The 118,902-nt window shown below is 38.3% G+C and overlaps 3 protein-coding genes and 1 long non-coding RNA gene across 4 annotated transcripts; 3 read left to right on the forward strand and 1 right to left on the reverse strand.

The window, feature by feature from the left end:
* Positions 1-23,039: 23,039 nt before the first annotated feature.
* LOC139708517 (uncharacterized) lies at positions 23,040-27,116 on the forward strand. Its single transcript, XR_011709368.1, has 4 exons — positions 23,040-23,080; positions 24,353-24,415; positions 25,365-25,398; positions 27,072-27,116. It is a non-coding gene; the product is annotated as an uncharacterized lncRNA (long non-coding RNA).
* Positions 27,117-27,540: 424 nt separating this feature from the next.
* Positions 27,541-36,584, forward strand: LOC139708519 (annexin-B12-like). Its single transcript, XM_071620461.1, has 6 exons — positions 27,541-27,564; positions 28,003-28,071; positions 30,570-30,671; positions 32,809-32,887; positions 35,321-35,436; positions 36,412-36,584. The coding sequence occupies exons 1-6, from the start codon at positions 27,541-27,543 to the stop codon at positions 36,532-36,534; spliced, it is 513 nt and encodes a 170-aa protein (XP_071476562.1). The 3' UTR covers positions 36,535-36,584.
* An 18,940-nt stretch (positions 36,585-55,524) lies between these two features.
* LOC139708518 (regulator of MON1-CCZ1 complex-like) lies at positions 55,525-90,029 on the reverse strand. The gene is made up of 18 exons (XM_071620459.1): positions 89,813-90,029; positions 88,094-88,170; positions 86,974-87,058; positions 85,347-85,406; positions 84,567-84,725; positions 83,678-83,746; positions 83,054-83,157; positions 80,943-81,032; positions 80,676-80,745; positions 79,914-79,949; positions 79,305-79,470; positions 77,523-77,635; positions 75,373-75,442; positions 74,480-74,583; positions 71,487-71,606; positions 59,488-59,565; positions 58,445-58,618; positions 55,525-55,941 (listed from the first exon to the last, which is right to left on the reverse strand). Exons 1-18 carry the CDS (start codon positions 89,918-89,920, stop codon positions 55,606-55,608), a joined length of 2,019 nt encoding a protein of 672 aa, XP_071476560.1. The 5' UTR covers positions 89,921-90,029; the 3' UTR covers positions 55,525-55,605.
* Positions 90,030-98,309: 8,280 nt separating this feature from the next.
* Positions 98,310-118,898, forward strand: LOC139708520 (choline transporter-like protein 1; the record flags this gene model as incomplete). The annotated part of the gene is made up of 17 exons (XM_071620462.1): positions 98,310-98,541; positions 100,491-100,598; positions 101,638-101,745; positions 102,606-102,748; positions 103,478-103,705; positions 104,568-104,646; positions 105,344-105,407; positions 106,154-106,312; positions 107,422-107,492; positions 107,987-108,106; positions 108,933-109,058; positions 109,925-110,085; positions 110,769-110,855; positions 111,990-112,105; positions 116,747-116,913; positions 117,698-117,790; positions 118,815-118,898. Coding segments are annotated over exons 2-17 (1,848 nt in total), but the record flags the coding sequence as incomplete, so codon positions are not given.
* Between the last annotated feature and the right edge of the window lie 4 nt (positions 118,899-118,902).

Below are 118,902 nucleotides of genomic sequence, written 5' to 3' on the forward strand. Positions count from 1 at the left end.
TGGAAAAGAAATCAACCTTTTCTCGGACGGTAGAAAACAGGATGATTCATAACGTAGCACCCGCACTATGTCAGAGACAAGACTAAGTAAGCCCTCGTGATAAATGCTGGCTCACTTTCCCCGAGAGTGAACAGCCTTCCAAAGGTAAGGGATGCAGTACTGCTGTAGCATAATGAGGCAGTTCTATCTTCGCTGACGAAGGTCAGGGGGGGGGGGGGGGGGGGGGGGGAGAGACGTAGGCCTACCAGTTACATGTTTTGTTCCGGTGTCGCATCATATTGTGAACAAAATAGTGTCAATCGACGCCTTACTTTGTTCTGCACTGTTCCAAATGTTCATCTTTTTAACTGCAGAATTCGAGTTCTCAGGTCGAAAAACCAGTACAAACCATTAAGAACCAGCAAACATTTCTATCTGGTCTCTGCTGGTTCTAACTGGTCTTAACTGGTTTCAGCCGGTACCAGTTCAAACCAGAAGACCACTCCAATTTTCCCGTAACTGAATACTGGTAACTGAATACTGTGATCACGTTATACTTTCGTTGTTGCGAATCTAAAATTCATGTTTATTGTGTGTCCGACAACAAACATTCCAGATAACAGAACAGTAGGCAACATTGTCTATTATAGGATTTTTGGTATATTTCTGGATTTTTCTCCCCTGAACGTAATAAGAGCTTTTTGCACTCCGCTGTTTATTTTTACATGAATGTTGTGCGGTATTGATTGTTGCCAAAAAAAAGTTAGTATTAGCGGACATTGATTTCTAGATGCTTCTGTTGGTGACCAAGATATAAATGTCCATAGCAAAAGGGGGAAATATCGACTCTGTGTGTGTATGTGCGTGTGCGTTGGTATATGTGTACGTGTAGACAATTGGAAACATTGAATACAACGTTGACGTTGCGTTTACTGATGTCAAACAATATCAACGATGCTCTGAATGCCTTTGTCAAGAGCTGACAGATTCGCAAGTTTTTTTATGATAGGATAAACAATAAAATGCACAATATCACCCTTGTTTTTCGCACCATTGACCTGTTTTCAACGCTTTACGCCCAATTTCCTCAGCTTTCGGAATCTTAGCATCAAGGAGGTAGTAATAACTACCTCATTGGCCTGAAGATGTTCTTAAATCCCCTCCTCGGACTTCCACGACGTCCTTCGATTTGCTTGTCGTTACTTCCGTAGAAAACCAGGTTTTCTTCCATCAAAGCGTATTAACCCCTTCTGCGCTATGAGTCAACTGTGCACATATTTCACACACAAACATATGGATAGGTAGTTGATGTGGTATGCAGAGGGTTATAAAGCCCGCTGCTTTCCGACCACCAGACGCAGACGGACACGGGCAATACCTATTCGACCGGCGCATATCTTCCCTCATTATTATGGGGCAGTTATGAGTTTGCAGCGTGAAGCGCGGTATTCCTGCTTGGGCTTTGTGTCACTATCAATATTGTCCCTCATTGCATCCAATTTGGTGCTCTCCACAATTTCAAGGTTTGCAGAAAGTCGGCTGAAAGAGGTGGTGGCGATCGGCAGTTCGAAGCTCTTCCATACTGCGTTCGGCCGTACATGCATTTCTCCGCATTATAAAAAGAGAGCATATCGCCACATAACAATGCAACTCGATATTGCTTTAATATGCAGTGCCGTTTCTTGAAACATAATAACAAATAATGCAGAAGGCTAATAACTGGCCAACATTTCGAAAGGTAGATGTCTTTTGAAATAATCAGATCAAACACAATGGTATAAAAGCGACCAGAAATCTGCAAACACATCGCGTACCTCATACAAGTATAGATTTCTCACTGTATATTTACATGAATGTGTTAAATTTTGTAGTTTTATACAAATGAATATTCCAATAAACATACACACACGCGCGCACACACACATCGTTATGCCATAGAAAGTATACGTTTTTAAGATTATGTGTGTGTGTGTGTGTGTGCGTGTGTGCGTGTTCATTATTGTTTGCCCGTGAGGATAGATATGGATATGTGCATACAATAGATCAGCAGGGCATAAGAACAGAAGTCGCGAATTATGACATTATCATCAAGAGACATTTCTTGGCGTAGAGAAATCCCTTGAGAAATTGGTGAGACGCAAACTAGAACAAAGAAAATCGGAAAGCTTGCTCTGATTTGAGCCCACATTGTGATTATTATTACCATCCAATAATCATGCCGTCATCGATAACAACCACAGAATATCGGGGGGGGGGGGGGGACAAAATAATGAATAGATTGGCGTAATGAATAGATTGAAATATTATCTTCCTTCATCTGCATTATTAACTCTTTATTCTAGTTTGATACTCCCTTATTTAAACTACGGGATTCTTGCTTGGGGTAATACATATCAGATGTTACTTGATAAACTTCTTTTATTGCAAAAGAAAGCGCTTAGAATTGTTTTTAATTTACATACCCGAGAACATACAGATGCTTTGTTTTCTGACCATAAAATATTAAAAGTAAATGATTTGTATGTGTTTCAACTTGGTCAGTTTATGTTTAATTACAATAGTACCTTTTTACCTAAAATATTCCACGATTTATTTCATCGAAACAGTCATGTTCATAACTATCCCACGCGACGATCCGACGAATTCCATCTTCCGTTAATGAGAACCGCACATGCCCAAAATACATTTCTTTATACCGGACCCAGACTTTGGAATAATTTAGATAATAGTTTAAAAGATTCCCCCAAATTTGTCACATTTAAATATAAACTCAGAAAACATTTACTTTCTACTTATAATCTTAGATAATTTAAATTGCTATAATTTATGTTTGAGCTTTCACCTGTTCTGATGTCGCAGCACTTGGCGTGTTCTGTGTGCAGACCTCTCTTCTTTCTTCTCTCCTTTTCCTTTCCCGTCTATTGTTCTTCGTAGACTTGTATATTGTTACCGTCTTCTCTCCTCTCGGTACTGTCTCGCGTCCAACAGTGTATATGCGTGTGGGTAATTGAATGTGTGTACGAATGTATTGTCCTTGTCATATTTCCCCGGTACACGTGGTTCAATGAACAGTGTCCGGGCACTATAGCATTGGTATTCTATATTTTTTCCCGACCTGTGTATCTCAAAATAACTACATGTATATTGTTATAGAATAGTATATCATTCACTCATTATTTATCTAGCGATCCACGTCCGACAAGCTTTGCTTTTTAGTGGATCACTATTTTCCATGATCGAATTTATTTTCCGCTCGCCCACGTAGTATTTGTACAGTGTTCCTCTTTATTATTGTACATATATGTTGTTCTATAATTTGTCTCGTATATTACATGAATCTTTTGCAAGCGTTTGAACAATATCATTTAATGACATGTATACATTGTACTATGTTTTTGATTTTCGTTGATTGGAAATAAACTATGATTGAATTGAATTGAATTGAATTGAAAAATATCGGGAGAGGGCGTGGGTGTGGAGGGTGGGGGAGGGTAGTCTCATTGCTATCGGGCATGGGATTGGAGAATCATCGTTCGAATGCAACGGGAACCGTATGGTGATAATGTTCTCCAAGGGAGAGAGAGAGAGTATTGTCCACAACTATAGATTTATAACAGCCATCGAAGATGCTACGCGGAATTGTCAACGGGGGCGTGACTAGTTGGAGAAAAATGTAATAAGAGAAGAGATACAATTCAGTTTGATCCTTTGTAGAAAATGCTTATTTATCCCTTTCCCTTTTTTGTCTCCCATTCCATCTCTCTCTCTCTCTCTCTCTCTCTCTCTCTATATATATATATATATATATATATACATATATATTCATGTATATATATATATATGTATATGTATTAGCATATACAGTAATATATATGTAATTATATACATCTATCTATCTCTCTTCGCACACAGTTGCTGTACGTTCTGACACACACAAACACACACAAACACACACATACTTATTAGACAAAATATACGATTTATACACGATGAAATATATGAATGTTATTTCCGCATATGTTTCTGACTGCTATCGGTTGGTACTTTTTACATATAAGATTGCTTCCGAATCCCCACTTTGAGAACAGCCTTTCAGTGGGTACCTTCATTTTTCGCACTTTGCGCACGGTTATACTTTATTTCGACCACTTCTTTTTACAATGTATAATATGCTTCCTCAGTTTAATTGTATCATCTTTTTCATTCTACAATGTTCTGTTTACCTTATTCTCTGTTATCAAAGGGTGTGACATGTATGTGTTTTGTCGAAAATTATATAAATAAACTTTGAAATTGATATTTGAACATGTCACACATTTAATTTCACAACTATAAAATGTTCGTGTAACACATACACACACAAACACAAGCACACACTTATAATCGGCATGTATTGAGAGTTAAGTCAATGCGTGTGAAAGAAAAAAAAAACATGAATCTTTAAATATGTAGGCCCTAGACTGTGCATTCAGTTTACACTGATACATACATGGAGCCAAACTATACAATATGCCTCTCTTGTCCCCCCTCCCCCCCCCCCCTCTCTCTCTCTCTCTCTTTCTCCCTCTTCTTGTATTGTCCGGCTTTTTTGGTTATGTCAGACTCACGCTGGATTCATCCAATATAGGTATAACTTCGTTTGTTGGCTGTACGTTCGAAAATTGCCAGCAAATTAGATTGCAAAAGGACAGGAACATCAACGGAACAAAAAAGAGCACACGCGGATTTCTGCATGATGTGAGTGTGATTTGCATAGGACAATCCACATGATGAGATTTTAGTAGGGAGGAAACCCTCAAACCGTAATAGCCATTATAGTTTCCTTTATTACCGCGAAATATATCTGTTAACGTTCCCTATCTATCCCTCACGTTATACCCACACACACGAACAACACACAAACGCGCGCGCACACACACACACACACACACACACACACAAACAACCGTTATACGTACAACATTTGATATTACATAGGCCTACATATTACATCAAGTGTACAATCCCCCCTCCCCACATTCCAGTATGCACATATTCAATACACACAAATGCAAACACACACCTAGTATTTGATGTTGGGCCTACTACATAATTATAATTATAATAATAATGTATTACAACTACAAAATACACTCCCTGATTTGCTATGCATTTTTCCTTTTCATCGAAGATATCATATGTGACCCTGCACCACAAAACAAACAAAAAGTCGCCAGACATGAATTTTTAGTTAAGGGCAGATTCTGAAAGAACAGACTCTAAGCTTTAAAATGATGTATAACTCAATTCAAGTGGACTACCCTAACCTATCTAAATTCTGGAAATAAGGCACACATTCTGGAAAATGTGAACTGAGAAAGGAGGCTCTGAAGTACACCGTCTATTTAAGCGGATAATCTTTACCAAGCTGTGCTAGCTGTGCGATGAAAGGGACAAAACACAGGATGTAAACCATCGGAGCAACAACAATGAAGAGATTATCAGATTAATCTGAAATTAAGCATGTTCTTAAACACATTCTGTTCATGACCAATGCCAACTTTCAGAGCAGTAGCATCATCCTTTCAAAATTTATTAGACTTGAAAGTGAAGAGTGTGAAAAGGATTTGAAGAAATGAAAACATACCTGATTATTCTACTCTCCTCCAAAAAAGGGTTGTAGAAATTCTGCTGGAAACAAACTTTCACATTCATGTTATGAACCCAAATTACATGATAATGTAGAAGAAGGATAGCTTTTCCGAAAACAATATACCTCAAGATTGACTCGGTTGACCAATTTCACCTTTTTTAAGCCCTCACGTAAAATCAAGGGGTGCGACTTTTTGTTCGTTTTATGATGCACGGTCACATATAGTTATTAACACAAGAGTAATTTTAAGCACTTTGGTTCTCACATGAATTTTTTGCTTTGATTTTGGTTCGTCAATATTATGTCAGTTCTGATAATTGTACTCTTTACATTCACACAATAAAGGGCAGTGTGGATCAAATAAAATTGATCCGATCAGTTCGAAATCCACGATCAATTTCTTTTTTGTGTGTGTGTTCGTCGCTATAGCATCTTAAAGATTGAAAATAGGAAAGTAAAAAAAAAAAACAAAAAAAACTAACTATTCAACTAACTAACTAACTAACAAAGAACAGAGTTTACTCTCACCATGGCCAAACTGCAGTGAATATTATTCTCTTTCAGAGGTACAGCTAGAAAACAGATTTATTGCGCCAGCCCTCAAGTTCCTTGTATGGTGCGAAAACCAACTAAAAACAAATGAATAATAAACAGACAAAAATCCTTGCCCGCTGCTATTCAAATAAATATTGATGGCGAACGGGATGCCCCATTGCTCATTTATAAGTGATCGACTTTTGGCCGACCGAGATAATCGAACTCCAGGGATAGGGGCAGAGGGAGCAATGGACCTGTGTGTGCATCAATATTTCCGGATAAAGAATTACCGGGGTACAAAGTTACAATGTTCAAAACATTGAGTCAAACTTTCATTCTGATTTATGCCCCTCAAAAAAACAAAAACAAAACAAAACAAACAAACGATCGTCACCATCGTTAACAGCAGGGATCATCAAATCATATTTCCTATTTTTTTTGTATGTGTTGTTATTATTGAATACGCACAACTTTATAATGTGGTTTCAAAAAATGTTTCGAAGCAAATTAGTGTCTTCGAAGTAGCCATCATGAAAAATAAAAAAAATTACCATGGGTATACATATTTGGGTTATGCATGCCCATAATTTTTGTTTATTTATTATGGCTTATGTCTAAACACTGAATAATAGACACATTGAAGAAGGGCTATTTGTCAATCACAGCTGTAAACAGGTTGATGCAAAAATTAATTAATTTGAATGTTTCGAAGCTTTTGCAGTACATGATGATATACAAATAATTATTAACACTGAATTAACATCAACAATTGACAAGAGAAATAAACATATACAAGACAATCGCAAGATGAAGTTATATGTCAATTGCACATTCATCAACTTTGTTCCACAAACAGGCCTGTCTTTCTTTATAGAAGTGTCAGCGAGTGCTAAAACGTGAATATGGGTGGAGAAATTGTTCGAAAAAAAAAGAATCATATCCCCCCACCCCAAATTGCTTTCTACCCGAAACCCTATTTTAACAGACCTTACCCCGACAACGTCGGGACAACGTCCGGAAAACAAAATCCTTCGCCTTGGGCAATAAACCGCACGCAGGGGAGAGCGAGGGGTATACCGTTTTAACAAACACACCGCAACTTTTCTCCGGGTAGGTTTCCATAACAACATCCCAGTTCATGCGCAAAGGGGGCTGTGGTTACAATCCATGGACGCGATCGGCGCTGGGTGTGTCATTCTGTCTGGACTATAAGCATTGCGCATACGTGTTGAGTGTATCATCGGGATGTTACCGCGAGAGCCGCGTCTTTACAAAAGAGTTGTCGCGGTAATGTCGCGGTAGTGTCGGGGTATTGTTTGGTAGTAGGCTTTGTCAGAATTTTGCAAAAGTTACCGACCATCATTTTACGAGGACCGTCTTAATAGATATGGAAAGAAAGATTACCCGGAAGTTGTCGCGGTAACTGTGAAACGTTCCGTTAAAACGGGGATTTAGTCTCGCTGGCACGTCAGTGTTGTATCGTTTCTGTTCTGTAAAGTAAACATCGCAAATAAAAAAAAATTGTAACAGTAATCTGGGCATGCTAGCAGAATGTATGCAAACGATCAATTAATTATGGCGAATGTTTCATACGATGTAACATTAGCAGTTTTTCTTCATATCTTTGAAAGGAGCTCCAAGGATTCCTGAAAGACAATGAGACATTGGGAAGCCCTGAGACATTGTTATTGTTTTTGTTTTATTATTGAAAAGTTGTTTTGTATGTACCGTTGGGGGTGAGGGAATGCCAAAATAATTTCACAAAGTATGAAATCTGCTGTAGGACCAATATTTTCCAGCTCATGAGACGGTTTTTTTTTTTCTTGAAGTGCCCATGCATATCAAGGCGTTACCATGGATACGCCGCAGCCAATAGCGAAGACAGTGTGGCTACATGGTGTAAGACACGTTGTCACTAATAATGACCATCTTATGGCGTAGGAGTGTGGATATGGATCGGGGTTTTGAGAGAGGGAAGAAGAGGAGAAACCTGAGGTAATGTGCCCTATTGACAGTGAGCGATATGAATTTCATGATTTGCCGGGGAAAAAAAAATACACAAGGGCATGTACATCATAATGGGCTCAGCCTTTCCCCTGTCAAAACATTACGGCGGTCGCAGATTCTGATAATTGCTGTTGCAGATTTTGCTTTCTTTTTCTTGGAGATACTAAAACTTCACTTTATTGCAACAGCGGGATACCTTAAAAAAAATGCGAATCTCTTACTTGAGCGTTCCATTTCATAATGGACTCTATTATAGGTGTATCACTCTATAGGTAGGCAGACGGCAGTAACACTTGTTGTTTATCATAATATTTCCACTTTGGGCAACAGTGAGAAACAATGAGAAACAAAACGTAGAAAAGAGATGTAAACAATCTCCGACATTTGATAAAGTTCTGGTTATGTTATTCTTTCTTATGACTGCTAAATTACCTAATAAAATTTAACCAATAATAAGTGGGATGAGCGTCTCGAAACATGCTAATTACTATTTTATTTTTCGGATGATCAGAAGATTACAAATTTAATGTACAAATGGTAACGTTGCTTTAGGAGTTCTTTTCGTAGTCCTTCAAAAGACATTAGATCCTTGTAACCCCCCCCCCCCCCCCGCAAAGATATCGATCGCATCAGGAAGTGATTGACAGGGAATACGTGACAAATTCACCGGAAACGAAAGGGCTATCAAAAATAATTTTACTTTCAATTATATCACACGGTGTAACATTACTTGAGATGAGGACTGCGGTACTACTTACTTGCAGTGGCTGTCTAGGTGTATAGGTATGGGAATATAGTTGATGTACACGTATTGCCCAGGGAAGATTGCGCCAATATAGAGATAATTACCTGAAACTGAAGCAATTTTGAGACCTATCGTCAGAAAATCATGTTGGGGGTTATTAGATTGTAATCATAACATCAATGAAAAGTGCCCGGAGGTGGCAGAATTTGCGCTTATCACTATATCGATAAACCTCGTTAAATTTGTCAAGTTCTATGTAATCTAAATACCGTGATATAGTTACCAAGCCCTTATGCTGTTATAAACCTTGGAGTTAAGTACTCATTGCATCTGCCCAGCTCGTAAAACCCCTACCAAGAATGTATTACCCACTGTAACCGTTCGCAGTGAATTTTCAGGTGTACCATGGGTGTACAAACGGGGATCTGTCAACCACGGCGCTCGCACGGCGATGCCAACAGCGCCCGAAATGGAACGAACACATCTAGCTTTAACTATGGGTAAGGTAATCACCCGGGATAAAACGTAGAAAAAAAAACACGTGCTGTTGTCGTTAATAACTTTAGTTCAACTCGATATCAATTCTGAGAGATCATGTGTATTGCTTGCTTGCAGCATCAGTTCCGACAAGGATACAGACCCACATTTGCAGTTGGCTCTTCTTTACGGTCGTGCCATCATTACGCTCATGTTACATTGTCAGCCGCTTTCATTATATCCCATGTGTGACATTCGTGACGAAGGCATATATATATATATATATATACAGTAAACCTCGCATGAGTCGAAGCTCTCGGGACTGACAAAAATGCGTCGACTTAAGTGAAATTCGACTCTCGCGAGAGTCGATTTTTTTTTTCGACTCACAGTTATGTACATGTATTATAGTACATTTGCATGCATGTGTGTGTGTGTGTGCGTGCGTGTGTGTGTTTGCATTCAAATTTGTCTGTTCTTGAAGATAATGTTCTTATTTTGTTCTAAATTGAACATGGAATTTGTATCAATACTAGTAGTTAAACGTAGTTCTGAGAATGTCTGCGCTAATGTGGCAATGTGCATGTGCTATGTCTATGGTGCAACATAGGTAGCCATCTCTGTCAACCTACCCTGAGACAAACACTCTCCCAGGCCCATCCCACCTCCATTGAACAAAAGTATACAGCCAGCCGGGCACGCACAAACAAGCTCCGCCCACTTGGCCTGTCACTAAAATATTAAAGCAGCGATTGGTTGACCAAGGAGTTCTGGCTTGACATGGATAAAGTACAGTGAAGTATGGATGTGCTGTGTGTATGGATAAAGTATATGGATCGATGTGCTGTGTGTATACATGTATACATGTGTATGTATTTGACATGCGTGCAGAGCGGTACGGTGAGTGTGCATGCTTTCCTGCAGCAGGCCAGGGACGGGGTTCTGCGACATGCCCATTTTTTTGTTCTCCTCTAAATGTAATGAGAATGCAAGACAAATCTTCTTCGGCTCAAGTGATGTAAACTACGTGTATTTTGTACAAAAGGGACTGAATGTTTTACTTCGACACAGCCGAAATTCGACTCTCGTACTTCGGCTTATCCAAATATTTCTTAGAGAAAATACATAGGGAAAAATCGGGACTTTTTATTTTGCTTCGAGTTAAGTGATTTTCGACTCACTCGACGTCGACTTATCCGAGGTTTACTGTATATATATATATATATATGTGTGTGTGTGTGTGTGTGTGTGTGTGTATGTATGTATGTATATATATATATATATATATATATATATATATATAATATAAATATATATATTTGATCCATTGTAAATAAATTGATAAATTGTGTAATGCACGTACCAACATATCTCCAATGGCACCATGACACTTAGTGGTTGGTTAGTGAGATAGTGTGCTTGTTTGTGTTTGGGTATATGTTACGGAAGGGTGATAAAGAATCCCTTTACAGCGTGCTTTTCTGCAACAGTCACTTCCAGCATATTTCATATTTTTAATACACACTCTCAAATATGGTAGCATATGTCTCGCTTTTATACACATATGCATTTCATATTCGGTTTTTCCTGTAATTTTCATTATAACAAGTCGACTCATTACCCGCTCTTTTATCTATTTTCACTGCCAGCCCTCTCCCGAATATCCATGTTGCCTCTCCAAACTATATACTGTAGGTTTCCGTAATAGTGTAAAGTGCGTCAACCTTGATATACAGAGCTAATTTCATCCGCTGGATCCAACTACTCTTGCCTCATTTTCTGGTCGGCCCGATTGACCAAATAAGTCAAGAATACGATATGTCTCTTCGACCACTCAAACTTTGCAAGTTACATGCAGACAGATGGTTTACAGATTGATAGAGAGAGAAAAAAAATGAGGGATCCTCATTCCTAAATCTGTGCGGATTTTCCACCGAAATTTCGGATAACGTTGGAAGCGGCATTGTCTGAGGAAGGTGTAGTTGACACTGGCATGCTAACTCTTGAAAGACCTGGGAAATAAAAAAATCTTTTTTTGCGGCGTGTTTGTGAACAGTCATGAACTCTTTACATCCGCGATGAAGCAATCGTATGGTGGTAAAATGAATTCTCCGCACTAATAATGGTAAAAGTTATTCATGCTGACATAATGATATGGCAATGTCGATATTGATTATCATCATCACTTCTATAGTGATGATAATGATGTAATGACAAGATAAGTTGTAGATAATATATATCCCTTGTACAAAACGCAAGATTTCCAATCGCTTTCTTGATGTTATAGAATAATGTAGGTAAATGCGAACTATATCGAGATAAAAAAAGAAGAAAAAAACGGTGACTAAGAACAGCATAAGACAAGAGAATAACCAGTACTTTACAATATTTGATTAAAAGAGATAGTGTATTAGTCAAATTATCCTTAATACACACGTATCCATGTCAGCCAGAATAAGATTTCTCAAATCTTTGGGTGGGATGAACAAGTCCGAAGTCAAAACAAAACAAAACAAACAAACAAACAAACGAACAATGAAAAAGGATGTTGATCCTGCAGTTAGCATGCTAAAGGAATTGAATTTCTCGAGTATGGATGAATTTTCCACTGGTAGCATTGAGAACTGTTGTTGTTGGTGCCCGTGGTGGTGTTGTTGTTGCTGTTGTTGTTGATTTTACAATTTTACCATGAGTTAGCTGTATAAGAATATCAACTTGAGTAGTGTAGTGTATGTATTTATTTATTTATTTATTATTTATTTATTTATTTATTTATTTATTTAGTCATATTTATACAGGGTGGCCCTATCAGTAGTCAATGCACTGTTCTCCCTAGAGGCCCTGTGTCACAAACTCATTCATAAAAGTCAAACTTAACAGACAAATAACACTACAGAAATATACAACAGAGATTACAGAAAATGGATCTAACAAGATCTACATATATCAGATAACAAATAACCCAGGTTATGAGGCAAAATGTTTCAAATAATTACAGCAAAAGGTAGCTTTTGAAGGAGAACTACGTATAATTGCAGGAAGTGCATTCCAAAGCATAGCTCCAGAGAAAGAAAAAGCCCTTTTCCCACTCTCAGAGGTGACTCTGGGCAAAACAAGACCATGGGTGCCCGCCCTTCTTGTCCTGTACCGATGTGTACTACTGCATAGCGTGAAGCGATCAATCAAATAGGAAGGAGAAGAACCATTAATTACATCATATAAGAGCTTAGCCCGATGGAACCGCCAACGTTCCTCCATGGGAATCCAATGCAAAGTTTTGAACATTTGAGAGGAGGGTGTTAAAGAATTTGCTTTCAGTATTATCCTTGCCATTTGTTTATGCTGTTTGATCAGTATCGACCTGTTGCGCTGATTGCAATTCGTCCAAGCATTACAGCAATAGTCAAAGTAAGGTAAGACCAATGCATTACCAAGCAATCTAGCGCTGTCAAGAGTTAGATATTTTCTAACTCGTCTGAGTAATGCTAATCTGGTTGCTATCTTTTTTGAGGTATATTTGATTTGCTCTTGCCAGCTAAGATGCTGGTCCATCCACACCCCTAAATACTTCACACTTTGGACCTGTTTGATAATTACATCATTCACCTTAACGACCATATTCAGATTGGACTGAACAAACTTCTGTTGTGTGCCAACAACAAGTACCTGTGTTTTATCTACATTGAGTGTGAGGTGATTCTCATCTAACCAAGACTTCACTTTCTTGAGTTCACGGTTTAAAACCATTTCTATTCTTTCAGGATTTGGGTCACTGAACATCATAACAGTATCATCTGCATACATCATTATATCACACTCATCAACTACTCTTGGCAGGTCATTCATGAAAATAGTAAACAATAGAGGTCCTAATATGGACCCCTGCGGTACTCCAACCTTTGTTTCATGAATGGCAGATTTCTTTTTTTGAACAACAGTATACTGAGTTCGCTCATTTAAGTAGGAAGTAAACCACTTAAGAGCTGTTCCCTCAATACCGTACATTTGTAACTTCCTAAGTAATATCGCATGATCTACTGTGTCAAATGCCTTCCTTATATCAAGGAAGACAAGACCAGTAAAACTTCCTCTATCCATATTCCTCAATAAGAGGTCAGTAACAAAAGTCAAAACAGTATGAGTGGAATGGCCCTTTCTGAAACCCGACTGATGGGGGGTAAGTAGACCATTGTCAACAAAGTAATCATGGAGTTGGTTGTGTACACTTTTTTCAAGTATCTTGACAATAACAGGTAGTACTGAAATTGGTCGGTAATTGTCAATGTTAGTCTTGTCTCCTCCTTTGTGAATTGGGGTTACTTTTGCCCGTTTCCAACAAGGGGGAATAACACCTGCTCGAATGGAACAATTATACATCTCTGTAACTGATTGTGCTATGACAGGTGCTGCCAACCTGAGCAAATGACTACTAAAACCATCTAGACCAGAGGATTTGGCTGCTTCAATGGATTTTAGTTCCTTTTCAACAAATTCTTTATCAATGTCAGTCAAAGTAAATGTGTTCATAGCATGCCCTCTATCTAACAATAAAACAGGTGACTGATTTTGCAAATGGAACTTTGAAACAAGTTCACTCCCAATTGATACAAAATACTTGTTGAACATAGTTGCAATTTTGAGAGGATCACATTCTACTTCATCACCAAGTGACAGACTCAATGGGGTGAACCTCACACTGGTGGGCGCTATTTCTTTCAAAATTTTCCACAGTTGCCTTGGATTGTTTTTATTTGAAACTATTTGAGTTTTACAGAAATCTCTCTTAAGTCTGAAGCGGAGGTTATTAGCATAATTACGACAATTTCTGTACAACTGCCAGTCAAGTTTGGTCTTTGACTTTTCGGCCTTCTCTCGTAACCGATCCCTTTCACATGACAGAGATATGAACTCAGGTGAAACCCAAGGTGTCTTATTCCCTCTAACTCTCTTTGTGACTTGTGGAGCATGTCTGTCACATGATTGAACAAATATATCTTTCCACATATCCCATATTCCATGAATATCTTGCGACCAAACAATATCTTTCAAACATTCTTCTAGGTCTGTAAGAAACATATTCTCATTTAGTTGTTTGATATTTCGTGCGGTAATCATTCTTGGTGGTACATAAGGTCGAAAGAGTCTACGCACAACATACACAAGGCGATGGTCACTTAAACCAAGTGGAAAAACATTTGATTCACATACATTTTTGGGAGTGTTTGACAGAACAAGATCAATTAATGTAGTACTCCTATCAGTTACTCTAGTCGGGATTTTGATCATTTGATGCAAACTGTTATGGTTACATAATTGGTTAACAAAGCGGGATCCTCTACCACTTAACACATCATAATTGAAATCCCCCAGAATAAAACATTCAAGGCCAGTTTGAGTGGCTAAAGATATTGCATCATCGAGTTTGTTGAAATAATCTACATCAGAGTCAGGGGGTCTGTAAAATGTCCCAACTAGTATAGGCCTTGTACATGGTAGTTTGACTTCAACCCATAAACTTTCCAAACCAGGTTGTTCAAGGTTGACTCTGCGAGTATATGAAAGCTTATCTGTTACATACACCACAACACCGCCTCCGCGGCGGTTGCGATCTGTATGTTCAATCATATAACCATCCAAAAACAATTCAGCATCACCTATTGTTCCATCTAGATGGGATTCTGAAAAAGTTAGCACATCAAAGATCTTATTCGCAAACTTATCCCTAATGTGGTCAATTTTGGGATAAAGGCTACAGATATTTAAATGAGCAAACTTCAAACCTTTAGATTTTACTTCAATACATGAATGTAAATTAAATACATTAGACTGTTCATTCATATCATTTTCCTCATCAGGAGTAGCTCTCTCTAAAAAATTACTTGCATTCTGATTTAGCGTTCTTTTTCTGGCCCGTCTACCGCGATGTGTTCTTTTGCGTCGTCCAATCCGAAGACTGCAGATTCGTCTCCATACATCAGGCTGTAATCTATGACACTGGTTATTCGTGTTCAAAAGATGTAGTGTAGGGGGGTCATACCTAATTCGTTGAGACACACGGTGAGGAATCTCATCATGGTTGACAGGTAGTTCACTGTCCTCCTTCTGAATAGGTCCAGGGTTTGGATCAACATCACCGCATACCAGTATTGATGAGTTAAATACAGCTGTGCAGTTCGGATAATAGGATACTGGGGCCCCATAATGCTTAACACTTGCTGCTGGTTCTTGGATCTCCTTCCATTGAATAGCAGAACAGTAAGGCTGGTATTCAAGTTCACTGGACAAAGCATTCCTCAGCAGGAAGATGAAGAAGATAGTCCAGGCTTTCAAACACCCCATTGTGCTCCAGAGACCTCAGTCCAGTGTAATGGTAAAGAGGCTATAGATGATCAGTAGAGTATGAAGAGGTGTAGAAAGACATTGGGCTGTGTAGTGTAATGGTGGCCAAGATTCAAAATCCAATCTCAGTCCAAGGAAAAGTTCCATCTCTCTCTACCGTCTAAATCCGCAAAAATATAGAGCAGAATTTGTCCCATCTGGTCAGAAGGGCATCCCGAACAAGTTTCTCAAGTAGAATAAACAAAAAGTCACAAATGTACGCCACAATCACCAACTCATTAGGAGCACACACGAAGGGGCTACCTAGCTAGGCGCACACCTTTCAATAGAATGTGTAGGCCCTTGTATCATGATTATATGTATAAGATATATTCGTATATGTGTGTGTGTATTACTGTTTTAGTTATGTATTCATTTATTTGTTTATTGTTTTGAATTTTGGTAGGTTGGCGATGATCATTCAGTCATGTTAGTGAGCCATATATAGTTATGGTTATATTACAGACACAGCGTTTTGCTCCGAGATTCACAATGAATGCCGTGTATAATGCCCATAATCATCTGTTGCCATATAAGAGCAAGCTTGTTCCCATCTCTTTTATATACCCTCTCCCTTTATCCCTATAGCTCCCTTCTTCCTTTCCTTTCTCTGTCGTTCCCTCCAACTTATATTTTTTTCCTTCCTCATTTGAAGCATCAAGGTCGGTTGTGCAACTATCGCTCATTAGCGTAATGCAAAAAAAAAAAAAAAATGACAAGAAAAAAATATATATATCGCTGTACCTCGCATGCATTACAGGACGGCACGCATGGCTAATGGTGCGGCCTACATTAGCAGCGAAGAAAATAACCCTTCTCTTGTTGATGAATTACATATATATTTAAACTTCGAAAATATGCTTGCACGCAGCGGTCGTGAGAAAAGGTTGCCACGATTACGCTTTGCAAGTAACGCCATCAACGCACACCCCAACCACATATCTACGCTAAGAATATATTTCGCTCAATAACATGTATACAGATTATGATTATTAGAGAAAATCGTCAAAAGGGAGCGCTCAGCTCACAAAGTTACATACAAAACCCATTACCTAATCCATTCAGCTTGACTTACCTGTTACTAGAGAATTTCGATTTCAATTTCCGTTCAAATTTCTGATTGAATCTCTTTTTGTTTTGTTTTTCTGTTTTGTGGAGGGCAGTAATTCAACATGATGTCAGAGTGTTAATATTCCTATCTTCATCTCAAAACGCAAAAGTTTTATCTCTTCATTTTCTGAGAGCGAGAGAGATGGAAAAATTATGTTCCGTAATTCATTCCATGCAAAGCAATATGAAGTCGTTTGGGTTTTAAACTGTATTGCTATAATGTAACTACAATAGTGTATTCATTTTCTGCTTAACACAAAGGGTTATTTTCTAGTTGAAAAACGATAAGAGATCACCTCGTTTTGTTCGTGTGCGCGATGGCTTTATTATGACTATGCAATAACGTTGTATTGTACGTTGTATTAAAGGCATAATTTACCATTTGCAAATGAAACAAAAACCCAGCTTTAGTGCTTCAAAACAGTTCTAAAATGTGAGTTAGGGATAGGAACAGCCAATGTAAAAAGCTGAATCAGTATAAGTATTGTTAGATATACAAAATGTGAACTATAGTTATGATAAAGATATTTCTAGACTAAACTGTCTACAGTTATGGTTTCTTGAGAAAAATAGTAATATCTCCTTATGTTTTAGACTTTCTTGCGAAATTTTTACATGGTAGGATGTTTTGTGATATAGCTGACCTACACATCTATGCATCAGATGTGATATCTTGAGATGTTTTTTTTTTTAAATAACTGCTTCCAATGGTAAAAAGTACCTTTAAAGGACTGCCATGATAGTATACAGAGCGATATAGGAGTGTCTATTTCTTGACCCCCATTATACTCTCCAAGTTGTCCACTCCGGCCCTTTCCTATAAATACATCCAAACAGGAAGACGACCATTACAGCGCCCGCTTCCTGCCCGTCAAAACACATCAGCTTGTCAAGCAAGTCACGGGACAAATCACTATACGTCACAACAACAGCAGCATCTGTTGTCCACAGCAGCCCGGAGTCGTTAAGGACAAAAGGGTCTAAAAATGAAAGACTATCAAAGCTCCGAATTTGATGTTTCTTAAAATATTTCTTTTGGGTGTCTCTTGCAAGTCAATTGCCAAAGAACCTGATTTTGAGCTCAACACTGTGCCGCAGATTATTGATTTCTGTGCAGAGTATATATACGTACGATTAGACAGGGACGTTTCATAGCTTTTACCCTGATATGAAAAGGGGGGGGGGGGGACAAAGGCTTACCATGAAGTAGTGTGACATACCTACTGGACGTAATTTTGCAAGATAATTGCCACTCCTATGACAGAAGTAATTCCCTTGTGAATGCCGTGTTCATTTTACTTTAAGACATCATAAAATAATAATTATTTGGCTGATAAAAATAGGAGGAAAAAATTTGATAGCATCGACGTGGCGGTACAATTCATTCTTGCTTTCTTTTGGGGCTTTTGTACTTATTGAAGTTTGCTACAAATATATTACTCTGCATTCACATCTTAAAGGGATGTGCAGTATTGGTTGAGATGAGGATTCAGGTTTTTCAGCATATTTGCGAGATACTTGGAAACCATATATGTATATATATATATATATATATATATATATATATATGTATATTATTGTTATATGTTTATACTGTTTTGAAAATGTAATAGTTTAAAAAAAATTTTAAATTTTTTTTAAAAATGTAATAGTTTATCCTGTTTATATATCTCATGCTGATCAGGCTACTCTGGATAAAGAATTGCAATAAATAAATAAATAGATAAATAAATAAAAACCACTTATGAAGTGTTTAAGAGCATACAATTCTATCAAGAAGTATTACAGATTTTAATAGATGAAATTCGGTTTTGAAATGGCTGAGATACCCCAAACAAAGTAAAACAAAGCGATCCTAATGACGAGTGGGTCCCATCTTTTATTAGGAACGCCATATTTTGGATATGTCAGCCTTTTATATATATAACGGTCTACGCACGACCAACTATGTCATATATGCCACACACTGACCAGTAAGATCACTCCTTTGTTGCCAGGGGCGGAGTCTATCTGAGGCGCTAAATCCAAATCTACACTCACGTTTCTGTTCCTTTGAAAGTCGTAAAATCATAGCTCAGAAAAACTATAATTTCTTGGTGTTCCTTTGATCAGCTTCGAAATTTCGGCAGATGATACACGAAATATTATGCAACAAAATTATGCCAGAACCAGAAAATAGATGGTTTTGACCAGTTTTGACTTTAAATTTGATTTTCTCGGCTCAGCCGTACGTCGGCGACTTTCGAATCCTTTTGTCGTGGCAGGTCATAATTTCTCTCCCTCTCTCTCTCTCTCTCTCTCTCTCTCTCTCTCGCTCTTTGTTCCTACGTATCTTATATTATTTCTCTATTCTAGTTATTACATTATATATATATATATATATATATATATATATATATGTATATTATTGTTATATGTTTATATTTATAGATTTATTTATCTCTCCATCTCAAATCTCTCACTCTCCCCCCATATTTTACATATTTCACTCAGGAGGGCGGGAAGCAGATCATGCCGGCCGACCAGCCCCCGTGTCCAGTAAGGACCAGACCCGCTATTGTATGCAGAGATTTCCTTTCGAGGGTGAGAAAAAAAAATCGTTGTGATACGTATGTATAATTATGCCAATGATAACTTTCAGTGCACTGGTGGTGTGCTGCATTTATGTGAACATAGTCATGTTCTTTTTCTTTAACTTATTTGTCATTGTCATTGGTACTATCAATACAATAATTTCTGATGTCTTCAAGTGTAGGGCCTATACAAACACGAGTAGGCTTATGTAAATTGAAACAAATTATCAAGAAGTAATTGTCTATCAAATCATCAATCATTAGTATTTAGTAACGCAATTATTTCAATGCATATATCTTTATCAATTAAGTATTACTCTTCTATCCCCCCTTTTTTGCGGTTTTTGGTATACACTTTCAGAGTGCAGTTTAAAATGTTAACTTTGCAGACTGAACATGTATTGAATTGAAGACAATCGAATTTGTTTGCACGCGCTTAATAACTTCCTTTTCTCGCACGTAACTCCAATCGAGTCGATGCAGCTGTTAACGTTAAATTAGGGTAAGGGTATTTCATCCAGACTTCTATATTGTATAGCAGCTCTTCTGGGGACGATAATTATAGGCCTAAACTCTCGGTCCCCAATAGGAGATATCCGAAACTGAACTGGGTCATCGAGACTGCCCGCGTGTTAATCAATTAACTTTATTATCATCATCGATTGTTGTTCTGTCAGGGGACCGTACAGCCAGCAGACCCGTTCAATGTTGAAAGAGACGTTGAGGATCTGCACAAGGCGTTTAAAGGTAAGCTATGTCGCGTTAAAAAAAAAAATGAAGTTTCATACTCCATGAATATCCTACACGCAATCACGCCGTGATCTCCTCCTTTATTGTAGATATATACCAACAAATCACAAGAGTCAAATTTTATGATCTACTTTATCCGTGCGGTACCTATCCAGGAAGTATACATTTACCATTGACACCTCATTCATGCAGTCAACCCGGGGTAGAGAACAAGTCAGTGGATCATTAATTTGTGGGGGAGCTCTTGTGAGAAACACGGTTATTTTCATGCAAGACGCATTTAAAGGGATGGTACAGTTTTGATTTAATAGATGGGGCCACCAGTTTCGAACTATGTATGTGTGCGTGTGCTTGTGTGTGTGTGTGTGAGAGAGAGATAAAGAGAAACATCTTATAAAATTTGAATAAAAATGTAATTCTGAGACGAATTCACAGTTTCTTGATGATAGTCTTGAAGTTGCTGAGATATCCCAAAAAGTGATACTAAAAATGCGACAGGCTACGCCATTCATTAGGGTCTCTTTATCATGTTTATTGTACATTGTACGTTGTTTTTTTTTATATCTCAGTCATTTCATACCCCACAGATTTTCATCGTATGTTAAGTAATATAAACTTTCAATTTCCCCTAGAATTGTATGCTCTTTAACATTTCATTGAATGGTTTCTAAATACATAATTATTATCTCACAAAACATTAAAAGCCGAATCCTCACCTCAAGCAATACTATACCACCCCTGTAACATTATTTTGGTAACGTCATTACACACATTCAAGTATAATTTTGCGTTGGATGAACGAGAAAAAAAAACACAACATAATCATAAATATATGATTTACGTAGAAACGAAGCAAGCAAAATCAAGAGCAAATTCATTGAACATACATCAATTGGAAGATAAAGAAAGTAAAAGTGATGTCATTTTTATTTATTAGTATCTTAACTTATACATAAATTGTTTTATTATGTTTTGATTCGTGTTGGTTCTGCGTATTTCTTTGTTTTCTGATATACGAGCTCGTAATGTTAACGCTGTGCTTGTCATATCAACTGATGGCATTTTCATTCTGTTTACTTACATGATGAACAAGCTCACTGACAATTTATTTCTGAACTTAAAAATGATTAGATTCATTAACTTTTCGCCAAATAGTTGACGCTTGTCGTTCAGCTTCGTACGACCAACAAGAATTACGTTAGTACAATGCGCTGCCGACCTCAAGGTCCTATAAGAGTGGTGAAAACATCAGAGAATATTGCAAAATGCCACAGACAGCGAGCAATGCGTGGGCTTGATTGACGGATGCTTCCAGACATCATGATATTACATCTGTCATGCCGTGATGCACTATTTTCTCATCTAATGGACGTAATTATAAAACCTTCGTAAACACAGTCACGCAGGCTGCCTATTCACATCTTATCAAATTAGGGCGTGGCACTTTTTTTTGCGTCAGCGCGGAAGAATACCAAGCTATTGATTTAAAGCAAATCGTCGTGCATTGTTTGAGATGCTGGTTAAAATTTGCTGCCGAGAACACACAAAGCACCTCCACAAAAGATCGTCTGATAATATAACGTCTGAGATTGTATTTACACATGCATGCATATGCTAGTGCGATAATTTGATTGCGCCAGGTATTGTTGGATAAATTGAGGGGGTCGGTGCAATATAGTGCTAACCCACACTTTTGCTAAAATTGAGTTACATGCATTGTCATAATCCATATCCTTCACTCTAACCTCAGTGAAAATATCATATTTGAATTCAACCAATAACATGGTAAAAATGCATGCATTCATGTTTTATTAATGTACAATGTATGACTTTCCAAACCTTCAACAGCGATTATCTCAAAATGACTATTGTGTGGGTTAGCACTATATTGCACCAACCCCCTCAATTACGAAATTCCCCCCATGATAATACTAGATAAACGAAGTTGACATCGTACTAGAGAATGTGATCAGAGTTTCTCATGACAAAAGTTAGGGACACCGAGACCATAAACAAGGGTGTGGTTCGATGATTTACTTATTCATTCCACTGGAAACATTGATCATTAAAAGGGAAAGATAACAGTTTGAGCTAATGTGATTCGTTATTTTTTAATCCATAGGTTTCAAAGGGGAATTTGAAAGAAAACAACAGAAAATAATGATAGCACTTAATCTGTTGCGTGATGTAAAATAATTCCTTATAATCGGTGATGTTGTAATCTCAGAGACTTGAGGAAATAATTAAGTAACTTAATATGCAGGTTTTTCTTTTCATTGAATAATATGGTATGGTGATTGTTCTTACAGGTTCGGATGATAAATCAATTACAAGCATTTTGTCTAGACGTACTAATGAACAGAGGCAGCTGATAGCGAAGTCTTACGAAGCCAAATACAGCACAGTGAGTATTGGTAGAGCGGGCACATTTGAAAAGTTTGTCCTTTCTTATTTCTCTTCCTTAACATCTCTGTGTCTGTCGTCAATGTGCAATTCATGTGATAATTTGTTCTTATTGCAGTTGTTTTTGCTTTTTTATTTTACTTTTAAATTGCAGTATTGGCTATTGGTTAATATCAATCTCGAATATCTTTTCCGTTTTTTCTTCGCCTTCTGATCTATAATGGTTTTATTTGTATGTAAATATGGGTATCACTTTTTTCCTTTATATTCTTTGTCAAGGTTGAGGTTTTTGGTGCTTAGGTTATTCCCCGCACATTTCTAGTCTATAAAACTGATGAAAATTAATGTCGTTATTCGTCAAATCTTTTATACAGAGCCTTCTTGCCGAAATGAAGAGCGACCTCAGCGTACAATACCGGAAAACGATAAGCGGCCTTATGGGAGAAACCAGACGTATTTTTGGCAAAGCACGTTCACAATACACTACAGGTAAGGGTAGGATAAGGTAAACTAAACTACCTTCAGAAGTAGATGAATAGATATATAAATAGATAGATAGATAGATAGATAGACAGATAGATAGATAGATAGATATATGAATTGAATTATTCAATTGAATTGAATAGACAGATACTATAGGAAGATAAATGGATGGATAGATAGATAGATAGATAAAATATAGATACATAGATGAAACGAGAGAGGGAGGATAGAAAGGAAGGACAGAACGAAGAACACACGGTTTTTTTATTTTTCTTTACGCAACAGTTATATCGCATCGTTTCGCAGGATGTGAAATCTAAAAAAGGTTTCCATATTGCAGTCTGCCTCAAAAAATTTCCATATAATTATTATCTATCAAGTTGAATATTTCACGAAGTCAATGGATGCTCGTACGTGCCTACCGGAAAGTGAAAAAAAAATGAGGAAATGGCAGACAAATTGAGCCCATCATTGATTCATTGTCGGGGTATCCTGCATTTCTTATTTTCTACAATCCCAGCGCTTCCCTAAAATAGTCGTTGTGGAGTACCGCGAAGGGCGAGTATTTCTTAATGAGGCAGGTTCCTTTCACAAAGTTGACGCTCCATCACTTGACATACACCGCAGTCTAATGAAAGATTGATGCTATAACCTCGATTAAAATTTTAAAGACTCTGAGCGCCACACTTTGGCCACGCCCTACGTCCTTGTTTCAACGGCAAGCCATTTTTTTTTTTCTTTTTAGTAGTTCATCGACGTTTGTGATAAATTCATTACCATAATCACTTCCATCGCTCTTTCTATGTATAGTGATTGACGCGAGGCATAGTTTTTATAGGTTTGCATTATAACGTGTCAAATTTTAGGGAAGGATAAACAACTTACAATGTCACCTGTGCGATTTGCTCCAAGTGATCTAGAGAGACTTGACATTTAGTGTGGTAAAAAAGATGGAAGTGAAATATTTTCTGGTCATTCCCGCAAACCGGGAAAAATCATTTTAGTGAACGTAGCAAACAAAATGCATCAGACTCAAGTCAGGGTTTCATTTTTCTTGAGAAGACAGAGTAAAAAAAAAAAAATATTATGTTGTAATGTGGAGCAAAATTATGAAGAGCATTGATTCTAATTTGTTTCTTTTGGTTGAATAATCCCATTCCGCATGTCTCAACTAATTGTGACTCTTTGCACCCAACTGTTGCTGACTGCTAATCACTAATGGATTTCTTTTTCTCTTTTTCTCTCTCTCCCCCCCCCCCCCCCCCCCCCCAACCACAGAATCCCTCGCTGGCTCACAAAGACGTTGCGCTGTTGGAGATGCTCTACCCTCTTGAACCCCAGGCAAGTCGCGGGTAGTGTTTGCCAAGAATTCATTTATTTCGAGAATGAATTTACACGTTTTGATTATAATGGGCTCTTTATAAGTATAATTAGATAATTCTGACGTGTTGAGACAACAAGCGGAAAAAGTGTAAGAACATCGGTTGAGAGGTTACGAGATTGCATTATTGTGAAAGACGGGATGATTATAAATCTATGCATTCAACAATAACTTCAACAATTCAGTTGATGTTCGTGTGATAGCGTTCAGTCGTGCACGAGCCAAAGGCACGCCAATGACACAGAAATGTCCTGTTCAACCCAGCTAAGGAGTCCTGACTAAATCTCCTGGTAGAAGTGCAGCCACGAAATTGGATACCCTCGTAGTGCGTATATATAGGACATTCTGTTGTTATCTACAATATTGTTATCATTATCATGAGTATGATAATAGAAATAATAGTAATAACAACAGTAATGATAATGAAAGTGATGATGATGATAATAATAATAATTATTATTATTTTCATTGTAATTATTATTGCTATTATTATTGTTATTATTATCATTGTTATCAATATGATAGGTACGTCTACTCTTACTACTGCTCATATCATTCTGACTATCATATCAACCAATCGTCATCGACGTCGTCATCTTTCTCATGTTATAATGACGTCACAATACAGGAGCCTCAGAACGGGGGAATGGCAGGGGGCTGCAGCGCCTCCCCCCCCCCCCCCCCCCCCATAGTTTGGGTTGAAAAAAAAATCTGAGAAATGATCGAACAAATAATAAGAAGAAACCCACAACTAAACCTACGACTTTCCAAGGGTTCCGTCGAGAGATCCTTTCCGTCCAAGCGGAGGGGGGAGGACATTAAGCCCCCTCCCCCTTCCATCTAAAAAGGACAATCAATATCAAGTTAAAGCAATGACTTTTCCCTCTTTTTGTCTTTGCTTTCTTGCAGGAGGTAGAGGCAATCACCAAAGCTTATAAAGAAGGTGAGATTTTTTTCTTTTTCTTTTAAAGAAGTGATACATAGGAAATAAATCTCACTTATTCTGTATTCATCTCATTACCCATTATAAATTACCTTTTTGTGTAGACGCCGGGTGTATGAACCTCAAAACTCATACGCACTCTCTCTAAAAGAAATGCGATTAATTAAGAATTACACATGATAAGAATAAATTTCCGTCATTAAGCAAATAAAGTACATGCTTAAATTTGTAATAGATGATTTCATGATTTCTTTTGGTCAACGAGATTAAGACATTATAATTATGTTTTTTCTGAAGAGCAGCAATGGTATTAAAAGTAACAATTTCGTCTGACTTTTTATTTTTCTTCAGGATAAAAGTATTACATTTTATAGATTTTATAGAAAGCCAATTTTCTGATTGTGTTCAGAATGGTATTTTACAGTAAACTGCGCTTAATTACAGGCGTGTGATTGGCAAAACGACAATTAACTCAACTTGGATTCATTTTGAAAATTCGTCATGTGAATGTTGCAATTTGCGGCTGATAATTGCACGCGATGACTCATCCTCCAGATACACAGAGGACACCCTCCCCCTAAATCTCGATCATGTTGAGGGGATCGTATAGTTTTGCTTGAGACCTAACTTCGGGTTTCTAACAATTTTTTTTTTTTTGTGAGGTGATGAGAAATCTGTTATGAAATACGACAGAGCATACAATTCCAAGAGGAATTCAACATTTATTTGATGAAAATTTATTTTGAAATGGCTGACATAAAATCATAAAAAAGAGGAATCCTAATAAAAAATGGGACCACCTTTTATTAGGATCACTTTGTTTACTTTGTTTTCGGATGTCTCAGCCATTCCAAAACCGATTTTCATCAAATAAACTTCGAATTGCTCTTAGAATGGTAGGGTCTGTAGTATTCATAGGTGGTTTCTTGGTATCTCGCAAAAAGTTACAAGCCTGATCCTCGTCTCCACCAATCCTATATCATCCCTTCAAGTTCCTACGTTTTTATTTAGTACTTTGTTTGGTTTGGGTTGTTGTTGTTGTTGTTTGTTTGTTTTTTTGTTTTTTTTTTTGGGGGGGGACCTGCACTCACAAGCAACTGCATGCTTCAATGTAGGTTCCCACCGCACACAATTTTATTCATCCGTCATGAATGTAATGTACTTTAGATTGATTTTAATAGATTTTGTTTCATGTAAATGTTAATAGAGTCTTTATGATTATACTGAACTCATAATATAATATTATGTGTTGCTTTACAATACTCGATTGTCATGGATGGGTGTTGCAAACACAACACTGTAAAATCTGTGTGGAAACTCAATGAAAGAAATGAAATGAAATAATAAGCCGTTCAAACCGGAACACCGCAGGGACGATCAGTGTGTCGTAAAAATTATATGAGTCCCATTATCTATGTCTGTCTGGGACTGCCCGTTTGACTTTATTTTCTACCATCTGACAAGTTCCTGTTCAATGCTACACAGGCGATTTCCCAATGTGCAAACTTGTGCTTCGCCGTGGACGTTGTGGGGTTTTGCGGACTCCCTTTATAGATATCAATTACTGGCGTGTAATTGACTTCGTCGCTGAAATTCTTTGACATTTATTGGCAATTAATCCTCGCTCATTTTTTTTTTCTTTTCCTTTTGATCATTTTTTTTTCCATATTCAGAATTCAAGCACAGCTTGGAGGAAGAGGTGGAGAAACAGACAAAAGGTTTATTTAGAGCCATTCTCTTGCGCCTTATCACGGTGAGCACCAAGTCTCTCTCTCTCCCTCTCTGTCTCACTCCTTTCCTGCCTCTTTTTACTTTTCGTTTTGTATCTTCTCTGTCAGTCTTGTCTGTCTGTCTGTCTGTCTATCTTTCTGTCTGTTTGTCTGTCTCTCTCTGTATCTAAAGTTGTATATAACATGCATTTATATATGTTTATATTTTACAATATTCTTCTATTTATCTATTGATCTATCTATCTATCTATCAGCGTTATCGATGTAAGATTTCTGTACACATGTTTACATCATTAATATATCTATAATCTCTTTGATTGTCTTTTTTCGTCTGCCTACCTATCTTTCTGTCTATCTTTGTCGTTCTCTTTACTTCCTTGTGTCCTCTCCCTGCACACGTATCTCTCTAACAATGTCCCGTTCTTCAAACTACAATGTACATCCTTCACATTATCCAGTACTGCAATTAGTAAGACAAATATAGCACAACTTGTCGACCTTGTCGAAGGTATAGCATGAAGCATACAAGAGACACTACATACACACAAATAAACATACACGTTAACACACTGAAAATAAATGTTGGATAAGGAATTTCCCCCCTCCCCCATTCGAGCAAAAATTCGAGTAAAAATGATAAACTGGAGAAAAACAAGAATGATCCTCATAAAGCCAAAGTTATCAAATAACAATACAGAAAACATTTCGTTTATTTCTCACCAGAAAGACTTATATTATCGCAATACAAAAACAAAAATGTAATTATTGTTGGAGAAAAAAAAAATGTTCTTGCTAGTTGCTTCGTGCCACATTGTTTCAAATATTTCCTAATGTCTTTATGTTCTGTTTTTTTTTTCTCTTTCTCTCTACTCAGGGTCAAAGGTCAACTCAGCGGAAAGTTGACGTGCCGCAACGAAACAAAGACTTAGAATACCTCAGAAACGTAAGTTGCAATACAAATTGCAAACATCATACATGTACAAGATAAAGCCCCAGCTGTATCTCATGGGGGGAGGGGGGGGGGGGGGTGGGGGGAATAGTGATCCCTTACCCGACCAGTTGTGAGCACTGCACCCCCCCCCCCCCACACACACACATACACACACCCGAGTACAGAACACATTTCGTAAACTCATAATAATAGTTGCAGTCTTTGCCAACGTTTATAGGTGCTGAGCACGAGATATATTATCTTATTTGAGTATTGTGCAATGCGCTCATAATGCCCCAATTCGATTATTGTGATCTTGTATGGCCAAATTGCTCGTTGGCTCTATTGAGAAAATTGGATTTGTTGCATAATAGGATGATACTGGGTGCTCATCCTAGAACACACATTGTTGATTTGTTCAGGAATCTAAAGTGGCAGAACCTTGAAGAAAGGAGACATGTTCATAGAATGTGTGAGGTATCTAAGTGCGTTAACAATTTGCGCCTCCATATCTGTCACAACGCTTTGCAAAGCCCTCACACACAGTGGGTACTAGGTCAAAGACAAATGCATCTCTATGTGAAGGTGGTTGTCAAATTTTGAATAATAGTGGCAAACGCACTTTCCAGTACGTGGGCACTACAGAATGGAACAGCCTCACACCTGAGCAAAGGCAACTAAATACAATTAATGCACTACGAGCATCAATGAGAGGACGCACGCGGCCCATCCCTTAATTGTAAAAACAGTGTAATCCGATGTATGTGCTTTGTTCCTCGATTGTAGCAGATTTTGTTGGTATTGACGTTTGTTTGTAAGCCGTTCACATTTACTTTATCATGCTTTTGGAGTGCCTTCCCTTCTTAGCCCCTCCTTGAGTTATCTCTTTCTTTCCTTCTACTGCCTTTTCCTTCATCTTTCATCTTCCTCTACAATCTCCTTCTTCCTCTTTTCTTCTTCGTACTCCGCCCGTTACCTGCTAATTTTGTGGACTGATTGGAGTGATTTTGGGAGTAAGAAATCAGATTAAACACTTTATCAGTTTATCAATTGTGCATTGTTTTTTTAAGGAGCATTTTATTTTATCATACTTATGGAAATTGATATATGACAATCTTAGACATGTATGTGTACTGTAACGAATATTTTGATGATGAATTAATGATTATGTTTCAAGACATTTTAAGTTTATTGTTATCAATTGTGTAACTATGTTTTGAATCTATGTTTTTTCAGTTGCGGTTTTATCTGTAAATTTTTGTTTTTAAATGTTATGTATTGTATTTTTATGTTTTCACCCATCTGCAGGGCCCTCATTGAAAACAGTTTTATAACTGACGAGGCTACCCTGGTTAAATATAACTGGAAATAAAAAAAAATAAAATATTACCTTTAATATAGTATAATATAATATAACATAATATAATATAACATAATATAATATGATATAGTATCATATTATATCATATCATATTATAATAATTATCATATTATGATATTATACTATATTATATTATTTTATCTTATATTATAATTGTGACATTGCATCACAAAACCAACAAAAAGTCGCACTCACTGATTATGTGTGAGGACTGAAAATAGGTGAAATGGGTCAACTCAGCCATTCTTGAGGTTTTCGTATTTTCTGAAAGAGCAAGTCTTCTTCTACATTGTACTCAAGTTTGGGATCATAAAACAAACAGGGTATTGTGTTTTGGCAGTTTTTCACGAACGCTTTTTGGTAGAATAGTGTAATTAGGCGTGTCTTCTAGAGTCCACTTTTTATTTCTTAAAACCATATCCATATTCTTCACTTTCCAGGGGCGGATCCAGGGAGGACCGCAACCGGCGCACGCCCCCTTTATTTTTTGTTGAAACAAAAGAAATAAAAAGAAAAAAATGGGGGAGGGGTGCGTGCGCCCCCTTTAATTTTGTAAACGCGCCCCCTCTTTACGGAATTCCTGGATCCGCCCCTGTTTTCAACTCTAATAACTTTGAAAAGAGTGGTGCTACTGCTGTGAAGTTTGGCTTTGATTATCTACAGAATGTATTAATAAAGCACGCTCAATTTCAGCTTAATCTAAAAGTCCCTTCATTGTCATGACTGTTGTTGCTCCAGCGGTTCACATCCTGATTTTGTTCCATTCATCGCACAGCTAGCACGACTTGGTAAAGATCAAGCGCTTGAATAGACCCTGTACTTCAGAGCCTCTTATCTCAGTTCACACTTTCCAGAGTGTAAGCTTTCTTTCGAGTATTAGGATATATTAGGAGAGTCCATTTTGAATTGAACTATACATCATTTTAAAGCTTAAAGTCTGCTCTTTCAGAATCTGCTCTTCACTAAAAATCCATGTCTGGCAGCTTTTTGTTGGTTTTGTGATGCGGGGTCGTATATTGCATTATATAACACCATATTATACATTGATATTATATTGATATTGATACATACTCTTGATATCATTATCATAATTATAGATCATATATCACTGTTTTGTTGCAATCAACAGAACACCCAGGAACGCCTTCAATCTGGCGACGAAGAAGTGATCAGGATTTTCGGCAATTCGAGTTTACCCCAACTGTCTTCCATATTCCTCAATTTTGACAAGGTGAGTTATGTAACTCACTCTTCCTCATCTGTTTGTTTGTTTGTTTGTGTGTGTGTGTGTGTGGGTGTGTGTGTGTGTGTTTGTGTTTGCGTATGTTACACTGTCTGTCTGTCAGCAAACTACTCGTATTAAATTTTCAAACTGATGGGATTTCTTAATTCCCTATGTCTTCTTAACCTGGCAATTCGAAAGAGAAGGAAGGAAAGCTAAGGAACGGATTTACAGTTTCAAGGTGTCATTTACACGCCTTCTAATATCTACAAATTTGGACACGTCGAAACTAGTTCTTATTTACATTGATGTGAAAACACATAGCATAATATACAACGGGTTGGTAAAGTAGGACTTAAGGCTTGATTCGCACACATTTCAAAACAAGCAAATGTCTTTCTCATATTCTTATATTTTCTTAATGAAAACTGTTCTTATTTGCCAATTCTACATCTAGATAATATGATATCTGTTTTATCATTTTACTACAACTGCTACTTTTAATATAAAATCATCATCATCATCAATCGTCAACATCATCATAGTAATAGTAGTAATAGTGGAAGTAGTAGTAGTCATAATGATAACAACAACAACAATAGTGATAATGATAATAATGATAATAATAATAATGATAATAATAATAATAATAATAATAATAATAATAATAATAATAATAATAATAATAATAATAATGATGATAATAATAGTGCAGTACACGTAATTATGGGGCGGAGTGGCATAGTGGATAAGACTCTCTACTCTCAATCGGAGGGCCCGAGCTTGATTCCTGCAGTGCTTTAATACATCCTTGGACAAAATGTTTTTACCCACCATGTGTTTCTCAACCCAGGACTGGTGTATAAATGGGTACCTGGCTACGCTAGGATATTGATAATGGCAGGGCCCTCTGGTAGAGCAGTGACAACACTGAAGAGATACCCTGGATAAAAAAGACCTTATTATAACTATCATCTTGAATACTAGATATAGTCATTCCTCTTAACCCAAGAACCATTCCCTTTAAATGAAATATTGATATACCGAAACACACTCCCACGAACGTGAACTGAAAGTCAAACTGGCTATTGCTATTAGGAAATGAATTTTGTTGGAAATTGATCGATGGCTCACGTTAATTTGTCTGCGCTGTGTATCATTTATGCGACGAACAGGATGCATCCCCAGCGAAACAAATTTTTCTTCTCTGGCTTCATGGATTTGGCTTTTAGATGACAGATTTATGATTTTAGTCCTTGCATAAAGGATCACGGTTTCCTGGCGACAAATAGGCCACAACTATTCGCATCATAAGACACACAGTGCACAAAATATATGATTTAATTTCCATTATTATGACCAGATGTTAAACGTTCGAAAAGAAGAAAATACGCTGAATTTGATGAGATTCAAATTATCATTCTGCTATCGCTGTTTTTGTTGTTAATCAGAAGGCTGAATAAAGTGAAGTTTCAGCGATGGAGAATTGAATAAGATAAATAAATATAGACATTTTTAGAGCGCCTTTTCCACTGGATACAAAGCGCTATGAGATGTCATCCCTGGTCGCCGTAGGAGATATATATATATATATATATATATATATATATATATACAAGTTACCAGGCAGCGACAGTACAGGTCCAGTGCACATATATATATTTTTTCTTCATGTTGCTGCTGTTTGTTGACGTAATAAACAGAGGAGAGTGGAATCTTCTATAAGCAGTGTCATAGCGTCGTTCATGTTAGTTTCAATCTTGCAGATAGTGCAAGCTTGGATGAAAATGTATCTCGGCTGTCACTCAATGTTCGCACTGCAGGGACATTGTGCTTTAATAGTATCATGACAAGAAGAGGAAGAAGAAAAGCTGTATTGCAAAAACTTTTCAATCCTCCTGTATCCCTTGTATCAATTTGAGAGCAGCCACAAAGTTATCTTTGCCCTGGTGCATTTGTGCGTAGGCGATCGACTGCCAGGCTGTAGGGCCTCAATCTCAATGGTTCAAACAGACAACACGTTCTGATAAAGAAAAAGAGCTTAGTGTGGGGCCTTGCTATAGGATAAAATAACACGACGGAGTAACATCAAAACAACGAAATGCCCAATCTTATTATTGATGTCGTGCTGTTGGTATGGTTACAGGCCGGAGGATGCACCCTCCAGGAATACATCCAGCAGAGTAACCTTGATAATCACACGAAGGAGGGATTCAAGGTCATGGGTGAGTTGAGATGAGGGATTATCCCTTTAACTTGTAGTGTTGTTTTTTTTTCTCTATTTTACCGTATTCGCCGGCGATAAGGCCGCACCGGCGGATGGGCCGCATCCCGACTTTGGTGATGAAAAACAGAAGAAAAAAAAAATCAAAGTGATTGTGTTCTTTTCTATGTTATTTTTTAAAAGAAACTGTTATTTCTACGTGTTTCCACACGTTTTCTACTCATAACAATAACAGTCGGCACATTGCATAGTCCCATAAATGATTGTGTGTGTCGGTTAGGCAGGTGATTTGATTATGCTGATGTATAGGCCTTATCCCGACTGTACTGCTTTATTTTTGTTTAAAATAGTGCCGCCTAATTGTCGGCGAATACGGTACCTACCATAGAATTTTATTACGTAAAGAAATTGATTGTCTGCTTTTATTCACCTGTACTTTATTTTGATTTCATTTTGCATTTGAAAACTAGAATGGAGAAACAAACTGATCTTTTTATCTTTCCCCCACCCTGTGGCAGAACGAGTTTTGTGCATTTCACTCTCTGTTCTTCTTTTTTTTTTGTTCTTCTTTGCTTTGTTGTCTTGTTTTTTTAAGGGAAAGGTAAAAGACGTATATTTGCAGTGAATGACTTGGCGTTTTCCTTTGGATTAAAAGAAAAAATCCTTGCATATAGGGGCATGCAACGATACGATTAAAAGAAGAAAAAGGTTCATGCAGATAAAGAGCATACACCTTTCTAATGTTGCCATGTGTTTCTGATTTGAAAAGTGCGATGACTGGCTTTGTAACATTACTTAACATTTCGTATATTAACGATAGGGCTTGATATGCTCAGTATGTGTAAGGGTTCACACATGGATGCGTGAACTCCATCCACTCGCAATGCGGCGACAGATGCACAGGGATGAATAATTGAATGTTTGTATTTTCAATCTCTCTGCAGTCAATTCAGCGCAAAACGACGCTATGATTTCTATAAACGATTGGCGAATGATTTTTCACTTTCGCCCAAATCAATTCATGATGTCCAGAAGCAATTTACTTACGTATGGTGCATGATATGACATCGTCGATGATTGTCTGTTGACAAGCTTTCTGCAAAGATGTCTTTCCGTTTTAACACTAAACACGAAAGTATGTCACTGGTTAATCGCCAGCATTAAGACGTCAAACATTGCTTGTTTACTAGAAACATTTTGAGAAAGAGAGGGAGAGAGAGAGAGAGAGAGGGACATAGACATATGTTTCATAAACATCTTTTTTTCTTTTCTTCCTTTTTTCTTTTTTTCTTTTTTATTTCGTCATTTCTTTTCTCATATCTTTTTCCTCACTATACCATTTTATGATATTATTTCCCCTCCCTTTCGTACAGTATGTTCATTCTTCATGCTTTGTCTTTTCTCCTTATTTTGTGTGATTTATCTTCTTTGTTTCTGTCTTATCTTTCTGCCAGTTAATCTCCAAGCTTTTCTCGTATCATCTTATTTTTCTCTGAAGTGTTTTTCCTTCTTCGTCTTGTGCCTACTCTTTCAACAATTGTTCCTTTTTTATGTCTCTCTTTCTTTTTCTCGAACCCATTAAACCGATTTTTCCTCCTCATATTCTAATTGTCTCTCTTTTTAAATTGCCATCTTCCTCATCTTCTTCTCCTCCTTCTTCCCCTTCTTCTCCTCATCCTCCTTTTCCTCCTCCCCCTCCTTCTCCTCCTCCTCCTCCTCCTCCACCTCTTCCTCCTCCTCATCTTCCTCAACCTCCTCCTCCTCCTCCCCTCCTCCCCCTCCTCCTCCTCCTTCTCCTTCTCCTCCTCCTTCTCCTCCTCCTTCTTCTCCTCCTCCTCCTTCTCCCCCTCCTCCTCTTCCTCCTCCCCTCCTCATCCTCCCCTTCCTCTTCCCCTCTTCCTCCTCCTTCTCCTACTCCTACTCCACCTTCTTCTCCTCTTCCTTCTTCTTCTTCTTCTCCCCTCCTCCTCCTCCTCCTCCTTCTCCTCCTCCTTCTCCTTCTCCTCCTCCTCCTCCTCCTCCTCCTCCTCCTCCCCCTCCTCCTCCTCCCCTTCCTCTTCCCCTCTTCCTCGATCCTCCTCCTTCTCCTACTCCTCCTACTCCACCTTCTTCTCCTCTTCCTTCTTCTTCTTCTTCTTCTCCCCTCCTCCTCCTCCTTCTCCTCCTCCTTCTCCTTCTCCTCCTCCTCCTCCTTCTCCTCCAGTACCTCCTCCTCCAGTACCTCCTCCTCCTTTTCCTCCTCAACCTCCTCCTTCTCCTTCTCCTCCTCCTTCTCTTCCTCCTCCTCCTCCTCCTTTGTGTTCCCTTTCCATTTGTTCTCAATTTCCTTTCTCCCCCTTCTTCAGAATCTTCTTTGGCCGTCTCTTTGGTCTCTCTCTCATTCGGTATCGCGCTGTAATTATGATGTATTCGTCTTTTACGTCTCCCCTCGCAGTGAAGAGCGTGTACAACAGGACGGGTTTCTACGCTGACCAGCTCCACATGGCAATAAAGGACATAGGCTGCAAGGAGGATAGTCGACTCATGCGAATCGTCATCTCGAGATCGGAGGTAAAACTAATCATAATGATTGACACAATATTGCTCTGCAGGCCTATTCATACAATACCAATCGAATACCGTGATTAAAATGTAAGATACAACGCCCTACGTGAATATATTTATCCGTGATATCACACGACGAGTGTCATTTTCCACAGTAAAAACTCCGTGTGACCCCTATCCCTCGCCTTTGTTCTTTAACGAGACGCTAGAATATACCAAGCATACAGATGCCCAGAAATAGCACACACAAACACGAGCAAATGAAACAGAATACGAAAGGAAAGAAATCAGATCATCTAGTATCAAAGTTCCCCATCTTAGGCGGGTATAGCCTGACATGAATCCAGATTAAATTTTAGGTAAAGCTTGAGATTTCTTGTTCTCATTTCACAGTATTGGAGTCAACATAATGCAGGTATTAAAACATCATTGGCCAATGCAAATGAGCTTGGGGTACAACTTCTGTCCTGTCACTTATTATATCACTTTGTCACACCAACCCCCCCCCCCCCCCTTCCCGTTTTGCCATGTTCAAATTCTGATCTTAAATACTAATTCACTCTAAAGGTAATTTATTGTTGTTGTTTTTTACTCGATGTCTACATAACGTAAAAAGGAGCAATTGATTGGAATTTCATTTTTTTTTTTCATCTGTTATGCTAGTTTTTATCAAGCTTAATGCTAGGTTCAGATAATGTATTTTTTTTCTATTCAAGTTTGTTTCCCTCATTCATCACTCCAACGTTTTATTTTCTTTTTTTTCAGCATAAAGAGTGGAATACATTACCAATTCTTATACAGTAATCATTTAGTTGGACTGCATTACAATCAACCCATCCATGCATCGTGTAGCGATTGATTTAATGATTACTTCCTTACGTCATAGCTCAACATGTGAACACTACTACAGATCAATTTGGTATAAGTTTTGAAATAATTATATTTGTTTTCATGATTTTCCCCTCTTTATCTCCTTCAAAGATCGATCTGGAGAACATCAAAGACTTTTTCCAGAGTGCGTACAGCCATACTGTCACAGACCTCGTGTACGACGACACGAGTGGAGACTACCGCGATCTTCTACTCCGATTGGTCGGCATGTGAGCGCACGTGACCAGATAACGTCGTCCAATCCGAGAGCGTCGAGCGTCGAATCCCAGCCATTGAACACTCAGCAACTAGCCCCGCCAGAGAGAAAAATTTTCGTGCCAGTGTCGTCGGCATGCTAAATCTGTTTATAGCATAATTGTTATTTCCATTGTCTTCTTACTGCGGACACTGCTATTCGCCATCTTCAGAGGAATTAGCTCTATTTTTTTTCACGGAACATTCGAATTTCCATGGAAATTATCTTTTGGGGCTCAATGGCTCTGGAACAGTATCTTTAACAATCACAGATCGAATCACACACTCATTAAAGCAGCCACACATAAAAGAAGGTTACATATTCCTCGCTCAATTTCGAATGTATATGATGTCTTGCAGACGCCTGGAAGATTGTTAAGAAATGGAAGTAGAAATGATCACGTCCACTTCGGGATGGAGCTGTGATATGAGACAAATTCTTCTTATCAACAAACAAAGGTTCCAATATTGGCTGAGATTCTTCTTTCCCACTCCCAGATGCTCATTACGAGTAATTTATTCCTTTTAGTTATCTGTAGTATCTAGCGCGACATTGCCACATGACGGCTACAGAGGGTGGGGTGCGACAATCGCTTTACGCTCTTTATTTTGTAGGTCCTATATTCTTTCCTTGTGTATTTCTATCTGTCTATCTTCCTACTTCTCCTCTTTCGTCTTCTTTTTTTCATGTTTTCAGGGAGTGTATCCAAATGAAAGTATATAAAAGCACACTTTGTGATATGAATACATCATGCAACGGTACAAAAGCGTATTTCGTGAACAATGTTGATACATATAGTGATTTGCTCGTTTGTGATTTTTTTTTTCATGCATGGGATAGAATGATGTAGATTGTTTATAGCTAGAAAGCGAGTATAAGAACAAGACATTATTACGATGATACACAAATCAGATATCGGTCAGAAAATAAAGGCTTCAAATCATGCTCTCATAGATAATTGCTTCCCCAAAACCTCTTCGGCAGAATATGTTGTGTTTTGGGATATTGCGATATTTGCGGTTATATATCGGTAGCACACTCTCGTTTGCACAGTGAATACTGCACATTTCGAATTGATATAATTATTTTTTTCTACCATCACTGAAAGATTTCATTCTTGCTGCAACCGAGCGAAACTCTTCTAAAAACACTCATATGGCGCTTCATCATCCGTCTTCAAATCCTATGACTACTTATGAAGTAAAACCGTCAACAGTGTCAATAACGAGACTTCCTAAAAGCTCATACCTGCATGGCTGGGCGAGAAATAACGTAAGGCTGTGTGCGTTACCACGTTGGTGTAAACAGGACTATAATTATAGAGGCACGTGGACAGGACTATAATTATAGAGGCACGTGGATAGACCAGATTAGTATCGATAACAGATACTCTTGGTCAATGTGAATAATAAATGTCATGAAACCAAATCTGTCTTGTGAGAAAGTTTCATTATCTGTAACAATTTTCGCAATCAATCATTCATGACTTGTTCACCACATTCAAATCAAAAATTTTCACTGCATGCAGAACTTCGAGCGATGATGACATACTCTACCCGCATTTATATTATTTTGTATTTGTATCCGTTAACAAATATCATACGACAAAGCTGAATTTGGACTATAAGTACAATCCAGTGACAACGTACAGCAGACGTATGTGATTTGTGAATCTGTCCGGAACCATTAACGTGTACACTCGCAGCTTCCACTTGATTTTGTTTTTCTCCATTCATTCTGACTTCTTCTGTATTGATATTGCCTTTATGTGGACATTGTGGTTACGTGTGTGCGTGTGGTTACGTGTGTGCGTATGCACGTTCACGCGTGCACATGTGCCACGTAATGTTACAATGCATCTTTTTTTTTCAATAATCACTCACCTGATTGTAATGAGAAGATTCTTAGTGCTAATTATTTGAGCAGTTGAACATTTTAAAGAGAAAAAAAATGTACAAACTTTGCATGTCATAACCACATTTAACAGGAAAAAATAAATCATGAGAAAAACATTAAACAGATAAAGATCCTACCGTATGACACAAAAATAGAATAAGAGTCTTTCACTTTTTTGTTTGTTTACATTTTCATGAATCACTGCAGGGGTAGAGTAGCAATGTGTATAATAACCTCTATACGATATCCAAGTGTACCAATATTTACAATTATAATATTTATGTGTAATTTATGTAAGTATTGACAATTATTTTTGGTCATTGTATTTGACCAGAAGCAAGTCAGGATGAAAAATACGGAATGTGTTTTAATTTGATCAATATCGACTCCTTTGAACTTGTCAAAATCACCACTTTCGACCAGTGTCAACACTACATTACGCAGCAAATCTACACAATTAGTATCAACAGAGTAAGGATTAAGAAAGGGAACTTTAAATGCCAAGTTCACTTTGTTTGGCTCGCGTAATGCTCAAAGAGTCCGTCGAGACAATAACGGCTCCTATGACGTCAGTCTCTGCCTCAGCATGAGGGTTATGTGTTTTATAGACCAGCATGCGCACTTTTTAGCCTGAATATCGACGATTTGTAATGCGATGACGCGATATGCGTTTAAAACGTGGACGAGAGGTCATTTTGGAGTGTACCGTAGGTTGACTTCACTGTTTCCTGCCCATTGTGCTTTGCTGCAAGTGAAGGCTGTAGTGTAATTGATGAACTTCCACGTGGAAATGGGAGGGGGGGGGGGGAGATATATATGTTATAACCGAAAGACCCATTGAGAGACCAGAAGATGACGAGTATGCAACGTTCTTAATGGTGTAATGATATGCAATCGTCTCGCTAGGCAAACATTCAAGTTATTCATTAGGGCTTAAGCTCCTTATTTATCCAAGGGAAATAATTTATTCTGCTGACAGGGAGAAATGTTTTACTGATAGAATCACAGAGACTCCAACTCTCCTGTTTTCGACGGGAGATCTCCCGCCGAAAGCCCATTTTTGCACAATCTCCCGTTCTCCCGTTTGAGATTTGATTTCTCCCGCCCTGGCTCTGTGTCTCCCGGTGGAAAGGATTTCTTACTTGTTTCTATCGTATGTTGAAAAAATAAGCCTTAGATAGCACCAGAGAACATCTAGAATCCTAGGAACTTTGCGCTTCTCACACATCAACTTGGAGTCTCCCGTTTGCTAGGGGTTTCGGGCGGGAGAATCTCCAGATCAGAAGGTGCTTGGGGTTGGAGTCTCTGGAATCATAATTCTGCAGATGGCACTTTCATATTATCAAAACAACGTTCTTTTTTGCCGACAACGTTAATGGGTAACAATAATGAAACAATGATTCACCCCCCCCCCCCCAGCATCAATGCTTCGTTTGTAGTTCGTACGCGTGTAATTATTTTGTACATGTACTGAAATAGAATGATAGTTTGTTGGCTTTCCAGTTTGCGTATTTATGTAGTTTTTGTGTGTTTCCCATTACCGTTCAATCTTTCTTCATTTTTGTTCTTTTTGGTGCAATTGACATTACATCTTGTGGATTCTGAGGGAATAACATAAAGTACAATAGACGGATAATATTGATGTCATATAGCTGCACATACATAATAAGAAGAGCAAAAGACGAAACAGGAAAAACAGCAAACAGTATACACCGGTGTTTTTGTCAGGTCTGTGCATAGCATAGGTCCTACTGGAAATGTTGTGACTTAGATGATTGAACTAAAGAAACCAAGAGAGCGAATACGGGAGAGCTGTTTTTTATGACTTTTAGTTTCTTTTTTCCATATAAAGGTAACAATCTACGTATTACATAAACACCGACTGGGAAGGACGGTGTTCAATCATGACAACTGTGCCGCGAATCGTAAGATTTCAAATGGTCTAACCAGTTAGCAACAGCGAATGTGTTGGCCGTGTGCAAAAGAAAATGCTTTACGGGAAATTCCTATGATTATAGTCTGCCTTCATAGGGGAAGAGACGACTCCATTACATACCATGATACACGTTGAAAAGATCATCTGTTAACTTTCGGAATGCAACAATAATATTGTCATCTTGTCGTGGATGGGTCGAAATTGATTCTTCAACTCTGACATGTTTGTTGTGTATGATATATATATAATTATACTCCAGATAACAGGAGTAAATGTTTCAGGTAATCGAAAAAAGGGAAAACGGAAAATGGTATTTACACTATGATTCCGTTATAACGAGTACTTCAGAATGACATTGATTCAAAACTGCATTTTCCCATCAAAATAACAAGATTCGCTAGGGTCTGCGGGCATTATGCACAATAGTCTGTGACATTGACTCTAAATGATTTATATCATATCTAATACTTCAGTTTGTATTCTCATCGCAATGTTGAACCTCCGAACTTATATAGAGCTTTGACACAGTATTTGCTCATAATTGCGGTGAAGAATATCAATGTATAATGTAACAGACGTTCTAACAATAGAGAGATTGAAACGCTTTTAACGGTAGAAGTTGAATAGGCCTATGTGTAGAATTGACTTTGTGATCAAACGCGAATGTACATTGTATAATGTCTCTTGCAGCAGAGATCAAACAAAAAGGGTCCAACATTTTCTGTCGGAGACAAAAATCATATAAAAATCAAGCGATTTCGGCACGCCTCTTTTTCAAACATTCCTTAAACTTGACAATTTGCCTTCATACATATCCGACAGAACATGTCAACCATTACAGAAACCCCACGTGACATTTTACATGCATGTACAATATCTGATCAGTGTATACTGTGGCAACGCAAATAATGAAGGAAACCAATTTGAATGGCATAGGTTTATGATAGAAGTTGTCGATAGAATATGTAAGTCTGTTTTTATGACACCGGACAAAATATGCTGTTCTTCTTATGGTTTCTCTGATGAGCAGAAAGAATCGGTGTAAATATGATTCCTTTTGAGCAAAGAGGTAACTACTGATGTTATGGCAATAACGCGTGTACTCTTGTATCAAGTTGATGTGTAAACAGCAACTATTAATGAACAAACAAACGAACGAACAAACAGGAGGAAAATTTTGTACACTGATATTGATACACAAATTTATCACAAATACACTTTTTTCTCTTTTTTTTGTGTGTGGATCTATAATAAACTCAACCACAGGAGACTTAAAGGAGCTATGAATAATACGTGCAAATACTGCTTTTTCAATTTCATGTACATGTATGTTTTCGCGTATACAAATGTTGATTCACCAGCAAATGTTGACCCTGATTGCAAAAATAACATCAAACCACATTCCTTGTCCAGTTCTGTTCATTCGGTTACCTTACGTAGTATACTGTAGGTCACTGCTATAGGAATACAACAGATGACATGGCGAGATTTAGAGCAATATCGTATTGATGTTTATCCCGTGCAGGTGTAACTCTCATTTTAAACGTTTGTTGTTGTTTTTCAATATTTCTTGGATCCAGCGTCCTGCTGACATATTTCTTTAATTTACTTAAGTGTAGTCAACATCAAGAGAGCGTGAAAACAGTCATATTTTACTAGTTATTGTTAAACAGACAATTTCAGAGACAGCCAATGTTAGAGACGTTTTTCTGGATCGTTATTTTTTTGGATTGGAAACAAAACCAATGTTAGAGACGTTTTCGGGAACGTTATTTTCTTGGATAAGAAGCCGACAAGTTCATCTCGGTCACGGCGTGTATGTAGTGGTATAACAACTAATTTCTCTCTCAGACTGGAAGCCAGGTCAGTGCATTTCATCGTGTTAGCATAGTATCAGTGTTTTCACTGAGAGAGGGTGCGGACGAGCCATAGCCATATTGCGCGAGTTATTGTATAGAAAAGACCATGTTAATGGCGGGGAAAAAAAGATCAGCTCTTCAGCTTCTCAGATGGTGTCTTTGGAATGTGTTGATGTGATGTAGATAATTATACCAACCTGTTGCCTCTCCCTCCCACACACACATATCAGTTTTTGTGCTCGATATGAAATATTTCTGAATGTCTCCTGTATGATAGACCAATTTCTTGACTGTAGCGGACTGATTCTGTAAAGCATTTTCATTGTTTGTGGTAATAAAAAAGAAACAATTTGATATTTCTTGACGAGAAACAACAGTGGTTCCAATCTGTGACTCATTCTGTGTCCTGCATAACCATACCTCGCAAGAGTCTTAAGTTTAGATTCCACATCGGGCGTCTTATTCGAGACTACTGTATCAAACTTCTGGAGTCGGCAACATAAAAGGCTCACACGGGTAAATAATTCCCCATAGAGACGTTGTTAAAATTCAAATTTCAAAAAATTCTGTAAAATAGCTGGGAGAAATGAGGTGTTTCATCTTCACTAACCTGGATAAGTGAGATACAGTACACTGTATACCCTTTCATCCATCAAGTTTCCAGGGTGGGTTCTTCTGCTCAAATTCTGTCCAAGGGTCCGCAAAGCCAGATTACGAGTTCTTGTCACTCAAAAAATCACCTATTTTCCGTTCACGTACCCAATGAAATATAGTCCCCTCAAATTCCATCAGAAAAGCTTTCATCTTCCAACCAAAATGCAGTTTGCAGAGGAATTCATACTCAATATCTACAGCTAGTCAGTTTTTTGCCAGACTACATCATTGATTTTTAATTGATTTTTTTCTTCATTTATTTTGGTATCTTTGGTACGAATTTGTGAAGGGGTCTGGGACATTCCATCCTATTTACAGGTGTGAGCCCAATAGGGGTGAAAACGCTGTAGAGTGCGGCTGTCGGTTGTGCGTTCACCCTTTGCCTCGCCGTCTCCACCGAAACGAGCTAGTCTCGAATAAGTCGCGACAAAGGTTTATATCCATCACCCATGCCTCATTTACGTCGTATTCTCAATATAATGTACTTGTAATTCCACACAACGTTCAAGTTGTGTAATCAAAACAGGTAGAGGACAGACACCAGGAGCGAAAGAAGTTTCAGAAAAAAAAAGAACATGAAATAGGAACGCTATGAAATTCCAATATCTTGCATATTTTGATGAAACAGTGCCATTAGGAAAAACTACATCCTAAATGCACTGGGGATCACAGGGGATGACGTCATCATCTTCCAAAATGTTCCTTTTTCCTAAAAGGGAAAAAAATAAATAACTGTTATCATATCATTGTAGTCTTGTAATAACTTAGTAACATTGACAGTTAGAGGGAAAGAAGTTGTAGTTACTAATTGTCGGCCAAAAACAGTGTTCATGATATAATTTCCATACATACCAATGGGAATGCTGCCAGTTGTCGACACTATCGGCTCTTTTGATTAGTATGGGTGCGTTTGCACCTACACATTACTACCAATACAATTCAACTTGTGTGTGGTGTGGATAACCTGATAATTCCAGACCAGTTAAGATTTAGTCTGAAAAGAAAGACTATCTCTATCGACTCTTCATCAACTGTTTTATGAAAATTAGAAAAAATTCATATTCGTATCTTTCCTGATTTTTATCTGATTTTTCATGAAATTTTACTTGTTGTGCTTATCAAATTTGTCTCTTTCTTCTCAAGACTAATTTTCAGCTGGTCCAGAATGGCCATTAAAGTGCTCGCTGGAGCCAATTTCGCTCTGGTGAAGTAGAACAGACACACAAACAAACACATACAATCACTTTGCTTTCATCCCATGACTTCTGTTTCTTATGGACAATTACGGTAAAACCTCAATATAAGGAAAAACGATGAAACATTTTTTTTTTCAGACAATGTAGTTTAATTGGTCCAACAATTCACAATTTCTTATACAATTTCCCCGTTTTCTGCCATTCTGATATAAAACCATCTCGATACTACAACAAAATTCGGATAATGGGCATAATGCAGTTGAGGATAGATGTATACTAGCCTAAATTGTAACAAGATCAATGACCCAAAAGATACGCTAAAATTGTGCTACATTGGTGCCAGCGGTCACAGACCCCGACAACATAAAGGCGATCAAGGAATGGCCAACACAACTCGATGTCTAAAGGATGTCAGAAGCTTTTTTACGCCTGGTTTCAGTGGTCAGATGCCTGCAAAAATGCAAACACCTCACAATCCACAGTACTTATGATTAGACATAGCCACGGCAATAACACTGAAATACTGTCCCCAACTAGCTAATAAGGGACAAGTAGTACAGCCAGCGAACGAAGATGAAGAACGATCAATTTTTAGCCTGACTTCCGCACTCGACTTTTGCGATCCCACAAAGGAAGCAGCGCTGAAAATGGACGCCCCATACAAGAAATGCAGTATGAGCCTGGGAGTAACATTTTTGGTGATTTTGTACCGAATTATTGATTTTTATTCACAGTACCAGACATTATAAGGTATCAAAGTTAAGCTGGAGTTTTCACAACAGACTCTATATAGGGATAAACAGCGACCCCGAGAGAAAATCGACAATTCCGAGACCCATGAACACCTCCGTGTCGGATACGCGGAATATGAGCGATTTCTCCTAACTCCCGCTATACCAGAGGTCGCTCATGGGGTAGTGTTGTTGGAGTTGGGCACGTGTGGGCCCCACATGGGGTTGTTGGCTGGGATGTAAGGACCGATACGTTCTTACATCTGCTCATTATTTGTATAACTATCCTTTTTTTTTATGCAAGAAGAGCTAACTGGTTGAAATTCAATAAATCTCAACGCCAAGGAGGCCACAATATACATATAATTCAATGTGTACTGCATTGCCCTTTACAATTGTCCCACACGCCCACAAATTCGGTTTGATTGACGCTTTGGCGAATTATACCCATACCTTCTGATAGAATTATGTATTTGGGGTGGGGATGAACCATCCTGACAAATGACATTTCATCCCATAAAACCCCTTACATAAATTGGTGTCAAGACTGGGATGTCAAGGTTGGTGTTGAGATTTGCACATTTCAAACAACATTCATTTACTTGCACTTTATGTTTGTATTATGCCACAAACATTGTGAAGCAATGCATCAGGCAAGGTAAATGTTGGAACATTGGTCAGTTCATATTTTTACATGGCATCGAAACATTGTTCAGGTCAAATCAGTGACAGCCCATTACTGAAAGGCGACAATGTTTAAATGTGGGTATACTTGTTTCATGTAGATGCTAGCTGTGGCACATTTATCCAATGTTGTTCTAATCATCATCATCATTCTATACCCCCACCAAAATTGATTATATAATTACATATAATTGGAGAGACAGACGGATTTGAACTATTTGGGACGCATTCAGTATTCGGTCGTCTGGTGTGTTGTGTTGGGTTATTTTGTGGTGTAAATCTAACAGTACATGTAGTTGATAAATCCTTGGAGCTCGTGGAAGGAGGTACCTTTACTACTGTATATAAACTGATTAATGCTGTTGATTGTGAATGGGACATATTTTGTCTTGTGTTTAAGTGGAAATTCAAAGTCAAAATATTTTTTAGTATAAACTACACATGTCCACGACGGACCAAACAAACCAAGTAGATAGTGCTGCTAACCAAAACAAGGAACAAGTCCCATTACCTAGTCCCAATCAAGATGGCAACATGTCAACAACAGACCAACCACACCAAAATACGTGCTGTGAACAAAAACGAGAAACAAGTCCCATCGCCAAGCCCCGTCATGCCAGTATTAAGTTATGCGCCATTTTATGTATTGACCCCCGAATTTACCGGGCACAGGGCAAAAGGAGCGAATGTACAGGAGTTTATTGCGAGAGTACAGGCTGCATTCCAGGCATGGCACACACCCGAAAATCAGAAGGTTGGGGTTATCCTGCACCACCTTGCCGGAGATGCAAGAAGAGAGATTTTGGTGCTTCCTCAGGAAAGCTGCACGACAGGAGACAAAAGCCAGGGGAGTCAACAAGACAATACGCACTGGCCTTCCAGGAAATCGGAGGGAGGATATGATCTGTGAAGCCAGACTTTGTGAAAAATATCCATGAAGTGTTGTGTAGTTGCTTTACTGATTGGCTCCTTCCAGGGCATACAGGGTAGCTGTCTCCCGATATTGGAGGCAGCAGTAACCCATTACTTTGCAGACCTAAAGGAGATTCAGGGCGTACAAAAACTTCGGACCCTATAGTACAACAACAGGTTGACGAAATGAAGGCCCTTTGTGCAATGGTCACTGCACTGACCGAGTTAGTGGCCCAACATAAAGCTCAGGAGCGTGCACCAAAAGGAAACCCAAACTGGAATGAATCCGGGTGGCCAAGATGTTTTACTTGCCAACAAGTATGGACACCTGGCACGTAATTGCCCTGTAGCAGTACCCCACCAACCATATGGCTGGACCCCCCAACCAATCAATGCCCAGCCGCGGCAAGCACCTGCCAACCCAGTACCACACATGCAGTCTCCCTAACAGCCTGGTTTTCCTCCCAAGCGCCCAAATAAAATGAACCAGGGACCACGTGCCCCTTACCCGGGAAACTAGATTGCTCCAGCGCCGAGGGTTGAGCAACAGAGAGCAAGAAGGAAGACCCTACAGGAGATACAACCCATACCTCGGTATCAACAGAGAGCACCCAACACGTCATTGGGGGACATCTGTTAGCCACACTGCCAGGATTGAAGGCATCAACATCTCATGCATTCTTGACACTGGCTCTCAGGTTTCTACAATTGATAAACATTGTTGGGTATCTCTTCTTGTCGAGCAACCAACTGAAACTTTGGGTATGAACGGACTAGAAGTACTCTATACATGTATTGGATGTGTTGAAGTGAAGATGGAGGTGCTTGGCCCGGACTTAGGGAGAGTAAGCATGTTAGTAGTGGACAGAGCATCCTCATTTTCATTCTCCTCCCCACTGGGAATGAATGTCATAGACCAATGCTGAAAATCCCTCTTTAGCCAGCTTGGACAGAGCTTTCTTCAACCTACGCAGGTACACAATGACGAAGCATGGAAACAGGTTCTTTCAGTAGGGCAATACACGGATAGCTCGAGCTACTAATTTTAAGTACACCCTGCAGCAAAGCGAGTACGGGTGAAGGCTGGTTGCAAAGAAATTGTCATGGGAGTGTGCCATGCAGTTCAGAACAGAGGGGAACTAATTGGTTTAGTGGAGCCTTGGAGGGATGGAAATCTGCGGTGCGGAAGGGTATCCTTACCGGCCGTGCAGTGGTGACTGCAAGGAGGGGATATGTCCCACTAAGAGTTGTAAACCACAGCCCAGGTGATATTTACCTGGACTGATGTACCCAGCTAGCCACACTGCACACCGTGGACCCAGGTGCCATAATCGGATGTGACAGAATATGACTGGAGCAGATTGACGCCGAGACGCTTCAAGTTTCCCTAGGCGAACAGTCCCTCCACGATGATATATTTGTCGATGTTGACGTATGTACTGATAGGTCATCAGATACCCAAATCGACAGGATAGGGCAACTCCTGACTCAACATAAACAGGTATTCTCGCAGGGCGAGGGAGATTATGGCCATACCACAATAAGCATCCATTCCATACCAACTGGGGACGCCTTGCCCCACAAGGAGCCGTTCCGGCGCATCCCTCCACAGCTCTTTTAAGATGTCAAAGAACACGTCAACTTGCTAGAGAGTGACATCAGCTAGAGCTCAAGCCCTTGGGCATCACCAATAGTCTATAGTTTAGAAACGTGACGACAATCTACGCTTGTGCATTATCGTAAGATCAATGCCAAGACCAGAACGGATGCTTTCCCCCTCTCCAGGATTGAGTTAAATCTCTTGGCAGGTGGAGATGGAGGAAGGTGACAAAGAGAAGACGGCATTGACAGCCCCCATGGGGCTCTTAGAATTTAACAGAATGCCCTTTGGCTTTGGCCTCTCAAATGTGCCAGCAACCTTTCAACGACTCAAGCAACACCGTCTTGGGCATCAAAAATATGAAACACTCCAGATTATACTTGGACGATGTAGTCATCTTCTCGCAGGATTTTGACTCAAACCTGCTGAACCTGGACAGAGTCTTCAACCGCCTGTCTGAGGCTTGACTCAAGGTAAAGCCCTCAAAGTGCCACCTCTTCCAATATGAGGTCAAATATCTGGGCCACGTCATATCAGCTGAGGGGATCTCTTACGACCCAGACAAGTGTGCTGCACTGAAAGACTGGCCGCACCCTCGCAACGTTAAGGAAGTCTTGATGTTTTTCGGGTTTGCAGGATATTACAGATTTGTGGAGGGCTTTTCAAAGATCACCAAGCCCCTCTTTGCCCTCACCAGCCCGTCAAAACGGAGGCAGAAGAGACCTGAGCCACCCAAACCATTCACCTGGACCACAGAGTGCCAAATTGCCTTTGACACGCTCAGGAAGTGCCTTGTGACATCACCAGTTTTGGCGTACCCTAAATTCAACAGGCCTTTCAAGTTATACACAGTCGTGAGCAACCTGGGGTTAGGCGCAGTTCTCTCACAGGAGACAGAGGGGACTGAGAGACTATCTCCTTGGTTCGCCGTTGAAGTCTATGCTGACCAAAACCCACTTGTTCATCTGAACAGTGCTAATCTTGGAGGGACAGAGCAAAGATGGTTGACTAAGCTAGCTAATGTTGACCTGAAGATCCACTACAGTCCAGGGAGGACCAATGCTAGTGCAGACATACTGTCTGCCTTCCAAACTCCGAAAAGGTACGGCCAGCTACAAGGGATGAACCTAATGAAGCTGAAGATGTAGAAGTCTTCCAGACAGCGGTTATAGAGGGCGAGGTAGGGACCTTTGTGTTACCTGGAATGTCAACTGAGGAATTTGCAGCGCATTAAACTAATGACCAGGATGTGTCCAAGTGATGCAACACCTTTCCCGAGGAACAAGACCCATGGCTGAAGAAAGGAGGGAGTACAGCAGCACGACCTGCAAGCTCCTCGGGCAGTGGGCAGGTGTGTTAGGGCACATTTTGATAAATTGTACATTTTGGTAAATTACCGAATGATGATGATGAAGTCTTGTATAGCGCTGGTATCCGCCAAGTCAGGCGCTCATGTGCAGGACACTGATGGCACATTTTGATAACTCTCTGCTCCTCCACAATAATCACAAAAACAAATTAAGCCTGCAATTGCTGTAGTCGACAATGATGACTTTAAGAGTGATACGTTGACTGGTGCTGGCCAGGCGCATCAAACTAACGTCATGTTCGTGCAGCCAGAAACATTTGATGAACCCTCAGAAAATCAAGAGGATAGGACAAACATGACACCTCAGTTCCTTTCAACATCTCTCAAAGAGATTGGAAGTGAAATGCAGCACGTCAAGCCATACAAGACAGTTAAGTGTGGGGAACCGCCTATTCGAGAACGAGCCGCAGATGACAGCCCTCCTCAAGACACATCCATGCAAAGAACTTGCGGTGTGATCCATGCATTGGCTAGAGCTCAGGATGACCGAACACATCCTAAACCAGAGGAACAGACTGTACGAGGGTTTTCAGGGTTCCAGGCCAGAATGTCAAATGCTGACGGAAGAGTCAAGATATATATTACATGACCTATCCCGACCCACAAAGTAAGACTGTTCTCAATGATGTTCTATGTAAGCTCGCAAAGGCAATCGAAGAGAAAGGGATGCCTTTTGCAATTATTGTGGGTGACCATCCCGTCTACGTGCTCATGCTGGAGCTGAAAAGTGAAAACCCACAACAGTTTCATATTCAGATGTCATTCATATACACGATATACAAAAGGTTCAATGGAACAGGTGTCTCAGATGTGTTGGTAGCTGCAGGTGTTATTGCAGACGGATCTATTGATCAAGTCCTCCGTGGAAAACATTTCAAGTGTAGGGTTCGCTGTCTTTGCCTGTTCTACGAGACTCTGGTCCATCATGTCCTAGACAAGCATTTGGAAAGTTCTCCTCTATCCGAAGAGGTGAAGTCATCTCTTGCCAAACTCAGACATGAGATTGATGCTCAAGGACTTGCGGATGTACACACAGAGTTAGAGCAAAATGCAGAGGTGAAAGATCATATTGAGACGCTGTTCAGGGATTTCAATGGTGCCTCCTTGGCGGAATACTGGTTATCCTTCATGGAAATGGTGGAAATATTCTGACCAAAAATATCCACGCACTCAGAACAAGCAACTGGAATGAGTACAAATCCTCACTTAAACTGATGCTTCCATGGATGCAAATCTATAACAGTTGCAAGTATGGTCGGCATCTTCCAGATTTCATTGCAGTGCTTGATACCCTTCCTGAGGAACAGGCTGCATTCATGAAAGATGGTATGTTCGCTCAGTCAGTGATAGGAAATCTGTATTCGTGTGTCGCTCTGGACATATGGGTTGAGTCAACTATGAGAAACAACTCCTTTCAAATACATGCAACGTGAATAACATCAATCGAGTGAGAAGAGCTGTTCATCATCATGCATAAACCGCAAGAGGCATAGGAAAGCAAAGCATGCAGATTGCTCATCTAGCAAAAGAAGGATGAACAAGCAGTGCAGGATATTAGTTCGTGTCTCAATGAATTTGAGTGTGACCCATTTGACCATACTAACCACACACTGCGGTCCCTTCAGTCAGGAATCACAGCCTCCGATTCGCTTGTTGTAGATCTGGCATCAGCCAAGACGGATGGTAGAAGTATTCAGTTCATGGATGAGAGGGTATATTTGAAAATGAAAACTTTGAATGACAGAGTTCATCGGAGTAAGCTAAAGAACTTTTCCAGTCAAGAAGTGAAAAGAGGAGTAGCTGACAATTTGAAGGGAAAGGCGGAGGGAATGGAGCGGGATGCCATGGCGTCAGTTGTCGGACTAGTTGACAGCAGTGGGACACTACAACTTGAAGATATCATGCAACATCGCGTCACGCCCGAGTCCCTTTTTATCTCCACTGCAAATGGAACATTCCGCAAGTCACAGCAAGAACTGACCGTGAATGTGACTCCAGAACCTGAGGTGCATACATCCCTTATTGACATGGGTCTCATTTGGCGACTTGCAGTCCCGACCATTGGGGACAGGGAGAAGAGGGACAGAACCCAGTACAACTGGGGCGACTATGCACAGAAAATGGTGAACACTATTAAGAGTAGGCACCCAAATGCGGAGAGGATCATTTGCGTAAACGATTCCTAAGACCAGGACTACAACAGTAAGGACAGTGAAAGGATACTTAAACAGAAACAGATGCCAACAAAGAATGTCTTCATGAATGCAGAGGACAAGTTTCCCTCTAGCAAGGAAAGATCCGCCTACAGGCATATCTTCAAAATGAATTCCAGAAAGTGGCGTTAACAACAGGGACTGAGATTGTCTATTTGTAGTCAGCAGTTATGCATGGAATCTCACTACAGGTGAGGATTTGCCTGAACTCCTACGCTTCCAAGCTGAAGCAGACACTGCCATGTTCATGATGTATAGTGCACTTCAGTCAGATGGCTACAAAGCAGCAGTCATACTTGATACAGAAGACACTGACAACTATGTCCAAGCTGCATATGTTGCTCATAGGACGTCAGGGAACTTGTGCTTGAAATGCAAACATCGTCTGATTGATGCCAAAAGTCTGTGCAGTGAAGCAATCTCTCAATCCATCATTCCAATACATGTCATTAGTGGATGTGACCATAACTCTGCTTTTTTCGGAGCAAGTAAATTGCAGATTGTAGGACGCTTGGTCAATTCTAAAGAGGCCCATAGTCTGCTTACAAAATGTGGCACCCAGCTTCCAGCCTCAAAGAATGTCATCAGCGATTTAGAACAGTTTGTCATTCGCTATAGACAAGTCGCCGCTATAGACAGGTTATTCAACTTTGTGTGCATTGCCTACATGTACCTGTATGTGGTGGTTATGTATGCACACGTGTGTTTTATGCATTGGACAATGCTGGTGCTTATCACCGGTTGCACGGTAGCATGTGTACAGTCGTGAAGAAAGCTTAACACTAGTGCATCATCATGACTGAATGAGTGATGAATGCACCGGTGGCTATCACTGAATGTTGCCAATGAATGACTGGCACAGCTACACTTTGTACAAAGCAGAAAAACACGCTGAATTATCGGCTGGGCTAGGGCTCCATAGGGGGTCTGTGGCCGCTATAGACGGGTTAAAGTCTACCACAGGAAATAAAATTTGTGGCCGCTGGCCGTGTTAGACAGGTGGTCGCAATACACAGGGTCTTCAACAGGGCGTTTCTCTCGGGGGGGGGGGGGGGGGATTTTTCAGTGGTTGCTATAGACAGGTGGCCGTTATGGCAGGTTTGACCGTACTTAGTTAAGATATTTATACTGCAATCCTGTAGGCCTACCTCATCAACTGTAGTTGCCCTTAGTCTTAAAGGATATAATTTATAATGATCGCCCGCATAATGGGCATAATACAGTTTAGGATACACAAGCCTAAATTGTAACAAGATCAGTGACCCAATAGATATGCTAAAAATTTGCTACAACATAAGTGGATTTATAATATATGAATGAACAATGTATAGAAAAAGCATGTCTGTATGTGTTTGAATGATTTCATGTTGACACGTCGTATGGATATAGGTCCTATTACATCGAAACAATGGTTTGCAGCATAATTTCAATACGCCATTATTCCTTTATTCATGCCTGAATGCTCTCATATGTTGTACATCCATATAACGCGTGGATACACAATAACTCTGCAATGTGTCTGAAAGCGGCCTTAGTGAGCAATCACTCAAGTCAAAATTGAGGTATGGCATCTGTTGGCTAACAAGAAAATTCTGCATGGCATGGAAAGTTTTTCACCCATCAAGTCTTAAACACCACCCATTGTATTTCTGTGGTTTTGTGCTGTATCTCTTTCTTTGTAGTCTTTTAACTGTTCATTGTTGTTATTTCAAATGATAGAAAGAAATTTCTATTTCATTCAAGTCCTGTTTTGGACATTAAAGGACAAGTTCACTTTCATAGACATGTGGGTTGAGTGAATGCAGCAATATTAGTAGAACACATCAGTAAAAGTTTGAGGGAAATCGGACAATCCATTCAAAAGTTATGAATTTTTAAGTTTCTGCTCAGTCACGGCTGGATGAGAAGACTACTATAGCTTGTGATGTCACATGAGTACAACGATAAAGAAAGTATAAAGAAAATTCAAGATACAATGTATTCTCACTTTTCTCACATAACAAAAGAACACTTGACTTCTCTCTTTCAGAAGTCGGGGGAATAATATTACCCCTAACATAAGTCAGTAACAAGTCGAGGAAATGTGCACTTTATTCAAAAAGTGAAGTTTTGTGGAATTCTCTTTTTATATTCTTTATATCGTTGTACGCATATGACATCATACACTGTAGTAGTCTTCTCATCCAGCAGTGACTGCGCAGATACTTTAAAAATTCATAACTTTTGAACGGATTGTCCGATTTTCCCCAAACTTTCACTGATGTGTTCTATTACTGTAACATTGTTACCTTCACTCAATCCACATGTATATGAAGGTGAACTTGTCCTTTAATTATGTCACTGTCTACCTCTGTTGCAGAATTACCCAAAGCCTATAAAATTGCTTCATGATATAGGCCTAACCAATTTTCAAATTGGCAACACACTTAATAAGCAAATCAATGTTAATATCTATGCCTCAAATTGGCAAATTTTGTACATTTCCTTCAATTTTGTGCACATTTCATGAATATCAGCCACCAAGACTCTGAAAAGAAGGTATAGTCTGAACTGAACACTTATCCTTTCCAGCAACTTTGTGAATGATGTGTCACATCGTGGGATCCAATTGAATGTTTCTACAGATAAATGGCGATATATGTATGAATGCTGTTTCATCATCATCAAGGTATATATGATTTGATGTATCCCTCCATATACAGTAATAGTTACATCTATCTCTCTCTCTCGACAAAAATTGCACAAACATATCCTAGGTTTCCTCCACACAGCGCACCGATACCAGCAGTTCCAGCAGTTCCTTTTGCATATAAAATCTGATAATAACACAGGAAGTCTACAGATACATGTTCACTGCTATCAGCCCAAGACTTCACTCCTACAGTACCAACAGCATTCTGCATCCCACGCGAGGCACCTTCGCAGCAACCATCCAACAGCAATATCAGCCACCAAGTAGCATGACAATAATATTGCGAGATCAAAGTGGTATCTTCAGGACACACGGTGGGCCCCCCTCTCACAGATTGGGGATTCACTGGAGGTGATGACCCCTCTACCTTCCAAACTGGGGATCTTGTCATGACACGGGGATGAAGCTCTCCGAACCAAACTTGTGCTGGAAGAGGTGGACGTACTTTTCGCAGTGTTCCCCTGCATCGATGATATAAGGGTGAAAACAAAGACAACGGCTTTAAAGGAGCGGTAGGTGTCCTCTTAATACCCTAGTTCACAAAGCATTTTTTAAGACTGTTCATGTAAAGAGCATTCCAACAGGTAGGCTGCAAACCACTAGCAGACCAAAATAGCATATAGCAACGCACGTTTGGCAGTGATTTCAGCATTTTAACACCATACCGGTGGTGTCTGGCACAAATTTTGCATGATAATGGGAATATGAATAGTAATATGTGTATTATACACTCTTTGCGTGACACGATGTAGACCTTGTCTGTGCCACATTATTTTGATACTGAAGTGCAAGGGCACTATTAGAAATCATACTTTTTTCAAAGCCTTGTAACTTGTTATAGAAATGTTTACACTAAGAATGCAGTACAGCAAAATTGCAGAGAAAATTGCAAACTTTGCTGTGATGTAAATTTCATGACAAACTTTTGGCTATCCTTTTTTGCAAACAACGGGTATTCAAAACAAATTGCTTTGAGGAATAGAGCAAAAACAGTATGCAAGCATGCAAACTTGGCAAACCATTGACCGAAGCACACAAAGAGTTAAAGCAAACAGCAAAGCAAAACCGAAACAGAATATAAAAGAAGAAATAAAAATGTTTCCATATGGTCATACATACTTCTTCTGCTGTATTAGGGAACTTACTCCAGAGTTTTATCCTCAACGTAGTGACTAGTGGGATCTAGGCAATTACCCCAGAGTCTAGACCCTTCCTCTGACCCTAACCCTAAACCTAATCCTAACTATAGCCTAAATTCTAACCCTAAACCTTAAACCCCAACCCTAATCTTTACTCTAACCTTATCACTAACCAGTATTTAGCCGGAGGGTAATTGTCCTCGAGGGGTTATTGCCCTGATACAGATAAGTATGAACGGAGGAGGGTATGGTACCTGGAGGAGAAAAAAGAAACCCACCTGGTACAAACAAGGGATTTCCCCGGAGTCTCAGGTTCCTCTGCTCAAAGAACTTGAAGACGGTGAAGAAGAGCATGTCATCGCTGGCATTCATGGCCGCCTCCAGGAACTTCCTGGCGGAGGCGCTGTCCGCCCCGCCCACGCTGCGCAGGAACCGCAGCGCCGCCAGGATCTGGTTCTTGGAGAGGAGGACCTCGATGATCTCCTCATTGGCTGTCGTTAGCCTCTGGGAGTATGAAAAAAAAATGATAATAATAATGCAGACAAAAGCTAATCAGTTCCTTTAGAAGTATGTGTGTGTTATGATAACACTTTGAAGTTTTTGCTGCAATTAGAGTGACAAGAATGCATTTCACAGCCTAGTTATGTGTATTCTGTGTGGCGTGGATGTGTGTCTGTATGTGTATGTGTTTATATAGCTTTCATTCTTGAAGAAGTTTAACCTTTTACATTGTAATTATATAGTTACATTGTATATGTACATTGTATGTTCAATAGGGTTTGTCCTCATGTATACATACTTGCCATGTTGCACACTTAATGTGTGAACTTGCATGCAATTTTGGTCTGTAGTCTGTGGTCTCAGCAACTGATCCAATTAACCTGTTCTGTGGGGAACCTGGTTGCCTGTGTATTACGTATGTCTATGGGGATTTCAGAATTCAGTATGGAACGGGTTAATTACTAATTATTTGATTATGACATATCATTTCCTTGTCACTTGACATCAATGCCTATTGCCCATTGTGCCATTGAGTCCCAAGTTCTGTTCTTTGTATAGGGCCCTACTCACGAGTCTTACTTCTTGAGAGGGCCTAAAATATGTTTGGTTTTGAATAAAGATGAAGTTGAAGTTAAACTTGTGTTGAATGAAAAATAATGAGGAGGAAGGGAAAACAGTCCTCTTTACTTGCTAATGTTTGGGCCCTTGGGAAAGAATCACTGTCATGTATGTACAAAAACTGTAATGGAGGGAGAAACACAATGTCTCTTTACAACCTACAAACATCAAAAGTCACAAATCATAGCTATCAAATCACTTTGATATAAAAGTCTCCCCTCTCTCTATTGAGTGAGTCAAACTCCTGCTATCAATTGCTACTCCATTGTCTGAGTGCAGCGGATTTACTCCGGCACAAGCCTTAGATTGAGCATGTCTAGCACAAGGGGACTTGAATACTCTAACAAGAAGTTTAAACTTGAGCATGTCCAGTGCAAGGAGACAATCTGACACAAGTCTTGAATACTTTGAGCATGTCCAGCACAAGGGGAGTTACTCTGACAAAAGCCTTACCTTGAGCATGTCCAGAATGAGGGGAATTACGACAATAAGTGAGCAAGTCCATTACAAGGGGGACTTACAATGTGCTATGACATCAGCCTTACTTTGGGTGTTTCCGGGGCAATGACATGTGAGGCAAGCCTTACCTGTACTTTGATGTCCAGTACAAATGGACTCACTACGACACAAGCCTTAACCCTAACCAGGCCGGGCTTTTTTGGGTGTTCTGTGGCTGGGGAGGGGTTGGTTCAACCCCCCCATGAGATCTCGGCTGTCGATCGCGCAATCGCCATGAAATTTGGCACGTGCATTACCTGTGGCGTAATCTACTAAGCTATACATAAAGAAATGGAAATTTTCGTCATAATAATTAATTATGCTAATATATGCATAAAATCATACATTTTGCTCTAAATCAGAAATTAAAGCTCCTAGAATCCTAATTTTTGGTGAAAACATTCTTTGTAGCATTCCTAACAATGTACTTGAGAAAAAAATTTGGTATCAAAGTCAATTTCTTATGTATTTTCTTGTTTTATGAATTTCTTATGTATTTCCTTGTTTTTCGACCTTTTGTTTTATCATTTTTTCCGCAAAATTTATGACAGAACCTATATTGAGCATAATTATGCTAAAATTAATTAGTTTCAGCTTAAAAAAGTGAAAATAATCATATCTTTATGAATAAGAAGAGAAAACTCCATTTGCATAGACTTTATACACAAAATCACGTTTTTGAGCCATTTTCGGTCTGACAGGCATATATAAAACGTTATGCAGCGTTGTAACGGTATGCGCGATTTTCGCGAAAATGGTGTCAAAAGATGCGCTGTCAAAAAATTTCGCGCAGCGGAGTAGTCGCGAAAAATGTCGAGGGGGGGGTTGATTCAACCCCCCCCCCCCCCCCTCACTCACTGTGACACAAGCCTTACCTTAACAAGAGGACTTTACTTTGGCACAAGAGTTAACTTCAGCCTTTCCACTGCAAGGAGACTGACCCCAAGTCTTACCTTTAGCATGAACAAGCCCTACCTTATTCATATCCAAAACAAGAGGACTTACTTTAGCACCTAATGTAAACTTGAGCCTTTCCACTGCAAGGAGACTGATGCAAGTCATATCTTGAGCATGAACAAGCCTTACCTTATTCATATCTTAAACAAGACTACTTTACTTTGGCACAAATGTGAACTTGAGCCTTTCCACTGCAAGGAGACTGATGCAAGTCTTACCTTGAGCATGAACAAGCCTTACCTTACTCATATTCAAAACAAGAGGACTTTACTTTGGCACAAATCTAAACTTGAGCCTTCCCACATCGAGGAGACTAATACAAGTCTTACCTTGAGCATGAACAAGCCTTACCTTCTTCACATCCAGAACAAGAGGACTTTACTTTGGCACAAATGTAAACTTGAGCCTGTGAGGAGACTGACGCAAGTCTTACCTTGAGCATGTCAAGAGCCAGCTGATAGGCAGGAGGGTAGCAGCTCTCCAGCGAAAGGAGCAGGCAGGCGATGGGCTTGGAGTCGCTAAGCACGTGGTACTGCAGGAACTGGTGCAGCTGGTAGAAGCAATTGTGGTGGACCAGTGTGTTGATCACCAGCTCATAGAGGAAGTGCTGCATGGGTGAATCCAAGATTGGAAATACATTTCACAGGTATCTATACATTGTTTTTTGTTTGTTGTTGTTGTTGTTGCAAAGACAGGATTATTATAAAGAATTTATGAGCAGTTGAATTTGTGATTGAAAACCACATTGAAAGAATCAAGTGACAAAGATGTGTTTTTGTTCTTTTTGAAGAAAGAACTTTGGGCATGTGATCTTGGAACAAGGTTAATTAAATTGTGCTATGGGAGACAACACTAACATATCTGTGAATTTTAATGTCTTGAATACTGTTGACTTGCAAAAACTTTGCAACAAAAATTCAAAACACCAGAAATACACCACATATCTATCCCTTGAAAGACAAAATAATTTCACCATAACAAAAACAGCTCATACTCTCCGTTTCTAAAAAAAAAATAAAAATCAAACAAACGTATGGAATACACATGTGTACTTGAGACTATTCACAAATATGTTAACTCTCTTTGACTGAAAGATAGAAATGGGCAATACATTTTAAACGGACAGCAAACCCAGTTCTTCTTTTTAAGCAATGGGGTTGCAATACAAAAGCTACATTTGTCGTGACACAATGAAACTGGATTATCTTTGTTGTCACGGTGTCAATTACATTGTTTGTGATGATGACGAAGAAAAAAGGTGATGACGATGAGAATAACAACGATAGCACTGCTGCTACTCATACTGCTCATTGTCAGGACTCTGGGTTAGATTTGAAAAAAAAAAGGAAAAGAGAAAATGCAGGGAAAATATTGAATGGACTGAACTTATATTCATTTCATTAACCTGAAGTAGATCATACACTGAATTAAAAAACAAAAATAAAAGTAAAAATCCTGGGAAAAAAATTTGTCTACCTGAACAGGTATTTGATACTGGTTGAGTGAGCGAATGTATTCAACCAAAACTGCCACCAAGAACTTGTGATTCATGTCCTGTAAGGTAGTCAAAGAACAACATGGAAAATAGAAAGTACAGTGTACTGTAAGACATGATATATTCGCGGCATGAAATTTTTGCAAACTGCCAGTGGCATTCAATGCATATAGTGTAAGCAAGAACTTTCGCGTGCATTTTAGTTTCGCAAATCTTGGGGCTCTCGATATTCGCAAAATCAAAATGCACACAAATATTCCTCGTTTTACAGTATACAGTTCGTTTTTGAAAGTTGTGTCTACAGTATACAGTATACAGCTAGTAATCAAAAGTGGTTGTCCTTTCACTATTGTCCTTATGAAGTACACATGTACATTTTCACACCACAAAAACTTAACTTGCCTCAGATGGACAGAATGCTACATTAACAGTGTATGTGTACAAATGTGGTGCATCATCACTTTACCTATTTAAAGTACAAGTTCACCTTCATAAACATAAGGATTGAGAAAATGCAACAATATTAGTAGAACACATCAGTGAAAGTTTGAGGAAAATTGGACAATCGATGCAGAAGTTATGAATTTTTTAAATTTTTGTGTTGGAACCGCTGGATGAGGAGACTACTACAACTTGTGAGTCATATGCGTACAACAGTATAAAGAAAATGTAAAAGAAAATTCAACATATTCTCAATTTTTTTCACATAATAAAAGAGCACTTGACTTGCCTCTTTCTAAAGGCAGGGGGAATAATATTACCCATAACATTTGTCGGTAACGAGTCAGGGGAATGTGTACTTTTTTGAAAAGATGGAATTTTGTGAAATTCTCTTTATATTTTCCTTATATTGTTGTACGCATGTGACATCTAAGTTATTCATACACTGCAGTAGTCTTCTCATCCAGCGGGTACTGCACAAAAACTTCAAAAATTCATAACTTTTGAACGGATTGTCTGATTTTCCTCAAACTTTCAATGATGTGTTCTACTAATATTGCTACATTCTCTCAATCCTTATGTTTATGAAGGTGAACTTGTCCTTTAAAGTCGGAGATCACAAAAGGATGAAAAATGTGTGAAAAGCCAACTTTGGCAGTATAACCTTTTTCTAACTTTTGATTAAAAAAAAAAATATATATATATATTCCTTGTAATGAAGTACAGCACATTGTTTACTGCATCCATTCAAAGCTTAGCATCTGACGAATTAATGTCTGCCAAAAACCAAATAATTTATTTTCCTGACATAATATGGCTTTTGTAATGATGCATCACAAATCATACGACAGTGTTGTTTTCTTTACAGTCAATATACAATCGCCATCTCTACCCAAATCATTGATCTGTCAGTACTGTATTGCATACATTTGTATACGACTGACTCCATTGCTCACACAATCTTCTAGCAACCCTGATTATTGTTATAATTTCTTTATTTCTTTTTTTTTTTAGTCAACTACTCTTATTCATCTGATCTAAAAAGTCCCTAGATACTTGTCGCACTAGTGGGTTAGCACCACAGCACATAAAAGGTTAAAGTTTAACTGTACAGTTAAGAGCACAGCAAAGCAACAAAAAAAAAAAAAAATCTGATTTAGTTCCATAAAATGCGTTTCACCACAAGCATTCCCTTGGAAGCATTGAAGGTGGCTTGTAAAATTTGTACACACCATATCACATGTGACAGCAGCTGATCAACTGAAAGCAAACACAGCTAAAGAAAAAGAAAAAAAAAAATGTGAATTTTGTTTGATTAATTTACACCAGAAGACCAGGAGCATATTGTTCTTTATATATTTTTGATTTGCTTGAATCTTTTTCCTCTTTTTTTTTTTTTTTTGGGGGGGGGGGGGTAGTTATTAGATACTTTGGCTTGACTTGAAACATCATGATAACTTTGCCTCAATAAGCTTTTCCACAACAAATTAGTTGTTGGGTGAGTATTTTTTTTCCACTCGATCGGGTACATGATTTTCACATGTTGTTAATTCTACAGAATCAAATCGTAAAGTGTTACTATGAAAAGCCAAAAAAAAAACAAAACAAAACAAATGAAAAATTGATGCCTTTATTTTTGTACTAGTTTCTTGTCGAACAAAATGCGTGAAAATTTGCACTTTTACTAGTACAAGGAACACAGTATAGCTTAGGGAGGGGTTAGCTGGTGATTGGAGAGGGTTGGGAGAGGGTAAGTGAATAACAAGGACATCTTCACAAGAGGAAGGTCAAGTGAGGTGTACAAGCAAGCAGTGCACTTTAAGCCTGCCGCACATTATACGATTGGACCAGTCATACGACCTTAAGACTGAAAGTGCGACGTCACCAGTCTTGCCAGTTTTCAGTTGTACGACTGGGTCTTAGTGCCAGTTGTAGAGATGAGACATGTTGAATTTCCACGACCGGTCGTGAGCTTTCAGCCAATCACGATAGAGTATTATGCAAAGAGCATAGAAGGGCACGCAATGCGCACTGTGTGCACTTCTATACTCATTGGTAACCTACTAAAGCCAGAACGGCCGTAGGCCTAAGCCTAGTTGTAAGGTCAGGTTGTATAATGTGCATTTCATAAAGGATGTTAAGATAGCAATTCTCGCTGGAATAGCAATTTCCAATAGCAACAGCCAATCAGGAAGCTGGATTCTTGTCATTACCATGACAATTGCCATTCCAGCAAGAGTTGCTATCATATCAACTCTTTATGAAATGGGGCCCTGGTCTTATGGTCTTAAGGTTGTATAGTCGTGAGTCGTATAGTGTGCGGCGGGCTTAAGGAGAATCAGCAGCAGGTCAGATTTTAAATAGTAGGATGGCAGAGGAAATCACTCACCTTCATCCTTATCTTTGGAAGCCGAACAAATGACAAAGTTTTAAAATTATGAACACACACAACAAATATGGGTGATTACAGAGAAATGATGAATAGACCTGCTGTAATCATTGCTTTGCTATGCTGAGTGATTGACAATGTTATCGTTATCATTTACTTTATTTTTCTTTTACAGTGCACTCCTGCTATATTGAACACGGTTATAACCAAATTCCGGTTACAACGAAGCAAAAATTCAGGCCGCAACATTGTATGTATTTTTATTGTTTATTTGTTTGGTTATAACGACATTTCGAAATAATGAACCAAAACTGCCAGTCCCGAGGACTTCTTTATGACGGGAGTCCACTGTACGTCCTAACTGTTCATACAAAAACAGGAGCTTGTCTATCTAACAATATGATCTTAGCTATTTTTGAGGGGGTGGGGTGGGGTGGGGGTGTGTGATCACATAAACAACCATACCTTTCTATACTCTCCATTTACACTGACACATTTCTTAATTGGTCAATTCCAACATGCAATATAAATATTATAATGTATCATCAGGTAATTCACAGCACAGGCTCGCTCCCCTTTTCAACATCGCTATCAATACAGAAAAACAAGAAAGAAAAGAGAGGAACAGAAGTAATCCATGTAATACCTTTATGATAAAATAAATCCTCTTTAAATGCCCCCACCCCCCTCCACTTTCCCTGTCACCCTTTTGGAGAAAGAATGGTATCTACATAGCTCTCTTTCTGACATAAACCTGTGTATGGCAATTTGTTTAAGTTAGGTGTCCCTACATTTGTATATCAAGGGGGGGGGGGGGGATGAGGATATAACTTCGCAGAATGTCAAAACCAGTAGTGATAATATGGAGAAGGAAATGGTGAATAATACTATAGGGAAAACTGAACCTTTATGAGCTCATGACATGAAGTGTAGCATTGGTTGAGAATTTTAAATGTGCTAATGGAGGCCCCAAAGGGTGTCAAAAGCATTAGTACATGAATAGGATATTGAATACAGTACAGGTGGCATGGGGTAGGTATGATGATGGTATTAAGATTGTGGCATAAAATAACGTATCTGTGCTTTGAGTATCTTACACTTGTGTATGACATGGAGTTAGCATTACATTGTCAGTCCTCATTATCATTATTATTGATATGATTATTTACATTATCATCAGTAATATACAGTCAACCTTGCATAAGTCGAATAGCTGTCTATCCTGAAGGTCTTTTCATATACTCTTCTCTTCTTCATATTCTAGGTGAGGTTGACTGTACTGTAGTAAGAATTAGAAGTAATGTCATTCATACAAATATCATACCTACTATTGACATACCATTCAATTGTGATGATTTTAGGAAAGTTGAATATGCATAGTACAAATTATTCTGTTTGAAAGAGCAATCTGGGAACATCCTAAAGAAAACTGAGGCATTTTCCCCCAAAGGCCTTAAAAAAAACTATCTATGTTGGAGCAGATCATGAAGCTGCAATAGTAAAATAGAAGCCACTTTATGTATTTTTGCACTTGCATGATGATGTTGGAGAAATGATATAGGGCAATTCCACGGTAACTAGGACACAGGTGCCAAAAATTCAAAATGATATTTGTTTCAAACACCATACATTTTCAGACAGTACTTGAGTTGAAGTTTTAAGAATCATTATGTTTTTCAATAAAAGTGGCCATTTTGATTTTCAAAATGGCTGCCAAAATATGCCTATAACTCAATGGTGAAAAGAGTGGATTGTGGCATAACTTACTCTCTGTATATCCACTTTATTAGTACTCTAAACAACAATCTGTCATATGTATGCAGTTACCAGAGAAGTCTTTTACCACATGATAGAAAAAAAAGCTGGTTGCTTTAAAGAAATTGATAAAAACTTTTAATTACTTTGACAATGATGGATGTAACGTCAGTTACCAAAAACAAGGAATTTTTAACTTTATTCATCAAAGAAAGTGAGCTTTATGATGTAACTTGGGATTTCTAATGTATGCCCATATGCCTTCATTTCAATATCAGAAATAAGGATACTTGGCATACTGGAGAGTCAAAATGATCACTACAAAATGTGTAACGTCAGTTACCGAAACGTCATACACGAGTATGTAACGTCAGTTACCATGACAGTAATTATAACTGAGGCAAAATTTTTTACTCTTGGCCATTTCAATACATCTGGGAAGTCAACTTACAACAAAGAGCAGCAATCCCTTTCATAGGGAATGACGTCATTACCATGGTATGTCCATGAATATATTTTTTTTTCATTTTATTTTATTTCTAAATTTATTTATTCATTCATTTACCATGATTATCTTTTTTTTTTTTGGGGGGGGGGAGGGGGCTTGAGCTTTCGATTTTTGATTCAGCACAAGTTTAAGGCTAAATCATCTGGAAGTTTAGTTTGCCACATGCAGTATATGCACTCAAATTAGTACATTCCCAGTCCTATGGGATGATAAAGCTACCAAAGTTTGTAGGCCTAATCAGTGACATGATTGTTTTTTATAGAAAAGGTGGTTAACGTGCAAACTTGTGCACAGCTTTATACCAACAGCTACAATCTTCACCAATGTTTGCTTTTGCCAGCATTTTTCTTTTTTTTTTCTGGAAACTTAGTGAAGTTTCTACCTCAAGGCAAATGCACAAACAGATATTTCTTCTCTTGCACTTAAATGTCTGGTGTAGTTAACATGACGCATCTTGTATTATGGTACGTAAGGCATGTACTCATTACTGTTTGAAACTTGACACTGATGTTGCTCAAAGTGAGAGGGGATTCTAGGGTTTAAAAAAAATTGTTCATACAGTGTGTATTTGTTGATTACTTTATTCTATTCATGCAGGGATATTTTGTAATACAATACATGATAATTATGAACAGGAAGATTTTTTTTTTTTTTTATATTGATCTTAGAATTCTTTCGTTGCAAAGTCCGATTTCTTGGTATCTGGAATGTATTTGCAAGCCGTGATATATCAGTGTAAAGGAAAAGAAAACCAGTTCAATTACTTCAAGCAAGGAATAGTGTAAACCAATAATGCTCTTTTGACCAAAAAAGCATTTATTTTTCTTCTTCACAGAGAAATATTAAAAGTGCTACACTTTTCATTTAATAGATTGATGATGGAGACCTTTTTTTTATTTATGGCCCTAACAATGCCTTGAAGGAGAAGGAGTAAAATAAAGAAAAGGAGAAGAAATATATCACAATAGATTTCATACATATTTATGCATATTTATGAGTTGATAAGTGTGTTTTCCCCATGACCTGAAATATATTTTGATTTTTTGATTTTTTTTTTTCAAGCAAAAAAATATCCATGTTTTGTGTAAAGGTATTATGGGTGGAGCACTCTAGATATAGAAAATTTCCTGTTCATTAAATAAAAAAAAAAAAAAAAAACCCTTAGTCATGTCAATTATGCATGTATTTATACTTGGAACTGCTTAATCTATTAATAGCTCTGTGTAATCATAAATGTTGAATTAGAATTCAATCTTAAGACAAATGTCAAGAAATATCCTCTTGTGCATTTACTTTATTTTTGCCCAACTGTGTTATGGCATGGGGGGGGGGGGGGGGGGGGGTTGCCCCCTAAGGACCCAACCCATTTGTGTCTTTAGATTTTGTTTTAATTTGTTTAAGTAGTTGCATGGGATTGATACTGGTATATTGCAGCAGTATAATAACCTGTTAAAGAAATTAGTTCTCTGTAAACCCCATGGCAAAGTATAACCGGAGGGCCAAACCCCAAAAAGTCGCTTTCTTAACGAGTGAGTTGCACTCTCTCTACAAACTAAGTAGACAATGCTTATTTTCAAGTTTTTATTGTAACAAACAACATTCCACTGGTCTACCTCAAAAAATTTGTTGCGAAAGCCTCCAAATCCAAGATGGCGTCCAAGATGGCCGCCATATTTACTGAATTTGTTATTTGAAAGATAGAATTTGATTGAAAGATCAGATTTCAACAAATGTGATGTCATATGAAAGAGAATAAAATTTTCTACAAGTTGATACCATTTTTGTGGGTTATTGTGATAAGTGGATTGAGATTTTAAGGAAAAAACACTCATTTTTTGATATTTTTCTGAAAAAAGGAAAATCATGAAAATGCTTGATTCAGCATAAATCAGAGAAACACTGAAGGATTATCTTGAAACGTTTCAAGAATTTTGTTTGACATATAATTAATATTTGGAGAAAATTAGGGGTCAGTACCGTTTTTGGTTCAGGAGTTAAAATGTCTCAAACTTGAAAACTCACTATGTAAAAATGGCCACTTTAGTTGTGACAATACCTTGTTGGTCGTAAAAAGAGCCTGCGCGCGCCAAGACTACTACACGCACCACTGACACTGGCGCTTATAGCAGTGCCAGTGGTGCGTGTAGTAGTCTTGGCAAACGCAGACATTTTCTTTGACAAACAAGGGTTTGTGCCTGCAAACTAACTTTTTATACCAAGTGGTAGCTCAGGTGACGCTGATTGCTATTATTTCAAAGTAGATTGTTCTGAAGCAGATGAAATGAAGCAAAAATATCTTTCAAATAGAGGAAGAAGCTTGAAACAACCTTGCCATAAAAAGTTTAAAACAAAATCTGGATCAATCACTCAAAAAATTCAAGATTGCAGGCCATCAAAGCTGACATAGTGTATAAAATTGCGCCAAAGTAAATGTATTATTTCGTTTTTGATACAATTTTGTCTGTTGTGCTATCTTAAACCGACATAGGTTTTTATGGACACATTTTTAGAACCAGTGATATTCTACTCTCCGTAAAAGAAAAAAAAAAAACTAAATCGAGTGGAAGTTTTTGCTTTTGATGTGAGGAGTGAATAACAAGAAAACGGTGAATTTAGAGTGAAATTGGAGTGACTTTTGAGTGAAAATGTTCATTTTCACTCATTTTAGAGTGACCTTAATAGGCAGGGCTCCACACTAACTTTTATTTTTGGTGGCCCAAAGGCAAATATCCGATCTTTTTTGATGGCCCGATCAGGCCACCTATGTTCTTCATTTCTGACATTTTGGTGGCCCGACGTGCGTTTTTTGGTGGCCCCGGGCCACCGGACCACCGTTAGTGTCGAGCCCTGCCTTAGGGATCACTTGTCACTCTTCGAGTGATCCCCGAGGTCACTCTAAAATGAATGAAAATGAACATTTTCACTCTCGAGTGATCCTGATATCTAATATGGGAAAGCATCTACCAATGGCATAAGCTCAGATCAATTGTGACACTACAACCCACATGAAATCAGCCTAAAAACAATGTAAGAAAAATCTGGTAACAGAAAATACAATTTCATTATGCTTATTTGTAAATGTGAATACTGAAGTATACAACACGAATAATCAATTTGGACAATTTTATTCGAACAATATACTGAAAAGTAATTTCGCACAACACATTTCGCACAACAAAGTTGAGAAATTGCCGCCATGTCGGATTTTTTTTTTTTTTTTTTTTTGGGGGGGGGGAGGTTCGGATCAGAAGGGCTTTCAAGGAATCTACGGATCAGACATTATTACACATATACCATCATCATTCAGGCGTTTCTACAACAGCAGAGTAACATACAAGTAAAAAAGCATATCTTTGATACAGAAGCATTTCTTTTTTATCAAAGATTGGGCCTTACCCTAACACTGGAATGAGCTCCACCGCCCCCCCCCCCCCCCAAAAAAAAAAAAGACCCTCAATATGGTTTACACTAGCACAATATCGTTCGGATGTATAGGAACATGTAATAGACAGCAATATAAGAAGATTTAAAAAATATATCAAATTATAAGTTATAAGTTGAGATTTAACTTTGACGCAACTCACTAAAGGTATTCTACCATTGGGAGAGACATCACATTCGATTTATATGTGCAGGTTAGTTGTATTACAAAACATTACCATGTAAAAAAATTATAATAAAGCCTAAAACATACGGAGATATCATCATTGCTTTTCAGGAAACCATAGCCATAACTGTTGGCAATTTAGTATATAAAAAAAAAAACATTCTTATCAGATCTATTTAGTATATCTAACAATATTTAGCATTAATTATACTGATTTCAGTTTGTACATTAGTTGTTCTATCCCTAACACACAGTTTAGAACTAGTTTGAGGAATTAAGTAAAGCTGGGTTTTTGCTTTACGTGCACTAATGGCAAATAATGCCTTGAACGACAACCTCGATTAATTACCGCCATCTTGAATTTTGTGTTGATACTATTTTTATCGCTAAATATTACACATTGGCAAAATTTGTGCCAAATTCCAAGCTCCTATCTCTTTTTGGAAAATACTTTCTGTTCAATCTTATCTGCCTCAGAACAATCTACTATGATGAAATGCTACAGTAATAGCGATCAGCGTCACCTACCACTTGGCATGAAAAGTTAGTTTGCAGGTTCTTGCAAGTCACTAGACCGTTACAGTATTACATGTGACCATGTAAACACATTGTATGCAAAATTTATAATGCCTAAATGTAATTTTTTTTTTCAAGTTTTAGACGTTAACTTGTCAATAGTGTATGATATTGCCTGTAATTCCAGAAATATGAATTATGTCTCAATCTCAGTAAATCTCAATCTCAATCGCAGGTTTCAAAATAATTCTTCAGTTCTTCTTTGATAAATACTAAATCATGCATTTTCACATGTCTTCCTTTTTTCTAAACAATATAAAAATATGGATCCCCCCCCCCCCCCCAATTTATCACAATACACAGCTAAAGTGGTATCAACTTTTAGGAAGTTTTACTCTACTTCATATGACATCAAATGTGTTGCAATCCAATGTCTCTATCAAATTTTATGTTTGAAATGTTAACTTCAATAAAAATGGCGGCCCTATTGGACCGCACCTGTACTTTGGAGGTTTTTGCAACAAATCTATTGAGGTGTACTTACGGAACATTGCTTAGTATGCTTAATATTATGTATGGTCTTGTTTATAGAGAGAGTGGAACTCGAAAAGTAAGCCCGATCTTGGAGTTGACCCTCTGTGAAGTCTTTGGGAACAGATGCGTGTAAATGCATATTATGTAAAATGGGATTTCAAGTTTGAGACATTATAACTCCTGAACCAAATACAATACTGACCTCTAATTTTCTCCAAATATTGATTACATGGGAAAGATGTTAATTTCTGCATGGTTTTCATTAACATTTTTAATTTAATTTTTTTTTTACTTTTTAGAGAAATATTCATGGTGCATTCTGAAAAAAAATGTCTCCGTAAAAACCTAAGATGGTTTGAAATAGCATTAAAATGTTCAGAATATATAAAAACCATATAAATAGACAGCAAAACAGACAAAATTGTATCAAAATCGAAATGATACATTTACTTTGGCGCAATACACTATGTCAGCTTTGATGGCCTGCAATCTTGAATTTTTTGAGTGATTGATCCAGATTTTGTTTTAAACTTTCTATAGCAAGGTTGTTTCAAGCTTCTACCTCTATTTGAAAGATATTTTTACTTCATCTCATCTGCTTCAGAACAATCCACTTTGAAATAATATCAATCAGCGTCACCTGAGCTATCACTTGGTATGAAAAGTTAGTTTGCAGGCACAGACCCTTGTTTGTCAAAGAAAATGTCTGCGTTTGCCAAGACTACTACACGCACCACTGGCACTGCTATAAGCGCCAGTGTCAGTGGTGCGTGTAATAGTCTTCGTGCGCGCAGGCTCTTTTTACGACCAACAAGGTATTGTCACAACTAAAGTGGCCATTTTTACATAGTGAGTTTTCAAGTTTGAGACATTATAACTCCTGAACCAAAAACGGTACTGACCCCTAATTTTCTCCAAATATTAATTATATGTCAAACAAAATTCTTGAAACGTTTCAAGATAATCCTTCAGTGTTTCTCTGATTTATGCTGAATCAAGCATTTTCATGATTTTCCTTTTTTCAGAAAAATATCAAAAAATGAGTGTTTTTTCCTTAAAATCTCAATCCACTTATCACAATAACCCACAAAAATGGTATCAACTTGTAGAAAATTTTATTCTCTTTCATATGACATCACATTTGTTGAAATCTGATCTTTCAATCAAATTCTATCTTTCAAATAACAAATTCAGTAAATATGGCGGCCATCTTGGACGCCATCTTGGATTTGGAGGCTTTCGCAACAAATTTTTTGAGGTAGACCAGTGGAATGTTGTTTGTTACAATAAAAACTTGAAAATAAGCATGGTCTACTTAGTTTGTAGAGAGAGTGCAACTCGACCTCTGTTTTTAGCTTTTGGCCCCCCGGTTAGTATGTGTAACGTCAGTTACGTAACGTCAGTTACTGACATGTTTACCTTTAAGTTTTCATAGAACACAAAGAAAATGGACTAATGTTTCATCTCATTTGTGTATTTATGACTGATGAACCAAGGTATGACTCCATATCAAACAAATCATTCTGAATGGTCAGAATTATGAAAAATCACAAAGCTATTCCCAATCATGATTTTGCATGTGTAAACCCTATGGCAAATGTAAGCGTAACGTCAGTTACGTAACGTCAGTTACCGTCATGCCTTCACTGAAACTTGCATGGTGCTAAAAGGAGACAACTAAAGTGCACATTATTTTGCACACCTGTTCCTAAGAACCTAAGTGTATTGCCATATTAAACACATAAAGGTTAAAAGTCAGGGACATGAGATATTTCCATTTAAATCTACACCATAAATTCCCATGTCCTTTTTCCGTAACGTCAGTTACCGACACATTTTCACTTGCTATGTGATAAGAAATGCAGTTTGAGAGAAAAACTTTCCACCTATTTCTTCATTCTCATGAACTCATTCATCAATGCTAATTGCAAGCCCCAGGTGCTTTCATTCACAAAACTACAAGGTAAACAATTTCATGAAAATCCTTACACGTAACATCAGTTACCGTGGAATTGCCCTATAGCATATGCACTAACCAGGTCAAAAGATTCCCAACCCGGTACTCATTCTGTCTTTGCAAAATTGCTGTACATGTATTAATGAACTTGGAATGGCGTGGCATTGTGTATTTTCGACAGACATGAAATATTTCTTCCGTTTTAATAATTTTCTTTGATTGAGAAGCGAAGATGAATTTTTAAGTCAGCAGGAGGCAGCTATGTAGACTCACCTTCCGTTCAGCCACAGGGGTGAGGACATGAGTGTACATGTCTGATTGGTCAATGACGACCCTCAAGGCAGCCGGAACTCTGGCAGAGGGCTGGTTCCTAGTCGATGCAGCTTCTTCACCCTACGATAGGATGACATGAGTCGAAGATTACTAAGAAATAAAGAGTTTTAACATAGCATTGCATATTCCTGTAAACATGCTATTGAAAAAAAAAAATGTATGATAAAAACAAAAACAATGATATAGAGTGAACTTATCATAGTGTGGACAAGCAGTGCAATTGTAACTTCCGAAATACAGCTGAACTGAAAATAACAACAACAATGATAACAGCAAAAACTGGATAACATCAATCAAAAAAATACTGAACCTTTGAATGTTTAGAAATTCAAACAGGTTTGAGAATTTGTGAAAAGATAGCCCATCCACCCCCCCCCCAAAAAAAGAAGAAATCAATCAAACATTACATCATATATCAGTGTGAAAAAAAATATAACACTGCCTATTCTATAACATAAACTGTAGTTGTTGCAAATCCAGAATAGAGTTCTAGCAAATAAAAATAGTCGAAGACAAGAAATTTCATTAACATGATACTAGATATGTGACCCTGCACCACAAAACAAACAAAAAGTCGCAAGACATGAATTTTTAGTTAAGACCATATTCTGAAAAACAGACTTTAAACTTTAAAATGATGTATAACTCAAATCAAATGGACACTCCTAACCTATCTAAATATTGGAAAGAAAGCACAAACTCAGGAAAAGTGTGAACTGAGAAAAGAGGCTCTGAAGTACAGTGTCTATTCAAGCGCTTAATTTTTACCAAACCGTGCTGGCTGTGCAATGAATGGGACAAAAAACAGGAAGTAAACCACCAGAGTAACAACAATGAAGGGATTATCAGATTAAACTGAATTTTTTATAAAATGGGTTCAAGAATGTAGCCAATTGGAAACGCTGAAATGAGTCACGTGTGCGTGCATTAATTTTTACTATCATGCACAGCCTTGCAAAAAAGCGTAAAGTCACTGACGTCACAATGTTTACACTAGCAGTGCGCACTTAATCAGTTGTTACAAGTGCGTCGCGCGCTACCATACGCGCTGTCAATCCTGTAAACAACTTCTCGTTCGGGCTGCCAGCCGGCCTTTCTTGTGCACAACAATCATGTGGCGTACGTATACGCTTATACGTACAGTACTTACATGTGCGGGATTTCCGAGTGTGACGTGCGTAAATGTTTGGGACGAACATCCTCGGACGTCTTGACCCACAAAAGTATGTGAAAAACGCTGACAAATGCTGTTAGTCTTCGAATTTTCGACCCATTTTATAAAACAAATGATGCACAGGATTATTTCGTGGCGTTAGTGGAGGCGTAGCTCACTCTCGGGTATCTACAATGTAGTGCAACATGCACTCGGCTTCGCCTTGTGTATGTTTCACAATCGTAAATACCCTCGAGTGCACTATACGCCTACACTAACTCACTCTATCCTGTGCATCATTTGTATAATCAGGCATGCCTCATTAACACATTCTGTCCATAATTAACGCCAACTTTCAAAGCAGTAGCACTATCCTTTCAAAAGTTGTTAGAGTAGAAAGTGAAGAATGTGTACAAGGTTTTTCAGAAATGAAAAAAAAGGGACTCTAAAGACACACCTAATCACACTATTCTACCAAAAATGTTCGAGATAAACTGCTAAAAAACACACTTTCCCGCCCGTTTTATGATCCCAAATTTTAGCATAATGTAAAACAAGCCTTGCTCTTTCAGAAAATATGAAAAAGTCAAGATCGGCTAGGTTGACCCATTTCACTTATTTTCAGTCCTCACGCAAAATCAGTGTGTGCGACTTTTTGTTCGTTTTGTGATGCACGGTCACATATGTGACCCGCTACAACAAAATGGTCCTAAAGTCGCGCACGGTCGAAGCCGTGAAAATCGAGTTTGAAGTTAGAGCATCAAAATTGGTCAAAACTTACGATTTTCTGAATTTGACATATTATTAAAGTCTGACATGTCTTCTATCATCTGTCGAAATTTTGAAGCAAAATGATGAAAGGAAAGACCAAAAAATAGCGTTTTTCTGGGCCATGTTTTTTTTGGCGTTTCAACGAAGCAGAAACTGGTTCGAACATTTGGATTGAGCGCCACACATAGGCTCCGCCCCTAACAACGACCAGAGTGATCTCATTGGTCAGTTTGCTGCTTGCCGCTAACCGAAGCTCGCACACTGCCCAGTCGACTGGTGCGTGCTGGTGGGGTGCGCTATGCCCAGCCACTTCTCCTGACATCCTGGTCACTGATTGGTCGGTGAGGAGACCGCCGACGCTGTGTTTGAATGAGCATTTCGGGGGTTGCTAGGGCTTAACTTCTATTGTTCGGAGGTGAATACTGACTTGCGTGTCTCTTGATTGTGATTGCGTCGCAAGGAGAACTTTTAGGGCGCTTTTCTCGAAACAGTGATTTCCCAGACGTCTTGACATGCGCTCCTTTAAACATTGATATCTCCGCAGCCGATTATTTTTATAAGCCATGTTATATATCAATTTAAAGCAGAAAGATTAGGGAATTGTGTCATGCAATTTTCAAATAATCGACCTCCCCCGACTTTAGGATCATTTTGTTGTAGCGGGTCACATATCATATATTTCATCAGGGGAAAGAATTGTTACTTCTACTCGGGTAAACGCCAGCATTGGCATTCAATAGCCTGCATAGGAGCCTGCATTGAGAACTGTAGCAGTAGAAAAATAAGTATTACTCCTTCGCAAGAGAGAGAGTTGATGTGCTTCTAAATTAGAAATGAAAATACACTGCAGTTGTGTTGGGGGTATTACGGTGCACTTTGCGAAATTCATTAAATTCTATTAAATGTACCAATGCAAACTATATTGTGTGCATGTAATCATTATTGTGAGTGTGTATGAGAAGGTGATCTACATGTACATGTACATGTATAAAGTGGCTTGTCCTTTTACCTGCATTCCGTGGTGTTCAGCCAAGTACGCCTGGTACACCTCGTTGAGTTTGTTGAAGATCTTGGCGATGGTGGAGAGGGGACAGTGTTGGCCTGGTACCAAAGCTGTTTCAAAGCAAGAAGGAGATACAATAATTATGATGATTTGGTCACATAAAAGAAACTGATGTCTCCATGGTACAGAAACGGCAGAACCAGCATTAGCTGTCGGGCACCAAATTAAGCTTGCTGATATCTAGTGGAAAAGATGCCTGTGCTGAGATCAGGGCCCCGTTTCATAAAAGATGTTAGGATGTCAACTCTTGCTGGAATGACAACTTCCCATAGCAACAGCCAATCAGGAAGCTGGATTCTTGTCATTACCATGACAATTGACATTCCAGCAAGAGTTGTTATCATATCAACTTTTTATGAAATGGGGCCCAGGATGTCTTAGGTTTGAATCCTACCCTAGCATTTAAATGTATGCACTGCCAGACTATTTGTTTTATTATGGCTACTGTCCAAATACTGATTAACTCATTCCCTACTGAATTCTGAAATCCCCATAGACTTAATACACAGACCACCAGGTTCCCATACGGAACGGGTTAATTCAGTGCGTGTCAACATCGATGTAGAGCAATTTGTCAATCAGTTGCAATAGAAACTGATATCGTCACAAAGAAAGCACATGTAACTTTAAAGCTTAATGGCTATATTCAAAGGTACACAATTGACATAATTGCAACTGGCTACACATCTTGCGTGAATAGCTAAATAATTGCAAATGCAACAAAACATTGTAAACAAACTTGCTTTCACATCATCAGTTCTCTTGTGACACAAAAAGAGACCATCTTGTGAGTGAGTTTCCACTTTGGATCGTGGTGATATTTATGATGCATCTTTTACCTGTCTGCAGGACATTCAGGATGACCTTCTTGCTGTCCTTCCTGAGAAGAAGGAAGTCTATCAGACGACACTGTGGGATGATTTAAAACAATGGTAAAGACAACTCTGAGATTCATTTAATAAAGTGCACTTATCAGCAGAATCATGAGCGTTTTAAATATTCATATTTATGAGTGGTGACGAATGTGATGGTATGAGATTTGACAGAAGGTGAAAAGGTGACATACTTTGTTGCAAGGTTGAGTTAACCTGTTCCTTGCAGGAACCTGGTATACCAGTGCCTGCATTCCGGACCTACATTCATGTGTATTATATTTGTATTACACTTCCCAGAAAAATGACTTTGAAAGAAAGACTAGAGTTTCTTCTATCAATATATGTTTTCTTTCTGTGTGTTTGTTCTGCTTTAAAACTTGTATGAAGATATGTGACCCGCTACAACAAAATGATCCTAAAGTCGGGCGAGGTCGATTATTTGAAAATAGCATAACACAATTCCCTAATCTTTCTGCTTTAAATTGATATATAACACGTCTTATAAAAATAATCAGCTGCGGAGATATCGATGTTTAAAAGAGAGCATGTCAAGACGTCTGGGAATCACTGTTTCGAGAAAAGCGCCCTAAAAGTTCTCCTTGCGACGCAATCACAATCAAGAGACACGCAAGTCAGTATTCACCTCCGGACAATAGGAGTTAAGCCCTAGCAACCCCCGAAATGCTCATTCAAACACAGCGTCGGCGGTCTCCTCACCGACCAATCAGTGACCAGGATGTCAGGAGAAGCAGCTAGGCATAGCGCAACCCGCCTGCACGCACCAGTCGACTGGGCAGTGTGCGAGCTTCACGCTTCGGTTACCAGCAAGCAGCAAACTGACCAATGAGATCACTCTGGTCGTTGTTAGGGGTGGAGCCTATGTGTGGCGCTCAATCCATATGTTCGAACCAGTTTCTGCTTCGTTGAAACGCCAAAAAACATGGCCCAGAAAAATGCTATTTTTTGGTCTTTCCTTTCATCATTTTGCTTCAAAATTTCGACAGATGATAGAAAACATGTCAGACTCTAATAATTTGTCAAATTCAGAAAACCGTAAGTTTTGACCAATTTTGATGCTCTAACTTCAAACTCGATTTTCACGGCTTCGACCGTGCGCGACTTTAGGACCATTTTGTTGTAGCGGGTCACATATGCTTAGGAATCAAGGCTGAGCTCAGTAGAAGTTCAGTTTCGCTGACCCCATTGAGGTGCCTCGTTAATATAAGAAAAGAGTTTGTAGGCCCATCAGTGCACGCTTTATTCATATCATTTGATGGCACGTGTAGTTGACCGTTTAAAAGGGAATACACTGCTTCCGCACAGGCGGATTACCAATCTGTGTGTTTCCTGTCTACAGCAAAAAGAATTTTTTTTTTTGGGGGGGGGGGGCATTGAAGGCTCTCACAGAACTGCACGAGGAATTAGTTAAGCAGAGTGTTTCATCTCTCACCAAAATGCAAAATATTGTGACACTTTACAATTAAAGACTATTCACTTTTTTTTTTCTCAACAAATCAGACGTTAAGTCATATCATTGTCCAAGATAAGGCCCGAACATACGCATGTGTAGTAACAAATTCCTTTCCTCAAGGCAAAGCCAATGAAAAACTACAGGTTTCATCTCAAGCCTATGGGAGAAATGCTCACATACACGGTGTGATGGTGGGGGCTAACTCCACACTATCCAAAAACTGCTAAACAGCACTGTCTTGCACACATGACAGTGAAGAGCAATGCTTTGCCACCACTCATCATCAGCACTGGCCTAAGGGCCCAGGACAAGTCAAAAGTGACGTTGAGCCATAAAACTTCCAAAAACATGATAAAAGGTTAGATTTTTTGTGGCCTGATCAGGAAACTAATATTCAAAATTGAGTTTTACTTTACTCTGGATCACTACACTTCTTCCTCGGCCCACCAAAATTTTAAAAGCAACGATTATAGCAACATTAAAGGGACACCAGATAAAAATGTTAGCATGGAGCCCTAGAATAACGGTGCTACTTTTGGGGCAATGTCATGTGATGTGCAGTCACCCAATCCATTGGGTAGAAAAAATGTTTTTTTTTAGGAGCTGTACACATCCCATCAGATTAATGAGAGCTGAAACCCACCTTGTCAGGGATCATGGGCACTAAGGCATCCAGTCTCAGGCTGATGTGCCACAGACATCCCAGCTTGGCATCAATGACAATGTTGGGCTGGAACACTACCCAGTTTGGGGAATCTGGATACCATGGCAACATTAAGGAAATCAAATCTTGCATTGTAATAAAAAAAAAAGAGATAATGTTAATAGATAAATACGGGAGAGAGATTTAAACAAAGAAGAAGAAAATTCATCATACTATTGTTGGTGGTGCACTATGAAATATCATCGACTGAGAACCAGATACAATGTTTGGGGGGTACGGAATTATTGGTATCATATTGTAGAGCTCGATCTCCTCTACATTATGATGTAAATCTTGAATGGTCTACATTTTCAGTAAAATGTTAAAAAATCAAAATCACAAGGGTGCTGTTTTACCTGATATTTATAACAATGCCTATAAATCTACCTACTTGTGATTACATGCACCTTTTATTTCAGAAAAATTGAGTGTTTTGGTTTTATTTACGCTCAAATCATAGAACCCGATAACGGCCTTCCGGTTCTCGGCTGATGATATACAAACGTGTATGATGACATAAATGGTATCCCGGGGTACCAAATAAAAATCAGCCATTTTGTTGAATTATAATTATTTTTTTAAAGGTTGTACCCTGGATTGACAAAAGTGGAAAAAAAATTTGGTGCTGGAGCTAGCGTGCGCTAGCCACTGCATTGCACTGCACTCAAGCACACGCTATTGCTAGCACAGCGTACCATGCATGCATAGTATAACATGCAGTGGCATGGGAATGACTACATACATGCACACACAGTGCATGCATTTTTCTGCAGCTGTCCTCGAGTGGACGTGAGGTGGCGCTACACAACGTGGTACCCCGGGGTAACGCATAATGCATCATATACTTGGGCTGCTGGTGCAACTTGGCCTGGTCCTAAGCCTACATGAGGAAGGATGATTGGTGCAACAAAATAAACAAACAAACAAAACAGAACAAAACAAGCCCAGTGCTACTAAATCAGTGACAAGGAACTAAACTCTGCTGAGAGGAGATCGAATGCACTGCTTGAAGTACCATACAAATCAGAAGACGACCTGTGTGAACAAGTAATTAATGGCACAGCGTGGATAGTGGTTGGCTAATCAAGATGTTGATGTTGATACAAACTATTATACAACGTCCAAGTAGATCCTTGTAATTTGATTGGAGGATTGTTGGTGACGTGATATTCAATAAGTACTCCATTCAACGCGCCATGCAATTTTGGTTCTACACTGAATCGCAGTGGATCCAAATGTAAGTATGGCTATATTTTTCATACATATATAGACTTCTAGGCCTACTTAGACCAAAAAGATCTACTTGGACGTTGTATAAATCAAATAGTGTATGGTCTTTACTCGTGCAATGGAACGAGATTTCGCACTCGGTGAAAGATGAGGCGCACTATTCAACTCGGCTTCGCCTCGTTGAATAGAGCGCCTCTATCTTTCACCTTGTGCGAAATCTCGTACCATTGCACTCGTGACCATTCACTATTTGTATAATATTTCTACTTGGTGGGGTTAAATTGTCACCTTGCTTCTAATATGAAAGGTTAAAATTTATAACAGTATGTTGAAAAACAATTAGAGGACATTCAAAGGGTTCTTGAAAACAAAACAAAAAAGCATTACAACATCTTTTTGAAATCATTTCATAAAAGCAGTGAATGTGGGATAAAAAGACTCAGATAAATCACTTTTTTTTCATCTATCACATCGAAGAGAAGACAAGGATACAGAGCTCCACTCCGACTTCCCTCATCTCCAGTCCCGTCTGCGTCGGTATCCCAGCAACCTTGAGCTTGACCGGTCTGATGGGGAGGGGTGCCAGAACCGGGTGGTGGTAGTTGCAATTGTTGTCGGTCTCACCTGGCGTCAGCCCGATGTCAAAGATCATTGATGTCTGAAGAAGGGGAGGGGGAGAAATGAACACAGTTAACTACTAATAATACATACCTAAATACACATATCTCACATGCTTCAGCAGTAGCTTCCTGATGTGAAAAAAAAGAAGGAATGTTCATCATCCAGTAATCACCCTTGTTAGATATTATAAAGAGCTGAGGAGACACAATCTCATATTGCTATTAATTCAACAAGAACACGGCATGAAGAAAAACATGGCTCAGATACCATAATATTTAATCCAGGAAGCACAGTAAAGGAGCATGTACAGAAGTAGTGAGGAAGAAGAAGATGAAAAAAGAAGAAGAAGAAGAAGAAGAAGAAGAAGAAGAAGAAGAAGAAGAAGAAGAAGAAGAAGAAGACAATGACGAAGACGATGAATGAGAAGAAGGTGATGATGACACCATACCGTGGCTTCTGTGAAATGTCAATTTCTCTTACCTTTGATGCCTGATGATGAACAACTACCAGATTGTCCTGTGCATAAAAATTAAATTGTGTTTATTTGTCAATATCAACACATAGATGAGTACTGAGTACATACAATCGTATATTGATCATGCATTCATTTCTATAAAAAAAAAAAAAAAAATCACATTGTTGTTCCTATCTTTTTTTTTTCATCACTGCTTGATCTATTCTGTATTCATATTTGAAATGTCAACATGAGAAGTAGTCTAAAAATTTCACTATAATACATTCGGTTCCTAGCCTCAATAACCAGCCCCTTTCCACTAATCTATTTAACAGCTGGTGTGAATGAAAATCTGCCTAACTCTAGGATTTGACTTGCGACTTCAATATATCCTCATTGCTAAATATATCAACAGGAGCAACAAGGAAAAAAGAACTGCAAAAAAAAATTCCTATAACTGGACTGGAACCATTAGCTAACCCTCTTAACTCTTAACATAAACTTGCATGATTAATAAAAAATAGAAAATCAATATTTTTCTCTTGCATAACCATTGTAATTTTGTAGTGAACAGCAAGCTCTATGTTCAGGCAAATTTTACAGCAATTGCCGAATTGGGGGCCCAAAATCTGAAGAGGGGTCAAATTGACCCCCCCCCCCCCCCCCCCCCCAGTAAAAACATGGTCCCAAATAACCCAGTTAGAATGGGGTCAAAGCACACACAAATTAATCATCACATCACATCACATACTTCAGGGGCATTGAGACACATTAGTCAGACTTCTTACCACGACATTGACAGCAAACCTCCCACTCATATTCAGTCGCAGAACATCTGTTTTCTTGGCTGGAGATTCCCTGTAAAAAAAAAAAAAACATACTGGAAGAAATTGAGAAGTTCTTATTTTTACATATTTGCTAGGGTTAGGGTGTCAAGAAGGAAATCAATTTGTAATATCAAGGGTATGTGTTTTGGTGTTTTTTTTCCCTGTGACTTAATTCATTTTTAAATTATCTTCTTCATATACAGCTAGCAAAGAAATTCTGAAGCTCACCTTTGAAGCTGGTACAGGACAATCTCAGCACCTTTGTTGGACGGCCCCCTGGGTTGATGGCGAAGCACCACAACATAGATCACACTGTAACTGAAGAGTAATAGGGAAGAAGGATGGCCATTAGTTAGGTTTTTTTGCCTTTAATGTTGTTTTCTGTGTCGCTTTGTTTAATTGTGCCTTCTTTTCTACTCTTTTCTCCCTTTCTCTTTGCTTTTATTTTTGTTTCAATCCTTTTTCTTTCTAACCCATTGAGAACGGTTTGATTTTGCTACAACAAGCATTTTCCATAGACACCTGCCCAAGTATACTCAGGACTGGTCCTCAACAGGATAAGCAGCTGAAGATTAATCAAGGCAAGTTTTTCAAAGCACGGACTCAAAAGTGTCTTAACCCATTCCTTCCGCAATTCTCTATGAGTGCCTTTAATGCCCCAAAATGAGATTCTTTTCGTCCATCAACGGAGAATGGACAGGTTGCTAATCCACCTGTGCGAAAGCAGTCAAGCGGTACATGTATCCCCTTTCCATGGTCAACTACATGTGCCATCGAACAATGAAAATATCGATCGGGTGCGAGGTATGAATAGAACGTGTGCTGATGGGCTCACAGCCTCTTTTATTCTACACAAAGCAAGGCACCTGAATGGGATGACTTGGGTCAGTGAACACAGAAATCTACTGAGCTCAGCTTCAATCACTATGTACATGTTCATACGAGTTTTATAGCAGAACAAGTGCAAACTAAATCAGAAAAATAAGGTAAATAATACTGTGAAATATGCATATTCCCAACAGAAAGAGAACGAATACTAAAAGAACAAGGAAAAGTAGAAATTACGCAGTGCGTAATACATGTCCCCGCCGGAAGTAGCATTTTGAAGCAAAATGTACAATATAGGTGAAAAATCAAGGTCAAAGGTCAAAATTCTGTGTAGAAGTTTTGAAGCCCTAACCTCGTGCCATCACATAAAGCAAACGGAATCGAAATCGGGTTAGAAATGGTGAAGGAGTAGCATTTTGTAGCAAAATGTACAATACAGGTCGAAAATCAAGGTCAAAGGTCAAAGAAGTCAAAGGTCCAATTCTGTATAGAAGTTCTGAAGCCCTCCCCTAGTGCCATCACATAAAGCAAACAGAATCGAAATCGGGTTAGAAATGGCGAAGGAGTAGCAATTTGTAGCAAAATGTACAATATAGGTCAAAAATCAAGGTCAAAGGTCAAAGAAGTCAAAGGTCAAAATTCTGTGTAGAGGTTTTGAAGCCCTCACCTAGTGCCATCACATAAAGCAAACAGAATCAAAATCGGGTTAGAAATGGCGAAGGAGTAGCATTTTGTAGCAAAATGTACAATATAGGTCAAAAATCAAGGTCAAAGGTCAAAGAAGTCAAAGGTAAAAATTCTGTGTAGAAGTTTTGAAGCCCTCACCTAGTGCCATCACATAAAGCAAACGGAATCGAAATTGGGTTAGAAATGGCGAAGGAGTAGCATTTTGTAGCAAAATGTACAATATAGGTCAAAGGCCAAGGTCAAAGGTCACAACTGAAATTCTGAGTAGAAGTTTCAAAGCTCCCATGTAGGGCTACCATATAAAGCAAACAGAATCAAAATTGGCTCATAAATGACAGAGAAGTAGCAAATTGAAAATTTTGATCACACACGGACGCACACACGGACGGACACACGGACGGACACACGGACACACACACGTACGGAGCCCGTTTCATAGTCCCCTGCTCGAACTCGTTCGGCGGGGACAATAAACCCTTATCTTTTTATCAAACCCATTTTTCTGGTCACTTTAACACAAAGAAACATAAATTAAGGCCATGGAAGCAGGCACTCATGTCTTCATCTTGGGAACCCGGTATACCAAGTTCCCATATATCAGTTGCTCCCACAGGAACCTGGGCCCTGTTTCACAAGCTGTTCGTAAAGTTACGAACAACTTACAAGCGACTGGTGATCAGTTCTGATGTGCTATACTTATCAGAATTTCCATAATTTACCACAAGAACCAATCACCAGTCGCTCGTAAGTCATTTGTAACTTTACGAACAGCTTTATGAAACACCCCCCTGGTTCCCATAATGAACGGGTTAAATGTCACTCACAGGATTGCAATGGTGACATCCCTCTCAAGGAGAGTGAGTTTGGGAGGCTTTGGCACGGCTGGGAGGTCCACCTCAAACTTGGGTAGCTTCATGATGTTTCCAGGCTGTTGAAGGAAAACAAACAAACTGCAAGTTTGTAAAGAAAAAACAAACTAATTTTTACCTTAACCCAGATGGTATACTACACAGGATTGTCTTCTTTTTTTTCTTTTTCTGGGGGAAAGCTGTCATCTCTGTCTTTGCTGTTGCTTTTTCAAGTACCCCCCCCCCCCCTTTCAATATTCCCAACTAAATATCAACTCGCCAAATTTGCATAAATACAAACGCCTACAAAATATATGGCATTAACAACATTTGATTTAAACACATGCCTAAAAAGTACTGACATCGTCAACACAATCACCGGAATTAGGTGGGGTAGACTAATGTAAATCTAGTCTATGAATTATGCAAATGTGCATACTTCATACACTTCATTTACACCAACCGATATTCAACGACGTTTTGTTCCAATTGTAGCCCACAGACTTCAACCATTGATTTTGATGCACACGACCCTCGTGAATGAAGGCCATTGCATCTAATACTTCTCAACTGGTGGAAAGAGAAACAGGACATGCTTACCCTGAAGTGAAAGGGAGTGAGCGTGTTGCCAAGAGTTGATGAAGACACGAGGAGCAAGGAGCTGTCCACCTGTGGATACACAGAGAGCCATGCCAACAAAACATCTCAATTTGATATTTGTCCATGTCTCACGCCACTATCCAACCATTGCTTGAGGCAAGAGAAATTCATAGAAGAAATCCACCCCAAAAAATAAATAAACTCTTTTAAGAAACTTCAAGAGAAAAAATATTTCCCTCAGAAGGATACAAAAATGACAATTGGATAAGAAATAAGGAAGAAATAACATTTTGAAATTTCACATTTTTTGTGCTTGCTGAAATTTGTTCTTGTGCTGAGTTATGGCAATTCTGATAAGTATAGCACATCAGAACTGATCATCAGTCATTCTTAAAGTCAATTTTGTAACTCTAAGATCAGCTTTATGAAACAACTCCCGAGTCTTTAAAGTGACTAGTGGCTGAAAAGTCAATCATAAACTGTATGTACTCTATAATCAAGAGGCTACATTAACTCTTTATGTGCCATGGTGTAAACCCCCTGTATGCCACATTATTCTGACACAGCAACGTCGTCCTGCTTTGGGAAAATATTGTTTTTTTAAATCTATGTAACTTTTGTAGACTTCTGTTACCTTCGACATGTCATGAGCAAATTTGTTAAGATAATGCCTAGCTTTGCTTAGCTGATAATTGCATGACAAATCTATTACAATTTGAGCAGAAAATACAGGTTTTTGCATTTGAGCAGGATATACGAAGTTGTCACGCCGTCGACTGAGTCCAGTGTGTGAACGTGGTCACAGTGAAAACGCAAATACCATTCATGGGGTACACTAGACACATTTCTACAATATCAATTGGTCATGAGGTACATCCCACCTACGTACCATGAAGGTGAACCAGTTGATGCTGATGTTGAGAGTCTTTAGCGCCCTCAACATCCTCTTCTCTGCCGTCACCTGATACAGCTCCAGACCATGATCAGTGATGAAGATGATTTCCGTGGCGTTGATCCAGTTGAAGCCTATGATCTTTGTACTCTTTCCCTGGTCACAGTGAAAATGTAAATTGTTGATACAGTGTGAGAAACAAAAACAAAAACAAAGATAAATCACTTTTGTGAAACTAAATTGTTCATTTTTTAATGAATATTTGACTTACTGACATTTTGTGTACATGACGGACTTCTGTACAAGGGCATTTCATCAAAACAGCAGCTAATCTGGGTTTTCAGTTTGAGTCTAGTCTGGTATTACTATCTTAAACCTCGATGAATATAACTCAATTGCAAGTGAGAGTTCACAGCATTACTGGCAACAAAAAAAAAATGTCTTATAATGATACTAAGTTTTGTTGATATTTTGTGGTGCTAGATAAAACTAGACTTCAAAGACTACTTGGCATTTAAAGTGCATGACATAGGAACCATTGATCTCTCTTTCAAAACATGCACAGTACATGTGTACACATCAAATTGTGGAATATTTTGAAAACAGCAACTACATAGCAACTGTGATTTTAATCAGCATATTATAAATGCATCCCATTGTATACAAATCTTTATTAAAAAAAAAAGGAGGGGGAGACAAGCTACTAGTGACTACTGGAAAGTGAGAAAGGCAATGCTACTGTATACACTCGATCATTACGTACTGAGCAATACCAACCTTGCATGTTTGTGAATACTCCACAGCATCTGCATTGCCGGAGTTGAAATTGATGAATTCCTGTGTAATCATGCGTATACAAAACAGTGGTCATAACAGACTATGTAAATCACATAAAGCGCAGAGAAAGAGCAAGTGCTATTGGACTTACGTAAACAGCTGTTGAATACATGTACAAAGTTGTTAACAACACTTTAGTACAGTCCTTTGTCTTCTTTAAAATTTGACAAATGATTTGTCAAATCTTGATGAATCTTATCTTATCAAATCTTAATGAATACAGATTACCTTATCCCCTAATCCCTACTGTAGCACCATAGCCTTTTGTAACTGATAGAGGTACATACATGTACACATGTAATTGCTACACCTGAGTAGGCTTACGAATCTATGAAAAGGAAATACCGGTAGATCAAGTTTGGATGAATTCCTGAATGCTGACAAAACAGCTGGGCAAGTTAAGGTGAATGCCTGGCTAAATAAAGGGTTAATGAAACATTTCTCACTGGATGCTGCAAAGAAATAATAGTATTTGTAACAATCAGTTTGGTCCAATGGCTGTGAAGGTAAGAGCAGAATGCAAACCCTGCCGCACTTGAATGAGTTCAAAATGCATAATCAACGATAGAACTATGGAAAAGAAAATTTGGACTTATCACCATTCTAAATCACTGCCATGTAGGCCTACTCAAAAGTTGTCCTTTGAATTCTTCCTGTTTTGTTTTGTTTTTGTTTTTGTTTTTGTTTTTTTTTTTTTTTTTTTTGGGGGGGGGGGGAGGGAGCCTTTATGCAGAGCTTGGGGGTGGGGGGGGGGGGGTGGCTGCAATGGAAATCTCTAACATCATACAGCACTGCACACTGGTGCTGGACCATCAGTTTACTAAGTCTTGTAGTATATGAATTTAGCCAAATGCAGACCTTGGTACAAGAGTTTAGATTACACATGATGTAATGATTGCTGCATAAGAGAGCAAGAATTTTCTTTTTCTCTCTCTTCTGTCTTCCTTTAAAACAACAACAACAGAGCAAGAATATCTCAATCACTTGTAGTCATTAGAATTTGTCTGCTAGGTAGGACAAATTCTTTAATGCTGATATCACAGCATTCACACATCAAAATCCTCTCAAGTGTAGCACACTGAATTCAATCATATTGAAATTATGCACTGTGTGTATTAAAGGGATTGTATAGTTTTGGTTGAGACCGAACTGCAAGTTTCTAAATTATTTTTTGGTGAGATAATGAGAAACCTCTTATGAAATATGAGCATGTACGAGCATGTAATTCCAAGAGGGATTCAACTTATTACTTTTTTTTCTTGATGATAACTTGTTTTGAAATGGCCGAGATATTCAAAATTGAGAAATCTCAATAAAAGGTGGGACCCACCTTTTATTAGGATCACTTTGTTTTACTTTGTTTTGTTTGTTTGTTTGTTTTTTATGTCTGAGTGATGCTAAAACCGATTTTCATCTCATAAACTTAGAAATCCTCTTCGGATGGTGTGCTCTGTATAATTTCATAAGTGCTTTCTTTGTATCTTGCAAAAAAATGAAAAGCCCCATCCTTATCTGCACCAATACTATACCATCCCTTTCAAAGGGTTTGAAGAGAGCGTCCACTCACCACGGTCCTCTGGGATCTCTGGACAGCAAGGATCTTGAGGTCAGCAGAAAACTTGATGGAAACCACAGGACCTTTGTCCTCCATTCTAACCATCATAAGATGATGAATATCAAAGGGCAAAAAACAACAACTCACATAAATTTATCAAAACTATGAATCTGTTAGCATGAATTGTTTATTTATAAAGATTAGGCTATCAATATTTTGAATAGCCCACGCACAAGCTTCATCCTGACTCTACTTTTTTGCTTGCCTGTTGCATGTCACTGAAATTCTCATTTATCATCCACAATAGCATATCTATTGCACTTAAAATGGTTGTCATTATCAGGCAAACTGCAAAGCAAGCATGCAGATTTTCAATAATTCCACATACACACATAGAACAAAGCACTGTTGTTACTGTTTCATGGTCTTTGAAGATATGTTATTGGTACCAGGTATATGGAAGAAGTAAAGGCAAAAGAGTCCCCCACCACAAGCACAAACTAACAAATGAATCTAGATAATGAGCTTGGCCTCGATTGAATGAGATGAGATGAGAGATGAGATACATCCTGAACTCCACATTTATTTCTTTATAAAAGACCATCTTTGAAAAATAACCAGATTTCTATACTGAAGAATATCTCAGTCAAGAAAAAAATTATTTAAAAAAAAAGATAGTAGACTAGGGTGATGAGTGACAATTTTAGACACTAAAGGTGCACTCAGACTGGCAAAAGACCAAGAAGTTTAAGATCGCGATATTTAAGATCTCAAAGTTTTGCCAGTGTGACCACAAACTTCTCGCGAAACTTCTGTATCTGTTTGCGGATAGTGCTTCCGAAGAACGAAGCCATTGTCATGCACAGATGTGCATTGCTACGTTACAATCACTAGCCATCGGACGGCACAATCTTGCTTGTGCGTGTACCAATGGCCCAAACCTCTTGATCTTTTGCCAGTCTGACCGTGCCTTATGAGACTCCATGATTTTTTCCTCAGAATCTAATGCAACCCATCTGAGGTATTGAAATAATTTGTGCTTATTCTACAAATTACTTGCTACATTGCAACTGCGCAACCGATGGATAACCATGCACTCATGAAAGTTGCCAGTATACAGCTGGCTAATCACCTGAAAGTTGTGCTTGTTTTCTCATCTGTCCCTCGCACTACAACTCCAAATGCTCCTCCTGAGCGGACTGCAAAAACCTAGAACACAAAAAGAAAAAGACACAAGAGGATTAATCAAGAGGAAATACTGAAAAGAAAGTATGAAATAAAGAGTTGGTATGGCTATAATATCTACATCCCACAGGAAATGGTCTTAAACATTGACTTAGATAAAAGCCTGCTACTATGTGGTTGATCAATTTCTCCAAAATTCTTCATTGGTGAGAACTTTCATCTGTAATAAATTATGAAATTTAGTGAGTGATTTGTTAAGGGGGGCAGAATGTTGATCAGTTGGCCAAGGGGACATATTGCATGAATACGATGGCGACAGATATGTGCGGCTGGACAGCAACAATAATGCGAGTCCCGAGTATACTCGGGCAAGTGTCTATGGGAAATGTGTGTTGTAGCAAAATCAAACCATCCTCAACGGGTTAAATCAACAGTCCCATGCACACAAATATAACAAGTAAATAGGGCTTTATCCCCCCCCCCCCAAAAAAAAAAAAAAATCTCTTCAAGTCCTTTATAGTTTAGATGCTACATTGTGTATGTTCACATCATTCCCGCTTCCCTGAAGTTTATGAGAATCAAGTGATTATTTTAGTTTTAGAAAAAGTCTAGCTGTCTAGCTTTTGATGATTATGATGATTTTGAATTTACCTTTCACTAGAAACAGCTAGGTACATTTTACAAAGAGGGTCAGTCTGTTCATCATCATTCATCTGGGTATGAGGAGAAGTAGAACCTGTAATCCTCGCTCAATTCTTCAGGATATGAATAACTCAATACTGCATGACATGCACGAGGGGGGTTGGGACGTTAACCTGTTGAGGACGAGTCCCGAGTATACTCGGGCAGGTGTCTATGGGAAATGTGTGTTGTAGCAAAATCAGTCCGTCCTCAACGGGTTATTGGACACATTTTACTCAAGCCAGGAATGCTAAAGAAAAGCGGTCGGGCCACCAGTGATCATCCAGAATTACTTTAAACATATCAGTGGAGGTAGAATCAATTAAATTACTCTTTGATCAAGGCTGTTCCTATTGGACACCACTGAACTGCTGAAAAAACCCCAAACAAACCAACATTTCACCCAGTCACGATGAGACCTTTAAGTCCACAACATGAGAATGTTATTTGACAGGGTAAAGGAATGACTGGGTCCGAGTTTCAGTATTCCTTTCAGGATCTTAAAGCTAGTATAAAGACTGTGAGTGTGATGACATCACCTCTCCTTCTCTGATAGTTGCAATGAACAAGCAGTTTTCTTAGTACAGACAAATCACTGGTCACTGCATCACAGTGAATACTCACAAAAAGCTGCTCAAGGTACAAATTAAAACAGCGAGGCCAGACTCCATGCCTTGCTGAAGTGAAGGAAAGTTTCCACATTATTTTGTTTCATTACGTTCTACCTGACACGTAATAACCAAATCTGATGTTAGAAGCTTACATGTTATGCCCTACCCCCTAAATATCCAAACTGTAGACCTACGAACGTTAGACACAGAATGTCTATTTTATTTTTAGGTATTATCGTTTACGTGTTAATTCCGCAGTGCAGTGGAACGGCTCGTGCGGCTCACGGTCGCCGAGTACGGGGCGCCTCTGGGGCAGCATACGCCCATTTACTGCTTCAACCGTGACTAGGGCAGGCTCTACCGGTCTAACTTACCTGACGTTTCACTTCATCGTAAAAGACGTTCGTCTGTCGACTTATCGGTTCAAATTTTATAGGGTTGCCCGATAGTTCAATGTAGTGAGATTGGTCATCTGCCATCATAGACAAAATAGGAAACTAAACAACGGTTAGAGCTCTGAGAAGCAGGTTGAGTGTTTACAAGCAGATGGGGGATTGCGCTTTCGATCGTCGTCTCGCTCGTGATCGCTCGTTGATCGCGCAGACGAGACAGCTAGCATGATCTCGGCTCAACCTTTGACCAGCAGAGAGATCACGGTCGCTGGCGAAAAGGAAGTGGTACCGCCCCCTTGCGTTGAGCGGGTAAAAATAGGCTGATTGTACTACCGTAAGGAAATTGATCAAACAATCAATTAATGCACCTTCAATATACACGTCGAAAATAAAACATTCAAGTCTTTTGTGAATTACTTATATTGTTTAACTCACTAATGCCAAAAAATTTTAGACTTAATGGAAACAGAAATTGTGCACATTCTTAGATAACAAAGAATTTTTTTCTCTTAAATACTACATACACTGAAAGTGACTAATGTAAAACTTTTGCATGACGAACATGATTATAGTCTATTGACAATGAAAGCAGTTACAACCATAACAACTAGAATTGTGATTCGTGACCGACACGAATCAGCGGTGACATGCATGGATGCAGATCATGGATATGACGACATACGGACAGTATGACACTTCATAAAAAAGGACATCTCACAGACATGGCATGTTGATTGTGTTCGGGGAGGCCGAATGTTCTACATTTATCTGTGATGTTGGTGGGAGGGGGGGGGGGGGGGCGTAAAGAAACAGGTGGCGTCATCACATTCAATATAATTTGAATTACTTTAGATTTGATATGGATTTTTTTTTTTGGATTATGTGATTAACTGAATTAGCAATTAACCAATTTGATAGAATTATAAATAATAAATCATTGCATTTACACAAAAGTGATGAAAGTGTGCAAATGATGAAAATAATGATGAAAAATATTTTTATATGATGCGAACGAAAGGCAAAACATGACCCCACCTGACCTTGAACCTGGTTCAAAATGATGGCAGGCAGATCATTTGATCGCTATACCAAAAACGTCCCGTTACACTAAAGTCAAATTTTTAATCATTGCACCATGATCTGGAGGTCTTGTTGAAAAAATGGAGGAACATTTCCAAAGGCTTATCGTCGCAGCTGTAACATATCGAAATTTGGAAGAAAATCGAGTCTAAACAATCGAGATACAGCTTGAAGAACAACGTATGATCCAGATTTGAGAAAAATTATCCGCCCATAGACACATAACACGTAAACCAGGTAAATTTTGCAGTGTCTCCTTTAATCTAACCTTTTGACCATGATGACGATGTTACGTCATCAAATTGCAAAATAGTTCCTCAAAGAGAAATGTCTCACCTATATAGTATGCTGAACTTTAATAGAAAATTGACCAAGGATAAGCGAGATGAATGAATGTTGAATGAATCAACATTTATTACGTCATTTTGAAAATTCGGATTTTTTATTTCAAATGTCGATATGATGACTTCACAAGGTCCGATCGGCCACTTCGACACATTAAATTATATCTTCTACTCCTTATGCTTTCAGATTATATCAGAAAAAAAAATGAGGGTCACCATCCTGTATAGAGCTACAACGGTTTGAAAGTAGGTTTCATTTTGGCATTATTTTGACTGAAGATTTATGGCCATAGACGCAGGCGCGGATTTTTGTGTTTTAACGCGCTCGTATATACGGCCTTGTTAATGTACCAAAATGAATGTAAATGAATGAAAATTGGAGATAAAAGTAAAAGGAACTAAAAACATGCAAAAAACAAGAAATTTCAGGCTTCCGTACGTGCTGTGTGCACTGAAATTTTGCACTGATTTTTTTTTTAATGCTCAAAATGGTCTGAAACGTGTCTAAAACAAATTTTAAATCAATTTGAGCATTTTGAAAATTTGAAATTCTAAAAAAAAAATTGTATGCTCTGTGCTATTTCATTAGTGTTTCCTTGGTTTCTAGCAATAATCAAAAGCCAAATTCTCATCTCCACCAACGTTTGTGCCATCCCTTTAAACTTCTTTTTTTTCAGATTATCATGCTTTTTTTCCTATCTCTTCGGGTAGGTACAGTGCAAACCTGTGCAAGTGAAAATGTATGACAGAACTTCCACCAACGTCAGAAAGTGATTTATACTTTCAAAGAATAACATTTTTTATGCAGACTCTTGATATACAATTATATAAATGTTGGTAGTGCTTGAGCTGATTCCAGTTAGGGACTACGACAAATTTACTTTTACCAAAGTCTAACCCTTTCTTTATAGTAGCTAATGGAAGAGAATTTCACAAAACTTTACTTTTTGAATGAAGTGCACATTTCTTCGACTTGTTACTGACGTATGTTAAGGGTAATATTATTCCCCCTGCCTTCTGTAAGAGAGAAGACGAGTATTCTTTTGTTATGCGAGAAAAGTGAGAATATGCTGATTTTTCTTTGTTCTTTCTTTATATCGTTGCACACAATGCGATATCACAAGCTATATAGTAGTCTTCCCATCCAGCCGTGACTGAGCAGAAACATCAAGAATTCATAACTTTGGAACGGATTGTCCGATTTTCTTCAAACTCTCACTGGTGTGTTCTACTAATAGTGCTTCATTCACTCAACCCACATGCCTATAAAGGTGCATATATATGAACTTGTCCTTTAGGAGAAAAAAAATGTGGAAAGCTGCTTGCTCTATAATGGGCAGTCATATTATTTTTCTCATGAGGGGTTTTATTATTTATCACTGCTTTCTGAAAGCATAATATGTATATATATATATATATATATATATATATATACCGTATATATATATATATATATATATATATATATATATACACTCAGCAAAAAAAGAAAGTAAACATGTTTTCCAGCTAAAACTTTTCATAGAAGATTTTCATGAAAATCATTGTGTCATACACTATATGAAAGATTATTTAATTGGCTATCAACCTGGTAGGGTTATAAAGGGGCAACTTTACGCATGAGTGAACCCCTTTGGTTTTGTCCTCCAAGGCAGAAAAGTAAAAATTGCAAAAATTGACATATTGAAATTCATTTGCAAGTGCCCTCCAAGATAGCAATAAAAACAAAAGACCAATTTTAACGCAATGAGAGACATGAATGAAATAGCAGAAATAAGTTTCCGTTCCCTAGTTTCTCTTTATATTCTAAAACAAATACCTAGTGGGGAAACTGAAAGTGGAACATAAGAATTTTCTATCAATTCAAATTTAAGATGACATTAGCCGTAAGCCGTAAAGGTGATAAAATCGACAGGACCGTAAGCCGTAAAGGTGATAAAATCGACAGGATTTCTTCATTTTACCTTTTAATTAAGGAATTTAAGAATGCATGAGACAAATTCAAGAACCAAATATCATTTCAAATTTTCTTAAATATGAATAACGTTTCAAATTTAACCTCTTTTGTTTCAATTACTTTTTTCCTTATGTCTTTTGACTATGGCTTTGACTGAAGATTCTTCAATTTCCTCCATTATTTTTTGCCTTTCTTTATCTTCAAGGGGTTCAGAGACATTATGGAGATCATAGGTTATTTTTTGTGAATCAATTTGCAATTTTATTGTGTTGAATTTGTTTTTTGTTCTCATTGTTATATATGGAAGAGCATACACGCTTGAATGACAACCTGTCCATTATTGCCATTTTTACTTTTTAGCCTTGGAAGAGAAAAACGAATGTGTTCACTCAGGCGTAAAGTTTCCCTTTTAATTGACCAGCTCAGTTGATAGCCAATTAAATAACCTTTAACATGGTATATAAAATACCATTAATAGCCAAATAGTCTATGAGAAAGATGAACTTGAAAAAGTGTTTACTTTCTTTTTTTGCTGAGTGTCTATATATATATATATATATATATATATATATATATATATATATATACAAGTTCACTCAGTTGACAGCAGGTTCATCCGTATATATATATATATATATATATATATATAGCAATAATAAAGTCACAACAGAGGAATGCAGGGAATGCATTGATAGCCAATCTTGATTTAATGAATAATCCGAATTTTCGAGGAACCTTCCTCTTCTTCAGGGATGACAGTGCGAACTGCAAACTGTTCGCACTGTCATCCCTGAAGAAGAGGAAGGTTCCTCGAAAATTCGGATTATTCATTAAATCAAGATTGGCTATCAATGCATTCCCTGCATTCCTCTGTTGTGACTTTATTATTGCTATTTCTAGTATATATATATATATATATATATATATATATATATATATATATATATATATATATATATATATATATATATATTATATAGATAATATACCCGTAAGACATGATATATTCGCGGCATGAAATTTTCGCGAATTGCTTCTGGCATTCAATGTATGTAGTGTAGACAAAAGCTTTCGCGTGCATTTTAATTTCGCGAATTTTGGCTCTCGCGAAATTCGTGAAATTAAAATGCACGCGAAAATTCCTCGTTTTACAGTATATATTATATATATAATAATATATTATATATATTATTATATATATGATATCATATATTATATATATATATATATATATATATATGCGTGTGTGTGTGTGTGTGTGTGTGTGTGTGTGTGTGTGTGTGTGATATGAGAAAGGGAGGAGAAATCTGTGCGTAGCTTTGACATCATTATTCCTTTTACTGTTCCTCCTTTTTGGAAAAGGGCAAGAGTTGTAAAATTGGTCTCCGCCGGGAATCGAGTACATGGTGGGGAAATACCGCATGGTGGGGACATATCGCACCCCGGTGAAAATACTAAGTTGGAGATGCCGAAGCATTGTAGTTGACTATGATATGACAATGACTCTGTGTTCATTATGCAATGTCTATTGTAGGTTTCTGAAAAAAAACATGTCCGATATGTTAGTATGTGGAATACCACAACAAGGAGAGTACGGGATTTTGATTAAGTCCATTGAAAGATGGCGTGTGTGTAAGAGAGTACAGTTTCATTGCATGACTGATGACTGTATCTTCTTGCTCATAGGCCTACATGTATTAGATATTTTATATGCCTGCCATGATCGACCAGGATCTGGGGCACATATCATGGTTTGCCCAATTCCTAGCTAGAGAGGGAGGTTGCCCTGATATGACATTTAAATAAGATATCATACTGTTTGATCATTTACCGTGATATGGCAGGGATGTGGCCTGCAATGGGGTTAGGGATATGTCTATCTAAGCAGTTATGATAATCTTTTCACTATTTCACATACATTGCACAGCGTTTGATGCTAAAGCATCAGCTAACCCGAGGTTTGCAAACACAAAGTTTACCATTAGTTTATCTGACCTATGATTATGAATTAAGGTGATTCAAATGACAGTTTTGAAAGGTCTTCTCTCCCTCCCACACCCCGAAAAAAAAAAATGTAATGCTTTCAGAAAATGTTCATAATATGGCCGGAGATCCTTTTGCAAAATGCGAAAGGTTCTCTCGCGTGGAAGGAACTATAAAGGAAGATACAACTTCCTCGCCCCCTCGATTCACATCCAAGAGACTTAATTGGTACACAGTGAAAAGACAAACACGGTAAAGACGAGGTGAAATTCCATGATTTAGCCCTTTGCATTTCCAGAACTATTTATTTTGCACATTTTTTTTTGCCCAAATTATTCCAAACAATGTGCCTAATAAATCATTGAATCGTTCAAAAACTGAAATGCACAGTTCCCTCGTGTGCGTGTGTGTTTACACTCTGTGTGCGTGTGTGTATGTGTGTGTGTGAATGGGGGGAGTGACACCCAAAATAACTCTGATTTACCCTGAGTATTGATTCATTATATTGGAAAATTTCCGAATACAATGTAATACCCATGTCAATAAAAGTGTGCACTAGCTGACTAGACCAAAAGTTCCCTCGTATATTGGAGGCCTGGGGGATACACAAATTCCTCCTTCGGTAACACCTCCAATAACTCACATGCACACTAGGAAAGATGGAATTATTTTCATTTCACCTCATTTCATTGTGACATAAATACATCCACAGACTAATGAAAAGTAACACATTTAAATTTAGCCTATGCATGAAACCATGCGGGGGAACCTACACATGGCAGCAGATGTTTGTGGGGTAGGTCCCCAGAACAACGAAAAAAAAAGTCCAACACAAGCAGTTACGCTCACACACACAATACACGAACGCAAGTGCACCTGGACAAGCATGAGTGTGCGCATGCACTCGCACACACACACACACACACACACACACGTGTACACGCAACCCAAATAGAAACGAATGAGAAGAAATGAGAAGGAGGAACCAATAATTACAAGCCCACAATATAGGGACAGCATCAAGTGGTAACCAAAGCCGTGCCAACAGCTGCAAAAGAAAAGAAAATCTGAAAGAAGAAAAGTTGAAATTGAGACCATGACATTGTGAACCTGTTCAGTAATCACGCCGAAGAGTCTAAGTCAATATCAATTATTTCAAATTTTCAAATCCCTCCCCCTCCCCACCCCCACCCCCAAAAAAAGAGAAGAAGTTTTTTTTTTTTTTTTTTTTTTTTTTTGGGGGGGGGGGCTTGGGTTTAAATGAATAGCATCCGGGTATTCGCTGTATTTCTCTACCTGAAGAATTCCAAACTTTGGGGCCATTTTCAGTTGAAATATTTTGCAGTATTTACACTGTGTTTTCAGTTATGCGGTATATGTCACTCTGTCTCGCTGAATAGTATTTTCTTATTTTTCTTAGATAAAAGAAAAAACTCCAGGGGCCCGTTTCACAAAACTTGTCATCAGTGACAACTACCACATTTTTAAGACAAATTTGCTCTCAGCCAATCAGGTGCAAGGATTTCAGTAGCTTGTCACATCTATCAGTGTCTATAGGGCTTTTTACACTTGTGTTTCTTAACCCCGGACTTTCTCTGACCCAGGACTATCGTTAGTCCCGTACCAATTTTTTCAGCTTTTTACACTCGCCAATTAGTCCCGTACTATCTCTTGTCCGGGGTTAAGGAGAAAACTGACCTTTTTACACTCGTATTTCTTAGCCCCGGACTTTCCAAACCACATGAATATTCATAATTACGCTGTGTACTGTACACGTACACGCACGCACCGGCAGCACTTGATTACCTCGTTTCTGATTGGTCAGTGAGGGTCGGACTTCGTCTCCGTCGCTTGGCCCAGGATTATTTTTTCGTTCTGTTTACACTCACTTGCTTGGCACCGCAATTGCGGTGCTAACCCCTGCTATTTTGCAGGGCCAGACAGTACCGTACTATCGGTGGGGCTAGCCCACTTTGGCAAAAACGAGTGTAAACAGAAAGTGGGCTAAGGATAGTCCCGTACCAACGGTGGGGCTAAGGCCCCCCCCCCCCCCCCCCCCCCCCCCTTAGCCCCACCGTTAGTCCGGGGCTAAGCAAAATTGTACAAGTGTAAAAAGCCCTATAGACAACTTGTCACTGATGACAAGTTTTATGAAACGGGCCCCAGAACTTCGGCCTCAGGCAAAACAAAATATAACTATCAATGGTTTACCAAGATTTTGTTATGCACGTATAAACTGAATGTTTGTTTTGTATTGTTCCTTTGTCATTTGGTTATGTCTGGTTTAAATTTGTCACATTGGTGTTATTCATTTTCGATTTGATTTGATTTTAGAAACAACATAAAATAAGAACGAACGAACGAACGAACATCTAACAAGACTGAAGATGATAACGATGATGAATGTTTGTACCTGTACTACGAAGCAAGCTCCAGTTTGTGAATGTCTAAATCTCTTAAAATCTACATTGACTCGAGCTTTATTCACGTATCAAGTCTGTATCACCACCACCTATCCATGTTAGGGCCTATCTTGCGACAGTTCATCTTGTACTATATAGGTCCGTCATCACTACCTGAATTATACATCTTTATTTCATGCCATCACTCTTATCTCAACTATTGCTCAAACATACGCCTACACGTTACCCGGAAGACAGAAATTTGTGCGTGCATCATTTTGTACTCAGATCCTGGTAAACTGTCGGGGTTCATTGGCCGTGTCAGCAGAGGATCAGATGACATTGAGGTATAGAAAGAAGAAAATGGAAAAAAAGAAAGAAAGAAAAAAATAAACTAATGCACATTTAATTTTTTTCTTGCGGTGTGTGTTCCAAGGAGGGCGAAGAAGAAGAAGAAGAACTAAAGAAGAAGAAGAAGAAGAAGAAGAAGAAGAAGAAGAAGAAGAAGAAGAAGGAGAAAAAGAAGAGAGAGAGAGAGAGGGAGAGAGAGCAATGGGTCATCACCATGGTAACCGTACCTTGTTGTGCCGAGACCGATTACAAGATTGTCACGCTCACCACATCCCACCATGCCCTCACAGACGCGAGCTCTCCGAAAGGGCTGCGAGCGCTCGAGCTGCGTAGGTCTCGTTCTCTGACCAGTTTGTGGACAACTTTGGTGGAGGTAAACCAAGTCTATTCTCAAGATGCAATTCTTATGCCATATTACGAACTTAAATAGGTTCGTAAGGCTGCTAGCGCATCAATTCACTTGAGATAAAGTTGGATGATCACTTGGACACAGTCGACTTTTGCCGATGCGACGATTTCTTTACCTTGAAATCTCCGACCATGGAATTCGACGCAAACCCTCCTCTATCAACTTGACCAAGTTTGCAACACCAGGTAAATTTGGAATTGGTTTATTTGATATTTCGGTGAATAATTTTGTGCTAATTTTGAGCGGTGTTTAAAACACAAAAGATGAAAGTCTCGCAGTAAAGTATGGAGTCATGCTTTAATTGCTGTTGTTGACAGTTTGTGATATTCTAATATGCTCCGTGATTACGAAAGGTAGAGAGTATTTGGTCTAGTGTATAGAGATTAGTCGTTTTTGCATATGAACTTTAAAAGTTAATTCTGATTCTGTACAGGCATCCTCTGGCTTTTACTGACAGTGCTTCCAAATATCTGAAAATGACACATTTAAGCATTTTAATTTTATTTGAGTGTTGAAAGTGCAGTCAGTGAAAGTTTTCAAATAGAAATTTCAGACCTTCATAGACTAGACCGACAAAACGATCATGAATATCCAATGTTCTCATAACGTCAACATTATTATTTTGAGATAAAAATGACACTTCGTATAAAAAGATGTAGATGTAAGATTGAGAGTCTTAATACCTATACTTTGGCAAATTGTATAGATGAGATTTAATGATGAGACTGCGTCGTATGATGCTGCCGTGGCTTGGTGCACGGATAAGACGATGGACTACTGTTAAAGCTGTACCCTCAACACGTCGCTGAGACCGAAACATGAGACGGGGTCATGAACCTGACCAACGCAATGTTTATCATCATGATATCATGAAAGTGACTAGAATTGGCTCTATCGGATGGTTTATGATATGAATCCCAAACCATGTCTGAATAGACCGAGGAACGGGAACCAGTTCGTACGCAGCAAACGGATGAAAAACGTTACAGAGAAAATATTCCAACCATGCCCATCAAAGTATATCGAATGTTTGTGATTTGTATGAGCTGTAAATTCGATCTTTAACCCTGATTTTTTTTTTTTTTTTTTTTTGCTTAGTTTTGCACATTGTATCGGCCTTTACGCATCCCATTTTTGTATACCCCCGTTATTACTCAAAGTCGGGCACAGGACAGCATCTCAAATTAAAAATTTTGTCCCATCATGGAGTTTGTTTAATGCGGGGAAAATATATGAATGGGCTTGGAAATCTGGTTCTTTAGGTAAGGTAGGTTCGTTCACGGCTCGGAAAAATAAAAACAGCAACAAACAGAATTCATTGGGAATAAGTTTCAAATATAATATTAAAGCTAATCTAGTTGTGTCAATGTGTTTTGTTAATGTTTTTTCTTTTTACGTACGATATCATAGATAAAGGAGCGTAGACACAATGAAACCGTCAAGATCGTTTTATTGGAAACCGGGCAGTTTGATAGCAAATTAATGATCAGATTCAATACCGCGTGTACTTGTATTTATGTAATACTTTTTATGTTTATATTTATGTAATGGTATATAATTATGTAATAAAGGGGCAAATCAAATGACTCTATTCGAGATCATAGAGGAAACTATTACCATAAAGACTGATAAAACCATCGATTCAACATGAAGCGATGATCTGTTCTGTGATATTGATATCATACGATAGATATAGGTCAGATATACATTAAACTCAAATGATCATGACCACAATAAGTCAAATACTGTAAGTGCAGTCATAAATGATGATAAAAGATGAAACCATGAATATACAACAACAATAAAATTGATAAGCTGCTATATTGCAACGATTGCACGCCCTCGGGAATGAAAGTGGTTCTGTTGAGATCTAATAACCGAAAAAAAATATGATTTATGTCAATACTTTGCAATGCCTGATTCTACACTTCACTTCTTTGATTTGAATATATATTCATATTTGCTGTCAATAGATTTACTGTTCTTGTACCGCCCCGCCATGTTGTGGTTAAGTCCTTTATATACTGTATATATATATATATATATATATATATATATATATATATATATATATGTATATATATATGTATATATATATATAAAACTTTGTTTCTTGTAATGTCTTGTTTTGCAGAACCTTGAATCCAACATCTTGTGGAACTACGCAGTTAGTAGAAGCTGGTCACTTGCCTGAGGAAACATGTCTTGTTTTGGAGGTGGAAACCGAGTTCAACCGTTTCGTGTAAGTGCACATAATGTCTTTTTCCCTTTGGGCACATACCCGGCAACGAAAAACTGTCCGCAATTCTGATGTTCCATGATCAAATATCACCACCGCTCCCTTCCTCCACCGCTCCCTTCCTCCACATTATGCACACGAATGTTAACTGCACCAGTGCCAAGATACGGCACTAAACTGTATCATTGCGTTGCGCTGTGGCGTGATTATGCCGTCATGACCATTGTTCTGCGACGCATCTTGCGCGCATTGCTTTTTATGACATCACGCGCCACAAAATGAGACTTCTCCCTGGATACCATTCACGTATAGGAATTTTTCAATGCATGAGTGAGGATACACGTCCTTCTTTATAAACAAAGAAACACAGGGGGATGGTACAGTGCAAAGGATAAATGAGGGAAAAGCTGAACAGGAATAAAGCATGTAACTGAAAAAAGAATGGCATCAACTCAATGAAATAGAATGGGTTCCTCACTCGACACAGAAGCTAACGAGAATGATCAAGTAAACTCTGACAGAAGCCCAGATAGACCAAGGCAGTACGCTATGGGAGAAACTTCGCGAAAGAAAGTAAGTAGGGCCTACATGTATTTCCTTTTGCAAACTTCACCTTATCTGAGCACTTTGGTTGCATGTCATCAAAGTCTGACCATATACTGACCAGTATAGATTTTTTGAAGTTCTGAAAATGCGCAAGATAGAAAAGTATTATTTCCATTTATCTGAAATGTTCGCAAAGTGAAAAGCTTTGACTTGTCTATTCAACAACTTCTTTCTGAACTTCTGCCATTCGTCTTCATCTTCCCTCCTACTTACTCTCCATCATCTTCGAGATGATCTTCGTCGTCATTATCTTTTTTCTATTCCTGCGTCTTCTTCCTCATTTCCTTCTCTTCTTCTAAGTCCTATATCTCCTTCTCTTTATTCTTTATCTTTTCCCCTCTTGATTTTTCTGTTCTGATTCTCCTTCCTTTCTTTCTGCCTTCCTCCCTCCCTTCAAACCATTATCTCCTTTCTCCGCTATCTCCTTCACCTGCAGACCGACCCGGCTGACCGCGAGGACGACGGCTTCGAAGGACCGCTGCGACAACGAAGCTGTCGCGACGTGCCCTGCCTCATCATCTTCCTTGTATTCCTCGGCGGAATGGTGAGGGCGTTCTTCAGACTTAAGTTAGAGGCATAATCTACCATTCGCAGATAGAAAAACCCAGGATGAATGCTTCAAAATAGTCCTAAAATGTGTGATAGGGATAAAAACAACCACTATAAAAATTTGAATGAGTGTAAACGATGTAAAGTATTGTTAAATATACAAAATGTGAACCATAGTTACAATAAAAATGTTTCAAGACTAAACCATCTAGAATAATTATGATTTATTGAGAAAAATTGTAATATCTCCTTATATTCTAGACTTTATCACGAAAATTTGATATGGTATGGTGTTATGTGATACAGCTGACCTATACATATATAATATACATCAAATATGATCAATTGAATACTTTTAAAATCACTGCTCCCCAAGGTAAACAGTACCTCTAAAGCACTGTTTTGAAACGGAATAGTGAATTAATTTTTGGTATTTCTTTTTTCTGTTTATGTGTTTGTTTCTTTGACCGTTCTTTGAGAACGAACACACACAGGCGACTCCCGTCATAACGAAGTCCTGGGGACCGGCAGTTTTCTATTGTTACATAGAAATTTCGCTATAGCTGAACAGTTAAGTACAGAAAGAAAGACAGATGATGGGTTTAGGAAATTAACTTTTACTTTGTTGTACGAGTATTTCGTTATCGTTATCGTTATTCTCTTGTTAATTATAACTGGAGTTCACTGCATCTATATTGGACAAAAATTATTCTAAAATGTGTACATTACAAGATGATCAAATTTGTTAAAAATACAGTCGGAGTGGCGCATAACAAAGACAGAGCTTAACAGAAAATGCAAAACGATACGTACTTAGAATTTGTGTATCATTTTCTTTCCGACTTCCCCGATAAGGGTTATGTTACTTATTTGGCCCTCCGTGATGGGAACCCAGCAAGACTGATCTACGGGGACGACAGCTTCGGCAACGTTTGCGGCCGGAAAAACAGCCCCATATCGAACGTATCTCTCTCCGGCAGGGATATGACGGATAGACCGTGAGTTTTTATACTTTTCGCTTCCTGGCTAGCAAAGTATCATGGGAATGCCCCATCAGCCAATGCTCTTGCTTGTCTAAGTTGCTTATAATGACAGATATTTTGTAAACATGCCATTATACTACGTGATGTATAATACATTGTAGGGTACTTCTGACCGACTGACATAAAATTAGTAGGAATAGTGGAGTAGAAGAAGAAAAAAAAAAACGAGCAAGTGTTACTTCAGGAATATTGTAAATAACAATGATTGTGGCCGTAAGTTCATTAGCATATAAATGTACCTATCATACGGAATAGCAAGAGGCCATAAATAACACTGTTTATCCAAAAGGCAGACTGAAGTCCAACAATTGATTTTAATTCCTCATTTTCAAGTAATCGCTAATGGCTTCGCTTCGTGCATGAAGTTCAATGGCTTCGCTTTGTGCATGAAGTTCAATGGCTTCGCTTCGTGCATGAAGTTCAATGGCTTCGCTTCGTGCATGAAGTTCAATGCTTTCCTTTTGAACGTCATGGAGTTGTTGTTTTTTTCCCCACAGCCAAGGCAATTTATCCGACGTCATCTGTTGCCGTTAATATTCGCAACATATAACCTATAACTGCCTAAGAATTGGTCGCCATGTGAACGTGAACTCTGAAGCAAGTCAACGTGCAAATCTCTAGTAACATTGATGTTACCAAAGCTTTGATTATGCTTTAGCTCGTGTTTCTCTCCAATACTACCAGGTACGTGTTCTTCTTCGACAAAGTCGCCTTCACTGGCGTAATAGAGTCCAAGCGGCTCTGCGTCGCCCAGTGCAACAACGAAACCGTGCTCAGCCGGTCGGGACTCTACAATCTGGCAGCGAGCAACATCACGGAGCTGTGTTCGTACGATGTGGCTGTTGACAGCTATCTCACTGCGACTGATCAGGGGGTCCGCGCCGAGTGTCCGCCCACACCGCTGTTGCCAAGGTAACCATCCACGCGCGCTTTGACAATTATCGGTCGTTTGCCTAACACGTCGGGTGTCTGGGCTTCTCAACCTATCTTCTTTTCTTTTTTTCTAACCCAAGACCCACTTCAGCTATTTCTAACTTTTCGTTTGTTTGTTTGTTTGTTCGTTTGTTTGTTATTGTTGTTTTTTTGACGCCCAGTTACAATTTGTGTAGATGGAATATAAATCTTTTTCATTCTTACTTTGGGAAGACATCGCGGCCCTCCTGCGGGAGTCTTGCGCCCTGCTGTGAAGCACTGTACTAACCCATATACGTAATTACCTTTGTCAGCACGCGGGCAAGTATAATGCATAAACAATGAAGGGAAATATCATAATTAAAGTAGTGCTCGTATAAAGAGGGTCAGTGCTGGTCAGACCGAAACATATGCTCTTAAAGAACAAATCATGTCATGCACTTACGCAAACGAGGCAAAAAAAACTGATTATTGCAATGTTGTAGCACGTGGGTGGACAATGCAACATTGATTACCGTGCTTCATTGCGCATGGAATGCTGTTGCTGATACAGTCTAGCGAATGTAACATTTGGAATTTAACATCCCGGACGCAAATCTTGGAAGAAACCGCACATTTGTAGGATTTTAAGCCTAATGTTGTATTTGTTTTGTCCCCGGCATTTTCGTCAACACTTCGCCAGTATTCAACGGAATGCTTACTATGGTCCGTTTTATACGCACTGCTTTTCTTACGGTTCCTGCCATTTATTTTCTTTTATTTGATTTATATATCTTTGTATCTTTTGATCTTGTACTGCAACATGATGGTAAAATAGAAAATCGCATTGAAATGATTATGTCCTTGTTATCTCTGTACACAGTAAACCAGTCCTTTTTCGTTGCATTCCAACCGAAGTGATTGGCGTCGCATCTTCTCTTCTTAACAAAGACATCGTTCAGGTAAAGTGCGAAGTTTTCTTTCCTCGTAACATTTGAAAAAATCACTATGATTTGAATTCTTCTTGCCGAGTGAGTTATAAGAGAAGTTACAGTGAATGATATTCGTTGTAATAGACTATAATCATAAAACCTTCGAATCGGTGAAAACAATAACAATATCAGATCAATGTCAAAGGAGTCTGGTCCATGCTTTGATTAATGTTATTATGAATGTGTTGAGTGACCAGTCTGGGCCCCGTTTCATAAAACTTGCTATTAATGACAAGTTGTCATAGTTGTTATAAGATACTGACATCAATGCATCTGATTGGTTAAGTGTAAATTTGTCACAAAAATGTGGCAGTTGTCACTGATAACAAGTTTTGTGAAACGGGACCCTGATCTGCTGACAGACGTCATTTAATTGGAAGCCGCACATAGTCATTTTGACATCTTGACCACGCGGGCGTGTTGTCACTTTGGCAAAATTCTTAAAAGATGTGCACTGATAAATTTAAGAATGATACTTATGTTTTGGACTTAGATCAAACAATAAGAGTCTTTTGTCGAGGGCTGAGGGTACAAAAAAAAAACCAAATGACAGAATGCTGTCGAATAGGATGAAAGAAGAAGATATTGGTCAATGTTGGTTGTTATTTAAACCCGACTCATTGGTTTACTGTCTCTTCTAACACTCCCTGTCTTATGTCAACCATAGAATGTACTTGGAGACCTGGAAAAATCATGGCGTGACATCGTCTACCTGTGCCTCATGGCGTTTGGTATGTATGAATGGTTTTTCCTATTTTATAGTATCATCTTTACTTTTCATAATATGAAGAGCTTGCAACCAAAAGGCGCTAAATCCATTGAGAAATGATGGATTTAGCGCCTTTTGGAAGCAAGCTCTTCATATGCTCTATGAGATAACTGGCTCTCCTTTGAATTCGGCCCAATTATGTTTTCCTCTTCTTCTCCATGTTCTCCTTTTGACAATTTGACACCGTGTGTGCCGAGAGGGGGAAAAATGAGCGGACAAGGGTTAAAATGTTACACACGTTATTATGTTTCACATTTTACCGATCTTTCCTCCAACGGTCATTCAAAAAACAACCTAAAAATTGGTAAAGCTTAATAATGGTACTCTGTTACTCCTGAACGAGGCGTGTTGATGAGGTGTATGTTACAGGTATTAATTGCGTGTCTACTGTTAAGCACATGACGTATAGGCCCAGTGCAGAGGGACATGCCGTTAGGTAGACGGAAGATAAACACTGTCATTGATATAAATGGAATAATCTATATAGATAATGAAACAGAAAAGTGGGTAGATGATCTCACGGCCACATAATAGTATAGACTCTATAATGTAGGAAGAGAAAAGAAAGGGAGGGAAGGAGGAGCTTGAAATACTGAGTAAACGTTTATTCGTATTCAGTGGCCTAACAAAACAACAGTCGCAGACACAAGAGCAACAAAACAACAGGAACGGAAGTGGCATTGTTCCCTCTTTTCATTTTCTTGAAAGCGTTTTCAATCGTCGTCATCCTCCTCCTCCGGTTCTTCGCCGGCGCCATCATTTGGACGATGGTCGTGGGCTTCGTGATAGGTAGCCTGGGCGGCACGGGGTTCCTCTGGTACCAGTGGTACACGTTCAGAGCGAAGTTTCGAGCAACGCCATCCGAGGGTAAGTTTGTGCTAGTGACGACATCAATAGTGACGTCAATTAGTTTCGCTGGTATGATTCGACGACAATCGTGCTGATGAATGTGCATGTAGACCCTGCTACCGGAGACACACGAGGAAACATGCTGAACCAGTCGTGCGTACTTTCATAGAATGTCGTGTTCTCACTTCCTCAACACTCGGCCATAAACTGTTATATCAAAATAATGTTACGCCTGGAAGTCTGTAAAATTAAAATCTGACCTGGCCAGGCTTGCGATCAATCAGACAGTCAGAATCAAACATGCAGGGCACACGTTGTTTAATTCGTTTTGACTTTTAACAAATCTATTATGTACCCTCTGAATATTTTTGTTTGAAAAATATCTCATCGGGGACAAGGGTAGTGTCATTTCAGTTTACAACATATACAATATGTGCTGTTTTATTTTATATATCCGGTACATATGAAATTTAAAGAAACGTATAAATGGTATTGGTTGTAATTTCGACGATTTAAGACAATTTACGTCTAGCTTTCAGAGATATATCACAAAGGAGCAGCTGTGCAGTAAAGCAATGTGAAATATTCAACACAGCTAAACTTATGTTTGATTCTAGTCAATTTGTACGACTAAAATAAGGAAAATGGGGAAAATGCTACGCAAATTCCTACCATTTGGTGATGAATGCTCAGCCGACAAAAATACCTAGCTTACAATCTATTCTAAATCATTTTAAGGTTCACTTTTGATAAATGAAACAAAGCAAAGCAAATTCTGATCTTAAAAAAAGGAAGAAAAATTGTTCGACAGAATTCAACAACTTAGTTTTCCTAGGCCATTTCAAGAGTTTTGAGGTGATGACGTCATCGTATCTTCCAATTATCGAGTCTTCGGTGAAAACCTGTGAAATTTCAAATAACTTCTTTTATGATATTATTTATTTTCGCTATATTTTGATGAACATTTTTACCACTTTGTTCACCTGATTCTCTTCTCCATTTATTAACGTGAATTTGAACATGGTGTGAAGCGGCACTTTAAAAGGGTGTTATGTCTCATTTGATAAACGCAAGTTATTCTTTTTTTTTATTCAAGTTGTCTGTTCTGCCACTTTTAACCCACACAGAACGGCTCGCGCAGGACAAAGAGAACGTGAAGACGATGCTCATATACGCCAGTGTTGCTTCGTCGGTGACGGTGAGCTTGATGGAAATGTCGTAGCTTTTATAAGTTAACATTCAGATAAAATCGAAATGCAAAGTTGCTCATGATATATATTTTACCATGTTTAGAACAATACTCGCAATTCTTATTTCAGATCCCCTCCCCTGAATATGATTGACATGCTACTATCTGTTCATGTTAGATACCCTATTCACAAGTCGGAAAACATCGGACTGGCTTTGGTGAACATGCTAGAAGAGTGCTTAAAATCAATCTGATATATTGTGGTAAATGCTCAAGAGCCAATGCATAGTGTAGTCCATTAGACCGAGTCCCTGTTTTATGATCACTTCTATTGCGGACGTTTCAGTCGTCTGTTATCTAAAGTTTTTACTATATAAATTGTCCTACTTGGCACGCCGAAATGACCTAACCTGTTAACTGTATTTTATTCAGCTGCAAAGTTTGTTGACTCCGTACGATCCTGTCTATCTCGTTTACCTGTGTCACCTTTCCCCCCTCTCCAGGTTATCTTGTTGCTCGTCTTGTTGGTAATGTTCAAACGGATTGCCCTCGTGGTGGCGCTCTTCAAAGAAGCCGGGAAGGCGATTGGAGCAATTCCTTTCTTACTCCTACAACCGCTATGGGTAAGTATTATGGGTTGTTGTTGTTTTTTTCGCAAATGACTGTTTGGAGACCTCTATATTAAAGAGAGTGATAATTCTTTGTGTGACAGACAGTCGAAGTCGAAGTCGTTGCAAATAATCAAACTGTTTGTCTGCAATGTATAATTATGTAGGCCTACGTCGATCAAATAATAATGACGATAATAATAATAATAATAATAATAATAATAATAATAATAATAATAATAATAATAATAACAATAATAATAATAATAATAATAATAACAATAATAATAATAATAATAATAATAATAATAATAATAATAATAATAGCAGCTTTGGTAATATGGTGTCACATGTGCTAAACAGTTTGCTTATGTTGTTTGATATCCAAGCAACAACACGAGTCATCACTCAGAGTAAACAAACAAAAAACAAACAAACACATAAAATGAAGACAACAATGTCATTTCTCGACAACCTTTTCCAACATCCTATGCATGCAGCTCTTTCGGGTGAAAATATTCTTAAACGCCCTGTTTTGATCCCCCTAACACTTGCATTAGCGGCTCTCCACAAAAAAAGAGCAAAAAAAAAAACTTACTAATAAATCGTTCCAGAAATTTTTCAGTGTATTTCTCCCATTTAATTTGATTATACATTTTGATTATAATTTTATATAATTATTACAGTATTAAATTCATTTCATCAATGATATGTATCTTTCGTAGCGCAAAGAAATTGCTCGACAACTTAACTGATTTCTTAGTTCATTTGACGGTGTCTGTCTGTCAGTCCTATCCTTAAGTTGTTGTTGTTGTTTTTTTTTCATCATTTTCTTTCACAGACTAGTCTCATCCTTCTTGGATTCTGTGGCGGCTGGGTGTTCATCTACCTTTACGTAGCAACCGCCGGGAAGCCAGAAACTACCGAGCACGGCTTTGTCGTTTACGTGACAGACAATTTCTCAAAGGTAACCCAGGGGTTCTAGAAGAACTGTTACTGTGGATATTATTCACTGGCATCTTTATCACTGTAGCAACACTTGGAATATTTGTTTTATAGGGCCCTACTTTCTTCTCTCTGACTTTCTTCCAAAACAACGACAACAACATCAACACTAATTGGAAGTGCAACATCTAAGATTTGATTGATTTAAATTTGTTGTTACATGATAGCCTCCCATTGTCGATACTCTTACATCATTTTCTCGTTACTCTGTGTTGTTAATATGTCGTATTCCTAAAGTAGTAGTTTATTGTTCCCTATCTATATTACTATATGCCAGTATATCTTAAAATATCTTTGGTAGCCTATATCTGCTAACTTTCAGTTGAAACCGACGAAGCTCTTTTTTTTCCCCAACCTGTGTATATCACCTATTACTAAAACTATAGTTTCAGTTCATTCATTTTTCATTTCATTTTATTTTTCGTTCTTCTCTTTTTTCCAACAGAACATAACACAGTATAGATTAGGAATTATATCACAATCGTATACATACAACTTGCAAATGATATCAAATGATGCAATAATAAAGTTACATATATATGCATGTATACTTGCAAAAATATACAAGGTAATGTTTCAGTTGGGAAAAAAAAAGAACTGAGAGGCCCACCAAAAAGCAAGCTTGTAGATTGTGAACCACTCAAGAAAAATCTATTGAAGTACTTATTTGCATATGCTTAGCACAAGTATAATTTAAGACAAGACGGTTAAACTTGTTCCAAACCTTACTTATCTTTCATACTTTTCCTATAGGGCCTACACATTTTGCTCTTCTTGCTGTCTATCTATAAGCATAAGATGTGCTTTTACCCTTCCCTTTATTCATAGTACATGGGTTGGTACTACATCTTTGGATTTCTGTGGGTGACGCAATTCATCCTGGCCTGTCAGCAATGCACCATAGCGGGCGCTGTAGCTGACTGGTTTTTCACGCGAGACAAGCGAAGCCTCCGGATTCCCATACTGAAGTCAATCGCAAGAATCATATGGTAATTAGATTTTGATAAGCGCCAATTACTGACTCATGTCATGAATAATTCATCAGTGTTAATGAATATCCATCAAGCAGGGACCTACAAACAGAGGCAAGCACACAATAATCTGGCAACCGTGTGTTATATTTACTTTTTTGGCAGGTGAACAATATAGTCATGATTAGGAATGAGTAAAGCCGAAAAGAAATATGTGACAGAAAGAGGAAAAAAAAAATGTACAGATCTATAATTAACTCTGTCTGTGCCAATAAGTCAAAATGTGCACAAATTTCACACACTTGTCTAAGGATAGGAGATTAATCTGACACGCATAGGGTTAAGTTAGACAGATAAAGTAGTGGTATGGACCAGATCTGATGCCATAAAAAGAAGAAGAAATGAAAGGAGGGTAGATTACGAGTTTCATGCCAGCAGCAATTGTATCTCATGGTCGCACTTCCGTAATAAAAAAAAAAAATCCTAATTATGTTCTTTATCTTGTGTTCATCGCTCTTCTTCTTCTTCGTCCTTCTTCTTCTTCTTCTTCTTTTTCTTCTTCTTCTTCTTTGTATCCTTCTTCTTCCTCCTCTTCTTCTTTTTCTTTTTCTTCTCCTGCTTCTTCTTCTTTGTCTTCTTCTTCTTCTTCTTCTTCTTCTTCTTCTTCTTCTTCTTCTACTTCTTCTTCTTCTCTTTTGCAGTTACCACCTTGGATCCCTAGCCTTTGGTTCTCTTCTCATTGCCATCGTCATGTTTGCCAGGCTAATTCTCGGCTTCATTCAGTCAAAGTGAGTGCATTACCACAGCAACGAAATTGTCATTTGCACCCGTCTAATAGTTGGGGGTTTACTCTGAAGTCGCTGCTGCCTGAACTCTTTGTCGCTAATGGCACAAGCGATACTAATGATTAAAGGGATCGTATAGTTTTGGTTGAGACCTAATTTCAGGTTTCTAACATTTTTTTGGTGAGATAATGAGAAACCTCTTATGAAATATGACAGAGCATGTAATTCTATGAGGAATTCAACGTTTATTTGACGAAAATTGGTTTTGAAATGGCTGAAATATCCAAAAAGGAGCGATTCTAATAAAGTGTGGGACCCACACTTTATTACGATCGCTTTGTTTTACTATGTTTTTGGATGTTTCAGTCATTCCAAACCCGATTTTCATCAAATAAACTTTGAATTCCTCTTAAAATGGTATGCTCTGTACTATATCATAAGTGTTTTCTTGGTATCTCGCAAAAAGTTTAAAGCCTAATTCTCATCTCCACCAATACTGTACTATCCCTTTAACTAGCATCGCTATATTCAAACATGATAAAGGCTAGCAAAGTTGCAGAGAGAGAGTCCTAAAAGCTGTTTTGTTTTGGTTTTTTTTTTTGTTGTTTATTTTGGTTGTTTTTTTTTCAAAAGAGGACCAAGCGATACAACGCAGCAGGAAAAAAAAAGATAGAGGAATAACAAGAAATTAATAAAAATTTTGAAATGATGAGAAACAGTTTATGCTTTCCTTATTTCCATCGAACAATATTATCTTGTGAGAAACCAAAAATCCGAAATATCCGAAATCTTTCAACAAATTAAAACTATATGCGATTGATATACATATGTACGCAATTATTCTTCATGACTTAATCTTTAAGGTGAAAGGGTGCAAAAAGAGATAGCGCTGTTCCATTCAAAGTTACTGTTCATGTCATCCATCCCTCTCTCTTTCTCTCTCCTCTTGATGTTATTATGTAATACACATTATGTATTTCAAATAAAGAGATGTATTTGTAACACGCATAATGATGTATGTATGTGTGTAGACTTATATGAAGACAAATCATATTCTCTATCTCTGCATTCATCATTTCTGATGATTGTCTTTATCTAACCATGTGGATCTGTGTACGTGTGACTGAATATAACCAGACTGAAGGGTTCGCAGTCAACGGTTGCCCAGTTCATACTCAAGTGCTTGCAGTGTTTCCTCTGGCTTTTCGAGAAAGTTCTCCGGTATCTCAACAGAAACGCCTACATCGAAATAGGTCAGTCGCCACGCCATTTCTTATGTATAGTCTGTTATTACCTACTAGCACCAGCACAGTACGGTATTCTACCGAGTAAAGTAGTGTTGAAAAGGTTTAAGTGACTTACAGACAAAATCGAAAAAAAAATGAAGATAGAAAGAAGAAGAAGAGAGGGGAGTTTGAGCATGCAGAAAGAGTGACTTTTACACAAGCTTGTTTTCTCCCTCTGACATCTCTCCCTCTCTCTAGATATCTATGTATCTATCATTTATCTATCTGTCCAGCGTTTTATACTCAAAATGTTTCTGTTTTCTTAACCTTCCTTTTATCGAGTGTGCATATGCAAATTAAGCTTATTGTTAATTTGAATGTTAAAATATGCAAATTATTATTTTCTGTTTAAGAAAATCATACTCATATTCTCTTTTTGTAAGAGATTGAAAATGAATGAATGAATGAAGGAAGGAAGGAAGGAATCTATCAAGCTCTCTCCCCCTCTCTACCCGGCCTTCCCTATCTCTCTCCCTCTATTCATCAATCTTTCTCCAAACATCTCTTTTTCTCTCTGTCTACCTATCTACCTATCTATTTATCTATCTATCTATCTATCTAACATTCCTACCCTACAAGACAGGAAAATTCATTTCACTTTTCTCCCGTGAGAACTGCATTTGCTCTTAAAACAATAGTACATACAGGTCCAACATTCTGGAATAGCCTTGACTCCGACATTATTGAATCGTTGTCATTGAACTGTTTTAAACGTAAACTAAAAAAATCCCTTGTGCAGGCTTATATCTAATAATACAACATGCAATTTTATTTGAACTCCCTCTTCTTTATCAGATTCGTTGTTTATCATATGTATTCCATGGTTGCCTTTTGTTTGTTTTTTACTGAGTCATTTATGTCAAGGCTATTCCTGAATTAATGAATCATTATGTATCATGTGCGTTTTTGCGCATTCTTACAGTTACGTATATGTTGCTCGGGTGACAAGGAGTCTTGTTAACGCGTTACAGGTGGCTACTTTGTATTTCGCTATGCTTTCGTATATTTTATTCCTTTCCTTTGCTCTTTTTGCTCTCTTTTCTTTTACGTCCCAGGCCCGTAGCCAGGGGGGGGGGGGGGGTGCGTCGGGTGCGTACGCACCCCCCCCCCCCCCCAAATTCTGAAAGGTCCACTTTTTCATAATAACGGTTTTTAGCAATTCTCAAGATAACAATCCAAATAAATATAAAAACACATTATATGCTACGTAAATGTGGAAGAGTACGTTTAACAATGTTAAAAATAATTGTACGAAACCCTTTTGTTGTATGAACCATCGGATCGTCCCCATGCACACAAACACACAATGTTATGCATCAATTTGTGCGAGCTATTACATATTGAAAACTTTCGGTCATCTGCGAAGCCGCGCTTCTGCGCGAACGCTACAACACGTAAAACGGGTCAAAAATCGACGCATTTTTCCACAAAATCTGCCATAACTTTTAAACTGTTTAAGAAGCAAACTTGGGGCGCCCGGATTCTGAAAGTGGACACTTTAGGGATTATTTATGTGTATATATCTTTATTGTAACATTTGTAGCAGTGACGCAAATTAGATCAGAAAAGTACCTTATGAGTAGAATTGTCTATGGCGAACAGTCCAAATTTGACGAATTTGAGCATATTTTGCCGTCTTGCAATTCTTCCAGACGGGATATCTCGAGAACGGAAGATCGCACAAACTTGGGGCGCACGGTTTCAGAAAGTAAAGGTTCTGCCCATTTTTGTGACATAAGAATCTTGTCCATTGGTTGAGCAGTCCTGACGCAAATTTGCAGTAAAGCTAGACTACCCATTCACAATTACTGTCATAGGGAACGTGTACAATCCATACAGAACTATCACGTGACGAGACTACCAACGAAAATTTGAGCCGTTGACCTTCACTGTCTGCCGTTGTCAGCAGTGTGACAGTTCTATTGGTTCTCATTTTAAAGTGAGCCAAAACCTAAGAACATTCTCACTTATAATTTCCAAAGAGTATTATGCAGGCACGCAAACTCATTTTAGTTGTATTTCATTTAAATGTAATGGGTAAGAGGGTATGAGAGAGAATGGAAAGTGCTGAGCTATGAAGTAAAATGGTAAAGTAAAAAGTTTGTCAGATAGTATTACAAAAGCCTGAATATTGCAAGAGCTCCGGAGTAAAAACAGTCAGTGAAAAACCCTATGTATGATAGCATTGTGAGAGCGTTAGACTGCATTGTGACGCATCGTTAATTTACATTCTTTATTGATATATTTTCATAAATATCTCAGGTAATGAGTCGGATTGGATTACAATTCTCACTTACAGCTTTGTAGAAGTCTGAGTCAACAGTATCACACAGTACTTCAAGACGTATTATAATACAAACGATTTCTTGAGCCTGCACCGTTTCAGGCTCTGTTCTGGATACGGCGGTAGAAACTCATTCTTTTTTGTTGTTTATTTTATCATTATTTACTAATCTCTTTTCTAACTTACAGGTAGCGGATTTCTTTGCAGGCCAAATTCGGAAATGTAGTGTTGATTATTATTTATACATTTTCTCATGTTTTTATGACAGTTCTATTGGTTCTCATTTTAAAGTGAGCCAAAACCTAAGAACATTTTCACTTAAATTCCCAAAGAGTATTATGCAGGCACGCAAACTCATTTTAGTTGTATTTCATTTAAATGTAATGGGTAAGAGGGTATGAGAGAGAATGGAAAGTGCTGAGCTATGAAGTAAAATGGTAAAGTAAAAAGTTTGTCAGATAGTATTACAAAAGAAACTCATTCTTTTTTGTTTGTTTATTTTATCATTATTTACTTATCTCTCTTCTAACTTAAAGGTAGTGGATCTCTTTGCAGCCCAAATTCGAAAATGCCTAGAGACAGATAGTAACCAAATATGCTACTATAATTTAATAAATAAGAAATAACCATTCCAGTATGTATCTTAGTGTGCACAGTAAGACAGATCAAATCAAATAGGAAAACATCTGAGCACTAAGCCTGAGGTCTGAATTTGCACTCAACTTCTTCCAATGGCTAACGGATGTTTAATTTTTGAATTTCACTGACCTCCAAATTTCACAAAGAAAACCTTCTTAGCATGATGGTTGATATGACATTTGACTGATATTGGAGATGTTTGCGAATCGGATCTACTACCTTTAATATTATTAAATCTAAAATGATTATTTGAAAGTTCGGAAATGCTGGAAATATCCTACCACAAAGGAGGCAAAATATAAATGGTTCACATTTACAATTCATTTTGTTTTAAAAATTTTCTTATTTATTTTCGTTTTTGACAAACTCGCATACCAACGGCTGATATACTGTATAGTAAAGTGAATGTTTCATCTTCCAAACAGCATCCAATGGGATGGAAAACTCCAACTGAAAGGTGGACACCGTGACCGTACTCGCTAAAGAAAACGCGTAATAGGGGTCGTTTTTTCTCACGGATTAGATGGAAAGTGTGATGTACGAGCGTATATAATCAAAGGGTATCAAAAAGGCCGAAATTTGGGAAAATGGTATATTGTTCAATCATGATGAAGTACTTCTTTAGGGTGCAGGAAACATTTAAGGAATACTTGTTTTTTAAGGCCCGAAAAAATCATATGATCATTACTCGTTTAGGGGCCATTTTGAAAGTCCATGTATGAGCATGGTGTCCACCTTTTAATTGTCGCTACCCCTCCCGGGACAGTATCAAAGGATCGTTTTGTTGATTAACGCAATCCCCCCTTCCTTTAAAAATCCTGGCTTCAGGCCTGCTAACGCGGGTATACAATATAGAAAAAAATAAAAGTTAAAACAACACCAGGAAAATCACTATTCTCAATTTTGCGCAGAGTCTCGAACACAATTAAACTTTGCAACTTCCTGGCAAAATGAGTTTTTACTATTTCCCAGATGAAATACCGTAACGCGATTGCATGCAACAGACAAAAATACAAATTTCCTCGAGACTTTAAAACGTCATTAAAACAGTCAAAATTCACAATTTGCGGCGCGCTTCGCGCGCAAATTCTCATACAACTTTTGTAGTTCGGTCGTCCAAAGAATATATATATATATATATATATATATATATATATATATATATATATATATATATATAATTGTGTGTGTGTGTGTGTGTGTGTGTGTGTGTGTGTGTGTGTGTGTGTCATCATTGGTATTTGTACCGAAGGTCCGTTTTTTTAGTGACCGCACCCCCCCCCCCTTGAAAAATCCTGGCTACGGGCCTGCGTCCCTTTCCTTCCTTTCATAGTTTTCGTTTCTAGGTTGTTTAAGAAGACCAACACTTTCATATATACGGGGACCTATACATTACAAGCTTTGCTTTTTAGTAGGTCCCCACATTTCATGTTTGTTAAATTGTCTTCTCTTGTATTTTTTGTAATTTACGACGCTATGTTCAATCTTATGTTCAATCGATCGTATCATGTTTGATGTTTTGAAATGTGGAACAATAAAATCAAATCAAATCAAATCTATCTATCCATCCATCTATCTATTTATACATCGCTATCTATTTATCTATCTATCTCCTTACATGTATCTTTCTCCCTATCTATCTATCTATCTATCTATCTCACTTTTTTCCCATCTTTCTTTTTCAGCAATCTATGGCTATGGCTTCTGTAAGGCGGCCCAGAAGGCCTTCTCGCTGCTCGTCTCCAACGCCCTGCGCGTCGCCGCCATCAACTCCGTGGGCAATTTCCTCCTCCTCCTCGGCAAGGCCACCGTCACCGCCTGCGTCGTCGTGATCGGAATGCAGCTCCTTCAGGTTCGATCACGGGATTCGAGCAAGTCCCTCCAATTTATCTTTAATAGCGTCGTGACCTTATGCTCAAGAATTAGGTCTCGGCGTCGTCAATAATCAACCGCTCTTCAGGTATAATAATCAGCTTATCTATAGAAGGCACATTGCCACCGTCAGGGTACTTGCCAGTGATAACGCTTTATTGGTTGTACTGGATGTAGTGATAGGTATGTTGGAACTTACAGCTATATTAACATATATTGTGATTTATGCAGCTGAAAAGATATAATATCTGTGCCATGAAAATTCAAGAAAGTAATTACTAGTGATTAATCACACATAATACATGGTGTTCGTAGAGAAATATGAAAATCGTTTAAGAGGAAGAAAAAAGACCGATAACATGTGCAATGCTTACCCTTTTTTTTTCTAAAACGGATTACTTGTGATAGTATTCCATCTGTATTGGGTACTGGGTCTTTTACATTTTTCTCTTCATGAAGATCCTGCCCTTATACTAAAATGTTGCTTTTGCTCGTTTTTTTCCTGAACCATTAATATCAATATAACTTGCACCTTCACCATTCCTAAACAAAACAACTTTTTTCAGTTTCAGTGTTCGCCAAAAGAAATGTTCGCTTTCATAACTACATTATGGAGCTTTAATTGGGTCACGCGGTAACATACCGTAAAATGAAAACAGATTATGTATCTGATCCGTCTTTTCGGCAATGTTTCATCAATTATTACCTTCTCCTTACATAACTGTTTTAAGAAACATATTAATTTCTTTATATCCCTTTTGCAGGACAGAACGGATCTCAACTATTACGCAGTACCCATTGCCCTGGCAGCGCTCTTCGCTTTCTCTATAAGTCACGTGTTCTTGCTCGTGTATGAGGTGAGACATCTTTTTTTTTTTCAATCAAAGATCATTCATTGCATTTAATAGCTATTGCCGAAATGAAGCACAGACAATACAAAATGGCAGCGCGAATTATGTCCACCCCTACCCTTTCTCTTCCCCTCTCTGTTACACATGTGATACCAAACTACAGTGGAAACTCAGTATTGAATAACGAGATCCTTGGGACCAAGACGATTGTTCTTTATTTCAGATATTTTGTTATGTTAGTATAGTCAGTACACAATACAAAACAAAGGAAATAGATTCACTGGGACGGGAAAAATTAGTTTGTTATATCAGAGGTATTATGTTATTCAGATCTCGTTATATCGAGTTCCCACTGTACTCATACAATTTGTACGTTGGCCATGGAGGATGGGGAAGGGGAGAGGGTGGTGGCTGGCTGACGAAAAGGGGATACTACCCTAAACGCTTAAATGGTTATGTTCTCTGAGTCATGTTACTTGTGAGCGAGTAAATGTACACGTACATCCAATTACGTGTACCAATTTCACTGGTCTACAAATTTTGGGCTGATATGATTCAAAGCAGGTATCATTTATTCATTCACATTACCTGATTACACAGACAAAGATGAACGTTCGCACATGATTACAAACAATGTTTAGAGAAAGACAAGAAACAAAGAAGAACACATGAGGATGATTGACAGTGACACATAAACAAGCTACTGTAAAAGTGGATACTTTCCTCATGAGTAATTTTTCGCGGAGCGCCGTGTAAGATGAATTTCGTGTGTTTCATCGACCAAACAAATTAGGAAACAAATTAGTTGCAGTTCCTTTTAAGTTTTAAGTCTGACCGTAAAATATAAATCCGAAGTCTCATAATAAATATGTTCCTTTATTTAGTGTTTGTGGTTTTTTTTTTTGTCTCTGTATGTGTGCGTACTGTTTTAAACTGGATATTGATTAAATTAATACATTTTTTTTGTATATTCATTTTGTGTGTGTGTGTGTGTGTGTGTGTGTGTGTCTGTATGTCTTTTATCATACAGATGGCAATTGACACACTGTTCCTGTGTTTCTGTGAAGACTGTGAGCGTAACGACGGCATCAACAAGCCTTATTACATGAGTAGAGACC

Source organism: Diadema antillarum, unplaced genomic scaffold, assembly GCF_040938485.1.
Source record: "Diadema antillarum isolate AM-2024a unplaced genomic scaffold, OU_Dant_1.0 seq00001346_RagTag, whole genome shotgun sequence".
Taxonomy (NCBI): domain Eukaryota; kingdom Metazoa; phylum Echinodermata; class Echinoidea; order Diadematoida; family Diadematidae; genus Diadema; species Diadema antillarum.

Excerpts from the sequence above, each read along its gene's own strand:
- LOC139708519 (XM_071620461.1), top strand. The coding sequence starts at position 27,541 with ATGTCCCGTTCTTCAAACTACAAT. Across the intron at positions 27,565-28,002 it reads CCCGTTCTTCAAACTACAAT|GGTCAAAGGTCAACTCAGCG; the intron begins GTACATCCTTCA and ends CTCTCTACTCAG. Across the intron at positions 35,437-36,411 it reads TCGTCATCTCGAGATCGGAG|ATCGATCTGGAGAACATCAA; the intron begins GTAAAACTAATC and ends TCTCCTTCAAAG.
- LOC139708518 (XM_071620459.1), bottom strand. The coding sequence starts at position 89,920 with ATGATGGCAGATGACCAATCTCACTACATTGAACTATCGGGCAACCCT. Across the intron at positions 80,746-80,942 it reads GTCCTGTACCAGCTTCAAAG|GGAATCTCCAGCCAAGAAAA; the intron begins GTGAGCTTCAGA and ends TTTTTTTTACAG. Across the intron at positions 58,619-59,487 it reads AGTATCAAATACCTGTTCAG|CACTTCCTCTATGAGCTGGT; the intron begins GTAGACAAATTT and ends TCACCCATGCAG.